The 131,208-nt window shown below is 45.1% G+C and overlaps 5 protein-coding genes, 1 long non-coding RNA gene and 2 other non-coding genes across 12 annotated transcripts; 5 read left to right on the forward strand and 3 right to left on the reverse strand.

Annotated features, from left to right (window-relative positions):
• Window positions 1-3,426: 3,426 nt before the first annotated feature.
• trnae-uuc (transfer RNA glutamic acid (anticodon UUC)) lies at window positions 3,427-3,498 on the forward strand. The gene has a single exon. It is a non-coding gene; the product is annotated as a tRNA-Glu (tRNA).
• Window positions 3,499-16,628: 13,130 nt separating this feature from the next.
• Window positions 16,629-22,828, reverse strand: LOC137348532 (zinc finger protein 774-like; the record flags this gene model as incomplete). The annotated part of the gene is made up of 1 exon (XM_068013836.1): window positions 16,629-22,828. A coding segment is annotated over one exon (1,047 nt), but the record flags the coding sequence as incomplete, so codon positions are not given.
• An 876-nt stretch (window positions 22,829-23,704) lies between these two features.
• LOC137348533 (zinc finger protein 239-like) lies at window positions 23,705-32,347 on the forward strand. Its single transcript, XM_068013837.1, has 4 exons — window positions 23,705-23,764; window positions 23,819-24,121; window positions 27,261-27,320; window positions 31,814-32,347. Exons 1-4 carry the CDS (start codon window positions 23,705-23,707, stop codon window positions 32,345-32,347), a joined length of 957 nt encoding a protein of 318 aa, XP_067869938.1.
• A 7,648-nt stretch (window positions 32,348-39,995) lies between these two features.
• On the forward strand, window positions 39,996-40,068 carry trnak-cuu (transfer RNA lysine (anticodon CUU)). Its single transcript has one exon. It is a non-coding gene; the product is annotated as a tRNA-Lys (tRNA).
• Window positions 40,069-63,928: 23,860 nt separating this feature from the next.
• Window positions 63,929-77,832, reverse strand: LOC137348949 (uncharacterized). The gene is made up of 4 exons (XR_010969147.1): window positions 77,735-77,832; window positions 76,190-76,335; window positions 73,252-73,587; window positions 63,929-67,396 (listed from the first exon to the last, which is right to left on the reverse strand). It is a non-coding gene; the product is annotated as an uncharacterized lncRNA (long non-coding RNA).
• A 112-nt stretch (window positions 77,833-77,944) lies between these two features.
• LOC137348945 (zinc finger protein ZFP2-like) lies at window positions 77,945-95,404 on the forward strand. 2 transcript variants are annotated; one of them, XR_010969145.1, is made up of 4 exons: window positions 77,945-78,110; window positions 78,881-78,997; window positions 90,167-92,507; window positions 93,123-95,402. XR_010969145.1 is itself a non-coding variant. In XM_068014181.1 (3 exons), exon 3 carries the CDS (start codon window positions 90,503-90,505, stop codon window positions 91,259-91,261), a length of 759 nt encoding a protein of 252 aa, XP_067870282.1. In that variant the 5' UTR covers window positions 77,945-78,110; window positions 78,881-78,997; window positions 90,167-90,502; the 3' UTR covers window positions 91,262-95,404. The 2 variants fall into 2 exon arrangements, 1 of the variants encoding a protein (XP_067870282.1); XM_068014181.1 differs by having other exon boundaries at window positions 90,167-95,404.
• A 5,575-nt stretch (window positions 95,405-100,979) lies between these two features.
• Window positions 100,980-106,857, reverse strand: LOC137348948 (zinc finger protein 22-like). Of its 2 annotated transcripts, none has more exons than XR_010969146.1 (2): window positions 106,057-106,610; window positions 100,980-103,859 (listed from the first exon to the last, which is right to left on the reverse strand). XR_010969146.1 is itself a non-coding variant. In XM_068014188.1 (2 exons), the coding sequence occupies exon 2, from the start codon at window positions 101,569-101,571 to the stop codon at window positions 101,269-101,271; it is 303 nt and encodes a 100-aa protein (XP_067870289.1). In that variant the 5' UTR covers window positions 101,572-103,859; window positions 106,751-106,857; the 3' UTR covers window positions 100,980-101,268. The 2 variants fall into 2 exon arrangements, 1 of the variants encoding a protein (XP_067870289.1); XM_068014188.1 differs by lacking the exon at window positions 106,057-106,610 and adding an exon at window positions 106,751-106,857.
• LOC137348946 (gastrula zinc finger protein XlCGF7.1-like) lies at window positions 106,495-118,743 on the forward strand. 3 transcript variants are annotated; one of them, XM_068014185.1, is made up of 3 exons: window positions 106,495-106,565; window positions 108,290-108,405; window positions 114,448-118,743. In XM_068014185.1, exon 3 carries the CDS (start codon window positions 114,920-114,922, stop codon window positions 115,394-115,396), a length of 477 nt encoding a protein of 158 aa, XP_067870286.1. In that variant the 5' UTR covers window positions 106,495-106,565; window positions 108,290-108,405; window positions 114,448-114,919; the 3' UTR covers window positions 115,397-118,743. The 3 variants fall into 3 exon arrangements, with proteins under 3 accessions (XP_067870286.1, XP_067870284.1, XP_067870285.1); XM_068014183.1 differs by lacking the exon at window positions 106,495-106,565 and adding an exon at window positions 106,957-107,167; XM_068014184.1 differs by lacking the exon at window positions 106,495-106,565 and adding an exon at window positions 106,983-107,045.
• Window positions 118,744-131,208: the final 12,465 nt, after the last annotated feature.

The following is a 131,208-nucleotide window of genomic DNA, read 5'->3' on the forward strand; positions in this document are numbered from 1 at the left end:
TATTCTCCATTAGCTGCTGGAGCTTGCATTCCTTGACACCTGAAAGGGGGGAAAAAAGTGTTTTGTTAATGCGTCGGATGAGACGAAGGATCAAATGAAACTGTGGAGTAGAACAGCTTTGAGATAAGGTGAGACGGTGCTGCTGGAGAGAGAGGTCCAGTGTGTGCATGTGGTGGCCCATTTCACTGAGTGTGGATCTCAGGATGCGGCGAGAGTAGCAGTCCGAGGAACGTTGTATTTCTCGGAGATACCTGTAATCTTGGGTGGATTCAAAACATGATGGGTGAAACTGCAGTTGGAATCCACGTGGAATAAGTCGGAGCCAGAGACAGTCACTGAGGAAGGAGATGTGGCTGTGAAAACGAGTTTTGGTAGACACTTCATCAAACACCAGGAGGGAAATAGAAAGCAATGAAGGTGAACAAGGTAAAAGAGACAAATGAAAATCCCATCGGAGAGAAGAGCAGAACTTCTTCAAGGTAAGCATTCCTGGAAGAGAAGTGGCAGTGAATTAAACACTAAAATAAAAGCAAAATACTGCGGATGCTGGAAATCTGAAATAAAAACAAGAAACGCTGGAAATAATCAGCAGGTCTGGCAGCATCTGTGGAGATAGAAGCAGAGTTAACGTTTCAGGTCAGTGACCCTTCTTCAGAACTGGCAGATATAAGAAGTGTAAAAGATTGTAAGTAAGTAAAGTGGGGGTGGGGCACGAGATAACAAAAGAGAAGGTGTTAATGGGACAAGGTCACTGAATAACTGACCAGAAGGTCATTGAACAATAGTACAGATAGGGTGTTAATTGACTGAATACTGAACAGCCACAAGCACAAACATGAAAAAAAAACAGAGTGGGTAGGCACAGTAGAAACAAACTGAACAAACTAAAATAAAATAAACACAAGAAAGAGAAAATAACTAAAAATAAAAGTAAAATGGAGGGCCCGCCATGCTCTGAAATTATTGAATTCAATGTTCAATCCGGCAGGCTGCAGTGTGCCTAATCGGTAAATGAGATGCTGTTTCTCAAGCTTGCGGTGATGTTCACTGGAACGCTAAAAAATCATTGACTCATTGATTTGATTCTCACTCTGCACACTGGGGCTGGAGAACTGAAGCCAGACAGAGTAGAGGGAGGGAGAAAACTGGCAGTGGGGGAAAGAAATGGTGCAGATGGTGCGATGGGTTTGGATTTCAGCACAGGGTGTGGGGGGGAGAGTGTGTGGGGCGGGGATTTACAGCTTTGGGGGAACAAGAGAGAAATAAAACGTTCAATAGAAACTAGAATTGTCTGTTCAGAATTTCTATCCTGTAATTACAGTGATAGCTTTTATAAACTGCTTTTATAGGGTATTAGAAGGGGAGGATTTGCAGATGGGAAACTCAAACCAAAGATCACATCAAGATCTGACAGTCACTTGATTCATCAGGATCTGATTATCAACGGCCTTTGAATGTGGAAGGAGAAATGTTGGTCTGTTCTTTCTGTGTGAAATGACTTCAAATATCAGTGTGACTGGAAAAGCACAGAGACACACACATCCGAGTGAGAGTGTACCAGTTACACAGCCTGAAAAAAAATCCCACCATTCACACCAGCGAGTTCACACAGATAAGAGATCTTTCAGATGTTCTAACTGTGAGAAGAGCTTTATGTCCACAAATAATCTTTTGAATGCGGTGGTTAGATTCTGTTGTTACTTCTGCTGTCAATTACATCCAATACTGAACGTGTGGGTTAATCCTGAGCCGTATTTTTAATGTGTCCCAGCTGCTCTCTTCCATGGTTCAGAACTCCGAGGCATGAAACAGAAGGCTCCGTTACAACTGTGTTTAGAGTCAGGAAGAACAACAGTGAATGTTGGAAACGTGCTGTCAAATCAGAGATTGATTTAAAACTGTGATCTGTTCCTGACTGAAAGTGAAAGGGCAGGTTTAAAATGACTGTGGTAATTATTCGACAGAGATTTAATATGTTTGTGCGACAATGCTGAGTCTACCAATGGAAGGTCATAACAACTTGTCTTTCTGTAATGCCTCTAAGGTAGTGAAACACCCCAAGGTGCTTCACAGATGATCAAAATCTTGTTCGAAGAGGAAGTGTAGGATTTTTGTGTGTTTAGGTGGGATGTTGACTATCTTTTAACCCACAAGGTACAAACTCTGGTTACTTAATCAAGATAGAGAGTTAATTAGATACTAGAAAGAATATACAAGCAATACTTAACCAACGGCAGTAGTTATACAACAGGATATAGGCTGTCCTTGGCCCTTGCTTTCTGAGCTGCTTTGCGCTATCTTCGTTCTTGACATGTTCTGTTGACTGTAGTTTGGTTTCTTCTTGAATCGAATAAATCAGAATTTCTCCCCAGCAATATTTCCTTCAATGGGAGAACAGAGTCAGAGTCTTTGAGTAAAACAGCACAGAAGCAAGTGTCTCCGAAATTCTTTTGTAAGACATTCAGAAGGGGGCAGCACCAAACCGGTTGTGGCAATTAAATACTTGTATTTAGTACAAAATAAAGCATATTTAACAATGTCAGATTGCTAAAACAAAAGAACTTATCAATAAGGCAATAGATACAATATAAGTGACAAGGCCTGTTCCCACTGGGAGTAGCCTTGATACAGAGAGAATCCAATAGGAGGGAGATTGTTAAAGGTTTGTGTGTGTGTGAGGACAGAGTGTGCGAAACGGACCCTCATTCAGCCTCCGTACGGAACAACTTCTGCTCGGTAATTTCAATCTCCCTTTGAACTCTTTCTGAAGAAAGGCCACCCAAGCTGAGGGAATGATTGGGACTGAGAGCAGAAGGCAGAAATACCGAGAAATTTACAGAGAAGGGGAAGGGCTGTAAGAGATCGAGGGGGTGGGGGAAGAGAGAGAGATTAAGAACTTGTAGAAATATAAAGGATGTCGAGAGATATAGATGCAAAGATATAAAGAAAGACATGGAGAGGCTGAGATATGACCAGCCAGGGAGGTGCAGAGATCAAGTTGCAGCAAGAGATGGAGAGGGTGAAATACACAGGTTACATTGGGTGCTGTGGAGCAGCGGTTCTCAACCTCCCCCTCCGACCTGTTGTAAAAATATATGAAACTCCTAACACACCAGACCTTTTCTGTAGGTAAGAATGAGTGACACAAAGAAACATATCTTTATTATCATTTCCCTCTGGAGGAAGCTCTTGTCCAAGGATTCCTGTTGCCAAAACACTCTCTCTCTGCATCGACATGTTGCGGTTTCTAATAATCTCCTGGAGCGAGAGAAATCAAAGGCTTTTACAATAAAAACAACAGCAAGATCCCAGGGTTCCTTTTTTCTCTGTGAAATGGACCTATATCCAAAACAAAAAAGCAAAAGTCAATTAACACCAATACCTTCACTAATATCTAGATTTGCCGCAGCAGTTTGTTCATAGATTTCCTTGGTGGTCTAGTGGTTAGGATTCGGCGCTTTCACCGCTGCGGCCCGGGTTCGATTCCCGGTCAAGGAAAGTCGTTTTGCAAAACAGTTAATCAGTCACGTGGAGAGAAACTGTGCTCCTCACCTTTCATGAAGAAACAACATCCTGTTACATACTGAACGATGTGTATCCCCAGTAACCAGGGAAGTTCTGTGAGCAAGGCGAAGCTGATGAACCCCTGCACGACATCAACATCTAACCGCAAAAAATGCTGGAAATAGTCAGCTGGTCTGGCAGCATCCGTGGAGAGAGAAAAGCGGACTGACGTGAAATGTTTAGCTCTGCACAGATGCTGCCAGACCTGCTGAATATTTCCAGAACTTTTTGTTTTTATTTCAGATTTCCAGCGTCTGCAGTGTTTTGCTTTTATTATAAACATCTAAACACTTGGTCCCAGCTCAGAGAAAGTGTTGAGGAAGAAGGTGAAATGCTGAATCCTCTGCACTCACTCGAACAAACATTTCGCCGTTCCAAACCACGGGACAAATATCCATTACAAAATCATTAAACTCCCAAAGGAACTTCTGAATTTCCTTAAATAAAAACAAGAAATGCTGCAGCTACTCAGCAGGTCTGGCAGCATCTGTGGAGAGAGAAGCAGAGTGAACGTTTCGGGTCAGTGACCCTTCATCGGAATTTCCTTCCCTGAATCTTCGGAATCAGATCCCTCTCGTTAGGATCCATTTGGTCTCCCTCAGCCTCCGGGAAACACCATTCTAATCCTGGGAAAGGGGCGAGTTTTGTTTGGAAAGTGTCTCAACCGCACTTTCTCAAAATCACATTTCCAGGATGTGAGATTCCTGGAAAAATTCCCCATGTTTCAGCTCTGACAACCGAAGTTGGACAGGTACACAAAGGAACAATCACTGCGGGGCAGGTATACACAGAAACTAGCGCTGCGGGACAGGGATACCCAGGAACTAGCACTGCAGGGCAGGTATACACAGTAACTAGCACTGCGGGGCAGGTATACACAGTAACTAGCACTGCGGGGCAGGTATACACAGTAACTAGCGCTGCGGGACAGGGATACCCAGTAACTAGCACTGCGGGGCAGGTATACACAGTAACTAGCACTGCAAGACAGGTATACACAGGGACGAGCACTGCAGGGGCAGGTATACGCAGGAACTAGCACTGCGGGACAGGGATACCCAGGATCCAACACTGTGGAACAAATATACACAGGAACTAGCACTGCAGAGCAGGTATACCCAGGAACTAGCACTGAGGGACAGGTATACACAAGAACTGACACTGCAGGGCCGGTATATACAGGAACTTGCACTGCAGGGCAGATATATCCAGGAACTAGCACTGCAGGCCAGGCATACACAGGAACAAGCAGTGCAGAGCAGGTATACCCAGGAACTAGCACTGCAGGGCAGGTATACCCAGGAACTAGCACTGCAGAGCTGGTATACACAGGAACTAGCACTGCAGGGCAGGTATAGCCAGGAACTAGCACTGCAGGGCAGGTATACACAGGAACAAGCAGTGCAGAGCAGGTATACCCAGGAACTAGCACTGCAGAGCTGGTATACACAGGAACTAGCACTGCGGGACATATATAGACAGGAACTAGCACTGTGGGACATGTATAGACAGCAACTAACACTGCAGGGGCAGGTATACCCAGGAACTAGCACTGCAGGGGCAGGTATACCCAGGAACTAGCACTGCAGAGCAGGTATACCCAGGAACTAGCACTGCAGAGCAGGTATACCCAGGAACTAGCACTGCAGGGGCAGGTATACCCAGGAACTAACACTGCAGGGGCAGGTATACCCAGGAACTAGCACTGCAGGGGCAGGTATACCCAGGAACTAGCACTGCAGGGGCAGGTATACCCAGGAACTAGCACTGCAGGGCAGGTATACCCAGGAACTAGCACTGCAGGGGCAGGTATACCCAGGAACCAGCACTGCAGGGGCAGGTATATCCAGGAACCAGCACTGCAGGGTAGGTCCACAGAGTGTTGCGATCACGTGGTGAGGGGTGTGACTGGTTCCCACTGTTCAACTCCCACCTGACCACAGCAAGTGTTTTTGTTAACAGGGTTTTAACCCCTTTGTGTTTTATTTGTCAAATACCTGCCAGCGACTTGTTTTCTTGTGGGTTTAAAAACTGAAGATTAATTATTTATTGAACAATTTGCCTTATCATAAAATTGCTGCAAATGCACACTCACACATTCACAAGAAGTGATAGCTAGAGAGGTGGTTCGAGGTGGGGTGGGGTTTCGGGGTTCGGGATAAACCTGTTGAACTTTCCCAGAGGTCAATTTCCCTTCACTTGCAGGCCTGGGGTGTTTGTAAATTTCTCTGTTGGTTGAAAGTTCAGTTTGAAGACAGGGGATCACTTCCAATTCTCTGCTGCACATGATGAAATGTAGAATTCACAACAGGGTGCCTTCCTTTTTGGCTTGCTGGATTTCCCCCCAGCTCTCAGCTGGACAAGCTTTGGTGATGCTTTTTCCTGGGTCTCTCTCTCTCTCTCTGTCTCCACAGAGCTACCGTTTAAGCTAGAGGTCTCTCACATCTTGCTTCTGTTGGGAGACACTCCCTGTGGTGACAAACAATGGCCCAGGATGTGGCTACTTTACACCTTCTTTGTTTCATAAGAACCCATTCAATTCAAAAACGTCTCTTGACGTGGTCAGGGTGGGAGCAATTGGCACCTCTTAGCTATGGAATGTATCCTTCTGGCCTTGCCAGATAGTAGACTGTTTGAATATACAAAGGATGATTCAAGTCAAAAGCGTTGTTAATGGAGCAAGTAAAGAAAGGGAAATGGGGGACCAGTTCTGGATCAGTCATCTCACCTGCTGTTGTTGGGAATGTTTTGCTTCTCCATTCAATTATCTCACTTCTGTCCCACACTGAATAGCTCAATCTTTCTCTTCCATTGTCTGTTGTGAACATTTCATTAATCAAACAACCACAAATCACACAGGAAAAATATCTTCACTTTGATGTGAATAACGTGCAGGAGCAGTTATCTAATTTCTCCTCCGAATCTAATTAATCAAATCATTCTCGTCGTGAACACTTTCGATGTGATCCCACTGCTATCGGTCCCCCGGGAAGTGGCTCTGAGCAGTTTTGTTGGGACAAGGGTTTGAGTGGAATTCTCACTTTTAAAGTGTCATCAGTAATTGCACATTCGGCTGCAGCTACAAACCTGTCTCTCTCACTTGCAGTGAGGTGGAGGGAAGGTTTCACTGATAAACCAGCAATTGTGAGATTAACAAATGCTTTCAGGAGTTAGATTCAGTTTCAGGGCAGGGAGAGTGTCGGAGGAATGGAGAGCTGGATTCATCCGTAAAATGGCAAATTTTAAACTCAAACTCACCCAACATGGGGCTCAAACCCAGGACCCTGAGAGAAACAGTCCAATGCACTGCCACCTGAGCTAGCTCAAGTTTGTTGTTTGTTGCTTGATACTTTACATCACAGCAGGATAACTGTTGGTTTCCCCCTGGTGTCTCAGTTTGCTCTGGAAATTGGACTGACAAAAGCCTGAGGGTGTGATACATTCCACTCAATCATCAATAACATCATTCACATTTTCACTTCTTAGCTGCACCTGCTTCCAAACATTGCCATCCATTTTACTCAGGATTTGTTCCGGGATTTAATATTTACCTACATTGTGCCCTCATCCTGAAATGAGATTCTCTTCAATATCCAACACAAATGGAATTGCAACCCTGATGGACAAACAATGAAAAACAAACCCCGAGATAACATAAATCCCATGGTGCTGACCGTTACCTGCACAGCAGGCAAGGTCACGTGGTTAAGGTGTTGGAACTCAATGCCCTACTACAACCTCCTTAATAATAGATTCCAGCATTTTCACTGTGACAGATGTTAGACTAACTGGTCTGTAGTTTCCTGTTTACTGTCACCCTCTTTTCCTGAAATGAGGAGACACATAATGTGCTGATACGCTGTTTCCCGGGGCTGGAGAGTCCAGAACTAGGGCAGAGTATCAGGACAAGAGGAGCATCATTTCAGTCTGAGATGAGGAGACATTTGTTCAGTCAGAGGGTTGTGAATCTTTGGAACTGTCTCCCACAGAGCTGTGGATGCTCAGTCGATGAGTATATTGAAGGCTGAGATGGAGAGATTTTTGGACTGTAAGGGAATCAGGCGCTTTAGGGATTGTATGTGAAATTGTAGTTGATGTGGAGGATCAGTCATGATCTTATTAAATGGCAGAGCAGACTCGAGGGAGTTTATGGCCTAATCCTGCTGTTATTATTTATGTTTATATTCAGTTCCCGGACCACCCACATCAATGTTAATTATAATTTTGTATTAACAACAGTCAGAACACCCAGCTGTGTGTAGTCGTGGCTGATTGGTTAAGGCATTGACTACAAATCCATTGGTTCTCCCTGCACATGTCTGAAATCTTGCTAACTCCGCTCTGGGTATTTCTATATTGAACTGGGTCTTTGCCGAACAAGTTGTCTGTTGTGTGGAAGAATATCTTGCAATTTCCAACCGCTACAGGGGTTTCCTCATTTCCATTTAGCTGCAAGCATTCATGAAATCTTTGGTCACAAATCGATCAAGAGTGAGGCAAGTGGGTAATTCTCTTTCTCTCTCTCTCTCTCAGTCTGTCTCTCTTTAGCTCTCCATCACTCTCGGTCTACGTGTCTTTGTGTTTTGCTCTATGTGTCTTTCAGTCCCCCGAGGGGGGTGAACACATTTTTACCATCTCAGCCTGCATTCCTATTATTTATGTTGTTTCATATTCAAATATTACAGATGGAAATATCAGGATAAATAGATACAAGAGGAGATGGCATCTTTCTGTATTGTCTTCAGTGGAGACTATTTAGTGACTCAGTGCCCGTATGCTGCAAAGCGGATGATGATTGAAATTGTCACTGAGCAACATTGAAACAGACTGAGACTGAGTAGTTGTGATCCAGTGGTTAGGATAATGGGGACATTGAGAGAATGAATTAATAAATAAAAATAGACCAAACTGAAATCCCTCTGACATTAGGAATTGTTTCTACTGCTGTCAGAGTTCTCGCAATGAAAAGGAAAATAAAAGTTCACTCACAACTTTGGCGGAACGCAGAGGTTATAATAACCAGGAAAGTCTGAGCAGGCTGAGGTTCTTTTCTCCAGAAAGAGAAGGCTGAGAGATGACCTGATAGAATTTGGGAAGCTTTGTTCCTGGTTCATCAGGGATTCGAGGTGAAATTTATTCACTCAGCTTCAGGTTTACATCTGCTGAATCAGCATCAAACACATAATGAGATATTTATAGATTGGAAAGAAAGATTTCACATTGAGATGTCATTCTAAAGATCAGATTTTGGCATCTGTTGAATCAGCATTTTGACGTCCACTTTTTTCTCTCTGTCATTAGATTACGGCAGTGACTACACTTCAAATGTACTTCATTTGCTGTAAAACACTTTGCAATGTCCTGAGATTGTGAAAGGTCTTGTTTAAATGTAAATCTTTCTTCCTTTCCGTCTGTCAATCTCAATGAACAAAAGTATGGAATTATCTATTCCTTTCCATGTCTACTCCACTCTCTGTCTCTCTATCTGTCATTCCCTATTTCTCTATATATGTCTCTCCCTTTCTCTCTCTCGGTCTCTATCAATCTCTCTCCCTCTGTCTGTCTTCCTCTGTCTCTTTTTCTCTCTTTTGCTCTTTGTTTCCATCTCCTCAATTACTGATTCCCCCCTCTGGCTAGTGAATTAGCCCAGGTCTGTTAATAGCACGATTCTTGCTCTGATGCTACTGTAGGAAATGCCCAGCATGTGTGTAGTATAGTGGTGAGTAGCCTCACCTACCATGTGGGAGACTGGGTTGGGTTCATTTTTTTTTTCACTAAGTGACTCACGCCAACACAGTCAAGCACCAACATCGTCAGTGCATTCTCAGCAGGGTGGATGTTTGAGTCAATCCATTCACACAAAATGTAAACGGCTGCTCTCCAGTGTGAATGCGCTGGTGTTGCTTCAGGTGGTATCAGCTTTTAAAGCTTTTCAAGCTCTTCCCACAGTCTGAACATTTTAATGGTCTTTTGTTAGGGTGAAATGGCTGGTGGGTCAGCAGGTTTTGTGACTGAGTTAATCTCTTCCCACAGACAGAACAGGTGAACAGCCTTACCCAGTCTGACTGCTCGATGAATTTCCAGATGGGACAGGGAATGGAGTCTCTTCCCACAATCCCTATATTTCCATGGGTTTCTCCATAATGCAGGTCTCCTTGTGTCTCTTCAGGTTGGATAATCAGTTGAAGTTTCGTGAATGGTACAATTTTTTTTCAGGCTGTGTAACTAATTACAGCTCTTTCCATTGATCGGTGCACTGGAACACTCTCACTCGGGTGCTTGTGTCTCGGTGCTTTTTCAGTCACACCACTGTTTGAAATCTTTTCTCACAGACAGAACAGACATACATCTCTCCTTCCAAATTCAAAGGACCATTATATACTGGTGCTGATGAATCGAGTAACTCTGTCAGATCTTGATATGGTTTCAGTTTCCCATCAAAGACTTCTCCCCCTGTAATATCATGTGAAAGGAGTTTACAAAAGCCCTCATTGTAAGTACAGGAAAGAAATCCAGAGCAGACAATTCTAGTTAAAGTGGAACATACTTTCCTCTTTTGTTTCCCCGAAGATGTAAATCTTCGTCCCACACAATCTGCCTCCTCCTTGTGCTGAAATCCAAACGCATCGCACCATCTCCCACCTTGTACCTTTCTGTCGACTTTTCTCCCTGCCTTGAAGATGCTGCCTCTGGCTGGGTTCAGTTAAACACTCACTGGCAAGTTATTAATGCAATTATTCTAACAAAGTGCTTTTCTCTGTGCGGCCCATACCGGAAGAATGGTGGTTACTGCTACCCAGAATGCTCCGCGCCGAGGAATATGCTGTATCTCCATCAGAAGAGCGGCAATGCGCAGGCGCAAAAAGGCTGGCTTTAACCCCGAGTACTTTTCAGCACAGTGGGGCGCACCAGTTTCCAATGTCAGCCGCTCAAGGGAGGTTGATTCTTCGAGAGATTGTGCTGAAAAGCGCTCTCTATATGTAATGTAAAATAATATTGTTTTAATAGTAAGTGTTTCGGCAGAGCTTTTTTAAAATTTATTTCGTATAGGGAGATGTTTAATTCTTGTGGTCGTCGTTTGTAAGGCCAGAAAATATTGTCAATCCCCAATTTCACTTGAGAAGGTGGGCTTTCTTCATCAACCACTGCAGTTCATGTGGTCTCAAAATGCTGTTAGATATGGAAGTCCAGTATTTTTGCCCTCAATGAAGGAGTTGTGATATATGCTGAAGTCAGGATGCTGTGTGACTTTGAGTGGCCGATTAGTCAAGTTTTTCCGGTGCTGTTGGTTGAAGCAGGAATGTTTGTCCCACTGCACCAGGAGAACTCCCCTGTGGACAGTATGTGGAGTTGCTGAGGTCTCCTGATTGAGCTGACGGGCCTGTCGTGTCGCTTGAAGAACCGGTGTCTGGGATCTTTCCAATTAATTCACTGACTCCCAGCTGAAGTTATTCTGCAGTCAAACAGTTAACTTTGAATATTAATCGCCAATTTAAATTTTGGGGGAAAATCTACATCTTTAAATAGGCTGTAAAAGAGGAAGAAAGTTCTTGTGTCGATTTAACACCTTTCCCACCCTCAGAACATCCCAAAGTGATTCACGGTCAATGACGCATTTCGGGAGCAGCATTGTAAAGTTCACAGATGATACAAAACTTGGCAAAGTATTAGATGATGATGAAGCATCAGGATGGCAGAGACAGGATGGTGAAATGGGCAGAATCATGGCAGATGGAGTGCAATGTGGAGAAATATGAAGTGATGTACTTTGGGAGGACTGATATAGAAAGACAGACTAATTATAAAAGGCATAACTTTGAAAAGTGTCCGTATACACAAATCATTAAAGGTGGCAGGGCAACTTGATAAGGTGGTTAAAAAGCATCTGGGTAAATAGAGGAATAGAATAATAGAATATTAATTGAATAGAGGAATAAAGAGATCATGCTGAGACTTTATAAATCACTGGTTAGGCCTCAGCTGGATATTATGGACAATTCTGGACACCACACTTCAGGAAAGATGTAAAAGCCTTCGAAAGGCGACAGAGGAGATTTACCAGGATATTACCAGTGGTGGGGAACTTCAGCTATCAGGAGAGGTTGGAAAATTTAGGAATGTTATCCTTGAAACAGAGAAGGTTAAGAGGTGAGCTAATAGAGGTTTTCACGATGGGGTGGCGCAGTGGTTAGCACCGCAGCCTCACAGCTCCAGTGACCTAGGTTCAATTCTGGGTACTGCCTGTGTGGAGTTTGCAAGTTCTCCCTGTGTCTGCGTGGGTTTCCTCCCACAAGCCAAAAGACTTGCAGGTTGATAGGTAAATTGGCCATTATAAATTGCCCCTAGTATAGGTAGGTAGTAGGGAAATATAGGGACAGGTGAGGATGTGGTAGGAATATGGGATTAGTATAAATGGGTGGTTGATGGTTGGCACAGACTCAGTGGCCCAAAGGGCCTGTTTCAGTGCTGTATCTCTAAACTAAACTAAACGATGATGAGAGAGATTTTGATAGAGAAGACAGAGAAAAACTATTTCCTCTGGTGAGTGGATAAATAACCAGAGTCATAGATTCAAAATCATTGGCAAAAGATGGAGATGAGGAGAAATGTTTCCACTCAGAGAGTTGTCAGGATCTGGAATGCTCTGCCTGAAAAGGTGGATTCCATAAATCATTTTAAAGGGGAGTTGGACAGGAACTTGATGAGAAACTTGCAATGTTACAGACAGAAATAAACTGGGATGTGGGTCTAAGCATGACTGCTTTATCACGGAGCCAGCACAGATATGCCGGGCCGAATAGCCTCCTTCTCGGCTGTAAGTTTCTATGAATCGATTTCATGTTTATCTTGACCATTACAGTATTGTAAATAATTAGTCATGATGCTTATTGTGGATTATTATACTATTATAGATCACTGTGATGTTTATCATGAATCATTATATGATGTTAACTGAACAGTGTTTAAAATCATGAGGGGTCTGGGCAGAGTAGGTAAGGAGAAACTGGAAGGATCGAGAACCAGAGGACACTAAGTTAAGGTGATTGGGGAAAAAAAAGCAACAGCGACATGAGGAAAATCTTTTTTATGCAGTGAGTGGTTTGGATCTGGAATACAATGCCTGAGAATGTGCTGGAGGCAGATTCAATTGAGGCCTGCAAAAGGGAAATGGAGAATTGTCTGAAGAGGAAAACTTTGCAGGGCTCTGGGGAAAAGGTGAGGGAGTGGGACTAGCTGTGTTGCTCTTGCAGAGAGCTGGCAGGGACATGACAGGCCAAATGGCCTCCTTCTGTGCTGTAACCATTTGATGATTTCTATGATTCTATGAAATGATGTTTCTGTGAAGACTGAACTATGTTAGGCAAAGTTAGATCCCCAGAACAATTGCAATCTGTGTTCCTGTAAACAAGGTCATTGCTGACAGGAAAAGAGAGAAAGGATTAAATTCTGATGTGTAGAAAATGAACTGCTCCCTCCATGAGTGTGTTAAAACTGTGAGCAAGGTGTTGCTGGTCTGACAATACACAAGTGAAGCTCAAAGACAAGATGAGAGAATAACAGGGCTCAGAGGACTGAGTTCACTGTCCAAATATGAGAAGTGAAACATGGTAACTGGTCGAAACAAACCCTGGAGGGAGAGTGAATTGTGCCGTCGGACAAGAGGAGCCAGCGGAAGGTCTGGATCATCAATCCAGATAAACAGCTGGTTCAGTGATATCCGGACTGAGGACAGGAAGGATCAAAGGCATCATTCAGCTGTCCGGACCCAGACCCAGAGTGTTGATGGAGATATTGGGAACTATTGTCTTCAGTTTCCCTCGCCCCAACAAACTCTGCCCCCTAGCCACCAACACCATCCCTCTCCCTGGCAACTTTCTGAGGCTGAACCAGATTGATTTTTTATTCTTTCCTGGGATGTGGACATCGCTGGCCAGGCCAGCATTTATTGTCCACCCCTAATTGCCCTTGAGAAGGTGGTGCTGAGCTGCCTTCTTGAACCACTGCAGTCCATGTGGAGTAGATACACCCACAGTGCTGTTAGGAAGGAAGTTCCAGGATTTTGACCCAATGTGAAGGAACAGCAATATAGTTCCAAGTCAGGATGGTGTGTGGCTTGGAGGGGAACCTGCAGGTGGTGATGTTCCCATGCATCTGCTGCCCTTGTCCTTCTAGGTGGTAGAGGTCACAGGTTTGGAAGGTGCTGTCTAAGGAGCCTTGGTGAGTTGCTGCAGTGCATCTTGTAGATGGTACACACTGGTCCCACTGTGCATTGGTGGTGAAGGGAGTGAATGTTGAAGGTAGTGGATGGGGTGCCAATCAAGTGGGCTGCTTTGACCTGGATGATGTCGAGTTTGTTGAGCATTTTTGGAGCTGCATGCATTCAGGCAAGCGGGGAGTATTCTATCACACTGCCACTCTGAAAAATACAATCAGAGACCGGTCATGCACTGCCTGAACCAGGGACTAGGAACACCACTGATCATGAGCAGGGGTAGTGCACCAGAAAGGGTTAAAAAGACTAGCTGCATTTGGAGACTGTATACCTGAAGTGACAGAGAGAGAGACCACGCGACGACTTGCAACCAGGAGGCAAGACCCACATTAAGTCAGTGAAGTCACTGTCTAACTTTTGATAAGTATTACTTTTGTTACTTAATAAATTTTTCTTGATGTTACAACACCAGATTGTCTCTTATTGCCCACATAGTCTCAAAGGCACAAATAAATATTAATTAGGTGAAGACTCAGAGTGAGAGTTAATAATACCCAGAACTCTTACAGAAGGGACCCACTCAGTCATCCCGCCTCAAAGAAACAACCAAAGAACAAAGAAAATTACAGCACAGGAACAGGCCCTTCGGCCCTCCAAGCCTGCGCCGATCCATATCCTCTATCTAAACATGTCGCCTATTTTCTAAGAGTCTGTATCTCTTTGCTTCCTGCCCATTCATGTATCTGTCTAGATACATCTTAAAAGACACTATCGTGCCCGCGTCTACCACCTCCGCTGGCAACGCGTTCCAGGCACCCACCACCCTCTGCATAAAGAACTTTCCACGCATTTCCCCCCTAAACTTTGCCCCTCTCACTTTGAACTCGTGACCCCTAGTAATTGAATCCCCCACTCTGGGGAAAAAGCTTCTTGCTATCCACCCTGTCTATACCTCTCATGATTTTGTACACCTCAATCAGGTCCCCCCTCAACCTCCGTCTTTCTAATGAAAATAATCCTAATCTGCTCAACCTCTCTTCATAGCTAGCGCCCTCCATACCCTCCATCGTGCCTCACTGAACATCAACTTGTTCACAGTGATCAGAGACCTTTTACATGTTCTGACTGTGAGAAGGGCTTTAAAAAAAGAGTTGCTGAAACACCCATGCACACAATAGGGAGAGGCTGATCATTTGCTCTGTGTCTGGGAAGGAATTCACTCAGTCATTGCACCTGCTGAAACACCAGTGAATTCACAAGTGACAGCAGGGATTGGATTCTGCTGTAACTGCTGCTGTTAAAGACATCCAGAACTGAACCATGTTCATTCTGACAGTTGGGGTTTATTTCTGCTGATGTAAATAACTGCTATAACTGGGCTGGAGTTTAACATTCTGATAATTCTCAAATGAATTAATGTTGTTTCAAACACACACTTTGTTGGGTCCTAAATTTTTCCAAGAGGAGACTAATTGATGTCCTATTACCGACTGTTCCATTTTGGTTCCTTTCTAATTCTAGATTATTTCAGTTCTCATACCTTTGGTTCCTCTCGGACAAGTCTCAGCTCCCCATACCTTCTGGAGTACCTCTGTGAGCCTTGGAATTCAGGAAAGGTATCAGCAACACACCCAGAATAACTAAACACAAATTCCAGTCTGTAATTCACTTTCAGCTACTGGACTTAGCCTGTGTCCCACATCCTCTCTCTCAACTTCGATGTGTGAATAGAGCATCACGCCTGCAAACCTGGGTTAAATTTAAATCCACTTAGGAAATATATCTAACAGGAGCCTTTTAGGTTGATTAGACTCTCTGAAGCTGCCAATATTATAAACCCACAGCTAAACCAGTAGGATTATTAGTTCAAATCACTTCATTCACATGTTTAAAATTAAAGTGGGATTGATATTGCGGCAATTTTTATATATCTGGACAAACCAACATTTTTGCTGCACAGAAGTTCACCTTTTCATAACACTCGTAGGTAGGAGATGGTGATATCACAAAAAGGGACGATCAGTGGGTCTTTAAGTCAGTACCTGACTCACACCAGGATGAGTCCAATTTCCTTCCACTCGAGTTGATGTCGTTCTTATCCACCATCGGCTTCATGGACCCTGATTGGAAATGACTGGGAACATTGGTCTAATTGTGTTCTGTCTGTGGTCACAGCCCTGGGCTCATCTTGGGTGTTGTGTTGACCTTGGAGTAGCAGCTACTCTGTGTCTGAAATGGAGAATCAATGTCAGTGTAATAGAAAATGAGACCAAGAGAGAGATAGACAGACAGAGTGAGAGATAATCAGAGAGTGAGACAGGTAGAAGGAGAGAGAAAGATAAAGAGAGTGAAAGACGAAAGAGAAAGAGTGACAGGCTCACAGTGAGAGACAGAGTGAATTTCAAAACTTGAGATGGATATATTTTTGTTGGGTAAGGTTATTGAAAGATATGGAACTAAACAGAGTAAATGTAATTGCGATACAGATCAGTCATAAGGTAACTGAATGGTGGAACAAGCTGGAGGGGCTGAATGGCCTCCTCCTGCTCATGTGTTCCTCTATTTTACAGGATCACCAAGACTGATGCCCTGTGGCTCCTCTCTCACTACCGGGGCCTTCAATTCCTGACAGTTATGGAGCAGGGTGTTATGATCCCCGTGGAGATCACCAAAGCAAAAGAATCAAAATTACTGACCAGCCCCAATAGAAAAACCAAACAGACAACATTTCAGTTCTATAAACTTTACTTTAACACTAAAACCAAAAGCAACATAAATGAAACATGAACAAGCAAATCACAGTATATCTACTTAAAGATTACACATTAATTATCAGATGTAAAGATAGATCTCTCAGATTTACTCGGCAGTCTGCTCAGCAGAGATGGCACCGAATGGTCATAAAGTTCCTCAAAACCATGAACTTCTTCAGGTGGATTTCCAACTCCTGTCCTCCAAGACACAAACACAGATGTGTTGTCTTCTTGTCTATAGCGAGTGTTGCATTCTGTCCTATAACGTTTCAGTCTTGTCACCTCTCAATGTCCTCGGACCTGCTCACAACAGTTTTAATGGCATGGTTCCACCCGTAACTCTTTAAAACAGTTGCCGCAACTCATATTTGCCAAGGGCCAGCTCCCAGAAAAAGGCCTTTTTGCAGCCTGTCTTTGGAAAAACCAACAGCTTGTCTGGAAGTAGTACAGCCTGCAGCTTGTTTCCACACTGCAGACCTGGGAACTGACCATTGACTAGCTCTGGTCACATGACTCTGTTTTATTTCATCTGGTTCTGACGTCCCAGAACTCTGAAGTTTTTAAGCTTCATTTTCCAGTAAATGACTGTCTCAAAAAACAAGCTTTGACACCAAAGCCCTTGCAACAAAGTACATTCAACAAGCCAACTGTTCAGATAAAAGTCTGCACACAAGGGTATTCAGGATGGTCTAGACAGGACAACAACCTCCCCTTCATAGATACATGATCCCGACTGCAAGACGATGGTGAGTCCAGGGAGAATGATGGGTGGATACAGTATGTGTTGTCATTGTAATGATAATCCAACCCTCAGTAAACAAACCGTTCCCAGGAGTGAAATATAAAACAAGAAATTTAATTCAGAGCAAATCATATCTGGGATTGTCTTCCTCACACATGGATGTCGAGATGATCCATGTTACCGGGGCTGGACAGGGCCTGACCCAGCACCGACAGGACAGGACATTCCCACTGGGAGGTGATATAAAGCTGAATTAACACTCGTGTATCATTTTCATTGTAAAATTAATTCTCAGTGGATATTTCCTGTCAGGTTACCTTTCAGCTGAAAGGAGGATAAAAGTTTTCACATCACCAATCACATCAATGTTCACTATAACAGACAGTCCTGAAAAACTTTCCTGCAAGTCCCTTGAACTTTACATTCAGAAATGTAAATGTACAAGGAGTTGACAGTATAATTTAGGTGTGGGGTCTCTGATTACTAATCCATTTGAAAAGGGTCCTTCAACCAAACATCTTTGAGAATCACTGCTGTTGATTCGATGTAACGCTACGTACTCATTGTAATTCTCTGTAACTCTATGTTACTATATCTGACTCCTGACGTAGCTGGAAAAGCTTTTCATATTAATACCACAATTATGCACCATCTCTGAGCTTCTCTAATGGCTGCTTTTTGTCTCCCTCAATTGTGGGTGATATTTGTCCCTATTAACCTGTAAACTGAATTCATCTTGATCCAAACTGGGTTTAATGTAAGACAGTTCAGGGAGTCAGGAATCATTCACCCCAAGACCTACACTAGCAGGTAAAACCCCAGATAGTTCCTTAGTAAGGATTCCTCTATTTCCTCAATGTATATTTCTCAGGATACTGAAACCCAGCTCCTGGAGGCTCCACTCCCTGAGCCTACAACCTTCAGCAGGGTCAGTGATGGAGTTCCACAGCAGGAGTAATTCCAGAATAACTGTCGGGATCACACCCTCATGGATGCTCCGGGTTATTTAGTTTTAATTATCCTCTTGTCTAACTTGCACACGTCAATAAAACAGGGAATTCCTGGTAACACTGCAGGTTCTTCATTATCTGGAGATCAAATGTGTGTTGTATTATTGTCCCAGCAGTTAACAGACTCCTGTGAACTCCTCGGTCTGCTATTTGAATGAACACCTTAACCTATTTATTTTAAATGGGTTTGTTTTAAATAAGTTAACGTCTACTTTGAAATGGTAGATTCAGGCCTGTCACACAAACATGTTAAATCTTTGTAGAATAATTACCACAGTCATTTTCAGACTGGAAACTTAAAACTGCAATTTCACTTTCAGTCGGGAACAGATCACAGTTTTACACCAATCTCTGATTTGACATCACATTTCTAGCATTTACCACTGTTCTTCCTGACCCTAAACGCAGTTGTAAAGCTTTCTGTTCCATGGCAGGAACTCTGAGCCAAGGAAGAGAGCAACTGGGACACATTTCTTACACACCTCAGGATTAACCCACACGGGGACTTTGCTGTCAGTGAAGAGAGACGAGAAAGACCAAAGTGTCCTCTGTCCCTCTCAGTGTTGCCCTGAAGGACTGTGTCCAGGCTGAAGTTCTGTTCCTGCCGTACGATCCTCCTCCCAGATTGTCCTTTCTGAGCTCCAGCCTGGTGATGTTAAACATTCACAGAATCACAGAATTGTTACAACGCAGAAGGAGGCCATTCGGCCCATCGTGTCCACACTGGCTCTCTGAAAGAGCAATTTCTTCAGTCCCATTACTCTGCCTTCTCTCCATAACGCTGCACATTCTTCCCCTTCATATAACTGTCTAATTCCCTTCTGATTGCTTCAATTGAACCTGCCTCCACCATGTTCTCAGGCAGTGCATTCCAGATCTTAACCACTCGCTGCCCGAAAATGTTGTTCCTCATGTCACTTTTGCTTCTCTTACCAAATACTTTCAATCTGTGCCCTCTTGTTCTCAATCGTTTCACAAGTGGGAACAGTTTCTCTCTACTCTGTCCAGACCCGTCATGATTTTGAATACCGCTGTCAAATCACCTCTCAGCCTTCTCTTCTCCAGAAAAAAACAGTCCTAACTTTTCCAATCTATCTTCATAACTGAAATTCCTCATCCCTGGAACCATTCTCATGAATTTCTTCTGGTCTCTCTCCAATGCCCTCACGTCTTTCCTCAAGTGCAGTGCCCAGAATTGGACGCAATACTCCTGCTGAGGCCGAAGTAGTGTTTTCTCCAAGTTCAACATAACCTCCTTGCTCTTGTACTCTATGCCCCTATTGATAAAGTCCAGGATACTTTATTAACTGCTCTCTCAACCTGTCCTGCCAACTTTAATGACTTACGCGCATATAAACCCAGGCTCCTCTGCTCCTGCACCCCCTTTAGAATTGTACCCTTTATTCTATATTGTCTCTCCATGTTCTTCCTACCAAAATGAATCACTTCACATTTCTCTGCATTGAACTTCATTTGCCACCTGTTTGCCCAATTCACCAACTTGTCTATGTCCTTTTGAAGGTCTACACTATCCTCCTCACAGTTCACAATGCTTCCAAGTTTCTCATCATCTGCAAACTTTGAAATTGTGCCCTGTACACCAAGGTCCAGGTCATGAATATATAGCAGGAAAAGGAAGGGTCCCAACACTGATATTGGGGAACTCCACTACAAACCTTCCTCCAGCCCGAAAAACATCCATTAACCACTACTTTTTGTTTCCTGTCACTCAGCCAATTTCATGTCCATGTTGCTACCGTCCCTTTTATTCCATGAGCTACAAGCATGCACACAAGCCTGTTGTATGGCACTGTATCAAATATCTTTTGAAAGTCCATGTACACTACATCAACAGCATTGCCCTCATCAACCCTCTCTGTTACCTCCTCAAAACACTCCAGCACGTTAGTTAAATATGATTTTCCCGTAAGAAATCCAAGGTGGCTTTCCTTAATTAACTCGCATTTGTCCATTTTTCCTTTCAGGTGGGAAAGACAAAAATCTACAACAGTGTGTTTAAAACAAAGCTGATTTATTTCTAATCTATCCCGAATATTAACATCCAGCCCAAATCGAGCTGTTATTATCAGCAGAAATAATCTTCAACTGTCAGAATAGAAACAGAGAAAACTTATGAAGCACAAGGAGGCTATTTGGCCCATCATATCTATGCCAGCCAAAAACAGAGCTAACCAGCCTAATCCCACTTTCCAGCTCTTGGTCCATTGCCCTGTAGGTTACAGAAACCCAAGCGCATATCCAAGTGTTTTTTTAATGTGATGAGGGTTTCTGTCTCTACCACCATTTCAGGCAGTGAGTTCCAGACCCCCAGCACCCTCCCAGTGAAATGATTTCTCCATTTCCCTCTAATGCTTCTGCAAATGACTATAAATCTATGCCCCTTGGTTATTAACCTTCCCGCTAAGAGAAATAGGTCCTTCCTATCCACTATATCTAGGCCCTGCATAATTTTATACTTCAATTAAATCTCCCCTCAGCCTCCTCTGTTCCAAAGAAAACAACCCCAGCCTATCCAATCTTTCCCAACAGCTAAAATTCTCCAGTCTTGACAACATCTTCATAAATCTCCTCAGTACCCTCTCTGTTGCAATCACTCCTACCCTACAATGCGGTGACCAGAATGTACATTTATTCTAGCGGTGGTTTCACTTTAGGGGAGGCAGTGGCAATACCACTGGACTAGTAATCTAGAGGCCTAGCTAGTACTCTGGGGACATGGGTTTGAATCCCACCCTGGCAGATGGTGAAATTTGAAATCAATTAATAGAAAATCTGGAATTAAAAAAGCTAGTCTAATGATGGTCACGAAACTGTTGTCGTTTGTTGTAAAATCCCATCTGGTTCACTTATGTCCTTTAGGGAAAGAAATCTGCTGTCCTTACCTGGTCTGGCCTACATATGCCTCCAGACCCACAGCAAGGTGGTTGACTCTTAAATGGCCTAGCAGGCCACTCAGTTCAAGGGCAATTTGGGATGGGCTATAAATGCTGACTCTTATACTAATAAAGGAAAGTATCTCATATGCCTTCTTGACCATCTTATCTACCTGGCCTACGACCTTCACATATCTCTGGATGTGTATTCCAAGGTCCTTCTGTTCTTCTACACTTTGCAGGATCCTATCATTCACTGTGTATTCCCTTGCCTTATTTGTTCTCCCCAAATGCATTCTCTCACTTTCCCAGTTAAATTCCCTTTGCCAGTTTTCTGCCCATCTGACCAGTCCATTGAGAGCTTCCTGCAGTCTGCAGCTTTCTTACAAAAACTGGACATCTGGTTGGCTTTGAGTATCATCTGCAAACTTCTTAATCATGCCCCCCCCCCCACTTAAGCCTAAATTATTGATACATACAATATAAACCAAGCGGCCTGGTACTGAGCCCTGTGGAAACCCAACTGAAAACAAGCTTCCAGTCAGGATTCAGCCCCGGATGTGATTAACAGCAGCAATAACAGCAACAGAATTCAATCCCTGCAGTCACTTGTGAACTTGCTGGTGTCTCAGCAGATTACTTGAATCAGCAAATCCCTTCCCACAATCACAGCAGGTGAACGGCCTCCCCCCAGTGTGAACTTGCTGATGTTTCAGCAGATTGCCTTTACTTTTAAATCTCTTCTCACAGTCGGAACATTTAAACGGCCTCTTATCTGTGTGAACAAGTTGGTGTGTTTGGAGGTGGGACGACTGAGTGAATCCCTTCTCACACACGGAGCAGGTGAATGGCTTCTCCCCAGTGTGAACTCGCTGGTGTTTTAGCAGGATGGATCGATTAGTGAATCCCTTCCCACAGTCAGTGCAGGTAAACGGTCTCTCCCCAGTGTGAGTACGTTGGTGTTGCAGAAGGTAGTTTTTACTTTTAAACCTCTTCTCACAGTCAGAACATTTAAAAGGTCTTTTATCTGTGTGAACAAGTTGGTGTGTCAGCAGGGAGGATGGATTAGGGAATCTCTTCCCACACTCAGAGCAGGTGAATGGCCTCGCCCCAGTGTGAGTGCGTTGGTGTTGCAACAGCTGGTTTTTACTTTTAAACCTCTTCTCACAGTCAGAACACTTAAAAGGTCTCTTGTCTGTGTGAACAAGTTGGTGTGTCAGGAGGTGGGACAACTGAATGAATCCCTTCCCACACAAGGAGCAGGTAAACGGCTTCTCCCCAGTGTGAACTCGCTCGTGTGTTAGAACGTGGGTCGGCCGAGAGAATCCCTTCCCACACACTGAGCAGGTGAACGGCCTCTCCCCAGTGTGACTGCGTTGGTGTTTCAGTAGATCATTTGTGCTTTTAAAACTCTTCTCACAGTCAGAACATTTAAAAGCTCTGTTATCTGTGTGAACAAGCTGGTGTGTCAGCAGATTAGATGGATTAGGGAATCTCTTCCCACACACAGAGCAGTTGAACGGCCTCTCCCCAGTGTGGCTGCGTCGATGAGTTTCCAGCTGACATGGGTAATTGAATCCCTTCCCACAATCCCCACATTTCCACGGTTTCTCCGTGGTGCGGGTATCCTTGTGTCTCTCCAGGCTTGACGATCAAATGAAACCTCAGCCACACACAGAACACGTACACAGTTTCTCCCCACTGTGAATGCTGTGATGTTTTTTTCAGGCTGTGCAATTAATTAAAGCTCTTTCCACAGTCAGTGTACTGGAACATTCTCACTCAGGTGTGTGCATCTCGATGCTGTTCCAATCACACTGATGTTTAAAATCTTTTCCCACACACAAAACAGACGAACATTTCTCCTTCCACATTCAAAGGATGATGATATTCAGGTCCTGATGATCGAGTGACTCTGTCAGATCTTGATGTGATGTTTGATTTGAGTTTCCCGTTTGCAAATCCTCCCCATCTAATCCCCTGTAAAAGGAGATTACAAAGAATGACATAGAATACACAGTACACAAACAGGCCATTCAGTCCAACTAGTCTGTGCTAGTACTTATACACCTCGTGTGTCTGTTCCTATTCCATCTACCTCATTTCAGCAGATCTTTTTATTCCCTTCGTTCTCATGTTTTCATCTAGTTTCCTCTTGAAAGTATTTCAACTATTTCCCTGACACACTTGCACATTCTACCCACTCCCTGAGTTAAAAAAACAATCCTTATTTCCCTGTTGGATTTATTAGTAACTAGATTTGGATTCACTCACAAGTGGAAACATTCCACGTCTACCCAGTCAAATCCATCGATAATTTTAAAGAGCTTTATCATGACACCGCTAAATCTTCTGTTTTCCAAATAAAAAAAAAGCCCCAACCTGTTCAATCTTTCCCGAAAGCTGTAATCTCTCAGTTTACAAAAGCCATCACTGTCAGTCCAGGATAGAAATTCACAACATTCTCTCCTGCTTCCTGGCCCAGGACGGCCGCACATGCGCCCTGATGCACATTGCCTCCTATAAAGATGGCGGCAATTAACCCGGGCCTGTCACTGGGAGAAGCCCAGCAGCTGCAGCGCGGCTCGGTACAAACGCGGGAGCAGTGGGCTTCGTGTTCGCGGTGTTGAGGCCTACACCAGGTGTTTATGAAGCCTCACCGCCCACTCGCCGGCTCCATTCCTCTCCTGCACCGGGTGCTTCCTTACCCGCTGCGGATGCGACACAATCAATCCAATCCAGTTCCAACATCCACACTGCGCATGCTCCCGTCACAGCCGACACCGCGCCTGTGCGCGGATTCCTGTAATGAGGATAGGGCACTTTCTGTACCACGGGGCATGCTGGGTACCAGCTCCGCCATTGAAACACTGTATTACTTAACCGAAAATAATGTTATGAACCGATTGCGATTGGAGCCGAAGGGCCAAGCTATAAAGTTAACGGTACGGTGGCGCAGTGGTGAGCACTGCAGCCTCACAGCTCCAGCGACCCGAGTTCAATTCTGGGTACTGCCTGTGTGGAGTTTGCAAGTTCTCCCTATGTCTGCGTGGTTTTTCTCCGGGTGCTCCGGTTTCCTCCCACAAGCCAAAAGACTTACAGGTTGGTAGGTAAATTGGCCATTATAAATTGCCACTAGTATAGGTAGGTGATAGGGAAATATAGGGACAGGTGGGGATGTGGTAGGAATATGGGATTAGTATAAATGGGTGGTTGATGGTCGGCACAGACTCGGTGGGCCGAAGGGCCTGTTTCAGTGCTGTATCTCTAAACTAAACTAAACTAAAAAATTGGTACAGAAACCCAAGTGGCCGTGCCCTCTGCAATAATTCTGTCCTGCATATAATTAACAGTAACAGTTACAGCAGAACCAACCCCTGGTCCCTGATCTGTCAGCAGGTGAGGTGAACAAGTGAATCTCTTTCCACACTCACTTCCAACAGAACTGTGGATATACCTACGCCCCAAAGACTGCAGCGGTTCAAGACAGCTCACCACCATCTTCACAAGGGCAATTAGGGGTGGGTAATAAATGCTGACCTACCCAGCGATGCCCACATCCAATGAACGAATCGTAAAAATAAAATTGCCCACAAGTCCGTTGCGCAGTACAGTATCAAATGCCATATCAACAACCGATCGTGCGGGAATTCCCAGGCAGCGGAGGACTGGTGGAGGGAGAGAGGCAGAGAGGAGGCAAAACAATGGAGAAAATGAGGGAATACTCCGGGTGATGCACTGTCCCTCCCTCACCTCCCTCCCCTCCAATCCCACAACCAATTCTGCTCACCCCCACCTCCCCTTTTCCATTATTCTGCCATTGACGGCCGTCAAGTCTCGAAGGACTGAAATTCTGTCATAGAGTCATAGAGTTATCCAGCACAGAAACAGGCCCTTCAGCCCATCGTGTCTGTGCCAGCCATCAAGCACCTAACTATTCTAATCCCATTTTCCAGCACTTGGCCTGTATCCTTGTATGCTATGGTGTTTCAAGTGCTCATCTAAATACTCCTTAAATGTTGTGAGGGTTCCTGCCTCTACCACCTCTTCAGGCAGTGTGTTCCAGATTCCAACCACCCACTGGGTGAAAAAATGTTTTCCTCAAATCCCCTCTAAACCTCCTGCCCCTTACCTTAAATCTGTGCCCCCTAGTTATTGACTCCTCTGCTAAGGGAAAACGTTTCTTTCTATCTCACCTATCAATGCCCCTCATAATTTTGTATACCTCAATCATGTCCCTCCTCAGCCTTCTCTGCTCTGAGGAAACCAACCCTAGCCTTCTCAGTCTCTCTTCACAGTTGAAATGCTCCAGCCCAGGCAACATCCTGCTGAATCTCCTCTACACCATCTCCAGTGCAATCACATCCTTCCTATAGTGTGGTGCCCAGAACTGTACACAGTACTCCAGATGTGGCTTAACTAGCATTTCATACAGTTCCATCATAACCTCCCTGCTCTTATATTCTATGCCTTGGCTAATAAAGGCAAGTACCCCGTATGCCTTCCTAACCACCTTATCTACCTGTGCTGCTGCCTTCAGTGATCTATGGACAAGTACACCAAGGTCCCTCTGTACTACCTAGGTGGTGTAATACCTGGCCTTTTACCTCCTCACTATTTGAGGCCCCAAATACTCCTTTCAGGTGAAGCAGCGATTTACTTGTACTTCTTTCAATTTAGTATACTGCGTTCACTGCTCACAATGTGGTCTCCTCTATATTGCAGAGACCAAACGCAGATTAGGTGACCACTTTGCAGAACACTTCTGCTCAGTGCGAAAGCATAACCCCAAGCTTCTGGTTGTCTGACATTTCAACACACACCCCTGCTCCCATATCTGTCCTGGGGGGTTCTGCAGTGTTCCAGTGAACATCAACACAAGCTCGAGGAGCAGCATCTCATTTACCAATTAGGCATGCTACAGCCTGCCAGACTGAACATTGAGTTGAATAATTTCAGAGCATGACGGGCCCCCTTTTTAAGTTTTTTTTTCTTTTTTCTTTGTTTATTTTATTTTAGTTTGTTTCATCATTAATTTTTTTAACTATGTGCCTACCCACCTTTTATTCATGCTTTGGGCCAGGGCTGTTCATTTTTCTGTCAATTAACACCCTCTCCGCACTAACGTTTGCCGTTCCTCCATGACCTTCTGATCAGTTAATCTCTGTGACCCTCTGTTCTTACCTTTTGCTATCTCTTGCCCCATCCCCGCTCAATTTGCTTAAAACCTATTATATTTCGAACTTTTGCCAGTTCTGATGAAGGGTCACTGACCTGAAACTTTAACTCTACTTCTCTCTCCACAGATGCTGCCAGACCTGCTGAGTATTTCCAGCATCTCATTTTTATTTCAGATTTCCAGTATCTGCAGTATTTTGTTTTTATTTAAAGGAACTTTATTGTTTGCAGTTATGGCTGTGTGGTTAAGGTTTGACATCCATTGGGCTCTCCCTGCACAGGTTTGGATCTTGCTGTCTGCACGCCTGGTTATTGCTAAAATTTTGCCAGGTCTTTGACGAGCCAGTCGTCAGTTGGGTGGAAAAAAATCTTGTACCTCCGGTTTCTTATTTCCATTGAGCTACAAGCATTCATGAAACTTGTGAACACAAATGAAACAAAGTTGAGCCAAGTGGGTGACTTTCTTTCACACATTTTTTCCATCTCAGCCTGTATTCATATCATTTGTGTAGTTTCATATTCAAATATTACGGTTGAAAATATCAGGATAAAAAGATACAAGAGGAGATGGCATCTTTCTGTATTGTCTTCAGTGGAGACTATTTAGTGACTCAGTGCCCGTATGCTGCAAAGTGGATAATGATTGAAATTGTCACTGAGCAACATTGAAACAGACTGAAACCGAGTAGTTGTGATCCAGTGTTAGGACAATGGGCACATCCAGAGAATGAACTAATAAATAAAAATAGACCAAACTGAAATCCCTCAGACATTAGGAATTGTTTCTACTGCTGTCAGAGTTCTTACAATAAACAGAAATATAAAAGTTCACTCACAACTTTTACGAAATGGAGAGGTTATAATAGCCACGAAGGCCTGACTAGGCTTTTTCTGTTTTCATTTCAGATTTCCATCATCCGCAGTGTATTATCTATTGCACCCAAATGGTTGAAGGATCATCTCCAGGTAGCTACCATTAGACCCAGTTTCCCAGAGAAAGAGACTTTATTCAGGAGACTGCCATATGTCAGAAGGTCCATCACCCCTCGCAATACAGACAGATTGAGGTTTGACTCTCCCAAACCTGGCGGACAGGTTCTGAGACACAGAAAGCTACTACCTGGTAGGTGACTCACTCTGGACTGGGTGGAGCGTGGTTTGAGTGACAAGCCTTATGGTATATCAGGACTGGTCAGAGCCATTGGTTCCTCTTTTGCTCCTGGAATGGACAGATGCAGACAGGTTGGTGAAAGTCTCTGATTTTGAACTCTACCTCTCTCAACTGGAATTTTAAATGTGCTGTAGGACTGTGTGAGTGTCTCTGAGCATTGTAGTGGGACTGTGTGAGTGTCTCTGAGCATTGTAATGGGAATGTGTGAATTTGTGTGAGTGTCTCTGAGCATTGTAGTGGGAATGTGTGAATTTGTGTGAGTGTCTCTGAGCATTGTAGTGGGAATGTGTGAATTTGTGTGAGTGTCTCTGAGCATTGTAGTGGGACTGTGTGAGTTTGTGTGTGTGTCTCTGAACCGAGTTGTGGGACTGTGTGAGTTTGTGTATATGTGTCTCTGAACTGCATTCTGCCCCCCTCCCCGCGGCTGGGCTGAAGGTAGAAGGCAAAGATACCGAGCAGAGAGAGGGAAGAGATGGAGAGAGAGAGATTTAGAACTTGTAGAAATGTAGAGAGGCAGAGATATAAAGGATGTCGAGAGATAGAAATACAGAGATATAAAGAAAGACGTGGAGAGGCTGAGATATGAACAGCCAGGGAGGTGCCGAGAAAAGTCGCAGGAAGAGATGCAGAGAGTGCAATATACAGGTTACATTGGGTGCTGTGGAGCAGCGGTTCTCAACCTTTGTATTTCTGAGGGCCGCCTCCCCCTCCATCTTGGTGTAATAATATCTCAACACCCGTTTAAAAAAGATTCTGCAGGTAAGACTGGGTGACACGGAGAAACATATATCTTTATTATTGTTCCGCTCTGGAGAAAGTTCTTAGCAAAGGATTCCTCTTGTCAAAGCACAGACCCTCACAGCATCGACATGTTGCAGCTTCTAAAAATCTCCTAGAGAGAAAGAGATGAATCACTGGCAAAAACAAAGACTTTTGAAATGAAAGGTGCTGAGATCTTGCCCATTGTCATGTTAATCCAGGTACCATGGCTGCTTTGACCAGAGACATTCCAGGGAGCTGCTTTTTGATGATCTGTGAACTTATCTCTACAAGGTCATTGTTGAGAACATTTGCTGCATCTTTCAGCTCATCAACAGGGGGACAGTGACATGACCAGGCCCCAGTCTGTCCAGAAGCTGCTAAACTCTCTTTAAAACTGTCATTAAGATGTTAGTTCCTTATCATTGTCCCAGGCTGGGAGCTGGACAGTCACTAAACACTGGAGACCCCCAGAGCCTGTCTCTCTCCCTCTCTGTGTTTAACCTGCCATTTCAATCTGTTTCTCTCCCTCTATATTTTTCTGTGTCTCATCATCTGTTTATGCCTCATTGTAAAAACAAAAACACTGGTGATTTCCCATCCGTGTCCTGTTTACTGCCCCTGCTCCGACTCAGCCCAGGGTTGGTGGTTTGTGCATTCATTGTTACAGTGCGAAGAAGCTGCTGATTCCTTTGGGAGTTTTTTTCAAATGTTCATTCAAGGGATGTGGGCGTCGCTGGCCAGGCAAGCCTTTATTGCCCATCACTAACTGCCGTTGAGAAGGTGGTGGTGAGCTGCCTTCTTCAACTGCTGCAGTCCATGTGGGGTAGTGAACTCTGATTGCCAGAGGCGTTGTCATGGCAAAAGCACCAGTTTATGATGACTGACAGTTAACTGCGAAGCTTTGTTTGAAATTTAAACTAGACATTCACTAGTTCATTCATCAGGAACTGCCTTGACTAGAGTCAAGCTGCCTGGTTTAAATTTCAAACAGAGCTTTGTAGTTAACTTTCCGTCACCGTAAACTGGTGCATTCTCCATGGCACACAACAGAAATTGCTGGAAATACTCAGCAGGTCTGGCAGCATCTGTGGAGAGAGAAGCAGAGTTAATGTTTCAGGGCAGTGACCCTTGCTCAGAACTGGCAAAGGATGGAAAAGAATTAGGTTTCAATCAAGTGTATCAAACAGCCTCCCCTTTGTTCTCTTCCCCCACTCCCCTCCCCTTCTGCGCCATAATTTTTCTATGGTTCACTTACCAACCAACCAGCACTGTCTTCTCTTGCAGTATATGTTGTTGTTTTCCCTTACATTGTTATTCTTGCGTGTTGTCCTGATGAGTGCAAGATGTAAAGCTTTGACAACATGTCTCTATTTTCAGCAATTATTATTTGGGAATGATAACAAACCTTCTGAAAGTGCTCCTGATGCTGTGAAATTAGGAAATGAATTAATTTTTGAAATGTGGTCATTGTTGCAAATTCCGAAATGCTGAAGGCAATTTGTGCACAGCAAGATCTGACAAACAATCATATGATCCTGGCCAAATAAATCTGTTTTAGGTCAGAATGAATTGAAAGACAAGGCAGGTATATTTTCAAACAAAATAGCACTACAAGAGCCCTCTTTCAGGTACACGGAACAATCTCTCAGCAACATCCAAATACAAGTCGCACTTATAAAGCATGGGCTTCAAAGATTAAAACCATCACCTGTACCGTATGTGTGTATCTCTGTGTCTCTTCTTCTCCACTTTGTTTCTCTCTTCCTAATTCTATTCTAAATTTCTATCTGGGGTGCATCTTTGGCCCTCTTTCTCAATCTCACTCTCCATCCACAATACTGTCTCTTTCTCTCTATCTCAGATGTCGTCTTAATTGAGATATGTTGTCAAATATTTCTGTCTAAGCATTTTTACAAATAACACCAGATTGCTATGTGTGGCATGTTTTTATGTATTCAAGGTTGTAAATAGACAGACAGTGAGAGGGAAAGCATCTGTTCCGTCCTTAAATAAAATTGGGGCTGATCTACCTGCCACCCACCCTTCCACACTTTTCCCAGATTCGTTATTCCCCTCGTATCCAGAAATTTTTCATACATAAGAACATACAAATTAGGAGCAGCAATAGGCCACTAGTCCTTCTAGCCTGATCTGTTTGTGTTTTGAATTCCACACTCCCATGTACCCCCGATAACACATGATTCACTTGCCTACCAAGAATCTATCTACCTCCACCATAACAATATTTAATGACCTCGCCTCCACCAGCATCTGAGGCAGAGAGTTCCAAAGTCACACAACCTTCAGAAAAAATATCTCCTCATCTCTGTCCTAAAAGGGTGACCCCTAATTTTAAAACTGTGCCCCCTGGTTCTGGACTCACCCACAAGAGGAAACATCCTTTCCACATCCAGGTAATCTCACTCTTCTAAACTCCAGTGAAAACAAGCCCAGTCTGTCCAACCTTTCCGTATAAGACAACACGCTCACTCCAGGTATCAATCTAGTAAACCACATCTGAGCCACATCCAGCGCATTTACATCCTTCCTTAGATAAGGAGACCTAAACTGCATGCAGTATTTGAGATGCGGTCTCACCAATGCCCCGCATAACTGAAGCAGAACTTTTATTTTCAATTCCTCTTATAATAAAGGATAACATTCCATTAGCCTTCTTTATTACCTGCTCCACCTGCAAACTAGCTTTTTGTGACTCATGCACTAGAAGACCTAGATCCCTCTGCACCTTGGAATTCTGCAGTCGTTCTCCGTTTAAGTAATACTCTGCTTTTTTTATTCTTGCCAAACTGAACAACATTTTCCCAAATTATACGCATCCGCATCTTTTTCCCGGAATAACACCAGTTTAACGACCGCCATCTTGGTTGAGCGGGGAGCCGAGCGCATGCGCGGCCATTTTGGAGCGACAGAGAGTGGGCGGGGCTTCAGGCTCCACGTGACCAGGAGAGAAAATCATTGACTCATTTATTTGATTCTCACTCTGCACACAGGGGCTGGAGAACTGAACCCAGACAGAGTAGAGGGAGGGAGAAAACTGGCAGTGGAGCAAAGAGATGGTGCAGCGGCTTTGGATTTCAGCACAGGGAGGAGGGAGAGTGTGTGGGACGGGGATTTACAGCTTTGGGGCAACAAGAGAGGAAACAATGTTCTGTATTTCTATCCTGTAATGAGAGTGATGAATTTTGTAAACTTCTTTTTATAGGGTATTGGAAACTCAAACCACACATTACGTCAAAATCTGACAAAATCACTCAATTCATCTGATTATCATCCCCATTTGAATGTGGAAGGAGAAATGTTTTTCTGTGGGAAAAGATTTCAAACATCAGAGTGATAGAAAAGAACTGAGGCATACACTGCCGAGTGAGTGTTCCAGTACACTGACTGTCGAAAGATTTTTAACCAGTTACACAGCCTGAGAAAACATCAGACCATTCACAACCAGGAGAAACTGTACACGTGTTCTGTGTGTGGACGAGGCTTCAACTGATCATCCAACCTGGAGGGACACAAGGACAACTGCACCACGGAGAAACCATGGAAATGCGGGGACTGTGGGAAGGGATTCAGATACCCATCCCTTCTGGAAGTTCATCAACGCAGTCACACTGGGGAGAGACCGTTCACCTGCTCTGTGTGTGGGAAGGGATTTAATCGATTTTTCAACCTTCTGATACACCAGCGAGTTCACACTGGGGAGAGGCCGTTCACCTGCTCCGTGTGTGGGAAGGGATGCAGTCAGTCATCCGATCTGCTGAAGCACCAGCGAGTTCACACTGGGGAAAGACCGTTCTCCTGCTCTGTGTGTGGGAAGAGATTCATTACTTCATCCCACCTGCGGGAACACCAGCGAATTCATACTGGGGAGAGACGGTTCTCCTGCTCGGTGTGTGGGAAGGAATTTAATCAATTGACCCACCTTCTGAAACACCAACAAGTTCACACTGGTGAGAGACCATTCATCTGCTCTGTGTGTGATAAGAGATTCACTCAGTCATCCCACCTGCTGAGACATCAGCAAGTTCACGAGCGACTGTAAGAATTGAATTCTACTGTTATTGTTGCTGTTAATCACATCCAGGACTGAACCATGTTCTTCTGCTGGTTGTGGTTTGTTTCTGTTGATAATTAATTGAAACGCCAGGATTTAATGAAATGGTGCAGCAGGTTCAATGGGCTGAACAATCTACTCCAGTTCCTCTCAAATTTCACCCCAGACTTCCCCACTCTCTAACTCTGCACAAGTGCTGATTTCCTGTTGCACGGCCTTCTCCCCAGTTCTCCCATGACTTTCCATTCATCAGCTGTGTTTGACTACATGTTTATTAGGGACATGGGAACAGGAGTCGGCCATTTAGCTCCTCGAGCCTGATCTGCCATTCAATGAGATCATGTCTGATTTGCAACCTAACTCCGTGTACCCAGATATTATTTTAATACCAGCTTCCCCAGACTGTTGTAATGTGATTTGAAAAACAACTGTCATCTACATTGCACCTTTAAGATAGGAAATTGTCCCAAGGTGCATCTCAGAAGATTAAACTGACAAGTCAGACAAAAACTGACCCTGAGCTAAAGAAGGGGATATTAGGAGGGCTGACTAAAAGCTTGGTCAAAGATGTAGGTTTTTAGGAGGGTCTTAAAGGAGGAGAGATGTGGACTGGCAGAGAGATATAGGGAGGGAATTCCAGAGCTTAGGGCCAATGACTGAAGGCAGAGACAATGGGACAGAGAGTGTGAGTGTAAGAGGCCAGAGTGGGAGGAATGCAGAGTTCTCTGAGGATTGTACGGCTGGAGGAGGTCACAGATATAGGGAGGAGATTTGAACCCGAGATGAGAATTTTAAAATGGAGGCATTGGTGAGCTCAAGTTTAAGCATGGTGGAGGTCAGTGAGAAGAGCATTAGAATAGACAAGCAGGCTGACAACACAGAAGCAATGGAGGGGTCAAGAGAGATGGTGGTGAGGTAGAGATGACTTTGGATGATGGCACCAAGGGGTAGCAGATAGATGAGGGATAGAAGGGGCCATCGATAGATCCTTGGGAGACTCCAAAGGTAACGAGGTGGGATGAGAAGGGATTGCTGGAGATTTTTGTCTACGATTGGATCAGTCTGAGTGGAGCCAAGTGAGGTCAGTCCTACTGAACTGGACAGTGGAGGAGAGGCATTGGAGGAAGGTGTGATAGACTGGGAGGTCAGAAGGTACGAGGAAGGTCCGTTCTTGCATGGATTCGATTTGGGAGGCAGAAGGAAATTCAGTGACTTTGGAGCAGAATGAGAGGTTGAAGATGAGGTGATGTTTACAAGGACAGAGGGGTTGAGGGTGAGGGGTTTGAGGAGGTGGGTGATAATAGCTTTAAAATGGGGCAAGAAATACCTGAGGAAAGGGAACTGTTTACAATGCCAGTTAACACGAGGGCCAGGAAGGGAAGTTGGTTGATCAGTTTAGTGGGAATGGGGGTGAGAGAGAGGGAGGTGGGTTTCCTGGATAAGATGAGCTTGGAGAGGACATGATGGGAGAGAAACTAGACAAAGCCACAGGTTCAGGGTGAGGGAAGAGGGAACCTCGGGGGATGTTTTCCTTGGTGGAGAAGAGGAGGATGCAGCTGAATGGATGGTCTCAGTGTTAGTGACAAAGAAATCCATGAGCTCCTGACACTTGTTTGAGGTCAGGTGAGAGAGGTTTAAGGTGACAGTAGTGGAGAAATGATCCTGAAATAGTGAGCAGTTTTGGAAGAGGAGAGCAGGGCCAGATGGAGCTTGATGTGTGGTGCAGCTGGCTCTGGTAATGAATGACTAAACCAGTTGAGAGTTTGAAAGAGCAGTTGTAGGTGTGGACACAAAAGGAAGGAGAATGTGAATGATGAGAGATAGAAAGAGGTGAACAGAGATGGCCTTGCCTGTGATTCAGAATGACAAGGTTGAGGTGATACTTGGAATTTCTGCTTTTCACCTATTTTCCTGTGTTTTTATTAAAGAAAATAAAAACTGATGTATTTGAATAAACCCAAAAATGACCAAAATAAACACAGAAAATCGTCAAAATTTAATACTGAAAATGTTCCTGATACTCAGCTGAGCCTGCAGTCATGTTATCTTTGTGTTTTTCTCAATGTTGGCTTCAGCATTCTGGATATCATTAGGTGTATAACAGTGTGACCTTTCATGAGGACTGGAGGATTGTAACTGGAACTTGACTGAAATAATTGGACACAGATCAATGGCCTCAGTTGTCAGCTGTCACGCAGAGTTGAAGTGTCTGTAAGGCTGTGGAAAACTGTGACATATCCTGAGATTTTCAGAAGGAGTCCGAGTCAACTTCAGGAGACATCAGTTCTGATCACGGTTCCAACTCACAAGTACATTGGTCACAGCTGTCTTGTGACCAATGTTGCCTTTTCTTCACACTCTGTCCCCAGTTCATGGCACCTACCCCCTTCCCTCCAATTACATACTGGCACTCGGTCCTCCTCCCTCCAATTACATACTGACACTCCATCCCTCTTCCTCCAATTACATACTGACACACCATCCCTCTTCCTCCAATTACATACTGACACTCCATCCCTCTTCCTCCAATTACATACTGACACACCTTCCCCTTCCCTCCAATTTCATACTGGCACTCGGTCCTCCTCCCTCCAATTACATACTGACACTCCATCCCTCTTCCTCCAATTACATACTGACACACCTTCCCCTTCCCTCCAATTTCATACTGGCACTCCGTCCCCCTCCCTCCAATTTCATACTGAAGACACCTTCCCCTTCCCTCCAATTACATACTGACACTCCTTCCCTCTTCCTCCAATTACATACTGACACTCCTTCCCTCTTCCTCCAATTACAAACTGACACACCTTCCCCTTCCCTCCAATTTCACACTGACACTCTTTCCACCCTCCCTACAATTTCATACTGACACCCCTTCCCTCCTATGATAACATAAACAGGACCAGCTGCATCCTTCTGTGCACTCGATGGGGATTGACTTCAAAAATCTTGAGATTTCAGTCTCGCAACAGGAATGTGCTTTAGCAGAGATTTAGACAAAGAAACTTCACGAATACTGGGAAACTGAAAAGAACACAACACTGGGGAAATACACAGCAGGACAATCATTTGAAAGAGATAAATTAATGGTTAATGTTTCAGGTGGGACTCCTTCAGAATGAATACCTCCTGCAACATAGGAGATCTCAGCTTCATTGTCTGATGTTAAACAGTTGGAAATATTGCATTGTGCTCGGTAATCTCCCCCGACCACCTGTTATATATCATGCTGCATGGAACATCTTAAATCCTTAGCAACTTTGGGAACAAAGTCTGAATACTCAGAATGAAGAGATGAAAGCAGATGGGAAACAAATTAAGAAAAAGCGTAGAGATGTTAATGGGACTAAGGGCAGTGGAGTGGGCAGACAGATGGCAGATGGAATTTAATACTGACAAGTGTGAAGAGATGCATTTTGATAGACTCATAGAATGGTTACAGAACAGAAGGAAGCCCTTCAGCCTATCGTGCCTGTGCTGGCCATCCTCCCGCCATCTCCCCTTAGCCTTGGACATTCATTCTTTTCAGATAATAATCCAATTAATTCTTGAATGTCTCGATTGAATCTGCTTCCACCATTTGGCAGAAGGAATAAGGAGAGGCAACATATACTGAATGGCACAGATCTAAAGAGTGTGCAGGAGCAGAGGGACCTGCATGTGCATCGATATTTGAGTACAAAAGCAGAGAAGTTATGCTGAACCTTTATAAAGCTCTGGTTAGGTCTCAACTGGAATATTGCATCCAGTTCTGGTCACTACACTTTCGGAAGGATGTGAGGGTCCTTGAGAGGGTGTAGAGGAGATTTACCAGAATGGTTAGAGGGATGGGAGATTTTAGTCACAAGGTTGGGTTGGAAAGGCTGGGTTTGTTCTTAGAATACAGGAGATTGAGGGGAGATCAAAATAGAAGTATATGAGATGATGACAAGCCTCGGTAAGTTAGACAAGGAAAACCGGTTCCCATTAACTAATGGTACAAGGACTTGGGGACACAGATTGAAAGTTTTGGGCAAGAGATGTCTCCGCCTCCATTGGCAATCTAATCACATTTTCTATTTACCAAGGTGGCCTTTCAATGATGTGATTTTACTGGAGAGGGTACTGAGGAGATTTACCAGGATGTTGCCTGGACTGGAGAATTGTAGTTATGAGGAAATATTGGATAGGCTGGGGTTGTTCCCTTGGGAATGGAGGAGGCTGAGGGAAGATCTAGATTGAAGTGTCCAAATTTATGAGGGCTCTAGATAGAGTCGATAGGAAGGCCCTATTCCCCTTGGGCGAGGGGTCTATAACCAGAGGGCATAGATTTGGGATAAGAAGTGGGAGGTTTATTGGGGATTTGAGGGAAATTTTGTCACCCAGAGGCTGATGGGGATCTGCAACTCACTGCCTGAAAAGGTAGTTGAGGCAGAAACCCTCATAAGATTTAAAAGTATTTGATATGCACTTCAAGAGCCTTCTCCTTCTTTGGTGGTCTCTTGCGATCGAGGATACTTTGCTTTCACTCCGGTTTGATGGGTTCTGAGATGGCTGAGAAGCCCAATGCCTGATTTGCAGAATCTGCCACATGAAGGGTAGGTGGTGTTTGAAGGGTCAGTTAGATGAGTGGTTTGGAGGTTTGTGCCCTCCCTCCATTGCCTCAACATTTCCTCCGTATGTTTGCAATGAAGTCCCTTGAGGTGTACGATGCCTTCCTGAATGAGCTTCCTCAAGGGTGATTAGGGATGGGCAATAAATGCTGGCCTCGCCAGCAACACTCACATCCCCTGAATGAACTTAAAAAAAAAACCTTCTCCATCTGGGACAGTCACGAGCCAGGGATTCCCACGAGTCAACGGGGATGTCTGATCACTTCAGGGATGCTTTAAGGACATCTCTAAAGGGTTTCCACTGTCATCTGCATACTGAAGCTCGATGGCTGAGGTTGGATTAATTTTGGTTTTGGATTGAAGGTGATGTAGGTTGAACAGTTTCTCATCTGTGCTATAGATTATGTCCACACCTGCAGATACTTTGCTGGAGGTGTGCACTTGGAGTGCCATAATCTCCAAGGCTACGTAGCTAGAGTTGGAAAGTGGGATTAGGCTGAATGACTACTTGCCGTCTGGCACGGACACTATGGGCCGAATAGGCTCCTTTCCTGTTTATCATACTTGCTTGAGTTTTTTGACAAGGTAACAGAGGGTTGATGAGAGTAATGTGTTTGATGTGGTTTACATGGATTTCCAAAGGGAATTTGATGAAGTGCCCAATAACAGGCTTGTCAGCAATGTTGGAGCCTGTGGAATAAACAGGACAGTAGCAGCAGGAATACGAAATTGACTGAGTGACATGAAACATAGTAGTTGTGAACAGTTGTTTTTGGGACTGGTAGAAGGTATATCGTGGGGTTCCCCAGGGGTTAGTGTTGGGACCCATGCTTTTCTTAATATATATCAATGACCTAGGCTTGGGTGTACAGGGCACAATTTCAAAATTTGCAGATGACACAAAACTTGGAAGTATTGTGAACAGTGAGGTGGATTGTGATAAACTTCAAGAGGACACAGACAGGCTGGAAAAGCACCGAGATACCCAAAGACCTGGTTGAAACACACTTGGAGTATTGTGTTCGGTTCTGGGCACCACAACCTAGGAAGGACATATTGGTCTTGGATGGATTGCAATGCAGATTTACCTGAACGATACCTGGACTCCACAGGTTAAAGTACAAGCTGAGATTACACAAATGAGTCATTATGGCGCAGAAAGAGACCATTCAGCCCATTGAGTTCTCTGTAGAGTAAGTGAATCAGTCCCATTCCTCTGCTATATCCCTGTAGACCTGTACATTTACTGCCCTCGACTGCCTATCCAATTTCCTTTAAAACTTGTTGATCATCTCCACTTCCACCATTCTTGTCGGCAGCAAGTTCCTGGTAATTACCACTAGCTGTATAAAAAAACTTCTTCCTCGCTTCCCCTGTATCTCTTACCCAAAATCTGAAATCTTTGTCCTCTCACCCTTGTACCATCAGTGAATAAATACAGCTTTTCTTTGTCTACCTTATCTTCTTTGGCCTCCTTATCTCGAGAGACAATGGGTAAGTGCCTGGAGGTGGTCAGTGGTGTGTGGAGCAGCGCCTGGAGTGGCTATAAAGGCCAATTCTAGAGTGACAGGCTCTTCCGCAGGTGCTGCAGAAAAATTTGTTTGTCGGGGCTGTTACACAGTTGGCTCTCCCCTTGCGCCTCTGTCTTTTTTCCTGCCAACTGCTAAGTCTCTTCGACTCACCACACTTTAGCCCCGCCTTTATGGCTGCCCGCCAGCTCTGGCGAACGCTGGCAACTGACTCCCACGACTTGTGATCAATGTCACAGGACTTCATGTCGCGTTTGCAGACGTCTTTAAAGCGGAGACATGGATGGCCGGCGGGTCTGATACCAGTGGCGAGCTCGCTGTACAATGTGTCTTTGGGGATCCTGCCATCTTCCATGCGGCTCACATGGCCAAGCCATCTCAAGCGCCGCTGACTCAGTAGTGTGTACAAGCTGGGGATGTTGGCCGCCTCGAGGACTTCTGTGTTGGAGATACGGTCCTGCCACCTGATGCCAAGTATTCTCCGGAGGCAGCAAAGATGGAATGAATTGAGACGTCACTCTTGGCTGACATACGTTGTCCAGGCCTCGCTGCCGTATAGCAAGGTACTGAGGACACAGGCTTGATACACTCGGACTTTTGTGTTGTGTATCTAAACCTGTCATAATCTTGTACATCTCAATCAGATATTCCCTCAACCTCCTTTTCTCCAAGAACAATCCCAGCTTCTCCAACCTATTCTTGTGGATAAATTCCTTCATCTCTAGAATCATTTTGGTACATCTCCTCTGCACCCTCTCAAGGACCTTTACAAAGGGACCTGGGTGTCCTCGTCAATAAGTCACTGAAAGTTAACATGCAGGTGCAGCAAGCAATTAGGAAGGCTAATGGTATGTTGGCCTTTATCACAAGGGGATATGAGTACAGGAAGATTGAAGTTTTGCTTCAATTGTATAGAACCTTGATGAGACCGTATCTGGAGTACTGTGTGCAGTTTTGGCCCCCTTACCTTTGGAAGGATATTATTGCCATAGAGGGAGTGAAGCAAATGTTCACCAGACTTGTTCCCAGGATGGCGGGACTGTCCTATGAAGAGAAATTGGGGAAGCTGGGCCTTTGAGTTCAAGGGAGAGAACAGCGATATCCTGGAGCATATCAACATTACAAAGGAGGAGGTGTTGGAGGTTTTGAAGTGCATTAAGGTGGATAAATCCCCAGGGCCTGACCAGGTGTATCTTAGGATGCTATGGGAAGCAAGGGAGGAGATTGCTGGTGCCATGGCAGAGTTTTTGTATCATTGTAAGCCACGGGTGAGGTACCGGAAGACTGGAGGATAGCTAATGTTGTGCCTTTATTTAAGAAGGGCAGCCAGGATAAGCCAGGGAACTACAAGCCCTTGAGCCTTACATCAGTGGTGGGAAAGTTATTGGAAGGAATTCTGAGAGACAGGATTATATCTTTTGACACCTTGGAACACAGAGCAAGCTGAGACACCAGGTGGAAACCAGTAGTTTTCTTGCTGTGAAATAAGATATGGGGCAGCTAGTTTAACAACCCTGGCTAGCTCAGTCGGCAGAGCATGAGACTCTTAATCTCAGGGTCATGGGTTCGAGTTCCATGCTGGGCGGGTTCAACTTTAAACTTTGCTGTTCTATGGGTGAAACCAGCTCTCCATTCCTCCAGCTATCTCACCACACAAATCTTTCTCCCGCAAGCTTTTGTTGATATCACAATTGCTGGTTTACCAGTGAAACCTGCCCGCCGCTGCACTGCAAGTGTGAGACAGGTTTGTAGGTGCAACCGAATGTACATTGAATGATGACACTTCAAAAGTGCAAATTTCCAGTTAAACCCCTGTCCCAAAAAAAGCTGCTCAGAGTCACAGAATTGGAACGACCACTTCCTGGGGTACAGGGAGTGGTGGGATCACATCGAAAGAGATTCCCATGAGAATGATCTGATTCATTCGATCAGGGGAAGAAGTTCAGGAACTGCTCCTGAACGTTATTCGCATCAAATTGAAGACTTTTTTCCTGTGCGATTTGTGGTGGTTTGATCAATGAAATGTTTACAACAGACAATGGAAGAGCAGGATTGAGATTTTCAGTGTGGGACGGAAGTGAGATAATTGAATGGTGAAGCAACACATTCCCAACAACAGCAGGTGAGATGACTGATCCAGAACCAGTCCTCCATTTTCCTTTCTTTACTTGCTCCATTAAAAATGCTTTTGACTTGAATCATCCTTTGTATATTCAAACTGTCTACTATTTGGCAAGGCCAGAAGGATACATTGCATAGCTCAGAGGTGCCAATAACACCCATCCTGAACCCAAGTGAGGTTTTTGAATTGAATGGGTTCTTCTGAAACAAAGAAGGTGTGAGGTAGCCACATCCTGGGCCATTGTCGGTCACCATAGGGAGGAAGATCTGTGTCTCCCAACAGAAGCAAGATGTGAGAGACTTTGAGATTAAATGGTAGCTCTCTGGAGACAGACAGAGAGAGACCCAGGAAAAAGCATCACCAAAGCTTGTCCAGCTGAGAGCTGCGAGAAAGTCCAGCAAGCCAAAAAGGAAGGCGCCCTGCTGTGAATTCTACATTACAGCCCAGGCCTGCAAGTGAAGGGAAATTGACCTCTGGGAATGTTCAGCAGGTTTGCCATGAAATCCCGATACTCTACCCCTTTTGAACCACTTACCCTTTTTCCTCTCTACCCATCACTTCTTGCGTGTGTCAGAGTGAATGTGTGAGTGAGTGCAGCTGCGACAATTTTGGGATAAGGAATTTTGCTCAATAAATAATTAACCTTCAGTTTTTAAACCTACAAGAAAACCTGTCGCTTTCTGTTTATTTGACAAATAAAACACAAAGGAGGTAAAACCCTAACAACAAAAACACTTGCTCCAGTCAGGTAGGGGTTGAACAGTGTGAACCTCCCATACCCTCATCACGTGGCCGTAACACTGCGTTGATCTGCCCAGTGGTGCTAGTTCCTGGGTATCACCGTCCAGCATTGCTAACCCCTGGGTATACCTGACCCACAGTTCTAGTCCCTGTTTCTGTCTGCCCCGCTGTACTAGTTCCTGTATATACCTGCCCCACAGTGCTAGTTCCTGGGTATCTCCTCCCTGCGGGGCTAATTCCTGTGTATCCCTACCCTGTAGTGCTAGTTCCTGGGATTACCTGCCCCGCAGTGCTAGTTCCTGTGTATCCCTGCCCCATAGTGCTAGTTCCTGTGTATCCCTGCCCCATAGTGCCAGTTCCTGTGTATATCTGTCCTGCAGTGCTTGTTCCTGTGTATCCCTGCCCCGTAGTGCTAGTTCCTGTGTATCCCTGCCCCATAGTGCCAGTTCCTGGGTATCCCTGTCCAACTTCACTTGTCAGAGCTGAAACATGTTGAATTTTTCCGTGAATTTCACATCCTGGAATTGTTATTTTGAGAATGTGCTGTTGAGACGATGCAAAATCCACTTCCCAAACAAAATCCGCCCCATTCCCAGGATTAGAACGGTGTTTCCCGGAGGCGGAGGGCGGCCAGTTTCCATCCAAATGGATCCAAACGAGAGTGATCGGGAGCTCAAAGACTTTGTAACGGATGTTTTGTTTTTCTCCGGTGCGGCCGGAATAGTGAAATGTTTGTTTGAGTGACTGAACACAGAGGATTCAGTATTTCACCTTCTTCCTCAACACTTGCTCTGAGCTGAGGCCAAGCGGTTCGATGTTTATGTAGAGCAGTGGATATCAATGTTTCATTCAATGTATAACAGGATGTTGTTGCTTTATTCATAGTGAAACCCTTCATTGGGTAAATTGCTTTGTGAAATATGCTTTCTTGACCGAGAATCGAACACGGGTCATGGCGGTGAGAGTGCCGAATCCGAACCACTAGACCACCAAGGAATGCTGTTTATAAAGCTTTCAGCCATTGTAGATATAATTGAAGGTATCAGTGTTCATTTGATTTTAAATTCCGGCATTGGAAAAAGTGCGTTTCATAATCTGCTGCTTACAAACCTATTTACATGTGTCTCTGTTCTTTCCTCATTTTTCGCCTCAATCTGTCTTCATTTGGAAAGTATTTTCTACCTATTTATTTCTCCCTTCACTTGTACCTAAATACATTTATACACAACACAGGTGCACACAGATACATTGAGAAATAATATACACTGATACAACATTTGCTGTTGTTGATTCTGGTCGCTAGGTTGATGCTGGGTCGTTCGTCTGGTTTCATTCATTTTTAGTGATTTTGTAGCAGTTAGATCTAACTGAGTGGCTTGCTCGGCCATTTCAGAGGGCATGTAAGAGTCAACCACATTGCTGTGGGTCTGGAGTCACGTGTCGGCCAGACCAGGTAAGGACAGCAGATTTCCTGCCCTAAAGGACATTAGTGAACCAGATGGATTTTTACAACAATCGACAATGGCCATCATTAGACTAGCTTTTTAATTCTAGATTTATAATTGAATTCAAATTCCACCTTCTGCTGTGGTAGGATTAGAACCCCTGTCCTCAGAGCAATACCCTGGGTCTCCTGGGTTACTCGTCCAGTGACAATACCACTACACCACTGCCTTCCCTATGTAAATTGTATATTGGTTGTCAGTGTAATTCTTAGCACACAGAGGATTATTTAGCATTAAAAGCAAATGTTGTCCAATCGCGGATTCACAGCTAATGTTGGACACCGTGTTTTGAGTTTTGCAAGCACGGGCTGGTTGGGTACGGCCTGTATTACGCCCGTTGCGAACAGCGAAAGAGACATGTTATTTGGTACGATCCGCTAGTCTTTGGGAAATACTGCCCGTACATATATATATATATATAGCATCACACCGGCATTGAAATTCCTATAACGTATTACTCATTTGTCTGAGAGGCAAAACATCTTTTTGGCTTGATGGCAGCATCCTGTTAGTGGCGAAAACCACACATAGTACTGCATAGTTCTTTTTTTTCTTTCTTTTGGGCCTCCTTATCTCGAGAGACAATGGATACGCGCCTGGAGGTGGTCAGTGGTTTGTGAAGCAGCGCCTGGAGTGGCTATAAAGGCCAATTCTGGAGTGACAGGCTCTTCCACAGGTGCTGCAGAGAAATTTGTTTGTTGGGGCTGTTGCACAGTTGGCTCTCCCCTTGCGCCTCTGTCTTTTTTCCTGCCAACTACTAAGTCTCTTCGACTCGCCACAATTTAGCCCTGTCTTTATGGCTGCCCGCCAGCTCTGGCGAATGCTGGCAACTGACTCCCACGACTTGTGATCAATGTCACACGATTTCATGTCGCGTTTGCAGACGTCTTTATAACGGAGACATGGACGGCCGGTGGGTCTGATACCAGTGGCGAGCTCGCTGTACAATGTGTCTTTGGGGATCCTGCCATCTTCCATGCGGCTCACATGGCCAAGCCATCTCAAGCGCCGCTGACTCAGTAGTGTGTATAAGCTGGGGGTGTTGGCCGCTTCAAGGACTTCTGTGTTGGAGATATAGTCCTGCCACTGCATAGTAGCAGCCTGAAACAGCTCGCTTCACCTGTTGCTCAATTTTTTGGGATACATTTACTTCCAAGGTAATTTGAGGTAGACTGGGAAGTAGACTTTTCAGCGCCAGAAGTGATGGCCTTAGGCCCATTCATAAGTTTGCACGACATATGGCGAGAAACAATCTGATCAGGGTAGTCAGTGTCACGCAGGATGCCTTTGATTCGCCCTATTGCAGCATCAAGCTTACATGGTGAGCAAATGGCTCTGGCCCTATTTACGAGGTTGCCGATAAGGCCAATCTTATAGCACGTTTCAAAAATGAATACATTCTCTAATTTCACAGCGTTAGGAGTGCTTTCACAAAGTTTGTTACAATTCCTGAATAATGCTTGTTTCAAGCAGTGAGATGAATTTTGAGGTATAACTGCAATGCGCAGTAGCCATTTTAACTTATGTTACTGAGTTTCTGATTGAGAACAGGAGAGGGACAGGGGAATCAGTGCTGTTTCTGCTCTTACATGAGGCATTAACAGATGGAGAGACGCAGAGAAATAAAGCGAGAGAAACAGATTGAAATGACAGGTTAAACACGGAGGGAGAGAGACAGGCTCTGGGGTCTCCAGTGCTTAGTGACTGCCCAGCTCTCGACCTGTGTGTAGGGAAACACCCACTTCTCACACCCTTTCCAAAGGTCTGATTTGTAACGATAATTCCTGGGACAATGATAAGGAATTAGCACCTTAATGGCAGTTTTAAAGAGAGTTTAGCAGCTTCTGGACAGACTGGGGCCTGGTCATGTCTCTGGGATGTCTCTGTCAAAGCAGCCATGGTACCTGGATTAACATGACAATGGGCAAGATCTCAGCAACTAATAGCCCCTTTCACATTTAAAATCTGTTCCCTCTTTATAGCAGGGAATGTGTAAATGGTGTTGCTGAGATTGTCCGTGTTAGTGAGTGACAAAGGGAAAACGATCCTGGGATCTTGCTGTGTCTTTTACTCTGAAGTCTTTGCCTGTTTTTCACCAAGGTATAATTTTTTTCTTCGTTCTGAAGAAGGGTCACTGACCTGAAACGTTAACTCTGCTTCTATCTCCACAGACGCTGCCAGACCTGTTGAGTATTTCCAGCATTTCTTGTTTTCATTTCAGATTTCCAGCATCTGCTTTTATCATTTTTTTTCGCTCCAGGTGATATTTTAGAAGCTGTAACAGATGCAAATTTGCAGATGACACAAAACTGGGTGGGAGGGTGAGTTGTGAGGAGGATGCAGAGAGGCTTCCAGGTGATTTGGACAAGTTGAGTGAGTGGGCAAATGCATGGCAGATGCAGTCTAATGTGGATAAATGTGAGTTTATCCACTTTGGTAGCTAAAACAGGAAGGCAGATTATTACCTGAATGGCTATAAACTGAGAGAGGGGAATATGCAACGAGACCTGGGTGTTCTCTTACACCAGTCGCTGAAGGTAAGCATGCAGGTGCAACAGGCAGTAAAAAAGGCAAATGGTATGTTGGCCTTCATAGCGAGAGGATTCGAGTACAGGAGCAGGGATGTCTTGCTGCAATTATACAGGGCCTTGGTGAGGCCACACCTGGAATCTTGTGTGCAGTTTTGGTCTCCTTATCTGAGGAAGGATGTTCTTGCTATAGAGGGAGTGCAGCAAAGGTTTACCAGACTGATTCTTGGGATGGCGGAACTGACGTATGAGGAGAGATTGAGTCGGTTAGGATTATATTCACTGGAGTTCAGAAGAGTGAGGGGGGATCTCATAGAAACCTATAAAATTCGAACAGGACTTGACAGGGTAGATGCAGGAAGGATGTTCCCGATGGTGGGGGAGTCCAGAACCAGGGGTCATAGTCTAAGGATACGGGGTAAACCATTCAGGACTGAGATGAGGAGAAATTTCTTCACCCAGAGAGTGGTGAGCCTGTGGAATTCACTACCACAGAAAGCAGTTGAGGCCAAAACATTGTATGTTTTCAAGGAGTTAGATGTAGCTCTTGGGGCGAACGGGATCAAAGGGTTTGGGGGGAAAGCAGGAACAGGTTACTGAGTTGGATGATTAGCCATGATCATAATGAATGGCGCAGCAGGCTTGAAGGGCTGAATGGCCTCCTCCTGCTCCTATTTTCTCTATTTCTATGTATGTTTCTAAAGAGATAGATAAAGAGAGAGAGAAAGAGTATATTTTGGCAAGAGGAATCCTTGGACAAGAGCTTCATCCAGAGGGAATAATAATAATAAAGATATATGTTTCTCTGTCACTCATTCTTACCTACAGGAAAGCTTTTTGGGGGTTTGAGATATTTTTACAAGGCAGAGGGGGAGGCGGCCCTCAGAAACACAAAGGTTGAGAACCGCTGCTCCACAGCACCCAATGTAACCTGTATATTTCACCCTCTCCATCTCTTCCTGTAACTTTATTTCTGCATCTCCCTGGCTGTTCATATCTCAGCCTCTCCACATCTTTCTTTATATCTCTGTATCTCTATCTCTCGACATCCTTTATATCTCTGCCTCTCTACATTTCTACAAGTTCTAAATCTCTCTCTCTCTCCATCTCTTCCATTCCTTCCCTCTCTCTGCTCAGTATCTTTGCCTTCTACCTTCAGCCCAGCCATGGGGAGGGGGGGTGGGGGGGGGGGGTGGCAGAATGCAGTTCAGAGACACATATACACAAACTCACATAGTCCCACAACACGGTTCAGAAACACACACACAAACTCACACAGTCCCACAACACATTTAAAATACTTGTAGAGTGAGATAGGATTTAAAACCAGAGAGCTCCACCAACCTGACTGCATCTGTCTCTTCCAGGAGCAAAAGAGGGAGTAGTGGCTCTGACCAGTCTTGATATCGCCTGAGGCTTGTCTCTGAAACCATAATCCACCCAGTGAGTCACCTACCAGGTAGCAGCTTTCTCTGTCTCAGAACCTGTCCCCGGGTATGGGAGAGTCCAAGCTCAATCTGGCTATATTGGGAGGGGTGAAGGACCTTCTGCCACGTGGCAGTCTCCTGAATAAAGTCTCTTTCGCTGGGGAGCCAGGTCTAATAGTAGCTACCTGGAGATGATTTCAACCATTTGGGTACAAAAGCCAATACACTGTGGAAATTCTGAAATGAAAACAGAAAATGCTGGAAATCCTCAGCAGGTCTGGCAGCAAATCTGGAAAGAGGAACAGAATGAATGTTTAAGGTTGGTGTCCTTTATTCAGAACTGGAAAAAGGTTAGAGATTTAACAGGTTTAAGTGAGTCCAGGGAGAAAGGGGAAGGGGGCTGGACTGGGATAGGGTGAAAATATGGCCAGGAGAGTTTAAATATCAAGGGAGAGATTTAGGGAGGAGAGGAGGACAGTGAGCTTTGAGGAGAAAGAGCAAGAAGAATTAAAACGGTTGAAATTGCCGAGCAGAAGTTGTTCAGTGTGGAGGCTGAATGAGGGTCCCTGTATCATACTCTGTTCTCACACATCAACATACACAAACCTTTAACAATCTCCCTCCTGTTCGATTCTCTCTGTATCAATGCTGCTCCCAGTGGGAACGGGTCATGTCACTTCTATATCTGTTGCCTTAGTTAGTAAGATTTTTTGAAGAAATCTGACATTGTTAAATGTGAAATAAGAACAAAAAGTGCTGACAATACTCAACAGGTCTGGCAGCATCTGTGGAGAGAGAAGCAGAGTTAACGTTTCAGGTCAGTGACCTATCATCAGAATTGGCAAAGGTTAGCAATGTAATCGGAAAATGTAATGGTATTTCAGCATTTCTTGTTTTTATTTCAGATTTCCAGCATCTGCAGTATATTGCTTTTATTATATTATTGTTATATGTGCATTGTTTTGTACTAAATACAACTATTTAATTGCCACCACCGTTTTGGTGTTGTCACCTTCTGAATGTCTTACAAAAGAAATTCATAAATAGTTCTCTGAATGAAGGAAAAATTGCTGAGGAGAAAAATTCTGATTTATTCCACCAAATGACAGCAAAAACCCAGGATTCATCCCGCAGAGTCTGTCTGGAAAAGCTGATATCCGCCAGGATTGTACAGGTCACACCACCTCAAACTTTAATTCACAGATATACTGCTTTGGAGTGTCTCGCAAATCAAATAAATGTACCTACATCTAACCCAGAGGAAATATATTAAGTTATTGGCTTCAAAGGAACGAATGGAAATTGATTCAATGAATGCACAATATGTGGTTACTGTACAGCTGATATTCGTCTTCTTTGGCTTCCTTGTCTCGAGAGACAATGGGTAAGCGCCTGGAGGTGATCAGTGATTTGTGAAGCAGCTGGAGTGGCTATAAAGGCCAATTCTAGAGTGACAGACTCTTCCACAGGTGCTACAGATAAAATTGGTTGACAGGGCTGTTACGCAATTGGCTCTCTCCTTGCGCTTCTGTCTTTTTTCCTGCCAACTGCTAAGTCTCTTCGATTGGTCACTCTTTCGCCCCCCTTTTATGGCTGTCCGCCAGCTCTGGCGATCACTGGCAACTGACTCCCCAACTTGTGGTCAATGCCACAGGACATCATGTCGCGTTTGCAGACGTCTTTCAAGCGGAGACATGGACGGCCGGTGGGTCTGATACCAGTGACGAGCTCGCTGTACAATGTGTCTTTGGGGATCCTGCCATCTTCCATGCGGCTCACATGGCCAAGCCGTCTCAAGTGCCGTTGGATCAGTAGGGTGTATATGCTGGGGATGTTGGCCGCCTCGAGGACTTCTGTGTTGGAGATATGGTCCTGCCACCTGATGCCAAGGATTCTCCAGAGGCAACGAAGATTGAGACGTCGCTCTTGGCTGACATACGTTGTCCAGGCCTCGCTGCCGTAGAGCAAGGTACTGAATTCACAGGCTTGATACACTCGGACTTTTGTGTTCCGTGTCAGTGCGTCATTTTCCCACACCCTCTTGGGCAGTCTGGACATAGCAGTGGACGCCTTTCCCATGCGCTTGTTGATTTCTGCATCGAGAGACAGGTTACTGGTGATAGTTGAGCCTAGGTAGGTGAACTCCTGAATCACTTCCAGAGCGTGGTCGCTGATATTGATGGATGGAGCATTTCTGACGTCCTGTCCCATGATGTTCATTTTCTTGAGGCTGATGGTTAGACCTAATTCGTTGCAGGCAGCCGCAATCCTGTCGATGAGTCTCTGCAGACGCTGTTATATGTGGGATGTTAATGCAGCATCGTCAGCAAAGAGGAGTTCCCTGATGAGGACTTTCCGTACTTTGGTCTTCGCTCTTAGACGGGCAAGGTTGAACAACCTGCCACCAGATCTTGTGTGGAGGAAAATTCCTTCTTCTGAAGACTTGAATGCGTGTGAGAGCAGCAGTGAGAAGAAGATCCCAAAAAAGTGTGGGTGCGAGAACACAGCCCTGTTTCACACCACTCAGGGATAGGAAAGGGGTCTGATGAGGTACCAAAAATGCTGAATTGTACCTTTCATATTGTCATGGAATGAGGTACTTAGTAGCTTTGGTGGACATCCGATCTTTGCTAGTAGTCTGAAGAGACCACATCTGCTGATCAGGTCAAAGGCTTTGGTGAGATCAATGAAAGCAACATAGAGGGGCATCTGTTGTTTGCAGCATTTCTCCTGTAGCTGACGAAGGGAGAACAGCATGTCAATGGTGGATCTCTCTGCTCGAAAGCCACACTGTGCCTCAGGCTCAACACACTCAGCCAGCTTCTGGAGTCTATTTAGAATGACTCGAGCGAAGACTTTCCCCACTATGCTGAGCAGGGAGATTCCACGGTAGTTGTTCCAGTCACCGCGGTCACCCTTGTTCTTATAGAGGGTGATGATATTGGCATCGCGCATGTCCTGTGGTACCGCTCCCTCATCCCAGCCCCCAGCGAGTCAACATCCGTAGCACTTAAAGTAGCCAGAAGCACTGCACAAAGAACAGCCAGGTGCTGCGCAAATGACTACTGGCAACACCTATGCAGTCGTATTCAGCTGGCCTCCAACACCGGAAACATCAGAGGAATATATGATGGCATCAAGAGAGCTTTTGGGCCAACTATCAAGAAGGTCGCCCCCCCCACCTCAAGTCTAAATCAGGGGACACAATCACTGACCAACGCTAGCACATGGACCGCTGGGTGGAGCACTATCTGGAACTGTACTCCAGGGAAAATGTTGAAACTGAGACCGCCCTCAATGCAGCCCAGTCTCTGCCAGTCATGGAAGAGCTGGACAAACAGCCAACAAAATCGGAACTCGGTGATGCCATTGATTCTCTAGCCAGTGGAAAAGCCCCTGGAAAAGAAGGCATTACCCCTGAAATAATCAAGAGTGCCAAGCCTGTTATACTCTCAGCACTCCATGAACTGCTTTGCCTGTGCTGGGAAGAGGGAGCAGCACCACAGGACAGCTGGTATTAGGGAAAACAATTCTGAACACGGTGGACCATTTTAATGATGTTTTACCTGCATCAAATAACTTCATCTCTGTTGATGTAAACTCAGAGTCCCTGACTGTATTTGTTCCAGTCCCACTGCTAACAGATGATGAAAGTGGCTGTGGAATTGTCACTGAGAGCTGAACACTGAGCAGTGAATTTCCTTTAACTTCCAAATCCAATTCCACACACCGAGTCCCAGAATCATCACTCAGAATCACGGCAATGAAAGTAGGAAACTGCTCCAAACACACAACAGGACGGGCAGCCCGTGAAAAACTATTCAACTTTTGGTGTGTCGACTTTTCCCAGAACTTCAAACAGGACCGTGTGACAATATAAACTGTGAGTGTGTGTGTGTGTGTGGCTGTCATGTTTCTGTATAAACTGTGAGTGTTTATGTTCTGAGTGCGATGCTTTCTATGTGTGTCAACTTTAAATTTTATGATGTACATCAGGTTGTAAATATTTATGATTGATACTGTGATAATTGTAAATTTATTGTATGTGTATCAGTGTATATTATTTCTCAATGTATCTGTGTGCACCTGTGTTGTGTATAAATGTATTTAGGTACAAGTGAAGAGAGAAATAAATAGGTAGAAAATACTTTCCAAATGAAGACAGATTGAGGCAAAAATGAGGAAAGAACAGAGACACATGTAAATAGGTTTGTAAGCAGCTGATTATGAAATGCACTTTTTCCAATGCAGGAATTTAAAATCAAATGAACACTGATACCTTCAATTATATCTACAATGGCTGAAAACTTTACAAACAGCATTCCTTGGTGGTCCAAGGATTCGGCACTCTCACCGCCGTGACCCGGGTTCGATTCTCGGTCAAGAAAGCATATTTCACAAAGCAGTTTAGCCGATGAAGGGTTTTACTATGAATAAAGCAACAACATCCTGTTATACATTGAATGAAACGTTGATATCCACTGTTCTACACAAACATCGAACCACTCACTGTCCCTCTGGATCTGTGACCCAGGAGAAACTTATGGGTTTCTCTTATCTTTGGGTTAAATGTTATTCTCATTGTGGTGATGGATGTCAGTGCTGGGGAATGGGACATTCTCAGCAAAGAGTGTCTGCTTGAAGCATTCTCCAATCAGTTACAGCATAGGTTAGATACAAAGCAAATCTCCCTCTACACCGTCCAATCAAACACTCCCAGAACAGGTGTAGTACGGGGTTAGATACAGAGTAAAGCTCCCTCTACACCGTCCAATCAAACACTCCCAGAACAGGTGTAGTACGGGGTTAGATACAGAGTAAAGCTCCCTCTACACCGTCCAATCAAACACTCCCAGAACAAGTACAACACGGGGTTAGATACAGAGTAAATCTCCCTCTACACTGTCCCCATCAAACACTCCCAGGACAGGTACAGCCCTGGATTAGATACAAAGCAAATCTCCCTCTACACCGTCCAATCAAACACTCCCAGAACAGGTGTAGTACGGGGTTAGATACAGAGTAAAGCTCCCTCTACACTGTCCCATCAAACACTCCCAGGACAGGTACAGCACTGGATTAGATACAGAGTAAAGCTCCCTCTACACTGTCCCATCAAACACTCCCAGGACAGGTACAGCACTGGATTAGATACAGAGTAAAGCTCCCTCTACACTGTCCCATCAAACACTCCCAGGACAGGTACAGCACGGGGTTAGATACAGAGTAAACCTCCCTCTATACTGTCCCCATCAAACACTCCCAGGACAGGTACAGCACGGGGTTAGATACAGAGTAAACCTCCCTCTACACTGTCCCTATCAAATGCTCCCAGGGCAGATACAAGGACACTTTAACGATACCTTCCCTGGATATCAAGGCAAGGAGAGTCACTCTGGAATGTCCATGAGAAGAATGGAAGTATTGAGAACTGAAATAATCCAGAGTAATGAGAGATTTTAGTCGCAGGGCAGTAGTAGCATTCTCATCCCTGAGTCAGTAGCTTGTGGGTTCAAATCCACATCCAGAGAGACTTGAGCACAAAATCTAGTCTGATATTCCAACACAGTACTGAGGGAGCACTGCACTGAGTCCTGTCTTTCAGATGAGACCTTCAATCAATGGGTATAAAAGATCCATGAAGTTATTTCGAAGAGCAGGGGCATTCTTCCCAGAGACTTGGACAATATTTATGCCTCAATCAACATCATTAAAAGAGATCTGGGCATGATCACGTTGCTGTCTGTGGGAGCTTGCTGTGTGCAAATTAACTGCAGCATTTCCTACTTTACAACATTGGCTGTACTTCAGTAGAACCTCATCGGCTGTAAAGTGTTTTGGGACGTCCTGATGTCACGAAAGGTGCTACAGAAACACACTTTTTTGTTTAACAGAGGAGAAAAGGTCCAAAAATGGAACAGTCAACAACAGCATTTCAACTGGTCTCTTTTCGTCCTGGAGAAAACAAAATACCCAACACATTGAGTGCTGGAAACAAAGCTATTTATTTGGCATTTATCCAGAATATTAAACTCTAATCCAGTTATAGGGATTATTAACAAAACAAGAAACAAACAGTAACTGTCAGAATAAAGATAGTTCAGTCCTGGATGTGATTAATAGCAGCAATAACAGCAGAATCCAACCCCCAAAGTCGCTTGTGAATTTGTTGGCGTTTCTGCAAGTTGTTTGACTGAGTGAATCTCTTCCCACACATGGAGCAGGTGAACGGCCTCTCCCCAGTGTGAATGCACTGGTGTCTCAGTAGATCTGATGAATTAGTGAATCCTTTCCCACATGGAGCAGGTGAATGGCCTCTCCCCAGTGTGAACTCACTGATGGGTCAGAAGGTTGGATGAACTCACAAATCCTTTCCCACACTCAAAGCAGATGAATGGGCTCTCACCAGTGTGAGTACGTTGGTGTATCAACAGATCCATTTTTCTTCAAAAACTCTTCTCACAGTCAGGACATTTAAAAGGTTTCTGATCAGTGTGAACAAGCTGGTGCAGTGAGGTGGGATGATCGAGTGAATCCCTTCCCACACAGGGAGCAGGGGAACGGTCTCTCCCCAGTGTGACTGTGCCGATGAGTCTCCAGCTGGGATGGGGAAATGAATCCCTTCCCACAGTCCCCACATTTCCACAGTTTCTCCATGTTGCAGGTGTCCTTGTGTCTCTCCAGGTTGGGTGATCAGTTGAAGCCTCGTCCACACACAGAACACATGTACAGTTTCTCCCTGCTGTGAATGGTCTGATGTTTTTTCAGGCTGTGTAACTGGTTAAAGCTTTTCCACAGTCAGTGCACTGGAACACTCTCACACTGGTGTCTGTGTCTCGGTGCTTTTCCAGTCACACTGATGTTTGAAATCTTTGCCCAGCAGACAGAAGAGACAACGTTTGACATACAGGGCCCTGAAGAATGCAGCAAAGCACCAAGGCTCTTTAGACAGCACCTTCCAAACCCGCGACCTCTACCAACAAGAAGGACAAGGGCAGCAAATACATGGGAACACCACCATCTGCAAGTTCTCCTCCAAGTCACACACCATCCTGACTTGGAACTATATCGCCGTTCCTTCACTGTCGCTGGGTCAAAATCCTGGAACTCCCTTCCTAACAGCACTGTGGGTCTACCTACCCCAAATGGACTGCAGCGGTTCAAGAAGGCAGCTCACCACCACCTTCTCAAGGGCAATTAGGGATGGGCAATAAATGCTGGCCTGGCCAGCGACACCCACATCCCATGAATGAATTTTTAAAAAGTCGAGTGACTCTGTTAGATCTTGATGTGATGTTTGGTTTGCGTTTTCTGTCTTCAAATCCACCTCTTCAAACACTCTGTACAAGTCATTTTGTACAAGTCATCATTATAAGTTCAGGACAGAATTAAGGACAATTCCAGTTTCTATGGAAATTCGTTCCTCTCTTGTTTCCCCAAGCTGTCATCCAATCAAAAAAATTGCAGCCAAAATAAGCAACAAAATCCCCAAAAAGCAAAGGGAACCTTCCCAACTAAACCAGAATGTTGTTAACCTATGTCTATGAGACACTGTACTAAAGGCCTGCTCGGCTATACAATTTAAACCCGACCCAGGCCCGATCCGACCACATCTAACCCGAACCAGGCCTGAGGCCTTTGATTTTTTCCTGCACCCGACCCGACTACTGGAAATCAATGATGCTTGCTCTTACTTCCCTTTCTCTCCCTGACCAAAAGGCAGCACTGCCAATGTGTCCGGCCCGGCCCGAACCTGAATGCCAGACCTGGAAGAGCAACCCGAAACGACCCAAATCCGACACATGCCATTGAGACCGCTGAGGGTTCGGGTCAGGTAGCTATGCTCTACTCTGTACCCTGAGGTGCCCATTGGTTGCACAATGTATCAAGCATACTGGTGAACACTGCATGCTCCTTCCACAGGACCACCCAGGCATGGATAAAACCACAAAGAGAGGCTAGCAACCAGAGTGATCCCCCCACCCCCCCGCCACAAGTGGGCCCCACCCATCTTGGATCTACAAACTGGTGTTTTATTGAGGCCTGTGAGCAGGTCCAGGAGATGATCCTCTGCCTTACCCACCCTCCTCCACAATGGGGTACCTAAGATTAGGAGCTTGGGGCTAAAGTGTAAAGGAAGGTTGAGGAGCAGCCCCTCCAGGTAACTATACGGGGACTGTAACCTCTCACGCTGAATATATGGCCCATCCTCTAAACTGCAAACAGCACATGTAACCTGGGAGTGGGTGAAGCTGCTTCAAAACCTGTTGTCCAGGAGGCTTCATTGCCCGCGCACTAGGACCCGGTTGGAAACAGACCCTGAAGCCCCGCCCACTGTCTTCCATCACCAAGATGGCCACGCATGCGCTGCGACCCCACCCTGTCCAAAATGACGCCCGCCCACTCCCCTGTGGCTGTCACCGTGGGGTAAACCCAGGGCCTGTGGCCTCTTATTCGGGGCATAAGGCCTACACTCACAGCTTCAGTTCCTCCCCTGCACCCACTATCTGCTCCTACCTCCCTAGCCGCCTCCTTCACCTCAGTCTTCACACCCTCTGACGCTGCGCATGCTCAGAGCACAGTCGGATTTTGCGCCGGCGCAATAGGCTTACGGTAGGGGAATTTCTGAACCGCGGGCAGTTCTGGGTAAACACCCTGCCATTGAACATTCCAATGAATGGATCATTATTTTTGTGTCATCCATCGAGATTGGGGCCAGTGAGGCAATGAACGAAATTATTAAATAGGTTATACAGAAACCCGACTCGCCAGGCCATTATCTGGGGACTACTATTCCTCACCCATACTTGGACTCAGGAATTAGAGGGAAATTATGTTGAGGTTTGAAGAGTGTAAACAAGAAAATGTTTCCAGTTATCAGAGAGTCAGGAATATAAGACAGACATCAATAGGTCAAATAAAGATAAATAAGGAATTTCTAGACTCAGAGAGTGGTAAGAATGTGGAGATAGCTGTCGCGTGTTAAGACTGAAGCAGACAGCAATGATGCATTTAAGGGGAGGCTTGATATATCCATGAGGGAGAAGGGAATAGAGGTACATTGGAGCACATTAGTGCAAAGTAATTAGATTGGGAGGAGGTACTTTTTTATTCTTTCATGGGATGTGAGCATCACTGGCCAGGCCAACATTTGTTGCCCATCACTAATTGCCTTTGAGAAGGTGTTGGTGATCCGCTTTCTTGAACCACTGGAGTCCAAGTGGTGTAGTTACATGCACAGTGCTAATAGGGAGGGACTGCAGCTTTTTAATCCAGTGACAGTGAAGGAACAGTGATATAGTTTCAAGTCAGGATGGTGTGTGGCTTGGAGGGGTACTTGGAGGTGATGGTGTTCCCATATGTCTACTGCCCTTAAATTTCTCGGTGGTAGAGGTCACGATTTTGGAAGGTGCTGTCGAAGGAGGCTTGGCAAAATTCTGCAGTGCATCTTGCAGATGGTACATAATGCTATCACTGTGCGCTGGTGGTGTGGAGGAAGTGAATGTTTAAGGTAGTGCATGGGGCACCAATCAAGCAGACTTCCTTGTCTTGGATGATGTTGAGGTTCTTGAGTGTTGTTGGAACTGCACTCATCCAGAGGGCGGCGCAGTGGTTAGCACCGCAGCCTCACAGCTCCAGTGACCCGGGTTCAATTCTGGGTACTCCCTGTGTCTGCGTGGGTTTCCTCCGGGTGCTCCGATTTCCTCCCACATGCCAAAGATTTGCTGGTTGATAGGTTAATTGGCCATTATATATTGCCCCTAGTATAGGTAGGTGGTAGGGAAATATAGGGACAGGTGGGGATGTGGTAGGAATATGGGATTAGTATAAATGGGTGGTTGATGGTCGGCACAGACTCGGTGGGCCGAAGGGCCTGTTTCAGTGCTGTATCACTAAACTAAACAGACAAGTGGAGAGTATTCCATCAGACTCCTGACTTGTGCCTTGCAGATGGTGGACATGCTGTGGGGAGTCAGGAGGTGAGTTACTTGCTGCCGAATTCCCAGCCTCAAACCTGCTCTTGTAGCCACAGTATTTATATAGCAGGTCCAGTTAAGTTTCTGGTCAATGGTAACCGCCTAGAATGTAGATGGTCTTTGCCCCATATCTCTTTAATACCTTTGGTTAACAAAGACCTACTAATTTTGTATTTAAAATTAACGTTGATCTAGCATAAACTACTGTTTGTGGAAGTGTTTCCTAACTTCACTCCTTAACGTTCTGGTTCTAATTTTTAGATTATAGCCTCCAGTCCTAGATTCCCCAAACCAGATAGCTTCACTCTATCTATCCTATCAGTTTCAATTGATATCATAGAAATCATAGAAAGATTAAGGCACAGAAAGAGGCCAATTGGCCCATCATGTCTGCACTGGCCGAAAAACAATCCACCTATTCTAATCCCACGTTCCAGCATTTGGTCTGTAGCCCTGCAGCTTACGGCATTTGAGGTGCAGACTCCTTTTGAATGAGTTGCAGGTCTCTGCCTCAACTAACCTTTCAGGCAGTGAGTTCCAAACCATCACCACCCTCTGGGTGAAAAGTTGTTCCTCATCTCCCCTCTAATTTTTCTACCAATCACTTTAAATCTATGCCCCCTCGTCACTGACCTCTCTGCTAAGACCTTTCACCTCCACTCTATCCAGGTCCCTCAAAATTTTGTACATTTCAATCAGATCTGCCCTCTTGAAAACTTTGATCAAATCAACGCTTAATCTTCTAAATTCCAGAGAATGCAACCTTCATAGTTAGGTCATGCATTTTGACAAAAGGGATAGGGCGAGACAATATATACTTCATGGCACAGGTCTAAAGAATGTGAAGGGACAGAGGAAGCTGAGAGATCATGTGCATAGATCTTTGAAGGTCACAGAACATATTGAGAGAGTAGTGAGCAAAGCATATGGATCTTGGGATTCATAAACAGAGGTATTGAGTACAAAAGCAGAGGAGTTATGTTGAATGTTTGTAAAGTTCTGGTAAGGTCACAATTACAGGATTGCATCAAGTTCTGGTCACCACATTTTAGGAAGGTTAAGAACATAGGAACATAGGAGCAGGAGCAGGCCATCCAGCCCCATTGAGTCTGCTCCATCATTCAATACGATCATGGCTGATCATCCACTTCAATGCCTTTTCCCCACACTATCTCCATCTCCCTTTATATCATTGGTATTTAGAAATCTGTCAATCTCGACTTTAAACATATTCAATGACTGAGTTTCCACAGCCCCCTGGGGTAGAGAATTCCAAAGATTCACAACTCTCATCTCTGTCCTCAGTGACTTCCTCCTTATTTTGAAATTGTGTCCCTTGGTTTTAGACTCCCCAACCAAGGGAAACATCTTCCCTGCATCGGACTTGTCTATCCCTTTCAGTTCCGCAGAAGGGTCACTGACCTGAAACGTTAACTCTGCTTCTCTTTTCACAGATGCTGCCAGACCTGCTGAGTGGTTCCAGCATTTCTTGTTTTTATCCCTTTCAGTATTTTGTAAGTTTCAATGAGATCACCTCTCATTCTTCGAAATTCTACAGAATACAGGCCCAGCTTCCCCAATCTCTCTTTATAGGACAGTCCAGCATTCCCGCAAACAAGACTGGTGAACATTTGCTGCACTCCCTCGATGGCAATAATATCCTTCCTAAGGTAAGGGGACCAAAATGGCACACAGTACTCCAGATACGGTCTCACCAAGGTTCTATACAATTGAAGCAAGACGTCCCGTACTCATGTCCTCTTGTGATAAAGGCCAACATACCATTAGCCTTCCTAATTTCTTGCTGCACCTGCATGTTAACTTTCAGTGACTTATTGATGAGGACACCCAGGTCCCTTTGTAAAAGTCCTTGAGAGGGTGCAGAGGAGATGTACCAAAATGATTCCAGGGATGAAGGAATGTATCCACAAGAATAGCTTGGAGAAACTGGGATTGTTCTTGGAGCAAAGGAGGTTGAGGGAATATCTGATTGAGGTGTACAAGATTATGACAGGTTTAGATAAGGTAGGCTGATGGTACAAGGGTGAGAGGACAAATATTTCAGATTTTGGGTAAGAGATACAGGGGAAGTGAGGTAGAAGTTTTTTACCGGGAACTTGCTGCCTACAAGAGTGGTGGAAGTGGAGATGATCAACAATTTTTACATTTTTAAATCCAAGACCAATATGTCCTTCCTAGGTTGTGGTGCTCAGAACCGAACACAATACTCCAAGTGTGTTTCAACCAGGTCTTTAGGTATCTCAGTGCTTTTCCAGCCTGTCTGTGTCCTCTTGAAGTTTATCACAATCCACCTCACTGTTTACAATACTTCCAAGTTTTGTATCATCTGCAAATTTTGAAATTGTGCCCTGTACACCCAAGCCAAGGTCATTGATATATATCAAGACAAGCATGGGTCCCAACACTAACCCCTGGGGAACCCCACGATATACCTTCCACCAGTCCCAAAAACAACTGTTCACAACTACTATGTTTCCTGTCACTCAGTCAATTTCGTATTCCTGCTGCTACTGTCCTGTTTATTCCACAGGCTCCAACATTGCTGACAAACCTGTTATTGGGCACTTCATCAAATTCCCTTTGGAAATCCATGTAAACCACATCAAACACATTACTCTCATCAACCCTCTGTTACCTTGTCAAAAAACTCAAGCAAGTATAATAAGCAGGAAAGGAGGCTATTCGGCCCATAGTGTCCGTGCCAGACGGCAAGTAGTCATTCAGCCTAATCCCACTTTCCAACACTAGCTACGTAGCCTTGGAGATTATGGCACTCCAAGTGCACACCTCCAGCAAAATATCTTCAGATGTGGACATAATCTATAGCACAGATGGAAAACTGTTCAACCTACATCACCTTCAATCCAAAACCAACATTAATCCAACCTCAGCCATCGAGCTTCAGTATGCAATGACAGTGGAAACCCTTTAGAGATGTCCTTAAAGCATCCCTGAAGCGATCAGACATCCCCGTTGGTGCGTGGGAATCCCAATTGCATGTGCACTCACTCTGAAACTGAGCTCAAGGTCATTGTTGAATCCTTCTCTGAAGCATATGAGAAAATGGGTCTTTCACTAAACACTCAGAAAACAAAGGTTCTCTTCCAACCATCTCCCACAGCACAACACCTCCTGGCGAGATCCCGGAAAATGTGGATCATTTTCCATATCTCAGGAGCCTCCTGTCAGCAAAGGTAGACATAGACGAAGAAGGTCATCATCGCTGGCTCGGCTGCGGTCAACTGAAGAAGAGAGAGTTGAGAAGCAGGATCTCAGATCCAAGACCAAGATCATGGTAAACCAGGCAGCAGTGATCCCTGCTATATGCATCAGAGAGTTGGACAACCTACAGCAGGCACCTCATAGCACTGGAGAAGTACCACCAGAGCTGCCTCCGCAAGATCCTCCAAATCAGGTAGCAAGGAAGGCAGTTCAACAGCAGCATCTTCTCCCAAGCCAACCTGCTGAGCATCGGGGCACTAATCGACTAAAACCAGTTCCACTGGGTAGGACATGTCGTTCACATGCCTGACACCAGATTTCCAAAGCAGCTGTTCTACTCAGAACTTGGTTGCAGCAGGAGACTCCCAGGAGGACAGTGGAAACCCTTTAGAGATGTCCTTAAAGCATCCCTGAAGCGACCAGACATCCCCGTTGACTCGTGGGAATACCTGGCTCGTGACTGTCCTCGATGGAGAAAGTTTTTTTTTTAATTAATTCAGGGGATGTGAGTGTTTATTGCCCATCCCTAATCGCCATTGAGGAAGCTCGTTCAGGAAGGCGTTGTGCACCTCAAGGGACTTCATTGTGAACATGCGGAGGAAAGGTTGAGGCATTGGAGGGAGGGCACAAACCTCCAAACCACTCATCTAACTGACCCTTCAAACACCACCTACCCTTCATGTGGCAGATTCTGCAAATCAGGCATTGGGCTTCTCAGCCATCTCAGAACCCATCAAACCGGAGTGAAAGCAAAGTATCCTCGATCGCAAGAGACCACCAAAGAAGGAGAAGGCTCTTGAAGTGCATATCAAATACTTTTAAATCTTATGAGGGTTTCTGCCTCAACTACCTTTTCAGGCTGTGAGTTCCAGATCCCCATCAGCCTCTGGGTGACAAAATTTCCCCTCAAATCCCCAATAAACCTCCCACTTCTTATCCCAAATCTATGCTCTCTGGTTATAGACCCCTCGCCCAATGGGAATAGGGCCTTCCTATCGACTCTAACTAGAGCCCTCATAAATTTGGACACTTCAATCTAGATCTTCCCTCAGCCTCCTCCATTCCAAAGGAAACAACCCCAGCCTATCCAATATTTCTTCATAACTACAATTCTCCAGTCCAGGCAACATCCTGGTAAATCTCCTCAGTACCCTCTCCAGTAAAATCACATCATTGAAAGGCCACCTTGGTAAATAGAAAATGTGATTAGATTGCCAATGGAGGCGGAGACATCTCTTGCCCAAAACTTTCAATCTGTGTCCCCAAGTCCTTGTACCGTTAGTTAATGGGAACCGGCTTTCCTTGTCTAACTTACCTAGGCTTGTTATAATCTCATATACTTCTATTTAAATCTCCCCTCAATCTCCTTTATTCCAAGGAGAACAAACCCAGCCTTTCCAACCCAACCTTGTAACTAAAATCTCCCATCCCTCTAACCATTCTGGTAAATCTCCTCTACACCCTCTCAAGGACCCTCACATCCTTCCGAAAGTGTAGTGACCAGAACTGGATGCAATATTCCAGTTGAGACCTAACCAGAGCTTTATAAGGGTTCAGCATAACTTCTCTGCTTTTGAGGGGAGGCGGTGGCGTAGGGGTGCCAGAGACCCAGGGTATTGCTCTGGGGATATGGGTTCAAATCCCACCACAGCAGAAGATGGAATTTGAATTCAATTAATAAATCTGGAATTTGAAAAAAAAGCTAGTCTAATGATGGCCATGAAACCATTGTCGATTGTTGTAAAAACCCATCTGGTTCACTAATGTCCTTTAAGGAAGGAAATCCGCTGTCCTTACCTGGTCTGGCCTATATGTGACTCCAGACCCACAGCAATGTGGTTGACTCTTACATGCCCTCTGAAATGGCCTAGCAAGCCACTCAGTTGTATCTAACCGTGAGCACTGTGGGCGTACCTACCCCCAATGGACTGCAGCGGTTCAAGAAGGCAGCTCACCGCCACCTTCTCAAGGGCAATTAGGAATGGGCAATAAATGCTGGCCTGGCCTGCGATGCCCACATCCCATGAATGAATAAAAAAAAAACTCAATGCCTCTATTTATGAAGCCCAAGATCTCATATGCTTTACTAACCACACCGTCAACATTTCTGCCACCTTCAAAGATCCCTCTGCTCCTGCACACTCTTTCGATCTGTGCCATTAAGTATATAGTTTAGTTTAGAGATACGGCACTGAAACAGGCCCTTCGGCCCACCGAGTCTGTGCTGACCATCAACCACCCATTTATACTAATCCTACACTAATTCCATATACTTACCACATCCCCACCTGTCCCTATATTTTCCCTACCACCTACCTATACCAGGGGCAATTTATAATGGCCAATTTACCTATCAACCTGCAAGTCTTTGGCATGTGGGAGGAAACCGGAGCACCCGGAAAACCCACGCAGACACAGGGAGAACTTGCAAACTCCACACAGGCAGTACCCCAGAAGTGAACCCAGGTCGCTGGAGCTGTGAGGCTGCGGTGCTAACCACTGTGCCGCCCCTTATTCCTTCTGCCAAATGGTGGAAGCAGATTCAATCGAGGCATTCAAGAAGGAATTGGATTATTATCTGAAAAGAATGAATGTCCAAGGCTAAGGGGAGACGGCGGGAGAATGGCCAGCACAGACACGATAGGCTGAAGGGCCTCCTTCTGTTCTGTAACCATTCTATGAGTCTATCAAAATGCATCTCTTCACACTTGTCAGTATTAAATTCCATCTGCCATCTGTCTGCCCACTCCACTGCCCTTAGTCCCATTAACATCTCTACGCTTTTTCTTAATTTGTTTCCCATCTGCTTTCATCTCTTCATTCTGAGTATTCAGACTTTGTTCCCAAAGTTGCGAAGGATTTAAGATGTTCCATGCAGCATGATATATAACAGGTGGTCGGGGGAGATTACCGAGCACAATGCAATATTTCCAACTGTTTAACATCAGACAATGAAGCTGAGATCTCCTATGTTGCAGGAGGTATTCATTCTGAAGCAGTCCCACCTGGAACATTAACCATTAATTTATCTCTTTCAAATGATTGACCTGCTGACTATTTCCCCAGTTTTGTGGGGGAGTGTTCGTGAAGTTTCTTTTTTTTTCTCTCAGCTAAAGCATATTCCTGTTGCGACACTGAAATCTCAAGATTTTTGAAGTCAATCCCCATCGAGTGCACAGAAGGATGCAGCTGGTCCTGTTTATGTTATCATAGGAGGGAAGGAGTGTCAGTATGAAATTGGAGGGAGGGTGGAAGGAGTGTCAGTATGAAATTGGAGGGAGGAGGACAGAGTGGCAGTATGTAATTGGAGGGAGGGTGGAAGGAGTGTCAGTATGAAGATGGAGGAGATTTCTCCTGAAGTTGACTTGGATTAATAGTCCTGTCTTTTTCCTTCTGAAAATCTCAGGATATGTCACAGTTTTCCACAGCCTTACAGACACTTCCTCAACTCCACGTCAGTTGAGTTGAATTATGAGGGCTGAAAGTACTCTCGAAACTCTCTCATTGTGTATTGTTGTAAAAGAATTGGATCAGACCGATTCTAACCCATCTTTTCTTCAATTCAATTCTTTCTTGTATATATATTTCACATTGACTGTTCAATGTGTGTTCATAGATGAATTTATCTATCAGGTTAAGTCACTCTGATCCCCCCTTATGCTGGTCCCCTAACTCCAGTTTGTTCCCAAAAGTATATTTCAGATAACTTGAAGTGCTCTGTTGTGGATTTCTCATTTTGAAATGAAGTGCACAAACACCAGGGTCCAGACGAGAAACCAGCAGAATTCTTCTCTTTTCTATTAACAAACCACTTCTAACTTCCAGTTGGTCACTTTGACATTAAAAGGAAAAAACAGTTTAATTTGATATTTAATTGTAACTAATTCACAACAATTCACCACTCCAATAATCAGAAAAAGAAAATCGTACATTGAAAACATTTGATTTGAGTTCAGTGGGTTCTGATTCTCACATTACAAACTGGAAGTGGCATCAGTTACAAAAATAACCAGCTGATTTCCAGAGTGCAGTCTGAGACTCGGGCCTGGAGTTTCCTCTCGTCAGCACAATCTTAATTCCACACAATGTTTGAAACTTCGTAAATTGTTTGTGCCCAGACTGCACGTCTCTGTGAATGAAGAATGTAGAATGAAGGGTATGCAGATAGTTTGATCTTAGAGTCGGTTAAAGGGTCGGCACAACATCGTGGGCCGAAGGGCCTGTACTGTGCTGTACTGTTCTATGTTCTAAAATGCCGAGGAAACTCCGAGCCTGGATGTGGTGTACAGGGCAGTTCAACTACTGCTGAATACAACTGCAATATTATTGCCTTTAAAGCAACCACATTCTGTGCAACTGAGGCCATTGATCTGTGTCCAATTATTTCAGTCAAGTCCCAGTTACTATCCTCCAGTCCTCATGGAAGGTCACACTGTTATACACCTAATGATATCCAGAATACTGAAACCAACATTGAGGAAAAACAAAGATAAAATGACTGCAGGCTCAGCTGAGTATCAGGAACATTTTCAGTATTACATTTTGACGATTTTCTGTGTTTATTTTGGCCATTTTTGGGTTTATTCAAATACATCAGTTTTTATTTTATTTAATAAAAAGACAGGAAATAGGTGAAAAGCAGAAATTCCAAGTATCACCTCAACCTTGTCATTCTGAATCACAGGCAAGGCCATCTCTATTCACTGCCTTTTATCCCTCACCACTCACATTCCCCATCCTCTGTGTCCACCCTCTCCTCCCCAACTCACTTAAACCTCTCTCACCTGACCTCAAACAAAGAATAAAGAACAGTACAGCGCAGGAACAGGCCATTCGGCCCTCCAAGCCTGCGCCAAGCGTAAGGAGCTCATGGATTTCTTTGTCACTAACACCGAGACCATCCATTCAGCTGCATCCTCCTCTTCTCCACCAAGTCAAACATCCCCCGAGGTTCCCTCTTCCCTCAGCCTGAACCTGTGTCCTTGTCTAGTTTCTCTCCCATCATGTCCTCTCCAAGCTCATCTTATCCAGGAAACCCACCTCCTTCTCACTCACCCTCATTCCCACTAAACTGATCAACTAACTTCTCCTCCTGGCCCTCGTGTTAACTGACATTGCAAACAGTTCCCTTTCCTCAGGTATTTCTTGCCCCCTTTTAAAACTATCACCCACCTCCTCAAAACCCTCACCCTCAACCCCTCTGTCCTTGTAAACTACCACCTCATCTTCAACCTCTCATTCATTTCCTTCTGCCTCCCAAATCGAATCCATGCCACAACGGACCTTCCTCATACCTCCTGACCTCCCAGTCTATCACACCTTCCTCCAATGCCTCTCCTCCACTGTCCAGCTCAGTAGGACTGACCTCACTTGGCTCCACTCAGACTGATCCAATCTTAGACAAAAATCTCTAGCAATCCCTTCTCATCCCACCTCGTTACCTTTGGAGTCTCCCAAGGATCTATTGATGGCCCCTTCTATCCCACATCTATCTGCTACCCCTTGGTGCCATCATCCAAAGTCATGATATCAGGTTCCACATGTACACTGCTGACACCCATCTCTACCTCACCACCATCTCGCTTGACCCCTCCAGTGCTTCTGTGTTGTCAGCCTGCTGGTCTATTCTAATGCTCTTCTGTCTGACCTCCACCCTGCTTAAACTTGAGCTCATCCAAACTCTGCTGCCTTTTACCCCAACCATCACAAAGTCCCACTCATCCATCACTGCTGTGCTCACTGACCTACATGGCTCCAGGTCCACCAAAACCTCCATTTTAAAATTCTCATCTACATTTGTAACCTCACCCCTCCCTATATCTGTAACCTCCTCCAGCCCTACAACCCTCATAGAACTCTGCATTCCTCCACCTCTTGCCTCTTACACATCCCTCACTCTCTGTCCCATTGGCTCTGCCTTCAGTCATTGGCCCTGAGCTCTGGAATTCCCTCCCTATATCTCTCTGCCAGTCCACATCTCTCCTCCTTTAAGACCCTCCTAAAAACCTACATCTTTGACCAAGCTTTTAATCAGCCCTCCTAATATCCCCTTCTTTAGCTCAGGGTCAGTTTTTGTCTGACTTGTCAGTTTAATCTTCTGAGATGCACCTTGGGACACTTTCCTATCTTAAAGGTGCAATGTAGATGACAGTTGTTTTTAAAATCACATTACAACAGTCTGGGGAAGCTGGTATTAAAATAATATCTGGGTACACGGAGTTAGGTTGCAAATCAGACATGATCTCATTGAATGGCAGATCAGGCTCGAGGGGTTAAATGGCCGACTCCTGTTCCCATGTCCCTAATAAACATGTAGTCAAACACAGCTGATGAATGGAAAGTCATGGGAGAACTGGGGAGAAGGCCGTGCAACAGGAAATCAGCACTTGTGCAGAGTTAGAGAGTGGGGAAGTCTGGGGTGAAATTTGAGAGGAACTGGAGTAGATTGTTCAGCCCATTGAACCTGCTGCACCATTTCATTAAATCCTGGCGTTTCAATTAATTATCAACAGAAACAAACCCCAACCAGCAGAAGAACATGGTTCAGTCCTGGATGTGATTAACAGCAACAATAACAGTAGAATTCAATTCTTACAGTCGCTCATGAACTTGCTGACGTCTCAGCAGGTGGGATGACCGAGTGAATCTCGTATCACACACGGAGCAGATGAATGGTCTCTCACCAGTGTGAACTCGATTGTGTACCAGAAGGTTGGCTGATTGACTAAATCCCTTCCCACACGTGGAACAGATGAATGGTCTCTCACCAGTGTGAACTTGTTGGTGTTTCAGAAGGTGGGACAATTGATTAAATCCCTTCCCACACACGGAGCAGGTGAACGGCCTCTCCCCAGTGTGAACTCGCTGGTGTATCAGAAGGTTGAAAAATCAATTAAATCCCTTCCCACACACAGAGCAGGTGAACGGTCTCTCCCCAGTGTGACTGCGTTGATGAACTTCCAGAAGGGATGGGTATCTGAATCCCTTCCCACAGACCCAGCATTTCCATGATTTCTCCGTGGTGCAGTTGTCCTTGTGTCCCTCCAGGTTGGATGATCAGTTGAAGGCTCGTGTACACACAGAACACGTGTACAGTTTCTCCCCGCTGTGAATGGTGCGATGTTTTTTCAGGCTGTGTAACTGGTTAAAAATCTTTCGACAGTCAGTGCACTGGAACACTCACTCGGCAGTGTATGCCTCAGTGCTTTTCTATAACTCTGATGTTTGAAATCTTTTCCCACAGAAAAACATTTCTCCTTCCACATTCAAAGGGGGATGATAATCAGATCCCGATGAATTGAGTGATTGTCAGATTTTGACGTAATGTGTGGTTTGAGTTTCCCGTCTGCAAATCCTCCCCTTCCAATACCCTATAAAAAGCAGTTTACAAAATTCATCACTCTCATTGCAGGATAGAAATACAGAACATTTTTCCCTCTCTTGCTCCCCCTGCACTCTCCCTCCTCCCTGTACTGAAATCCAAACCTATCGCACCATCTCTTTCCTCCACTGCCAGTTTTCTCCCTCCCTCTACTCTGACTGGGTTCAGTTCTCCAGCCCCTGTGTTGCAGAGTGAGAATCAAATAAATGAGTCAATGATTTTCTCTCCCGGTCACTCGGAGCCTGAAGCCCTGCCCATTCTCTGTCGTGCCAAAATGCCCGCGCATGCGCTCGGCTTCCCGCTCAACCAAGATGGAGGTCGTTAAACTGGTGTTATTCCCGGTACACACTGCTGCCACTGTGCGTCAGTAGTGGATGGAGTGAATGTTTGTGGATGGGGTGCCAATCAAGCGGGCTGCTTTGTCCTGGATGGTGTCGAGCTTCTTGAGTGTTGTTGGAGCTGCACCCATCCAGGCAAGTGGAGAGTATTCCATCACACTCCTGACTTGTGCCTTGTCGGGAGTCCTTTTAGAACTACTCCCTCATGAGTTATTTGTCAAATCAGACCTTCTGAAAGGGTGTGACTGAGGGGATTTACTCCAGAGGCTGGGGGCTGGGAAGTGATGACACACTTGGGACCCCGAGATCTTGTGTTTCTTCATCAACCTGTCCCTCTGTTTTGTTCTCCCACTGTTTCCCTTACTCTGCTTTCTCTCTCCAGTTTCTCTCATTCAGAGAGAGAAATACACAATCAGAGGTTAAGTAAACTGAGTTAAAATGGCTCCTGCACATTGCATTTAAATTCCGGGCAGAAAAATGGCAAATGGAATTCAATCCAGATAATTGTGAGGTGATACATTTGGGGAGGAAAAATAAAGCGAGGGAATACTCAATAAACAGGAGGATATTGAGAGGGGTAGAAGAAAAGTGAGAGACCTTGGAGTGCATGTCCACAGGTCCCTGAAGGTGGCAGGACAGGTCGACAGAGTGGTGAAGAAGGCATTTGGAATGCTTTCATAAATTGGCCGAGGTATAGAATTCAAAAGCAGCGATGTAATGCTGGAACTGTATAAAACACTTGTTAGGCCACAGTTGGAGTATTGCGTACAGTTCTGGTCACCACATTACTGGAAGGACATAACTGCTCAGGAGAGAGTACAGAGATTTACAAGAATGTCGTCAGGTCTTGAAAGTTGCACATATGAAGAAAGATTGGATAGGCTAGGGTTGTTTTGCTTAGAACAGAGGAGAACTGCTAAAAATAGATTGTTGACACTTTTCGTCCTGTATCTCTGTCTCTTTATCTCTGTGTCTCTTCTTTTTCGCTATGTTTCTGTCTCTTCCTAATTCTTTCCTCCTAAATTTCTCCCTGGGGTGCATCTTTGTCCCTCTTTCTCAATCTCGCTCTCTCCGTCCACAATACTGTCTCTTTCTCTCTATCTCAGATGTCGTCTTAATTGAGATATGTTGTCAAATATTTCTGTCTAAGCATTTTTACAAATAACACCAGATTGCTATGTGTGGCATGTTTTTATGTATTCAAGGTTGTAAATAGACAGACAGTGAGAGGGAAAGCATCTCTTCCATCCCCAAGTAAAATTGGGGCTGATCTACCTGCCACCCACCCTTCCACACTTTCCCTAGATTCCTTGATTCTCCTCATATCCAATAATCTATCATACATACGAACATACAAATTAGGAGCAGCTGTAGGCCACTCGTCCCTCTAGCCTACTACACCAGTCAATAAGATCATGGCTGATCTGTTTGTGTTTTGAATTCCACACTCCCATGTACCCCCGATAACACATGATTCACTTGCCTACCAAGAATCTATCTACCTCCACCATAACAATATTTAATGACCTCGCCTCCACCAGCAATTGAGGCAGAGAGTTCCAAAGTCACACAACCTTCAGAAAAAATATCTCCTCATCTCTGTCCTAAAAGGGTGACCCCTAATTTTAAATCTGTGCCCCCTGGTTCTGGACTCACCCACAAGAGGAAACATCCTTTCCACATCCAGGTAATCTCACTCTTCTAAACTCCAGTGAAAACAAGCCCAGTCTGTCCAACCTTTCCACATAAGACAACACGCTCATTGCAGGTATCAATCTAGCAAACCTCTGAGCTACATCCAGTGCATTTACATCCTTCCTTAGATAAGGAGACCTAAACTGCATGCAATATTTGAGATGCGGTCTCACCAATGCCCCGCATAACTGAAGCAGAACTTTTATTTTCAATTCCTCTTATAATAAAGGATAGCATTCCATTAGCCTTCTTTATTACCTGCTCCACCTGCAAACTAGTTTTTTGTGACTCATGCACTAGAAGACCTAGATCCCTCTGCACCTTGGAATTCTGCAGTCGTTCTCCACTTAAGTAATACTCTGCTTTTTTATTCTTCCGGCCAACGTGAACAACATTTTCCCAATTTTTTTTTCCAAAATATACTTTATTCATCAAAATCTGTAAAAATTACATTACCAGTTTCAAACAGCACCAAGTCAAAAAATACAAACAGTGCATAAGTGATCAGTTTCCTTCAATACAATCATGAGTTGCCTCACAACCCTTCCATTTCACAATTGTCGTGCCAGATACATCTTTACATTTTACACGAGACAAAATTTTCCCGATACAGTTTGAGGGGTTTCCCATGGATACAGCCCCTCAGTTCAGCTTGGTGGGGGGGCCTTACACAGTGGTCTTTCCCCATTGAGCCTTTGCTGCGGCTGCCCCAAGCTTTAGTGCGTCCCTCAGCACGTAGTGCTGGACCTTGGAATGTGCCAGTCTGAAACATTCGGTGGTGGACAACTCTTTGCGCTGGAATACTAGCAAGTTTCGGGCAGACCAAAGGGCGTCTTTCACCGAATTGATAGTCCTCCAGCAGCAGTTGACATTTTCCCACATTATACTCCAACTGCCAGATTCTTGCCCACTCACTCAACCTATCAATATCAGTTTGCAACCTCTTTATGTCCTCTTCACAACATACTTTCCTACATATCTTTGTGTCATATGCAAATCTACCCACCATGCCATCACTCCCCTCATCTAAGTCATTGATATAAATGGTAAAAGGTTGAGGCCCCAACGCAGATCCCTGTGGAACTCCACTGATCACATCCTGCCAACCAGAAAAGAACCAATTTATGAATGCTCTCTGTTTTCTGCCAGCCAGCCAATCTTCTACCCATTGTAAAAAAAATAAATCGCTATTCCCAAGAAGCAGTGTGAATGCCGGGGCTTTTCTCCAGCACCCCACACAGTGGCGCAGTGGTTAGCACCGCAGCCTCACAGCTCCAGCAACCCGGGTTCAATTCTGGGTACTGCCTGTGTGGAGTTTGCAGGTTCTCCCTGTGTCTGCATGGGTTTCCTCCGGTTTCCTCCCACATGCCAAAGACTTGCAGGTTGATAGGTTAATTGGCCATTATAAATTGCCCCTAGTATAGGTAGGTGGTAGGGAAATATAGGGACAGGTGGGGATGTGGTAGGAATATGGCATTAGTGTAGGATTAGTATAAATGGGTGGTTGATGGTCGGCACAGACTCGGTGGGCCGAAGGGCCTGTTTCAGTGCTGTATCTCTAAACTAAACTAAGTGAATGTCCCCTATTCACATTGCAGGAGGACAGTACTCAAGTGCATTGCTGGAAAGTAGCTGGGGCATGCGCCGTATGCGCTAATCCGCATCTTTTTCCTGGGAATAACCAAGATGTACTGCAACAACGCACGAAGATTCCTTAGACAGCGCCTTCCAAACATCTACCACCTAGAAGGACAAGAGCAGCAAATGCATGGGAACACCAGCAGCTGCAAGTTCCCCTCCAAGCCACACCCTATCCTGACTTGCAACTATATCGCTGTTCCTTCACTATCACTGGGTCAAGATGCTGGAACTCCCTTCCTAAAAGCACTGTGGTTGTACCTAACCCACATGGACTGCAACGGTTCAAGAAGGCAACTCACCACCACCTTCTCAAGGGCAGTTAGTGATGGGCAATAAAGGCTTGCCTGGCCAGCGACGCCCACATCCCATGAACGAATATTAAAAAAAAAACTCCCAAAGGAATCAGCAGCTTCTTCGCACTGTAACATTGAATGCACAAACCACCAACCCTGGGCTGAGTCGGAGCAGGGGCAGTAAACAGGACACGGATGGGGAATCACCAGTGTTTTTGTTTTTACAATGAGGCATAAACAGATGATGAGACACAGAAAAATATAGAGGGAGAGAAACAGATTGAAACGGCAGGTTAAACACAGAGGGAGAGAGACAGGCTCTGGGGGTCTCCAGTGTTTAGTAATTGCCCAGCTCCCAGTTTATGTCGGGAAGCATCCACTTCTCACACCCTTCCCAATGGTCTGATTTGTAATGACAAATCCTGGGACAATGATAAGGAATTAGCACCTTAATGACAGTTTTAAAGAGAGTTTATCAGCTTCTGGACAGACTGGGGCCTGGTCATGTCACTGTCCCCCTGTTGATCAGCTGAAAGATGCAGCAAATGTTCTCAACAATGACCTTGTAGAGATAAGTTCACAGATCATCAAAAAGCAGCTCCCTGGAATGTCTCTGGTTAAAATAGCCATGGTACCTGGATTAACATGACAATGGGCAAGATCTCAGCACCTTTCATTTCAAAAGTCTTTGTTTTTGCCAATGATTCCTCTTTCTCTCTAGGAGATTTTTAAAAGCTGCAACATGTCGATGCAGTGAGGGTCTGTGCTTTGGCAAGAGGAATCCTTTGATAAGAGCTTCCTCCAGAGCGGAATAATAATAAAGATATATGTTTCTCCGTGTCACTCATTCTTACCTACAGAAATTTTTTAAACGGGTGTTGAGATATGGTTACACCAAGGCGGAGGGGGAGGCAGCTCTCAGAAATACAAAGGTTGAGCATCCAATGTAACCTGTATATTTCACTCTCTACATCTCTTCCTGCGACTTTTCTCGGCACCTCCCTGGCTGTTCATATCTCAGCCTCTCCACATCTTTCTTTATATCTCTGTTTCTCTATCTCTCGACATCCTTTATATCTCTGCCTCTCTACATTTCTACAAGTTCTAAATCTCTTCTCGCTCTCTCCCCATCTCTTCCATTCCTTCCCTCCCTCTGCTCGGTATCTTTGCCTTCTCCCTTCAGCCCAGCCGCGGGGAGGGGGCAGAATGCAGTTCAGAGACACATATACAAAAATGCACACAGTCCCACAACTCGGTTCAGAGACACACACACAAACTCACACAGTCCCACAACACGGTTCAGAGACACACACAAACTCACACAGTCCCACAACACGGTTCAGAGACACACACACAAACTCACACAGTCCCACAACACGGTTCAGAGACACACACACAAACTCACACAGTCCCACAACACGGTTCAGAGACACACACACAAACTCACACAGTCCCACAACTCGGTTCAGAGACACACACACAAACTCACACAGTCCCACAACACGGTTCAGAGACACACACAAACTCACACAGTCCCACAACACGGTTCAGAGACACACACACAAACTCACACAGTCCCACAACTCGGTTCAGAGACACACACACAAACTCACACAGTCCCACAACTCGGTTCAGAGACACACACACAAACTCACACAGTCCCACAACTCGGTTCAGAGACACACACACAAACTCACACAGTCCCACAACAAGGTTCAGAAACACACATAGAAACTCACGCAGTCCGACAACACGGTTTACAGACACACATACAAACTCACACAGTCCCTCAATAATGTTCAGAAACACACACAAACTCACACATTTAAAATTCCAGTTGAGAGAGATAGAGTTCAAAATCAGAGACCTTCACCAACCTGACTGCATCTGTCCATTCCAGGAGCAAAAGAGGGACCAATGGCTCTGACCAGTCCTGATATAGCCTGAGGCTTGTCACTCAAACCACGCTCCACCCAGTCCAGAGTGAGTCACCTACCAGGTAGTAGCTTTCTGTGTCTCAGAACCTGTCCGCCAGGTAAGGGAGAGTCCAAGCTCAATCTGGCTGTATTGGGAGGGGTGATGGACCTTCTGACATATGGCAGTCTCCTGAATAAAGTCTCTTTCTCTGGGAAACGGGGTCTAATGGTAGCTACCTGGAGATGATTCTTCAACTATTTGAGTGCAAAAGCTAATACACTGCGGATGATGGAAATCTGAAATAAAAACAGAAAAAGCCTACTCAGGCCTTCGTGGCTATTATAACCTCTCCATTTCGTAAAAGTTGTGAGTGAACTTTTATATTTCTGTTTATTGTAAGAACTCTGACAGCAGTAGAAACAATTCCTAATGTCTGAGGGATTTCAGTTCGGTCTATTTTTATTTATTAGTTCATTCTCTGGATGTGCCCATTGTCCTAACACTGGATCACAACTACTCGGTCTCAGTCTGTTTCAATGTTGCTCAGTGACAATTTCAATCATTATCCACTTTGCAGCATACGGGCACTGAGTCACTAAATAGTCTCCACTGAAGACAATACAGAAAAAGTCCATCTCCTCTTGTAACATTTTATCCTGATATTTTCATCTGTAATATTTGAATATGAAACTATACAAATGATATGAATACAGGCCGAGATGAAAAAAATGTGTGAAAGAAAGTCACCCACTTGGCTCAACTTTGTTTCATTTGTGTTCACAAGTTTCATGAATGCTTGTAGCAAAATGGAAATAAGAAACCGGAGGTACAAGATTTTTTTCCACCCAGCTGACGACTGGCTTGTCAAAGACCTGGCAAAATTTTAGCAATAACCAGGAGTGCAGACAGCAAAATTCAAACCTGCGCAGGGAGAGCCCAATGGATGTCAAACCTTAACCACACAGCCATAACTGCAAACAGTAAAGTTCCTTTAAATAAAAACAAAATACTGCAGATGCTGGAAATCTGAAATAAAAATGAGATGCTGGAAATACTCAGCAGGTCTGGCAGGATCTATGGAGAGAGAAGTAGAGTTAACGTTTCAGGTCAGTGACCCTTCATCAGAACTGGCAAAGGCTCGAAATATAATCCGTTTTAAGCAAATAAAGCGGGGATGGGGCAGGAGAAAACAAAAGGTAAGGTGTTGATAGGACAGAGGGTCACAGAGAATAACTGAAGGTCATGGAGCAAAGTCCAACGGTATGTTCATGGTGTGCTGAAAGACAAAGCGTTAGTACAGGGAGGGTGTTAATTGACAGAAACACTGATGGACCTTTTAAATGTTTTGATTGTGACAAGAGATTTGAAAGTAAAAAGCATTTACTGACGCACACACACCTGGGAAAGGCCGTTCACTTGCTCCATATGTGGGCAGGAATTCATTGATTCATCCCACCTTCTGAGACACCAGCGGGTTCACACTGGGAGAGACCATTCACCTGCTCTGTGGGTGGGAAGGGATTCACTCAGTCATCATACCTCATTGAACACCAACTTGTTCACACTGATAAGATACCTTTTAAATGTTCTTACTGTGAAAAGAAATTTTCCTTGGAGAAGGGAAGGTTGAGAGGATTTGATAGAAGTATTTGAAATCATGAGGGGTCTGGACAGAATAGATAGGGAGAAACTGTTCCCATTGGTGGAAGGATTGAGAACCAGAGGGCACAGATTTAAGGTAATTAGCAAAAGACACAATGGTGACATGAGGAAAAACTTCTTTAGACAGCGGGTGGTTAGGATCTGGAATGCACTACTTGAGTGTGCTGGAGGCAGGTTCAATTGAGGCCTTCAAGAGGGAATCGGATTATTATCTGAAAAGGAAGAATGTGCCAGGCTACGGGGAGAAGGTGGCACTAGGTGAATTAGTCCTTCATGGAGCCAGCACAGATACGATGGGCTGAATGGCCTCCTTCTTTGCTGGAACCATTCTATGATTCTATGACAGTGATGCTTTTGGAAACTGAGAGATTACAGCTATTGGGAAAGAATTGAACAGTTTGGGGCTTTTTTCTTTAGAAAAAGGGAAGACTTAGAGGTGATGTGATAGAGGTCTGTGAAATTATGAATGGGTTGGACAGGGTAGATGTGAGAGAATATTTCCTCTTGTGGAAGAATCCAAACTTAGGGGCAATAAATACAAGATAGTTAGTTATAAATCCAACAGGAGCGATCTCTTTACTCAGAGAGTGGGTTGAATGTGGAACTCACTACCACAGGAAGTGGTTGAGGCAAATGGCTTAGATGCTTTCAGAAGGAAACTAGACAAGTCGATGAGAGCAAAGACAATAGAAAGATCTGCTGAAAGGCTGGGATGAGGTAGAGGAATGGGAGGAGATACATGAGCAGTATAAACACCAGCACAGACTAGTTGGGCTGAATGGCCTGTTTGTGTATTCTATATTCTAAGTAACCCTATGCAAACTCCTGTTACAGGGGATTAGAAAGGGGAGGATTTGCAGACGAGAAGTTCCAACTAAACATCACATCAAGATCTGTCAGTCACTCAATTCATCAGGACCAAAATATCATTGGCCTTTGAATGTGGAAGAAGAAATGTCTGTTCGCTCTCTCTTTGGGAAAAGGTTTCACACATCAGTGTGACTGGAAAAGCACCGAGACACACACACCCGAGTGAGAGTGTTCCAGTACACTGACTGTGGAAACAGCTTTAACCAGTTACACAGCCTGAATAAACATCACACCATTCACAGCGGGGAGAAACCGTACACGTGTTCTGTGTGTGGATAAGGCTTCAACTGATTGTCCAACCTGGAGAGACACAAGGACACCCGCATCACGGAGAAACTGTGGGAATGTGGGATGGGATTTAATTACCCGTCCAAGCTGGAAACTCATCAACGCAGTCACAGCAGGGAGAAGTCATTCACCTGTTCCTTGTGTGGGAAAGGATTCACTGAGTTATCCAAGCTCCATGTACACGTGCAAGTTCACACTGGGGAAAAGCCATTCACCTGCTCCATCTGTGGGAAGGGATTCACTCAGTTATCCACCCTGCTGACACACCAGCGAGTTCACACTGATAAGCGACCTTTTAAATATTTTTCATGAGAATAGCTTTAAAAACACAAATGAGGTGCTGACACACCAACGCATTCACACTACAGAGAGGCCATTCACCTGCTCTGTATGTGGGAAGGGATTCACTCACTCACCAACTCTGCAGAAACACCATCAAATTCACACTAGGGAGAGGCCGTTCACTTGCTCTGTGTGTACGAAGGGATTCAGTCGTTTGTCCAACCTTCAGGCACACCAACGAGTTCACACTGGGGAGAGGCCGTTCACCTGCTCCGTGTGTGGCAAGGGATTCACTCAGTCACAACACCTGCTGAGACACCAGCGAGCTCACATTTGACTGCAGGGTTGGGATTCTGCTGTTAATAACAGCAGAAACAAAAGATGTGATTAGTAATCCCTAGAACTGGGCTGGAGTTTAATATTCTGGATGTCTGTCAAATAAATCAGTTTTGGTGGAATCACGACGTGTTGTGTTCTATATTACTCCAGGATAAGAGGAGACTAATTGATGTCCTGTTAGTGACTGCTCCATTTTCGGGCCTTTTCTCCTTTCTACTTCTAGATTATTTCAGTTCTCATACCTCCGGTTACTCTCATGGACAAGTCCCAGCTCCCCATACCTTCCAGAGTGCCTCTCCCAGCCTTGGGATCCAGGGATGGTATCGGTAACACGCCCAGGAACATGAAACACAAAACCCAGTCTGTTAATCACTTTCAGCTACTGGACTTAGTCTGTGTCCCACAGCATCTCTCTCACCTTCGATGTGTGAATTAAGCATCACGCCTGCAAACCTGGTTTAAATTTAAATCCACTCAGGAACTATATTTAGGAGGCCGTGCAGGCCTACTCCTGCTCCTAGTTCTTATGATCCTCAGTATCTCTGTTTATGAAGCTTCCCAACCCACTCTAGGCTCCAGTTCCTCCCCTGCGCCCACAATCTCCTCCCCGCGTCCCGTTCCGCCTCAGTCCGACTCTCACCCGCTGCAAAAAGCGTCGCCATTGCGCATGCACCAGCTACAGTCCAGCACTGCGCATGCGCACGAAACACCTGTATTGTGAAAAGCAAAATACTGCAGATGCTGGAAATCTGAAATAAAAATAGAAAGTGCTGGAAAAACTCAGCAGGTCAGGCAGCATCTGTGGAGAGAGATGCAGAGTTAATATTTCAGGTCTGTGACCTTTTATCACGACAGATTAGGGCAGATTCACCTCCGCGCGGAATGGTGGGTAATAGCCTCGCCATTGTAAGTCCCAATGGCAGCCTCAGAGATATCGGTCATCTTTGTAATGGGAGACAAGTGGGTACAAGTGAACCAACATTATAATTACAATATACCTACGTAATATTTCTGCGGAGAAGAACGGCAAATAAGGTCCATCCCAGCTTGCAAAAGACATTTTTTTTCCACTAAACAAGCAAGTCCATCTTTCAATGGGGCACTGGCGCTTCATTTTGTCTGGCTTAATGGCGCTGGAGGAGTTTTGCCCCTAACAAGGATGGCGACGATGACGTGGGAGGATCCTGTCCAGAACGCAGCTGGTGCGCGTGTGCGAACTGTGTGAGCGGCGATTGTTGGAGGATTTTTTTTCGCATCAGGAAGTTTGAACGGGAGACGGTTTAACGGTCGCCGGCGTTGCCATGGCTGCGGGGGCGGGGCTTGGTAACGACGCGCGCCGGCATAGGTGGGCCATCGAGCTCGAGCTGAGCAGCAGCAGGTGAGTGGCCAGGAGCAAGGCCGCGGAGAGAGCCTGGGGCTCGAGTGGGAGGTCCCGGACTGGCCTCTCTCCTGGGGAGGACACCACTCTGACTGGGGCCACCCAAAACACTGAAACACGGGGATTTTAATGTCACAGCCTTTGAGGCGGAGGCAATGGGTGCGAGAAAACCTGGTTGATAATTACTGAGCTTGGATGGGTTTTGGTGTCTCCAGTGGGTGGGCTTCAGATTTTCCACCAGTCCCTTTGAGGAAAGGACTGGCTGCAAGTTTTTACTAATTCATTCTTGGGATGTAGCCATCGCTGGTAAAGCTGGTATTTATTACCCTGTCCCTAGTCTCCCCTTGAGAAGGTGCTGGTGGTGGGCGGCCGCCTCCTTGAACCGGTTTCATACGACTGAGTGGCTCGTTCGGCCACTTCAGGGGCAGTTAATAGTCAACCATGTTAGTGTAAGACTTCAGACACATATACAGGGCCAGACCAGGTAAGGACAGCAGGTTTCCATCTCTCGAGGAGCATTAATGAATCAATTTTAGAGCACTTGTGACAAACTGGACTTTTGTTGTTTGTGGGATCTTGCTGTGCACAGTTTGGGCTGCCCACGTTATCCTACATTACAAGAGTGAGTACACATTTTAAAGATGATTAATTGGCTGTAAAGTGCTTTGGAACATCCTGAGGTCTGGAAAGGTGCTGCATAAATGAACGTTCTTAGGCAATCCAGCAGCTTCATGGTCACTTCTACTGACGACCAGCTTTTTTATTTCCAGATTTTGACTTTCAATTCTCAAACTGTCACGGCAGGATTTGAACTCACTGCCTCTGGATTAATGTAAACAGAACCACGACTGAGTGCTGCCTGACAGAGTGTTTAATTCGGGAATTTGGTAAGTGTGTTGATCTCTTTCTAAAATCTAGTCAAGTTTCCATTTCGCAATTAACTTGACTTTCACATTAAATTGTAGTTTATTTCAGTCTTGGTCAATGATAAACAAACTGCCTGCTAGTGTCAGCTACACAGTTAGTTACTTAGGTAGCTAGTTAGAACTGGTTCCCGAGTCAGCAGGGCCTGACTCAGGTCAGTGAGAGCTGAAGCCTAGAGGCATTAATTAGGGTGCATGTAGGTGATTGGTTGGTGAATTTTAAGTTTGTTTTCCTTTCTAAACTGGGTCAGTAGTTTAAATTGGTACTGGGGAGATATAAATATTTTATTAAATTTGTATGTTAACTAGTTAAACTACTTAATGCAACTACAAATTATCAGTGCTATTTATAAACTTGAAAGCTAATTAGTTACAAAGTGACTCCTGACGATGCAGTGGACCGCTGACGTTATCAGAGTGCACCAAGCTGTGCACATGCTCAGCTACATCTTGCCAGGACTAAGTGGTGCATCCGCGGGATGACGTCATCGCGTATCCGCACATGTGCATTTTTGTGCATGCGCAATAAAGCGTCATCGGGTATCCAGCTGCCCGCTCGGCTGGAGGAAGCGGCTGAATGGGAGATTTTGAGGCTGCAGCTCTCCCCCCTCGGAAACCCCTTCCAGGCCTCGACGCTTTCTTCCCTCAGCCTTGGCCGATTGTTCCCCAATGGCGCCACCCTGCTCTCTGGTTGGCCGCTCGCTCCCCGTTTCTCTCCCCACCCCCCACCCCCCCCCCCCCCCCGCCCAGCTGCTAGCTCCAGGTCGAGTCACTTCCCTCCTTTCGGTCACTCACTCCTATGTCACCCCGTTACCCATTGCGGCCCGCCTTGCTTCTTCGTGTGGCGCATGAAGACTGATGAAATGTGGGAGTAAGTGGCCGAGAGGAGGGAAGTGGCTCTGCCTAGAGCTAGCGGCTGGTGGAGAGGTGGGGGGGAAGCCGGGAGCGAGCGACCGGAGAGCGGGGTGGTATGAGTGGGGAACAGTCGGCCAAGGGAGTGAGGGGGAGCTGCGAGGTCTGGAGCGAGCAGCTGAGAGGTGGGGGGAGGAGGGGGAGAAAGCGAGTAGCTGAGGGGGGGGAGCAGCCAGTGGGGCGGGAGCTAGTAGCTGCGTTCAGGTGAAATCAATCCTGGTCAGTCATATAAACAAATCACAATAATGAATTGGCAGCACATTTTATACTCTGCCCAATTTTCTTTTCCATCGATCGGGGTGACAATTCACTATCTTCGAATGAAAATTCAATCATAAAATTCGTTTTGTATTTAATGGGATTACTGGAATATTAAATGGATCTGAGGATTACAGTTAGTATCCAATAACTACATAGCATATTACTGGGCTTCCATCCAACTTAATGTAAGGTTAGTTTTCTAGAACGATCTTGCCATAAGTATTTCCTGTGCTAAATTGATCAGCGCCATCTTTAATCCTTGCAGCTGCCTGAATGTCGCAGACACTGGCGTTCCAGTTGAAGAGCCTGCATTTTGCGCATGTGCCACCTAGTGGTTGCGTTGTCAGAAAATGCAGCCAATTAGTTAAATAAAACACAATAGAAATGGCAGGGCAGGTGATGTGTTGCAGCTGTAGCATGTGGGAGCTGGTGAATACCAGTGTGATCCACTGCAACCACATCTGCAGTAAATGTCAGCTCAGAATTGATGAGCTAGAGTCTGAGATTCGGACACTGTGCAGCAGGGAGGGGGAAAGTCACCTGGACACATTGTTCCCGGAGGCACTCACACCCCTTCGGCTAGTTACTTCCAGTTTGGTTCGTGGTCTGGGACAGGAGGATGTGACTGCGAGTGAGGGCAGGTATGGGGATCCAGACGTTGGCAATGGAGGAGCCTCAGGCCTTGCACTTGTCCAACAGGTTCGAGGTTCTTGCAATTTGTGTGGACGAGAGTAGGGACTGCAGGGAGGATGAGCAAACTGACCACAGCACTGTGCTGCAGGGCGCCATTCAACTGGGGGGAGACTAAAAGAGCATGTAGTTGTATTAGGGGACAGTGTGGTTAGGGGGAGAAATACTGTTCTATGCTACCGAGTGTGAGAGTCCCGAAAGCTGGATTGCCTGTCCAGTGCCAGGGTTAAGGACATCTCGTCGGGGCTGGAGTGGAACTTGGAGTGGGAGGGGAAGGATCTAGTTGTCGTGGTGCATGTGGGTTCCAATGACATAGGTAGGACTGAGAAAATGGTCTGCTGAGGGAGTATGAGCATGGGCTAAATTTACAAAGCAGAACTGCAAAGGTAATATCTGGATTACTACCTGAGCCATGAGCAAATTGCCTTAGGGTAAATATGATCAGAGAGTTGAATATGTGACTGAAAGATTGATGTGGGAGAAATGGGTTTCGATTCATGGGTCACTGGTACCAGTACTGGGGAAAGAGGGAGCTGTACTGTTGGGATGGCCTTCACCTGAACCACGCTGGGACCATTGTCCTATTGAGTTGTATACTAGGGCTGCAGAGAGAGCTTTAAACGAAATAGGTGGGGGGTGCAGTGGTTTCACCTGAGGGGAGATTTGAAAAGTTAAAGAGAAAGGACAAGAGGACAAGGCAATGGTGCAGGGTAATGATACTGGTAATGGGAACCAGGGTGTGACAGGAAGTGACATAGCCTACAAACAAAAGAGTAAACCAGCAGATATGGTCAGAGTTGGCAAAAATGTCTTTAAACTAACGGAGGGGAAGGAGGGTTTGGGTGAAGGGAAATTTAGAAATCCAAAGATGAAAGTTGAGGCAATAGAAAAGTATATTGATGTGGGTAAAGACAAGCTGAGTGGGACAGGAAGGGACAGAGAGTTTAATGGTAATAGTGCATCAGAGAGTAAGGACCCTGCAGGGAATGGTAATAAAATATAAAATTGAAGTCACTTTGACTGTGCGGAGCATCCGCAATAAAATAGATGAATCAGTGGCATAAGTAGAGATAAATGGTTTAGATTTAATCAGCAATACAGCAAAATGGTTACAAGGTGACCCAGACTGGGAAATAAATATTCCGGGGTACACAATATTTCAAAAAGGCAGGCGGAATGGAAAAGGAGGAGGAGTCGCCCTGATAGTAAAGGATGACATAAGGACATTAGTGAGAAAGGATCTTGGCTTAGAAAATCAGGAAGTAGAATCAGTCTGGGTGAAGATTAGGAATAGCAAGAGTCAGAAAATGCTGGTGGGAGTAGTTTATAGGCTCCCTAACAGTAGTTATACTGTTGGACTGAGTATTAAACAAATTATTGGATCGTGTAACAAAGGGAATGTAATGATTTGTAGGGAACTTTAATCTTCATATAGACTGGACCAATCAAATTGGCAAAGGTGTAAAATGCTTTTATGACAGTTTCCTGGAGCAATATGTTGTGGAACCAACTGCGGATAAAGGTATTTTAGATCAAGTATTGTGCAGTGCGGCAGGATTAGTAAAAGATCCACTGGCAAATAGTGATCATAATACCATTGAATTCCACTTTCAGTTTGAAAACGACATACTCCAATCACAAACAAGAATCTTAAACAAAGCCAATTACATAGATATGAGGGGAGAGCTGGCTAAGGTTAATTGGCTAAATAGACTAAAAGGTATGGCCGTAAATAAACAGTGGGAAACCTTTAAAGAAATAATTCAAAATGTTCAACAAAAATACATTCCACTGAAAACCAAGAACTCAGCGAGAAAGATCCGTCCACGGCTTACTCAGGAAGTTAAGGATAGTATTAGATTAAAAGAAGAGACTTAATGTTGCAACGAATAGTAGCAAGTCTGGGGATTGGGAGTATTTTTAGAAACCAGCAAAGGGCAACTAAAAAGTTGATTGAAAAGAAAAAGTAGAATGAGAGTAAACGAGCCAGAAATATAGAAACAGATTGTAAGAGCTATTGCACGTTAATAAAAAAAGAGTAACTAAAATAAACGTTGGTCCCTTAGAAGCAGAGACAGGAGAAATTATCATGGGGAATGAGGAAATGGTAGAGACATTGAACAAATATTTTGTGTCTGTTTTCACATTCGAAGACACTAGTAACATACTAGAAATAGAGGGTAATCTAGGAGCGAATAAGAGTGAGGAAATTTAGGTAATTAATATCAGCTGAGAAAAAGTATTGGAGAAACTCAAGGGACTAAAATCTGACAAATCCCTAGGGCCTGATGGTCGACATCCTAGGTTTTTAAAAGAGAGCTGCAGAGATAGTGGATGCGCTGGCACTGATTTTCCAAAATTCCCCAGATTCTGGATCAGTCCCAGCAGATTGGAAGTTCACAAATGTAATACCGCTATTCAAGAAAGAAGGGAGAAAGAACATTGGGAACTACAGGCCAGTTAGCCTGACATCAGTCGTCAGGAAAGTGCTGGAAATGATTATTACGGAAGTCTTAACAATGGACTTAGAAAAGCATAGTATGATTCGAACAAATCAAGATGGTTTTATGAAAGGGAAATTTATTAGTTTTTTGAGGATGTAATGAGTAGGGAACAGTAGTGAACAGTAGATGTAGTGTTCTTAAATTTCCAAAAGGCATTTGATAAGGTGCCACACAAAAGATAAGAGTTCATAGAGTTGGGGGTGATATATTAGCATGGATAGAGGATTGGTGAATGGACGGGAAGCAGAAAGTAAGGATAAAGGGAGCAATTTCAATTTGGCAGGCTGTAACTAGTGGAGTGCCACAAGGATCAGTGCTGGGGCTTGAGCTACTTACGATCTATATTAATGACAGATGAAGGGACAGAGAGTAATGTATCTAAGTTTGCTGACGATACAAAGCTCAGTGGAAATGCAAACTGTGAGGAGGACACAGGCTGTAAAGAGATGAACATTTTAAGTGAATGGGCAACAAGGTGGTAGATGGAGTGTAATGTGAGGATGTGTGAGGTTATTCACTTTGGTCGTAAGAATAGAAAAGCAGATTTTCTTTTTAAAGTGTGAAACTTGTAAATGTTGATGTTCAGAGAGACTTGGGTGAGCTTGTACAAGGAACACAAGTAGTTAACACGCAGGTACACCAAGCAAATGAAATGTTGGCCTTTATTACAAGGGGATTGGAGTACAAGAATAAGCAAGTCTTGCTACAATTATATGGGGCTTTGGTGAGACCACACCTGGAATACTGTGCAGTTTTGGTCTTCATATTTAAGGAAGGAGTGGAGGCAGTGCAGCCAAGGTTCACTAAATTGGTCCCTGGGATGAGAGGGTTGACCCATGATGAGAGGTTGAGTAAATTGGGTCTGTGCTCTGGAGTTTACAAGAATGATTGGTGATCTTATTGAAACATTGAAGATTCTGAAGAGGCTTGACAGGGTAGATACTGAGATGTTGTTTCCCCTGGCTGGGAAATCTCTAACACGGGGGCACTGTTTCAGGATAAGGGGCTGATCATTTAGGACTGAGATGAGGAGAAATTTCTTCACTTTGATAAGACATTAGTTCATCCTCAGCTGGAGTATTGTGTTCAATTCTGGGCGCCACACTTGAGGAAAGATGTGAGGGCATTGGAGAGAGTACTCTCTCAGGTGGAGTGGTAGCTGCAGGCAGGTAGTGCAGGAGTCCCCTGTGGCCATCCCCCTCTCAAACAGATATACTGCTTTCGATACTGTTTGGGGGGGGATGGCCTCCCAGGGGAAAGCAGCAACAGCCAAGTTTGTGGCACCACAGATGTTTCTGCTGCACAGCAGGGAAGGAAAAGGAGTGGAAGAGCTATGGTGATAGGGGATTCTATCGTAAGGGGTACCGATAGGAGTTTCTGTGGCCGCAAATGGTTATGTTGCCTCCCTGGTGCTAGGATCAAGGATGTGACGGAGCAGCTGCAGGACATTCTGAAGGGGGAGGGTGAACAGTCAGAGGTCGGGGTACACATTGGTACCAATGAATTCGGTGAAAAGAGGGATGAGGTCCTGCAACAAGAATTCAGAGAGCTCGGTAGCAGATTAAAATGCAGGACCTCAAAGATTGTAATCTCTGGATTACTCCCTGTGCCACATGCTAGTGAGTATAGGAATAGGAGGATAGAGCAGATGAATGCATGGCTGAAGAGATGGTGCAGGAGGGAGGGCTTTAGTTTCCTGGATCATTGGGTCTGTTTCTGGCAAAGGTGGGACCTGTACAAGTTGGATGGGTTGCACTTGAACCGGAACAGGACCTGCATCCCTGCTGGGAGGTTTGTTAGTGCTGTTGTGAAAGGGTTTAAACTAATTTGGCAGGGGAATGGGATACAGAGTGGAGGTACAGTAGGGGGTGATGCTCAGACAAAGAGAGAAGAGAAACTGAGTCAGTCTGGAAGGCAGAGCAAATATAGACCTGTTAAGGCACAAGGGAAAAATGCAAGGCTGGATTGCATCTATTTTAATGCAAGGAGTGTTACTAGTAAAACAGATGAATTGAGGGTGTTGATTAGCACATGGGATTATGATATTGTTGCTATCACAGAGACATGGTTGAGGAAGGGGCAGGATGGCAGTTCAATATTCCAGGGTATAGAATCTTCAGGTGTGACAGGGCAGGGAATAAAAGCGGAGATGGCATTGCACTGTTGATCAAGGAGTCAATTACTGCAGTAAGGAGGGTGATATCTTAGAAGGTTCTTCAAATGAGGCCACATGGGTAGAACTTAAAAACAAAAAGGGGGCAATCACTTGGCTGGGAATGTACTACAGGCCTCCAAACAGTCAGGGAGAGATAGAGGATCAGATATGTAGGCAAATCTCAGAGGTGTAAAAATAATAGGGTAATAATAGGGGATTTCAACTTGCCTAATATCAAATGGGATAGTCTTAGTGTAAAAGGCTTAAAGGGGGCAGAATTCTTAAAATGCATACAGGAGAGCTTTTTGAGCCAGTATGTAGAAAGTCCTACAAGAGAAGGGGCAGTACTGGACCTAATCCTAGAGAATGAAGCTGGACAATTGGTAGAAGTGTCAGTGGGGGAACATTTCAGGGATTTAAGGTAGTGATGGAAAAGGACGAAGACGGGCCAGAAATAAAGGTACTGAATTGTGCGAAGGCCGATTTCAATATGATAAAACAGGATCTGTTTTAAAACATGTACCCATTAAGGTGAAGGGTAGGACCAACAAGTCCAGGGAACCCCGGATGTCAAGGGATATAGAGTATTGGTTCAGGAACAAAAAAGGAGGCTTATGCAGATTCGGAGCACTGAAAACAGCGGAGGCATTAGAGGAGTATAGAAAGTGTAGGGGGGTACTAAAAAACGTAATTAGGAGAGCGAAGAGCAGACATGAAAAAACACTGGCGGGCAAGATAAAGGAAAATCCTAAGGCCTTTTATCAGTATATTAAAGGCAAGAGGATAACCAGGGAAAGAGTAGGGCCCGTAAAGGACCAAAGTGGCAATCTGTGTGTGGAGCCGGAGGACATAGGTGAGGTTTTAAATGATTATTTTGCATCTGTGTTCACTATGGAGAAGGACGATGTAGGTGTAGAGATCAGGGAGGGGGATTGTGATATACTTGAATATGTTAGCACTGAAAGGGAGGAAGTATTAGCTGTTTTAGCGGGACTGAAAGGGGATAAATCCCCAGGCCCAGATGAGATGTATCCCAGGCTGTTACGTGAGACAAGGGAGGAGACAGTAGGGGCTCTGACAGAAATTTTCAAATCCTGTCTGGCCACAGGAGAGGTACCAGAGGATTGGAGGACAGCAAATGTGGTTACCATTATTCAAGAAGAGCAGCAGGGATAAACCAGGTAATTACAGGCCGGTGAGTCTAACATCAGTGGTTGGGAAACTATTGGAAAAAATTCTGAGGGACAGGATTAATCTCCACTTGGAGAGGCAGGGATTAATCGGGGATAGTCAGCATGACTTTGTCAGGGGGAGATCGTGCCTAACTAACTTGATTGAATTTTTCGAGGCGGTGACTAGATGTGTAGATGAGGATAAAGCAGTTGATGTAGCCTACATGGACTTCAGTAAGGCTTTTGATAAGGCCCCGTATGGGAGATTGGTTAAGAAGGTAAGAGCCCATGGGATCCAGGGCAATTTGGAAAATTGGATCCTAAATTGGCTTAGTGACAGGAGGCAGAGGGTGATGGTCGAGGGTTGTTTTTGCAAGTGGAAGCCTGTGACCAGTGGTGTACCGCAGGGATCGGTGCTGGTATCCTTGCTGTTTGTAGTGTACATTAATGATTTAGACATGAATATAGGAGGTATGATAAGTAAGTTCGCAGATGACACGAAGATTGGTGGTGTTGTAAATAGTGAGGAGGAAAGCCTTAGATTACAGGACGATATAGATGGGCTGGTAAGATGAGCGGAGCAGTGACAAATGGAATTTTATCCTGAGAAGTGTGAGGTGATGCATTTTGGGAGGAGTAACAAGGCAAGGGAATAAACAATGGTTGGTAGGATCCTAGGAAGTACAGAGTGTCAGAGGGACCTTGGTGTACTTGTCGTTAGATCACTGAAGGCAGCAGCACAGGTAGATAAGGTGGTTAGGAAGGCATACGGGATACTTGCCTTTGTCAGCCGAGGCATAGAATATAAGAGGATGGAGGATAAGAGATGGAGCTGTATAAAACGCTAGTTAGGCCGCACTGTACAGTTCTGGGCACCACACTAGAGGAAGGATGTGATTGTATTGGAGAGGATGCAGAGGAGATTCACCAGGATGTTGCCTGGGCTGGAACATTTCAGCTATGAAGAGAGACTGAAAGGGCTAGGGTTGTTTTCCTTCGAGCAGAGAAGGCTGAGGGGGGACATGATTGAGGTCTCCAAAGTTATGAGGGCATTGACAGGTTAGATAGGAAGAGACTTTTTTTCCCTTAGCGGAGGGGTCACTAACCAGTGGGCATAGATTTAAGGTAAGGGGCAGGAGGTTTAGAGGGGATTTGAGGAAAAACCTTTTCACCCAGAGGGTGGTTGGAATCTGGAACGCACTGCCTGAAGATGTGGTTGAGGCAGGAAGCCTCACAACATTTATCTTCAGAAAAGGGAAGACTTAACAGTAACCTCATAGAGGACTTGAAAGTTATGAGTTGGTTGGGCAGGGTACATAGAAACATAGAAAATCTACAGCACAGAAGGAGGCCATTCAGCCCATTATGTACATGCTGGTCAAAAAGAACTGTACATCCCTATCCCACTTTCCAGCTCTTGTTCTGTACACTGTAGGTTACAGCACTTCGAGTGCATCGCCAGATGTTTTTTAAATGGGATGATGGTTTCTACCTCTACCACCCTTTCAAGTAGTGAGTTTCAGGCCCCCATCACCCTCTGGATGAAAACAATTCTGCTAGTTTTCCTCTAATCCTTCTGTTAATTACTTTAAATCGATGCCCTTTGACGATTGACCTCTCTGCTGAAGGAAAAATACATCCTTCCTCTCCACTCGATCTAGGCCCCTCAAAATTCTATACACCTCAATTAAATCGCCCCCTCAGCCTCCCCTGTTGCAAAGAAAACAACCCCAGCCTATCCAATCTTTCCTTGTCGCTGAAATTCTCTATTTTTGGTCCATCTTTGTAACTCTCTGCCCTCTCTAGTGCGATCACATCCTTCCTGTACGCAGTTTTCCATCTGCGGTCTAACTAGTGTTTTATACAGTTCTGGCATGACCTCCCTGCTCTTATATTCTGTGCCTTGGATAGGATTATAGGAAATAGGAGCTGGTGTAGACCCTTTGGCCCATCGAGCCTGCTTCTCTATTCAAATAGATCATGGTTGATAATCTACCTCAACGCCATTTTTCCCCCACAATCCCCATATCCCTCGATATTATTAGTATTCAGAAATCTTTTGATTTCTGTCTTGAACATGCTCAATGATTGAGCTTCCACAGCCCTCTGGGGTAGAGAATTCCACAGCTTCACTACCCTCAGTGAAGAAAATCCTCCTCACCTCAGTCTTACATGGACTGCCCCTTATTCTGAGACTGTGACCCCTTGCTCTAGACTCACCGGCCAGAGGAAGCATCCTATCCACATCCACCCTGTCATGCCCTGTAAGAATTTTGTAAGTTTCAATGAGATCACCACTCATTTTTTGAAACTCTGGACAATACAGGCCCAGTTTCTGCAATCTCTGCTCATAAAACAATCCCGCCATCCTGGGAATAAGTCTGGTGAACCTCCACTGCACTCCCTCTATGGCAAATATATCCTTCCTTAGATAAGGAGACCAAAACTGTACACAATACTCCAGGTGTGGTCTCACTAATGCTTTATACAATTTAAACAATATATCTTTACTGCTGGACTCAAATCCCCTTGCATTGAAGGCCAACATACCATTTGCCTTTCTTAATTGCTTGCTGCACCTGCATGCTCATTTTTAGTGACTCATGAACAAGGACACCAGGTCTCTTTGAACATCAACACTTCCCAGCTTCTCGCCATTTAAGATAATAGAGAAAAGTATTCCATGTGCCTTCTTAACTACCTTATCGACATGTCCTACCTTCAGGGGTCTGTGGACCCGTATTCCAAAGTGTTCCTCTAGACTTTACAGAATTCTACCATTTATTGTGTATTCCCTTGCCTGTTAGTCCTCTACAGATGCATTACCGCACACTTCTTGGGGTGAATTCTATTTGAACCTTTCTGTCCACCTGGCCAGTCCATTGATATCTTCCTGCAGTCTACCACTTTCTTCCACACTGCCAACCACACGGCCAATTTTTGTATCATCAAATTTCTTAATCATGCAAGCTAAATTTAAGTCACCAATCACAAGACACCCAACGACCATTATGTTTTGCTTCCTGACATTGAGTCAGTTTTGGATCCAACTGGCCACTTGCTATTGGATCTCTTAGGCTCTTACTTTCCTGACCAGTCTGCCATGTGGGACCTTGTGCATGTGGAGAGAATGTTTCCATTTGTGGGACAATCCAAAACCAGGGGCCATGAATACAAGAGTTACAAATAAATCCGAAAGGGGAATAAGGAGCAGTGTGTTTACTCAGAGTGGTTAGAATGTGAAACTTGCTGCAGCAGCAAGTGCTTGTGGCAGAAAGTTAGATGCTTTCAAAAGGAAACGAGAGAGAAAAGGGAATAGAAAGATCTGCTGAAAGGCTACGATGAAGTAGATGGAATGGGAGTAGAAATACTAGCACAGGCTGGTTAGGCTGAATGGCCTGTCCGTACACTATATGTTCTGTGTAAACTCCTTTTTCAGGGTATTAAAAGGGGATGATTTGCCGACGGGAAGCTCAAACCAACGATCACATGAAGATCTGACCGAGTCACTCAGTTCATCAGGACTGGAATATCATCGGCCTTTGTGGAAGGAGAAATGTTTGTTCTGTCTGTGGGAAAGGATTTCAAACATCAGTGTGACTAGAAAAGCACCGAGACACACACCAGTGCACTGACTGCGGAAAGAGCTTTAACTAGTTGCACAGCCTGAGAAAACATCACACCATTCACAGCGGGGAGAAATTGTGCACGTGTTGTGTGTGGATGAGGCTTCAATTGATCATCCAACCTGCTGAGACACAAGGACACCCGCACCATGGAGAAACCGTGGAAATGTGGGGATTGTGGAAAGGGATTCAGTTACCCGTCTGAGCTGGAAATTCATCAACGCAGTCACACTGGAGAAAAACTCTGTAAATGTGGGGACTGTGGGAAGGGATTTAATTACCCATCCGAGCTGGAAATTCATCGGCGCAGTCACACTGGGGAGAGGCCATTCACCTGCTCCATATGTGAGAAGGAATTTGCACAGTTATCCACCCTGCTGACACACCAGCGTGTTCACACTGATAGGAGACCCTTTAAATGTTCTGCATGTGAGAAGAGCTTCAAAAGCAGAAGTGAGGTCCTGAAACACCAACGCAGTCACACTGGGGAGAGGCCGTTCACCTGCTCTGTGTGTGGGAAAGGATTCACTCAGTCATCCAACCTACAGAAACACCAGATTGTTCACACTGGGGAGCGGCCATTCACCTGCTCCATCTGTGGGAAGGGATTCACTCAGTCATCCAGTTTGGTGGAACATCAGCGAGTTCACACTGGGGAGAGACCATTTATCTGCTTTGTGTGTGGGAAGGGATTCACCCATTCATCACACCTGCTGACACACCAGCGTATTCACACTGGGGAGAGGCCGTTTTCGTGCTCTATGTGTGAGAAGGGATTCACTCAAAAATCCAGCCTAGTGGCACACCAGCGACTTCACACTGGGGAGAGGCCGTTCATCTGCTCAGTGTGTGGGAAGGGATTTACTCGTTCATCCAACCTGGTGACTCACCAGCGAGTTCACAAGTGACTGCAGAGGCTGGATTCTCCTGTTATTACTACTGTTAATCACATCCAGGACTGAACTATGTTCATTCTGACAGGTGGAGTTCCTTTTTGCTGATAAACCATATGGGCTGGATTTTATATTCGGGATAAATGTGAAATAAATCAGCTTTGGTTCAAAAACATTGTAGATTTTTGTCTTTCCCACCTGAGTGGCATCACCCGGCTGGAGCTCAGAAAAGACAATCTGGGGGAGGATCGTACGGCAGGAACAGAACTTCAGCCTGGACACAGTCCTTCAGGGCAACACTGAGAGGGACAAACGGCACTTTGGTCTTTCTTGTCTCTCCACTGACAGCAAATCCCTGTGTGGGTTATTCCTGAGGTGTGTAAGAAATGTGTCCCAGCTGCGCGCTCCCATGGTTCAGAGCTCCTGGGCACGGAACAGAAGGCTCCTTTACAACTGTGTTTAGAGTCAGGAAGAACAACGGTGAATGTGGAAACGTGCTGTCAAATCAGAGATTGGTGTAAAACTGTGATCTGTTCCTGACAAAGTGAAACGGCAGGTTTAAGTTTGCAATCTGAAAATGACTGTGGAAGTGATTCAATAAAGATTGAACATGTTTATGTGACCGTTCACCATTTTACGGCAGGCATTAACCCATTTAAAATAAATGAAAGCAAAATACTGCAGATGCTGGAAATGTGAAATAAGAATGGAAAGGGTTGGAATCTGCAGCAGGTCTGGCAGCATCTTTAGACAGAGAGAGACGGAGATAACATTTCAGGTCAGAGACATTTCATCAGAACTGGGAAAAGTTAGAGATGTAACAGGTTTTGAACAAATCCAGAGGCAGGAAAAGTGAGAGAGAACAAAAGGGAAGTGTCAGTGATCGGGTGGAAGGCAGGAAATATTAAATAACAAAAGGGAGGATGGTGCAAGGCAGAAGTAGATGGTAATAGCACAAGTAAAGCAACAAAAGAGGGGGTAGAGGAGGTGTAAATGGCAGCGGCAGCAGAATCATTACCAACAGCTGCTGTAGTCTGAAAAAATAGCAGTGGTTCTGATCTGAAATTGTTGATCTCAATGAGTCTGGAAGAGAAGGAGGAGGAGACTCATTTCTTTTGTCACTCTGCACTCTGTGGGTTTCTCACCATTTTCTCTCCTCCTCTCCTGAAGATGCTGACTCGCGCTAGGGCTGCAGTTCCACGGGCTCCGCTCGAGCTCCAGGACCAGTGAAGTGGCCACTCTTCCCCTGTGAGCTGGGACAGTGAGTATCGGCAGGATGTTTAGGAACAGGAGGAGACTATTCAGGCTCCCGGGTCTGCATCTCCATTCAATTAGATCAGGGCTGATCTATACCTCAGTTCCATTTACCCACCTTAGCTTCAAATCCCTTAATACCCTCGCCTAACAAGAATCTGTCCATTTTAGTCCGGAAAGCTCCAATTGATCCTGAGTATCTACAGCTTTTTCAGGGAGAGAGTTCCAGGTTTCTGCTCTCCTTTCTGTGAAAAACTGCTTCCTGAATGACCGAGTCCCCTTCTTTCTCCCACTCATCAGAACAGGAGGAGGCCGTTTAGCCCCTCAAGCCTGTTCTGCCATTCAGTGAGATCAAGGCTAATCTGTGCTCTAACTCTATATACCCGCCTTTGTCCCAAATACATTTGGTTCACATAAATCAATCAATCTCATTGATTTGTTTCTCACTCTGCACACAGGGACTGGAGAACTGAACCCAGCCAGAGTAGAGGGAGGGAGAAAATTGGCAGTGGAGGAAAGAAATGGTGCAGATGGTTCGATGGGCTTAGATTTCCAGCAAATTCAAACCAAGGGAAATGTTTGTCTATCCTGAATTTCTATCCTGACTGATGGCTTTTGTAAGCTCCTTTTACAGGGGATTAGAAGGTGAGGATTTACAAACAGGAAACTCAAACCAAGGGAAATATTTGTCTGCTCTACCTGGGAAAAGATTTCAAACAGCAGTGTGACTGGAAAAGCACAGAGACACACACTTCTGAGTGAGAGTGTTGCAGTGAACTGACCGTGGAAAGAGATTTAACCAGTTACACAAGCTGAAAAAACACCATTCACAGCGAGGAGAAATCGTACACGTTTTCTGTATGTGGTTGAGGCTTCAACTGACCATCCAACTTGGAGAGACACAAGGACACCCACGCCACGGAGAAACTGTGGGAATGTGGGGAGAGTCAATTACGCATCCAAGCTGGAAACACATCGGCAGTCAAACTGGGGAGAGGCCATTGATCCATTCCTGTGTGAGAAGGGATTTACTCAGTTATCCACCCTGCTGACACCACCAAGTTCACACTGATAAGCGACCTTTTAAATGTTCTGACTGTGAGAAGAGCTTTAAAAGCACAAGTGAGGTGCTGACACACCAGCGCATTCACACTGCAGAGACCATTCACCTGCTTTGTGTGTGGGAAGGGATTCACTCAGTCACAGTAGCTGTTGAGACACCAGCAAGTTCACACTAGGGAGAGGCCATTCACCTGCTCTGTGTGGGGGAAAGGATTCACTTAGTCACAACACATGTTGAAACTCCAGAGAGTTCACACGTGATGACAGAGGTTGGATTTTGCTGTTAATCACATCCTTTGTTTCAGATGTTAACCCCTGTAACTGGGCTGGCGTTTAATATTCTGGATCTCTGTCAAATAAATCCGTTTTGGTGGAAACACACAGCACGTTGTGTTCTTACCTTGGATAAATTAAGAGGAGACTAATTGACGTCCTGTTAGTGACTGCTCCATTCATCTGCCTTTTCTCCTTTCTAACTCTGGATTATTTCAGTTCTCATACCTCCGGTTATTCGCATGGACAAGTCCCATCTCCCCATATCTTCCAGAGTGCCTCTCCTAGCCTCGGGATCCAGGGAAGGTATCGGTAACATGCCTGGGATCATTAAACACAAAACCCAGCCTGTTAATCACTTTCAGCTACTGGACTTAGTGTGTGTCCCACAGCATCTCTCTCACCTTCGATGTGTAAGTACAGCATCACACCTGCAAACCTGGTTTAAATTGAAATCCACTCAGGAAATATATATTTAACAGGAGCCTGCAGGCTGATGAGACTCTGTTAAGCTGCCAGTGTGCTGCTGGACTACTCTGTATTTTACCTGTAATTGTTCCAATGTAACCTTTGCTGTTCTGAAATGTGGGTATAGATTAATGAGCCTCACATCCTTGCTCATGTCTGCTGCAGTTGTGTAGAAAGTGGATGTGTAAAGGAGATCTGTATGGAGATGTGAAACAATTAAACAGTATGTGTGTGTGATAATGACACAGCCTTGTGCTCACAGTCAGAGCAATGCACAGATATCATTGTGGTTATGGTTTGATCAGGGTCAAATCACAAATGTAGTGAAGAAGTTAAATATAAATATTACTAGTGTAGCAGTAGCTTGTTCGATCAGACCTGGGGAGAAGAGCTCTGAATCCACTGTAATATCTCTGTTCTCCGGATCGGGTAACTATACTCTGTCTGTATTATTGCAGTGCTCTTAATTAGAATTAGAACATTACAGCGCAGTACAGGCCCTTCGGCCCTCGATGTTGCGCCGACCTGTGAAACCATCTGACCTACACTATTCCATAATAAAGTCAGTAAAAGACAATCTGTTGTTGTGAGCTTGATTATCTGGTGTCCGAAACCACAAGATTCAATATTTAGAGACAACAAGTAAACACAGCATGGCCCGATACTCCAGCTCGATATTCACAGGGTTATCTAACACCTCGAGTGGACAGAATAGAGAAAGATACCAATTGTAAGAAACCTCAAATTATTTGTAAATATCTTTCAAATGCTGACAGTTTCCAACTGCCAGTTTTCATTACATTGAAATCAATGGAAGATGAGAGAGCCGTTACACTAAAACAACCAGGGGGCAGAGAATTGGTGGAAGGATTAGAGGGGAGTTGAGGAATTTTTTCACCCAGAAAGTGCTGGGGATCTGGAACTGACTTCCTGGAAAGGTGGTCGAGGCAGAAACCCTCATCACATTAAAAGAAACACTTGGATACGCACTTGAGGTGCTGTAATCTACAGAGCTATAGACCAAGAGCTGGAAAGTGGGATTCGGCTGAATAACTTTTTAGGCTGACACAGGCACGAGAGGCTGATGGTTTCCTTCTGTGCTGTAAATTTCTATGATTCTGTAATTCTTGTTGTTTTTATCCAAGACAGGCCTCAGCCCAGTCATTTGCTTCAAGTGTTGATGTGATGGTTCAAGCTAAGAGGTGCCAAGTATCGGAAGCAGCAGAAGCAGTGAATAAAATCTAACTGTCAGTAAATACCGATATAGTTTATCTGCATCTAGCTCTATTTTAATAACTTCTGCTGAATGTGGCTCTCACCCAGTGCCAGGATATCAGATCAGACCCACATGGAAAATGAGTTTGACACCCCTGAGATAGACAATGTCAACCAGATCCTCAGTATCTCTGTCACCTCCTCCAGCCCCACAACCCTCTATGGAAATACAAGTTGTTGTTGGATTACACCCCGAGGTGGACAATGTCAACCGGATTCCCCTCATCCACCAACACAGCAACTTCTTCACAAAACACAAACAAGTTTATAAGATGTGACCTTCTTTTCTGGAAGCCATGTTCAGTATCTCTAATGGCTCCTTCTTTTCCCCAGTGATCAGAAACAGCATCCCTCAGGATGCCTTCAAGCATCTTCCCTGTGATCGAGCTCACACTGATGGGCCTGTAGTTCCCTGGCTCTGATTTGTCTTCGATTTGGAAAATGGGAACTACGTGAGTTACCTTCCAATCTCGGGGAACAATCACTGACTATTGAGCTGTTGAAGATACAGGCAAGGGGCTCAGAGAGCACCCGTCCCATCTCTTTAAACACCCTTGGGTGGATATCATCTGGACCTGGAGCACCATCTAGATTGAGATTTCCTATTATAGCCAGGATGACAATCCCTTTCTAATTTAATATTTATGTTATTGTTGACAGCACATCCACAGCTGGAATCTGAGCATCCACAGGAGTACAGACTGATGTGAAATAGTCATTTAACAGCTCTGTCATAGCCTGGCAATCTGTTTCAATCTGTCCTGAACTGTTTCTCAGTGGCTCGAAACCATCTTTAACCGTCTTCTCACTCCTGATGTAGCTGGAAAAGCTTTTGCTATTATTACCACAATTGTGCACCATTTTCTTTTCCAAAGATCTCTGAGCTTCTCTAATTTGTCTCCCTCAATTATGGGTGATATTTGTCCCTATTCTCCTGGAAACTGAGTCCATCTTGATCCAAACTGGGTTCAATGTAAGACAGATCAGGGAGTCAGGAATCATTCACGTACACTGGTAGTAAGGATTCCTCTGGATCCTCACCATATATTTGTCAGGATACTGAAACTCAGCTTTCTTACAGTCCACTCCTGGAGGCCCCACTCCCTGAGCCTACAACCTTCAGCAGGGTCAGTGATGGGATTTCACAGCGGGAGTGATCCCAGAGAAACTGTCACAATCACATCCCTGTGGATGTTCCAGGTTGTGTATTTTTAGTTATCCTGGTGTCTAACACAGACAGACACAACACAATAAAACAGGGAATTGCAGGAAACACACTGCAGGTCCTCCTTTATCTGAAGATCAAATGTCTGTTGTATAATTGTACCAGCAGTTCACAGGCTCCTGTGAACTCTTCCATCTGCTATTTTAATGCAGACTTTAACCAACTTACTTTAAACGGGTTATTTTAAAAATGAATTAACAGCTGTCACACAAACACATTAAATCTTCATAGAATAGTTACCACAGTCATTTTCAGACTGGAAACTTAAACCTGCCATTTCACTTTGTCAGGAACAGATCAGTTTTACACCAATCTCTGCTTTGACAGCACATTTCCACATTCACTGTTGTTCTTCTTGACTCTAAACATAGTTGTAAAGGAGCCTTCTGTTCTGTGCTCAGGGTCTCTGAACCATGGAAGAGAGCAGCTGGGACATTCAGGTGGAAAAGACAAAAATCTGCAACAAGGTGTTTAAAACAAAGCTGATTTATTTCAAATCTATCCAGAATATTGAACTCAACCCAGGAAGAGGGGTTATTAACTTCAAAAACAAACCCCAACTGCCAGAAATTTTATAGCAGAGGAGGCCATTCTGCCCATTGTATCTGTGCCAGCCGAGAAAGAGCTATCCAGTGCAGTACACTTTCCAGCTCTTGGTCTGTCGACCTCTAGGCTTTAGCACTTCAAGTATATATCCAGGTGTTTTTTTTTTAATGTAATGAGGGTTTCTGCCTCCACCACCCTTTCAGGCAGTGAGTTCCAGACCCCCAGCACAGTCTAGGTGAAATTATTTTTCCATTTCTCTCTCATGCTACTGCAAATTACTATAAATGTCCCCTGGTTATTGACTTCTCTGCTAAGGGAAACAGGTTCGTCCTATCCACTCTGTCAAGGCCTCTCTCAATTTTATACACCTCAATTAAATCTCCCATTCGCATGTTCTGTTCCAAAGAAAACAACCCCAGCCTATCCAATCTTTCCTTGTAGCTAAAATTCTCCATTCCTGGCAACATCCTCTGTGCAATCATATCTTTTCTGTGATGTGGTGACCAGAACTGTACACCGATCTCTCGCTGTGGTCGAACTAGTGTTTTATTCAGCTCTAGCATAACCTCCCTGCTCTTGTAAAAAAACAGAAAATGCTGAGACTATTCAGCAGGTCTGGCAGCATCTGTGGAGACGGAAACAGAGTTAACATTTCAGGTCTGTGATGTGGCGCAGTGGTTAGCACCGCAGCCTCACAGCTCCAGCGACCCAGGTTCAATTCTAGGTACTGCCTGTGTGGAGTTTGCAAGTTCTCCCTGTGTCTGCGTGGATTTCCTCCGGGTGCTCCGGTTTCCTCCCACAGCCAAAAGACTTGCAGGTTGATAGGTAAATTGGCCATTATAAATTGCCCCTAGTTTAGGTAGGTGGTAGGGGAATATAGGGACAGGTGAGGATGTGGTAGGAATATGGGATTAGTGTAGGATTAGTATAAATGGGTGGTTAATGGTCGGCACAGACTCGGTGGGCCGAAGGGCCTGTTTCAGTGCTGTATCTCTAAATCATAAAAATCTAAAAAATACTGGAAATACTCCCTATTCTTATATTCTATATCTTGGCAATAATGGAAAGTATCCCGTATGCATTTTTAACCACCTTATCTACCTGTCCTACCTTCAGGGATCTGTGGACTTGCATTCTAAGGTTTCTCTGTTCCTCTACACTTCAGTATTCTATCAGTAACATTGTATTCCCTTGCCTTGTTTGCCTTCCCCAAATGCATTACCTCACACCTCTCTGGATTCAACTCCAATTGCCTCTTTTCTGTTCACTTGACCAGTCCATTGATATCTTCCTGCAGCCTACAGCTTTCTTCCTATCAACCACAAGGCCGAAAACTTCTTATTCACGCTCCCTACTTTAAAGTCCAAATCATTGATATATACTCACATTGATATTGCACTGAGCCATGTGGGACCGGATTGGAAACAGCCTTCCAGCCACGAAAACACCTCTTGACCGTTACCCTTTGCTTCCTGCTGCTGACGACACATTTTGCACATGTGATTGTCCAGGACACGAGAGGTGTCCTGGAGTTCGCACATGGAACAGGATGTACACTCCACTGGACTGAGATGCCCTGCCATGCCTTTATTTATTAGTCTGTTAATTGACTTAACTAGAATAAACTTAAGATTTTAAATAAATATTCATTCAGCTGCTCACTTGTCAGCTGATACCTTTGTGCTGTTGTCACTTTATTTGACGGAATTAACTTAAATGTTTTACTTAACTCTCATTATCTATATATCTCAGATTTTAATTTACTGAAAAATTCAGAACCCTTTAGTGTCACTATTTCACTATCCCCTGGAACCTGATTGAATTAGTCAAACACTGACTGTAATTATATGATAAATTATCAAATTGGCTTTAGTTTTATGCTAATTAATTCATCTAGTCTTACTTTACACTTCATTAATGTGGAGAGCAGATCTGTACACAGTTCTCTAGCTGTGGGTGGTTCTAACTAGTGTTTTATACAGTTCCAGCATAATCTCACTGCTCTTATACTCTAGGCCTTGGCTAATAAAGGAAAATATCCCATACGCCCTCTTGACCCTCTTATCTACCTATCCTGCTGCCTTCAGGTATCTGTGAACATGCACTCCAAGGTACTGCTGTACCTCTACACTTTGCAGGATCTTGCTATTCACTGTGTATTGTCTTGCCTTGTTTGTTCTCCCCAAATGCATTACCGCACAGTTATCCAGGTTGAATACCATTTGCCACTATTCTGCCCACCTGACCAGTCCATTGATATCGCCCTTTATTCTTCCTGTCATCCACATGACCAATTTTTGTATCATTTGCAAACTTCTTAATCATGGCCCCCTACACTTAAGTCTAAATCACTGATATATACCACAAAAAGCAAGCGGCCTAGTGCTGAGCCCTGTGGAAATCCAATGGGAAAAAGGCTTCCAGTCAGGATTCAGTTCTGGATGTGATTAACAGTAGCAATAACAGCAGAATCCAACTCCTGCAGTCACTTGTGAACTCACTGGTGTCTCAGCAGATCGTTTAAATGAGCAAATCTCTTCCCACATGCAGAGCAGGTGAATGGCCTCACCCCGGTGTGAACTCGCTGGTATCTCAGCAGATTGTTTAAATTAGCAAATCCCTTCCCACACACACAGCAGGTGAATGGCCTCACCCCGGTGTGAACTCACTGGTATCTCAGCAGATTGTTTGAATTAGCAAATCGCTTCCCACACACACAGCAGGTGAATGGCCTCACCCCGGTGTGAACTCACTGGTATCTCAGCAGATTGTTTGAATTAGCAAATCTCTTCCCACACACACAGCAGGTGAATGGCCTCACCCCAGTGTGAACTCGCTGGTATCTCAGCAGATTGTTTGAATTAGCAAATCGCTTCCCACACACACAGCAGGTGAATGGCCTCACCCCGGTGTGAACTCACTGGTATCTCAGCAGATTGTTTGAATTAGCAAATCGCTTCCCACACACACAGCAGGTGAATGGCCTCACCCCGGTGTGAACTCACTGGTATCTCAGCAGATTGTTTGAATTAGCAAATCTCTTCCCACACACACAGCAGGTGAATGGCCTCACCCCGGTGTGAACTCACTGGTATCTCAGCAGATTGTTTGAATTAGCAAATCTCTTCCCACACACACAGCAGGTGAATGGCCTCACCCCGGTGTGAACTCGCTGGTATCTCAGCAGATTGTTTAAATTAGCAAATCTCTTCCCACACACACAGCAGATGAATGGCCTCACCCCAGTGTGAACTCACTGGTATCTCAGCAGATTGTTTAAATTAGCAAATCTCTTCCCACACACACCAGGTGAATGGCCTCACCCCGGTGTGAACTCACTGGGATCTCAGCAGATTGTTTGAATTAGCAAATCTCTTCCCACACACACCAGGTGAATGGCCTCACCCCGGTGTGAACTCACTGGGATCTCAGCAGATTGTTTGAATTAGCAAATCCCTTCCCACACACACAGCAGGTGAATGGCCTCACCCCAGTGTGAACTCACTGGTGTCTCAGCAGATTGTTTAAATTAGCAAATCCCTTCCCACACACACAGCAGGTGAATGGCCTCACCCCGGTGTGAACTCGCTGGTGTCTCAGCAGATTGTTTAAATTAGCAAATCCCTTCCCACACACACAGCAGGTGAATGGCCTCACCCCGGTGTGAACTCACTGGGATCTCAGCAGATTGTTTGAATTAGCAAATCTCTTCCCACACACACCAGGTGAATGGCCTCACCCCGGTGTGAACTCACTGGGATCTCAGCAGATTGTTTGAATTAGCAAATCCCTTCCCACACACACAGCAGGTGAATGGCCTCACCCCAGTGTGAACTCACTGGTGTCTCAGCAGATTGTTTAAATTAGCAAATCCCTTCCCACACACACAGCAGGTGAATGGCCTCACCCCAGTGTGAACTCACTGGTGTCTCAGCAGATGTCTTTTACTTTTAAATCCCTTCTCACAGTTAGAACATTTAAAAGGTCTCTGAGCAGTGTGAACAAGTTGGTGTTCAGTGAGGTGGGACGACTGAGTGAATCCCTTCCCACAGTCAGAGCAGGTGAACGGCCTCTCCCCAGTGTGAGTACGTTGGTGTTGCAGCAGTTCATTTTTACTTTTAAATCCCTTCTCACAGTCAGAACATTTAAAAGGTCTCTTATCTGTGTGAACAAGTTGATGTTGAGTGAGGTGGGACGACTGCGTGAATCCCTTCCCACACATAGAGCAGGTGAACGGCCTCTCTCCAGTGTGAGTATGTTGCCATTGTAACAGCTCATTTTTACTTTTAAAACTCTTCTCATAGTCAGAACATTTAAAGGGTCTCTTATCAGAGTGAATTCGCTGGTGTCTCTGGAGGGCTGATAAAGTATTAAACCCCTTCCCTCATTTAAGGCAGTATTTACAGAAGAGAAAGAAAATGTTGTCGAGGAGAATACTGAGATACAGACTACTGGGCTAGATGGGATTGAGGTTCACAAGGAGGAGGTGTTAGCAATTTTGGAAAGTGTGAAAATAGATAAGTCCCCTGGGCCAGATGGGATTTATCCGAGGATTGTCTGGGAAGCCAGGGAGGAGATTGCAGAGCCTTTGTCCTTGATCTTTATGTCGTCATTGTCGACAGGATTAGTGCCGGAAGACTGGAGGATAGCAAATGTTGTCCCCTTGTTCAAGAAGGGGAGTAGAGACAGCCCTGGTAATTATAGACCTGTGAGCCTTACTTCAGTTGTGGGTAAAATGTTGGAAAAGGTTATAAGAGATAGGATTTATAATCATCTTGAAAAGAATAAGTTCATTAGCGATAGTCAGCACGGTTTTGTGAAGGGTAGGTCGTGCCTCACAAACCTTATTGAGTTTTTTGAGAAGGTGACCAAACAGGTGGATGAGGGTAAAGCCGTGGATGTGGTGTATATGGATTTCAGTAAGGCATTTGATAAGGTTCCCCACGGTAGGCTATTGCAGAAAATATGGAAGTATGGGATTGAAGGTGATTTAGTGCTTTGGATCAGAAATTGGCTAGCTGAAAGAAGACAGAGGGTGGTGGTTGATGGCAAATGTTAATCCTGGAGTTTAGTTTCTAGCGGTGTACCGCAAGGATCTGTTTTGGGGCCACTGCTGTTTGTCATTTTTATAAATGACCTGGATGAGGGTGTAGAAGGGTGGGTTAGTAAATTTGCGGATGACACGAAGGTCGGTGGAGTTGTGGATAGTGCCGAAGGATGTTGTAGGTTACGGAGGGACATAGATAGGCTGCAGAGCTCGGCTGAGAGATGGCAAATGGAGTTTAATGCAGAAAAGTGTGAGGTGATTCACTTTGGAAGGAGTAACAGGAATGCAGAGTACTGGGCTAATGGGAAGATTCTTGGTAGTGTAGATGAGCAGAGAGATCTTGGTGTCCAGGTGCATAAATCCCTGAAAGTTGCTACCCAGGTTAATAGGCATATGGTGTGTTAGCTTTTATTAGTAGGGGGATCGAGTTTCGGAGCCACAAGGTCATGCTGCAGCTGTACAAAACTCTGGTGAGGCCGCACCTGGAGTATTGCGTGCAGTTCTGGTCACCGCATTATAGGAAGGATGTGGAAGCTTTGGAAAGGGTGCAGAGGAGATTTACTAGGATGTTGCCTGGTATGGAGGGAAGGTCTTACGAGGAAAGGCGGAGGGACTTGAGGTTGTTTTTGTTAGAGAGGAGGAGGAGAGGTGACTTAATAGAGACATATAAGATAATCAGAGGGTTAGATAGGGTGGATCGTGAGAGTCTTTTTCCTCGGATGGTGATGGCAAACACGAGGGGACATAGCTTTAAGTTGAGGGGTGATAGATATAGGACAGATGTCAGAGGTAGTTTCTTTACTCAGAGAGTAGTAGGGGCGTGGAACGCCCTGCCTGCAACAGTAGTAGACTCGCCAACTTTAAGGGCATTTAAGTGGTCATTGGATAGACATATGGATGAAAATGGAATAGTGTAGGTCAGATGGTTTCACAGGTCGGCGCAACATCGAGGGCCGAAGGGCCTGTACTGCGCTGTAATATTCTATGTTCTATGTGAATGGTCTCTCACCAGTATGAACCCGCTGGTGTACCAGCAGGTTGGATGAATTAATGAATCCCTTCCCACACACGGAACAGGTGAACGGTCTCTCTCCAGTTGGTGTCTCAGCAACTCATTTGTACTTTTAAAACTCTTCACGCATTCAGAACATTTAAAGGGTCTCTTATCAGAGTGAACTCGCTGGTGTGTCTGGAGGTTTGATAAAGTATTAAATCCCTTCCCACATTCAAGGCAGATGAATGGTCTCTCCTCAGGACTCGCTGATGTATATAGAGGATGTCTCGGTGCTTTTCCAGTCACACTGATGTTTGAAATCATTTCCCACAGACAGAACGGACAAATATTTCTCCTTCCACATTCAAAGGACAATGATATTCAGCTCCTGATTGATCGAGTGACTGTCAGATCTTGACGGGATGTTTGGTTTGAGTTTGTCATCTGCAAATCCTCCCCTTCTCATCACCTGTCAAAGGAGATTATATAAAATGACAGAGAATGCTCAGTACATAGACAGGCCATTGAGTCCAACTAGTCTGTACAGGTGCTTATACACCTCGTGTGTCTGCTCCCATTCCATCTACCTCATTTCAGCCTTTCAGCAGACCTTTTTATTCCCTTTGCTCTCATGTTTTCATCCAGTTTCCTTTTGAAAGCATCTCAACTATTTGCCTCAACCACTTCCATATTCTACCCACTCTGAGTAAAGAAATCTCTCCTTATTTCCCAATTGGATTTATCAGTAACTTCATTCATGGCCCCTGGATTTGGATTCACTCACAAGTGGAAACATTCTCTCCACATCATAGAATTATAGAAAGTTTACGACACAGAAAGAGGCCACTCGGCCCATCATGTCTGCGCTGGCCGCAGAACGAGCCACCCAGCCTAATTCCACCTTCCAGCATTTGGTCTGTAGCTCTGCTGCACTTGAAGTGCACATCCAGACTCCTTTTGAATGAGTTGAGGGTCTCTGCCTCTACTACCCTTTCAGGCAGTGAGTTCCAGACCGCCCCCACCGCCCACTGGGTGAAAAGAAATTTCCTTTTCTCCCCTCTAAGCTTTCTACCACATTATATAGAAACATAGAAAAATAGGAGCAGGAGTAGGCCATTCGGCCCTTCGAGCCTGCTCCGCCATTCAATACGATCATGGCTGATCATCCAAACTCAGTACCCTGTTCCCGCTTTCTCCCCGTATCCCTTGATCCCTTTAGCCCTAAGAACTATATCTAACTCTTTCTTGAATATATTTAATGATTTGGCCTCAACTGCTTTCTGTGGTAGAGAATTCCACAGGCTCACCACTCTCCAGGTGAAGAAATCCCTCCTCATCTCAGTCCTGAAAGGTTTACCCCGTATCCTTAGATTGTGGCCCCTGGTCCTGGACTCCCCCGCCCTCAGGAACATCCTTCCTACATCTAGTCTGTCCAGTCCTGTTAGAGTTTTGTAGGTTTCTATGAGATCCCTTCTCATTCTTCTAAACTCTAGCAAATACAAGCCTAATCGACCCAATCTCTCTTCATACGTCAGTCCTGCCATCCCAGGAATCAGTCTGTTGAACCTTCGGTGCACTCCCTCCATAACAAGAACATCCTTCCTCAGATAAGGAGACCAAAACTGCACACAATACTCCAGATGTGGTCTCACCAAGGCCTTGTATAATTGCAGCAAGACATCCCTGCTCCTGTACTCAAATCCTCTCGCTATGAAGGCCAACATACCATTTGTCTTCTTAACTTAACTGCCTGCTGCACCTGCATGCTTACTTTCAGCGACTGGTGCACAAGGACACCCAGGTCTTGCTGCACCTCTCCCTTTCCCAATCTGTCACCATTCAGATAATAATCTGCCTTTCTGTTTTTGCCATCAAAGTGGATAACCTCACATTTATGCACATTATATTGCATCTGCCATGTATTTGCCCACTCACTCAACCTGTCCAAATCATACTGGAGCTTCTTTGCATCCTCCTCACAGCTCACATTCCCACCCAGCTTTGTGTCATCTGTAAACTTGGATATATTACATTTAATTCCCTCATCTATATCATTAATATATATTGTGAATAGCTGGGGTCCTAGCACTGATCCCTGCGGTACCCCACTAGTCACTGCCTGCCACTCGGAAAAAGATCTGTTTATTATTACTCTTTGTTTCCTGTCTGCCAACCAGTTCTCTATCCATGTCAGTACCTTACCATGTACTTTAATTTTGCACACTAATCTCTCATGTGGGACCTTATCGAAAGCCTTCTGAAAGTCTAAATACACCACATCCACTGGTTCTCCCTTATCTATTCTACTAGTTACATCCTCGTCACTGGCCTCTCTGCTAAGGTAATCAGGCCCCTCACAATTTTGTACATTTCAATCAAACCTCCCCTCAGCCACCTCTGTTCCAAAGAGAACAACCCCAGCCTATCCAATCTTTTCTTATACCTGCATTTTTTTCAGTCCCGGCAACATCCTCGTAAATCTCCTCTGTACCTTCTCGAGTGCAATTACATCTTTTCTGTAATGAGGTGATCAGAACTGCACATAGTACTCAAGTTGTGGCCTAATGAATGAGTTATACAGTTCCAGCATAACCTCCCTGTCCGTATATTCCAAACCTCGACTAATAAAGGAAGGGATTCTATGCCTTCTTATTCACCTTATTGACCTGTCCTGCTACCGTCAGGGATCTGTGGACATTCACTCCAAGGTTCCTCACTTCCTCTACACCTCTTAGTATTTTCCCAATAATCATGTATTCCATTTGTACTCTGGGCTCCGGTAGTGTGAATAAGGCACATTCACATCCACGGGGAATGATCAGACACGTCAGCGAGATGGAAGATGGTTGCATGACCAAGGACCTTCTGTATGGTGAGGTGGCCGGGACCAGATGACCAGTGGGCGTCTAAAGCTCCGTTTTAAGGTTGCTTGCAAGTGTGACATGAAGGACAAATGTCAAATATCGCACCTAGGAGTCACTAGCTGACGAAAGAGGGAAATGGCGACACATCCTGCGGACTGGTGTGCACGACCACGATGACCAGTTACTGCAGCAGCTTCACAACAGGCGCCAATGTCAAAAACAACAACTCACACAGTCACTCGGCAGCTTCACCTGCAGCACTTGTGGCAGAATCTGCCTCTTAAAGACTGGCCTTCACAGCATCAGCAAAGGTGAACCAAGAGAAGACACCTCACTTAAATGTATTGTTTGCTGCGAATCCATCATCTTTCTGTAGATGGAAGGATGTCAACCAACCCGCCATTGAAAACCCCAATGGCAGGTTCAGAGATTTCAGCCATCTTTGTAAAGAGAGACGAATGGGTACAAGTAAATCAACAATAAAATTAAAATATACCTGCATAATATTTAGTCCAAAAAGAACTGAAAATAAGGTCTACCCAGCTCGCAAGAGATAAATACGTTTTTTTCCCAAAACAAGCACTATTGTGAAATGTCCTTTTCGGCAGTGGCGTCCATCTTTCTACGGGGCTGCGCTGCTTCATTTCGCCTGGTTTAATCGCGTTCGTGCAGATTTGCCCCGAACAAAGATGGCGACGATGGGGGCGGGGTTTGACATTTCTGCTCGAGCTCAGCAGCTGCGCGAGTGACAAATGTCGGCGGCGCGCGGAGAATTTTTTCCGCTTCGAGAGGTTTGAGCGGGAAACGTTTTAACGGTCGCCGGCGTTGCCATGGCTGCGGGGGCGGGGCTTGGTAACGGCGCGCGCCGGCACAGGTGGGCCATCGAGCTCGAACTCGAGCTGAGCAGCAGCAGGTGAGCGGCCAGGAGCAAGGCCGCGGAGAGAGCCTTGGGGCTCGAGTGGGAGGCGGTAGCCGACAGGCTCCGGGCTGGCCTCTCTCCGGGGGAGGACAGCACTCTGACTAGTCACCCAAAGCACTGAAACACGGGGATTTTAATGTCACAGCCTTTGAGGGGGAGGCAATGGGTGCGAGAAAACCTGGTTGATAATTACTGAGCTTGGATGGGTTTTGGTGTCTCCAGTGGGTGGGCTTCAGATTTTCCACCAGTCCCTTTGAGGAAAGGACTGGCTGCAAGTTTTTACTAATTCATTCTTGGGATGTGGGCATCGCTGGTAAAGCTGGTATTTATTACCCTGTCCCTAGTCTCCCCTTGAGAAGGTGCTGGTGGTGGGCGGCCGCCTCCTTGAACCGGTTTCATACGACTGAGTGGCTCGTTCGGCCACTTCAGGGACAGTTAATAGTCACCCATGTTAGTATAAGATTTCAGTCACATATACAGGCCCAGACCGGGTAAGGACAGCAGGTTTCCATCCCTCGAGGGGCATGAATGAACTAATTTTATGCCAATTGCATAAAATCAGGCTGTTTGTTCCTATATCCCTTTGCTGTTTGTGGGCTCTTGCTGTGCACAGCTTGGGCTGCCCACCCTCATTACTCTATATTACAAGAGTGAGTACACATTTTAAAGGTGCTTAATTGGCTGAAAAGTAAAGCGTGTCTACCCGACCAGACCTGACGACAAGGTTCAGGTCAGATCGGGTCTCTCTTCCAAGGTCCAGCATTCGGGGTCGGGTCGGGTCAGGCTGGACGTGGACAGTGCTGCCTTGCTCTGAGAAGTAATCTTCAAATGAACATTCAGGACATCCAGGCGGGAAACGTGCAGTCCGGACTCCGCACTCTGCAGTAAAGCCTGGCTGCCCGACCAATGTGTCGGGTTTGGGCCTGGGTCGTGTTTGGGTTGGCTGTTGTTGGGTCGGGCCTGGGTCAGGTTTTAATTTTATACCTGAGCCAAGCTTTACTGAAAAGTGCTTTGGATTGCCCTGAGGTCGGGAAAGGTGCTGTATAAATGAACGTTCTTCGGCAATCCAGCAGCTTCATGGTCACTTCTACTGACAACCAGCTTTTTTATTTCCAGATTTTGACTTTCAATTCTCAAACTGCCATGGCAGGATTCGAACTTATGGCTTCTGGATTAATGTAACAGAACCACAACTGAGTGCTGTGTGACAGTGTGTTTAATTTGGGAATTTGGTAAGTGTGGGAATTTCAAGGGTTGATCTCTTTCTAAAATCTAGTCAAGTTTCCAGTTAGCATTTAACTTGACTTTAACATTAAATTGCAGTTCCTTTCAGTCTTAGTCAGTGGTAAACAAGCTGCCTGCTAGTGTCAGCTGTACAGGTAGTTACTTAGGTAGCTAGTTAGAAATGGTTCCCTAGTCAGCAGGGCCTGACTCAGGTCTCTGGAATTCTAGTTAGTAGGGTTTTGGTAATGCACAAAGATCTGGAGATGGAGAGCTGAACTTGGGAATTTGGTGCAGTGAAGGAGAAGGTACTGTTCTGGTCTTTTACAGAACGAGCAGTGATCCAAGAGAGGGAGCCGGGACATTGTCAAAGGCCTTGCTAAAGTCCTTGGAAGACAACATCCATCGCCCTGCTCTCGTCAATCCTCTTGGTCACTTTTTCGAAAAACTCAATCAAATTTGTGAGACATGATTTCCCACTCACAAAGCCATGCTGACTATCCCTAATCAGACCTTGCCTTTCCAAATGCATATAAATCCTGTCTCTCAGAATCCCTTCCAATAACCTTCCCACCACTGGTGTAAGGCTCACCGGCCTGTAGTTCCCTGGCTTATCCCTGCTGCCCTTCTTAAATAAAGACACAACATTAGCTATCCTTCAGTCTTCAGGTATCTCACCTGTGGCTAATGATGATACAAAAATTTCTGCCAGGCCCCCAGCAATCTCCTCCCTTGCTTCCCATAGCATCCTAGGATGCACCTGGTCAGGCCCTGGGGATTTATCCACCTTAATGCGTTTCAAAACCTCCAACAACACCTCCTTTGTAATGTTGATATGCTCCAGGGTATCGCTGTTCCCTCCCTTGAACTCACTAGCTTCCATGACCGTCACGGTAAATACAGACGAGAAGTGTTAATTTAAGACCTCGCCCACTTCCCGTGGCTCCACACACACATTACCACACTGATCCTTTAGGGGACCTACTCTCTCCCTAGCTACCCTTTTACTCTTAATATACTTATAGAATGTTTCAGGATTCTCCTTTATCTTATCTGCCAGGGAAATCTCATGGCCCCTTTTTGCCCTCCTAATTTCCTTCTTAAGTGTAGTCCTACATCCCCTGTACTCCTTGAGCGACTTGCTTGATCCCAGCTGCCTATACCTGACATATGCCTCCTTCTTTGTCCTGACCAGACCCTCAATATCCCTCATCAACCAAGGTTCCCTAAATTTGCCAGTCTTGCCCTTCCATCTAACAGGAACATGCCGGCCCTGAACTCTTCCTATCTCACGTTTAAAAGCTTTCCACTTGCCAGATGTCCCTTTACCTGCAAATAGCCTCTCCCATTCAACTTTTGAGAGTTCCTGTCTGATGCCATTGAAATTAGCCTTCCCCCAATTTAGGACTTCAACCTGAGGACCAGTCCTATCCTTTTCCATAACTATCTTGAAGCTAATAGAGTTATGGTCACTGGTCCCAAAGTGCTCCCCCACTGACACATCAACCACCTGCCCAGCCTCATTTCCCAAGAGGAGGTCGAGTGTAGCCCCTTCTCTAGTAGGGCCATCCACATACTGCTTCAGAAAACTATCCTGGACACACTGAACAAATTCTTCCCCATCTGATCCCTTAGCACCAAGGCAATCCCAGTCAATATTAGGGAAGTTGAAATCACCTACTATTACAACCCTATAATTCCTGCACCTTTCTGTAATTTCCCTACATATATGCTCCCCCAATTCCCTCTGACAATTGGGGAGCCTATAGTATCCCATCAAAGTGATTACCCCTTTCTTATTTCTAAGTTCTACCCATACAGCCTCGCTGGACATTCCCCCCATGATATCCTCTCTAAGTACTGCTGTGATGTCCTCCCTAATCAATAGTGCAACTCCCCCTCCTCTCTTACCTCCACCTCTGTCATGCCGGAAGCATCGGTACCCCGGAACATTGAGCTGCCAGTCCTGCCCATCCCTCAACCACTTCTCCGTAATAGCTATAATATCACAATCCCATGTACCGATCCATGCTCTGAGTTCATCTTCCTTACCTGTAAGGCTTCTTGCATTAAAGTAAATGCAGTTTAGCCGACCAGAACTTCCACGCTCCCTGTCCTGCCCCTGCCCGGCCTGCCTACTGGACTTGCGCTCGTTACCTCTACATTTGCCTCAACTATCTCATCGGAGAGACTACTACTTTGGGTCGCACCCCCCTGTAAGACTAGTTTAAACCCTCCTGAGTATTACTAGCAAACCTCCCTGCAAGGATATTGGTGCCCTTCGAGTTCAGATGCAACCCGTCCCTCTTGTACAGATCACCTCTGCACCAGAAGAGATCCCAATGATCCAAGTAGCTGAAGCCCTCCTGCCTACACCAGCTCTTCAGCCACGCATTCATTTGCCTTATCCTCCTATTCCTACCCTCACTAGCACGTGGCACAGGGAGTAATCCTGAGATTACAACCCTAGAAGCCCTGCTTTTTAACCTTCTGCCTAACTCTATATTCACTTTGCAGGACCTCATCTCTCTTCCTGCCTATGTCGTTAGTACCAATATGGACCACGACCTCTGGCTGCTCACCCTCCCCTTTCAGAATGTCCTGCAGCCGCTTCGAGACATCCTTGACCCTAGCACCAGGGAGGCAACATACCATCCTGGAATCTCGTTTATGGCCACAGAAACGCCTATCTGCACCCCTTACGATAGAATCCCCCATCACTATAGTTCTTCCACTCCTTTTCCTCCCCTGTTGTGCAGCAGAGCCCTCCGTGATGCCACGTACCTGGCTGTTGCTGCTTTCCCCTGGGAGGTCATTCCCCACCCCCCAACAGGAGGGGGATGGCCACAGGGGACTCCTGCACTACCTGCTTGCGTCTACTACTCCGTCTGGTGGTCACCCATCCTTTTTCTGCCTGTGCAGCCCTTACCTGCGGTGTGACCACCTCACTAAATGTGCTATCCAGGATGTCCTCAGCATCGCGGATGCTCCGCAGTGAATCCACCCTCAGCTCCAGCTCCGTAATGCGGGTAGTCAGTAGATGCAAATGGATACGCTTCCTGCACACATGGTCGTCAGGGACACTGGAAGCATCCTGAATTCGCACATAGTGCAGGAGCAGCATATCACGAGGCTGAGCTCTCCTGCCATGACTTACCTTTAATTTAGTTACCCCCTTTAAAAAATACTAATTACACTAGGGGTCTTGTTCTACTCCAAACACTACCCACTACAATCTAAAGTCCTTAATAAATTACTCTAATTTAAGTAGTACTACTCACCTTATCACTTGAGGTTTTTTCAAAAAAAAACTTTCCTTTTTTTAAGCAATTTAAATGCACTAACTGCTGTTACTTACCCACCAATCACCTTGCAGAATTCCCGTGATGTCACTAAGTTTTTTTTCCTCTTTTCGAGTCTCAGCACGCGAGATAGTTAGGGAGATAGATATTGTTCTTGGCAGCTGAGAGCGTGAATCCCAAAAGCTGTGTTGCCGGCCTGGTTCCAGTGTTACAGACTGCCCTCGGAGTTGGAGGGGAAGGATCCAGTTGTCATGGTTCATGTAGGCACCAATGACATAGGTCTAAGAGAAAGGTTCTGCTGAGGGAGTATGAGTATCTAGGGGCTAAATTAAAAAGCAGAACCACGAAGGTAATAATCTCTGGATTACTACCTGAGCCACGAGCAAATTGCCTGAGGATAAATATGATCAGGAGAGTTGACTGCAAAGATTGGTGTGGGAGAAATTGGTTTCGATTCATGGGGCACTGGCACCAGTACCGAGGAAAGAGGGAGCTGTATCATTGGAATCTCGTTTGTGGCTACAGAAACGCCTATCTGCACCCCTTACGATAGAATACCCGAACACTATAGCTCTTCCACCCCTTTTCCTCCCCTGCTGTGCAGCAGAGCCCTCCGTGGGATGGCCTGAGCCGTGCTGGGACCAGTGTCTTGGCGAATTGTAATACTAGGGCAGTAGAGAGGGCTTTAAGCTAAATAGCGGGAGGAGGGTTCATGTGAGGGGAAATTTAGGAAGTTAACGAAAAAGAACAAGACAATATTGCCGGGTTTTTTATTTGTTTATGGGATGTGGGCGTCACTGGCTAGGATAGCATTTATTACCCATCCCTAATTGTACTTGAGAAGGAGGTGGTGAGCTGCCTTCTTGAACTGCTGCAGTCTGTGTGGGGTAGGTACACGCACAGTGCTGTTAGGAAGGGAGTTCCAGGATTTTGACTCAGCGACAGTGAAGGAATGGTGTTATATTTCCAAGTCAGGATGGTGTGTGGCTTGGAGGGGAATTTGCAGGTGGTGGCATTCCCATGCTTCTGCTGTCCTTATCCTTCTAGGTGGTAGAGGTCGTGGGTTTGGAAGGTGCTGTCGAAGGAGACTTGGTGATTTGCTGCAGTGCATCTTGTAGATGGTACACACAGCTGCCACTGTGCGTTGGTGGTGGAGGGAGTTAATGTCGAAGGTGATGGAGGGGGTGCCAATGAAGTGGGCTGCTTTGTCCTGGATGGTGTCGAGCTTCTTGAGTGTTGCAGTTCCATGGGGATAGAGCAGGAGAGTGGGACTGACTGGATGGCTTACAGCATGGACTCAATGGGCTAAATGGCTTCCTTCTATACTGCAGTAACTTTGAGTTCAAGTGTGCGAATGGATTTCCTCAATTTTCCTGTTAACACACCAGCTTTAAAAGTTGAAAAGATTTGATGCATGGTCAGTGCATTCTTGCTGCAGAGAGGCTGTTGAAATGTTGTGTATTTTTTTTATTTGTGGGATGTGGCCGTCACTGGTTAGGCTAGCATTTATTACCCATCCCTCATTTCCATTGAGCAGGTGGTGGTGAGCTGCCTTCTTCAACCACTGCAGTCTTTGGGATGGAGGTACGCCAACAGTTCTGCTACGAAGAGAGTGTGGGAAGAGATTTACTTGTTCACCTCACCTGCTGACAGACTAGGGAGTTCACATCTGACTGTAGGGGTCGGTTCTGCTGTTGCTATTGTTAATTAGATTCAGGGCAGAATTATGGCGGAGGGCACGTGCACTTGGGTTTCTGTATCAATTGATTATTAATTTTATATCTTGGTCCCTTGGCTCCAAACACAATCAGATCACAACATTATTTTCTCGTCAGTAATACCATCTTTCAGTGGCGGAGCTGTTACCCAGCATTCCCCACAGGAGCGAATGTGCTCTATCCTCATTACAGAAGTCCCCGCTCAGGCATGGTGCAGGTTGTGACTGGACCATGTGCAGTGTGGGTGCTGGAAATGGACAGAGGCAGTTGTGTCGGCTCTGCAGCGAGTGACAAACCGCCGAGTGCAGGAGAGGAACGGAGCCGGTGGGTGAGTGGGGAGGCTTCACAAACGCCCAGTGTTGGCCTGAAACCTGAATAAGAAGCTACCGGTCCTGCATTTGCACCGAGCAGGGCGGCAGCTGTGGGGCTTCTCCGAGTGACAGGCCTGGGTTAATGGCCGCCATCTTTATAGGAGGAAATGTGCATCAGGGCGCATGTGCGGCCATCCTGGGCCAAGAAGCAGGAGGAGAGAATGTTGTGAATTTCTATCCTGGACTGACAGTGAAGGCTTTTGTAAACTGAGACGTTACAGCTATCAGGAAACATTGAACAGATTGGGGCTTTTTTATTAGAAAAGAGAAGACTCAGCAGTGATGTGATAGAGCTATTTAATGTTGTCAATAGGTTGGAGAGGGTAGATGTGGAGAGAATGTTTCCACTTGTGAACGACTCCAAATCTTGGGGCCATGAATACAGTTACTAATAAATCCAAAAGGGAAATAATGATAGATTTCTAGAGAGTGGGTAGAATGTGGAAGTGGTTGAGGTAAATAGCTGAGATGCTTTCTAAAGGAAATTAGATGGAAACGTGAGAGCAAAGGGAATAAAAAGGTCTGCTGAAAGGCTGAAATGAGGTAGATGGAATGGGAGCAGACACACGAGGTGTATAAGCAACTGCACAGACTAGTTGGACTGAATGGCCTGTTTGTGTACTGAGTATTCTATGTCATTTCTATGTAATCTCCTTTTACAGGGGTTTAGAAGGGGAGGATTTGTCGATAAACTCAAACCAACCATCTTGTCCAGGTCTGACAGAGTCACTCGATTCTTCAGGACTTGAACATCATCATCGTTTAAATGTGGAAGGAGAAATGTTTGTCTGTTCTCTCGGCAGGGAAAGATCTCAAACATGAATGTGACTGGAAAAGCACCAAGACACACACACACATACCCGAGTGAGAGTGTTCCAGTGCACTGACTGTGGAAAGAGCTTTAACCAGTTACACAGCCTGAAAAAACATCACACCATTTACAGTGGGGAGAAACTGTACACGTGTTTGTGTGACTGAGGCTTCAACTGATCGTCCAACCTGGAGAGACACAAGGACACCTGGACCACGGAGAAACCATGGAAATGTGGGGACTGTGGGAAGGGATTCAATTACCCATCCCAGCTGGAGACTCATCGACGCAGTCACACAGGGGAGAGACCGTTCACCTGCTTCATGTGTGGAAAGGGATTCGCTCGGTTGTCCCACCTCAATGAACACCAACGTACTCACACAGATAAGAGGCCTTTTAAATGTTCTGACTGTGAGAAGAGATTTAAAAGTCACAATGAGCTGCTGCAACACCAACGTACTCACACTGGGGAGAGGCCGTTCACCTGCTCTGACTGTGGGAAGGAATTCACTCGATTATCCAACCTTCTGAGACATCAGCGAGGTCACACAGGGGAGAGACCATTCACCTGTTCCATGTGCGGGAAGGGATTCACAGCGACGTCCCAATTCACTGATCAACTTGTTCATACTGATGAACCTTTTAAATGTTCTGAATGTGAGAAGAGATTTAATAGTAAAGGCAATCTGCTGAGACACCAGCAAGTTCATTCTGGGGGGAGGCCATTCACCTGCTCTGTGTGTGGGAAGAGATTTGCTAATTCAGACAATCTGCTGAGACACCAGCGAATTCACAAGTGACTGCAGGGATTGGATTCTGCTGTTATTGCTGCTGTTAATCACATCCAGAACTGAATCCTGACTGGAACCTGTTGCAAGTTGGGTTTCCACAGGACTCAGCACTAGGCCGCTTGCTTTTTGTGGTATATATCAGTGATTTAGACTTAAGTGTAGGGGGCCATGATTAAGAAGTTTGTGGATGATAAAATTGGTCATGTGGATGACCGTGAAGAAGAAAGCTCTCGACTGCAGGAAGATATCTGTGGGCTGGTCAGATGGGCAGAAAAGAGGCAAATGGAATTCAATCTGGAGAAGTGAGTTAATGCTTTTGAGGAGGGCAATCAAGGCAAGGGAATAGACAGTGAATGATAGGATCCTGCAAAGTGTGGAGGAACGGAAAGACCTTGGAGTGCATGTTCATAGATACCTGACGCTAGCAGGACAGGTAGTTAAGGTGGTCAAGAAGGCATATGGGATAAATTTCTTTATTGGCCAAGGTCTAGAGTGTAAGAGCAGGGTGATTATGCTAGGACTGTTTTTTTAAAAAAAACACGTTAGACCTCCCCCTCCCCCCCCCACTCCGCCCCACAGCTGGAGAACTGTACAGATCTGGTCTTCACATTAATGAAGTATAAAAGGAGACTAGATCAATTAATTAGCATAAAACTCAAGCCAATTTGATAATTTATCATAATTACATTGTGTTCAATTAATCAATCAGATCTAGGGGATAAAGTGAAATAACAAGGGATAGTGACAGCAAAGGGGGTTCTCAATTTTTCAGTAAATTAAATTCTGAAATATATAGCTTATAAGAGTTAAGTAAAACATTTAAATTAACTCCCTATCAAATAAAATGACATCAGCACGAAGGAAGCAGCTTACAAGTGAGCAGCTGAATGAGTACTTATTTATTTAAAATCATAAGTTTATTCTGGTTAAGTCTAATAAATTAATAGTCTAATAAATAAAGGCACGGCAGGGCATCTCAGTCCAGTGGAGTGTACATCCTGTTCCATGTGAAATAACAAGGGATAGTGACAGCAAAGGGGGAATTTAAGGACACTTCTCGTGTCCTGGACAACCACATGTGCAGGAATTGTAGTCAGCTGGAGCAGCAGGAAGCAAAAGGTAATGGTCAAGAGGTGTTTTTGTGACTGGAAGGCTGTTTCCAGTGGGGTTCCACATGGCTCAGTACTATATCAATATTGATGTCAGTGTATGTCAATGATTTAGACTTGAAAGTAGGGGGCGTGATGAAAACATTTGCAGCCTCGTGGTTGATAGTGAGGAAGAAAGCTGTAGACTGCAGGAAGATATCAATGGACTGGTTAAGTGAGCAGGAAGGAGACAAATGGAGTTGAATCTGGAGAAGTGTGAGTTAATGCATTTGGGAAAGGCTAACAATGCAAGAGAATATAAAATTACTGGTGGAATACTGAGAGGTGTAGAGGAACAGAGAAACCTTGGAGTGTGTGTACACAGATCCCTGAAGGTAGCGGTTGGTTAAGAATGCATACAGATACTTTCCATTATTGCCGAGGCATAGAATATAAGAGCAAGTATTTCCATCATTTTTGTGTTGATGAAACATCACCGACCTGAAACGTTAACTCTGTTTCTATCTTGACAGATCCTGTCAGACCTGCTGAGTATTCCCAGCATTTTCTGTTTTTATTACAAGAGCAGGGAGGTTGTGCTAGACTTGAATAAAACACTAGTTAGGCCACAGCTAGAGTACTGCGTACAGTTCTGTTAACCGCATTACAGGAAAGATATGATCTCACTGGAGAGGGTGCAGAAGAGATTTACAGAGGATGTTGCCAGGAATGGAGAATTTTAACTGAAGTAAGATTGGATAGGCTGGGGTTGTTTTCTTTGGAGCAGAGGAGGCTGAGGGGAGATTTAATTGAGGTGTATAAAATTGAGAGGCCTAGACAGTGTGGGTAGGAAGAACCTGTTTCCCTTAGCAGAGAGGTTAATAACCAGGGCACATAGATTTATAGTAATTTTCAGAAGCATTAGAGGGAAGTGGAGAATTCACTCAAAGGGTGGTGGGGGTCTGGAACTCTAATTGCCTGAAAGGGTGGTAGAGACAGAAACCCTCATCACATTTTTAAAAAAAGAGCTATTGCTATTGTTACGACCTAGGCCAGAATAATGCAGTCAGTTCAGTCCCATTATGCCACAGGTCACAGCATATTATTATTAAAGTTTCCCCCTTACCAGAAATTAGTCAAATTAAACACTTTATTAACCCCCCAGAATAAAACGCACCAAACCAGGTATCTTTGAACGACAACAAATTAACTATTTATTAATAAACTAAATCTTAAACAATACTAAGATAAATCTATGTCTAAAAAGAATTTATAACTTATTCCTCTTAACCCTCATGCACACACAGATACATTCAAAAACCAGCAGTTAACTGTTTTTTAAATGATGTTTTAAATTAGAGCTGTTTCTTAGGAATAATAAAATAACTGGGTTGTCAGTCTTGGTTGGTTACTTTCCCGGATCAGTGAGATGTCTCAGAGTCGAATAGTCAGATGCCACGCGACGTCTCCAGGCATATTTGAACAGTCTGTAATGGATAGGCATTCACGGTACTTCGGCTGCAGCAGGCATCACACAGATCTTTCAACAAGGAGTATAGCAACAGGCCTATTTAGATTTTGAATTAGAAGTCTAACAGTAGAAACTTTACTGAGTCTCCAGCACTCCCAGAAACACAAAAGACAACAGAAAGTCACTCCTGAGGCAGAGACTTCTTGGAGATGGGAGTAAAAAGGAATTTACTACTTCCAATAATGCAAAGATTCCTTTCCGGGGTCATTTTCTCTTTGGCCTACAGGTTGTGCTTCGCCTAATGTAGATTTTTCTGCTGGGAGGGAGACAAATCCTTCCATCAAGGAGAGCATACTTCGCTGGTCTGCCAGATCAAACCAGTTCTAAGCAGTCTTACACACAGTCAAACTGATACAATACGTCAGGTAACCTCCTCTCTCGCTGTTGCTTAAGAACAGGCTGCTCGCACACACTGTTCTCAGCGAAAACAAAGACTCAGTCTTAAAGGCACACAGACCCCCTTAGTTTTTAAACAGAGGGAAAAAACCACTTCCATGACAATATGCACTTGTGCTGAAACCTAAAGGGCAATGGACCAAGATCTGGAAAGTGGGATTAGGCTGGGCAGCTCTTATTTGGCTGGCACAGATACAATGGGCTGAATGGCCTCCTGTGCTATAAATGTTCTATGTTTCTATTCTGATGGTTGGGGTTTGTTTCTGCTGAAGTTAATAACCCCTCTTCCTGGGCTGGAGTTTAATATTCTGGATAGGTTTGAAATAAATCATCTTTGTTTACCTTGTTTCAGATTTTTTCTTTTCCACCTTAGTGTTCCAGCCGCTCTCTTCCATGGTTCAGAGCTCCTGGGCACGGAACAGAAGGCTGCTTTTACAACTGTGTTTAGCGTCAGGAAGAACAACAGTGAATGCTGGAAATGTGCTGTCAAGTCAGAGATTGGTGTAAAACTGTGATCTGTTCCTGACAGTGAAATGGCAGGTTTAAGTTTCCAGTCTGAAAATGACTGGTGATTATTCTATGAAGATTTCACGTGTTTGTGTGACAGGTATTAACTCATTTAAAATAAACCTGTTTAAAGTAAGTTGGTTAAAGTCTGCATTAAAATAGCAGATGGAGGATTTCACAGGAGCCTGTTAACTGCTGGTACAATTATACAACAGACATTTGATCTTCGGATAATGAAGGACCTGCAGCATGTTTCCTGCAATTTCCTGTTTCATTGATGTGTGTGCGAGCGTGTGACACCAGGATAACGAAAATACACAGCCCGGAACATCCGCGGAACTGTGACAGTTTCTCCGGGAGCACTCCTGCTGTGGAACCCCATCACTGACCCTGCTGAAGGTTGTGGGCTCAGCGAGTGGGGTCTCCAGGAGTGGACTGTGAGAAAGCTGGGTTTCAGTATCCTGACAAATATACAGTGAGGAACCAGAGGAATCCTTACGAAGGAACTGTCTGGGGTTTTACCAGCCAGTGTAGGTCTAGGAGTGAATGATGCCTGACTCCCTGAACTGTCTTACATTGAACCCAGTTTGGATCAAGATGGATTCAGTTTCCAGGAGAATAGGGATAAATATCACCCACAATTGAGGGAGACAAAAGCAGCCATTGGAGAAGCTCCGAGATCAATGGAAAAGAAGATGGTGCACAATTGTGGTAATAACGGTCAAAGCTTTTCCAGCTACATCAGGAGTGAGAAGATGGTTAAAGATGATTTCGAGCCACAGAGAGACAGTTCAGGACAGATTGAAACAGATTGCCAGGCTATGACAGAGCTGTTAAATGACTATTTCACATCAGTCTGTACTCCTGTGGATGATACTCAGATTCCAGCTGTGGATGTGCTGTTGACAATAACATAAATATTAAATTAGAAAGGGATTGTCATCCTGGATAAAATAGAAAATCTCAAACTAGATGATGCTCCAGGTCCAGATGATATCCACCCAAGGGTGTTTAAAGAGATGGGACGGGTTCCCTGAGATTTGAAGGAAGCTCATATAGTTCCCATTTTGCAAATCAGGGACAAATTGGAGCCAGGGAACTACAGGCCCATCAGTGTGAGGTCGATCACAGGGAAGATGCTTGAAGGCATCCTGAGAGATGCTGTTTCTGATCACTGGGGAAAAGAAGGAGCCATTGGAGATACTCAACACAGCGTCCGGAAAAGGTCACATCTTACAAACTTGTTTGTGTTTTGTGAAGAAGTTGCTGTGTTGGTGGATGAGGGGAATCCGGTTGACATTGTCTATCTCAGGGTGTAATCCAACAACAACAACTTGTATTTACATAGAGGGTTGTGGGGCTGGGGGAGGTGACAGAGATACTGAGGATCTGGTTGACATTGTCAATCGTGTCAAACTCATTTTCCATGGTGGGTCTGATCTGATACCCTGGCACTGGGTGAGGGCCACATTCAGCAGAAGTTATTCAAATAGAACTAGATGCAGATAAACTATGTCGGTATTTACTGACATTTACATTTTATTCACTGCTCCTGCTGCTCCCTATACCTGGCACCTCTTAGCTTGAACCATCACATCAACACTTGGAGCAAATGACTGGGCTGAGGCCTGTCTTGGATAAAACAACAAGGACCACTTGTCATCACAGAATCATGGAAATTTACAGACCATTCAGCCCATTGTATCTGTGCCAATGAAAAAAATTATTCAGTGTAATGCCACTTTCCAGCTCTTTCTCCATAACCCTGTAGGTTACAGCACCTCAAGTGCATATCCAAGTGTTTTTTAAATGTGATGAGTGTTTCTGCCTCTACCATGCAGTGAGTTCCAGACCCCCACCACCCTCTGGGTGAAAAATTTCCTTAACCCCTCCTTAATCCTTCGTCGGTTATTTTAAAGCTATGCTCCCTTCTTATTGTACTCCCTGCTAAAGGAAATAAGTGCTTCCTAACCAATCTACCTAGGCCCCTCATAATTTTATACATCTCTATTAAAACTCCCCTCAGCTTCCTTCGTTCCAAAGAAAACAGACCCAGCCTATCCAATCTTTTCCCATAGTTAAAATTATCCAGTCCTGGCAACCTCCTCATTAATCTGTCTGTACCCTCTCTGCTGTCATCATATCCTCCCTGTAATGCGGTGATGAGGACTTTACACAGTACTTTAGCTGTGGTCTAACTAGTGTTTTGTGCAGTTCCAGCACAACTGCTCTGTCATCTGCCAATGACTTCAATGTAATGGAAACTGACAGTTGGAACCTGTCAGCATTTGAAAGATATTTACAAATCATTCGAAGGTTTCTTACAGTTGGGATCTTTTTCTCTCCTGTCCTTTGAGATGTTAGACATTCTCCTATGCAAAGTGAGCTAGATTGCTGGCGGCATAGTGGTAATGTCACTGCAATAGTAATCTAGATGTCCAAGCTACTACCCTAGGGACACGGGATCAAATCCCATCACGGCAGCTGGTGGAATTTAAGTTCAATTGATTAGAACTTCAATTGATTTACTAAAGAAATCTGGAATTGAAAGCTAGTCTCAGTAATGGTGTTATGAAACTATCATTGATTGTTGTAAAAATCCATCTGGTTCACTAATGTCTTTCAGGGAAGGAAATCTGGTCTGGCCTACGTGTGACTCCAGACCCACATTAACGTGCTTGACTCTTGACTGCTCTCTGAAAAGGTCGAGCAAGCAACTCAGTTCAACGGCAATTAGGGATGGGCAACAAATGCTGGCCTTGTCAATGATGCCTACATCCCACGAAAGAAAAAAAAAAATTGGGCTGTGAAGTGTTTCCTCATAAATATTGAGTCTTGTGGTTTCAGACACCAGATAATCAAGCTCATGACAGCAGATTGTCTTTCAGTGACTTTATGACCAGCACTACAATAATACAGACAGAGTATAGTTACCCGATCTGGACAGCAGAGATAATACAGTGGATTCAGAGATCTCTTCTCCCCAGATCTGATCTAACAAGCTGCAGCTACACTGGTGATATTTATATTTAACTTGTTCACTACATTCATGATCTGACCCTGATCAAACCATAACCACAAGAATATCTGTGTATTGTTCTGACTGTGAGCACAAGTCTGTGTCACTATCACTCACAGATACCGTTTCCTTGTTTCACATCTCCATACGAAGATCATTTCTTTACACTTCCACTTTTTACACAATTACAGTAGACATAAGCAAGGATGTGAGGCTCATTATTCTACACCCACATTTCAGAATAGCAAAGGGTACACTGGGACAAATTATGGGAGCTGAAAGTGATTAACAGACTGGGTTTTGTGTTTAATGATTCCAGGTATGTTACTGATACCTTCCCTGGATCCCAAGGCTAGGAGAGGCACTCTGGAAGGTTTGGGGAGCTGAGACTTGTCCATGAGAGTAACCAAAGGTCTGAGAACTGAAATAATCTAGAGTTAGAAAGGAGAAAAGGCCCAAAAATTGAGCAGTCGCTAACTGAACGTCAATTAATCTCTTCTTATTTTGGAGAAATATAGAACACAACGCACGTGTGTTTCCACTAAAACTGATTTATTTGACAGAAATCCAAAAATCAGTGCACTGGAACACTCTCACTCGGGTGTCTGTGTCTCGGAGCTTTTCCAGTCACACTGATGTTTGAAATCTTTTCCCACAGAGAGAACAAACATTTCTACTTCCGTAATCAGAGGCCAATCATACATGAATTAAGTGATTCCTTTAGATCTTGCAGTATTTTTGGTTTGACTTTCCTGTCTGCAAATCCTCTCCAATACCCTGTCAAAGCAGTTTACAAAAGACATCACTGTCAGTACAGGATAGAAATTCAGAACAGACAATTCTAGTTTCTATGGAACATTCTTTCTCCTTTCATTCTCCCAAATCTATAAATCCCTGTCCCACACACTCCTCCACCTCTCTGCTAATTGTTCCAGATTCAACACCCGGTCTCCTACTAATTCTTTTCTCCTCTCCAAAGTGTCTGTCTTCCTGTCCTTAAAGCAGTGACTCAGGCTGTGGCTCAGTCCCTCGCATTAACTCTAATTCCAGCAAAAATTCAGCTCACAACAACAACAAATGATTTTATTAATAGTTCTGAATGTACAGAAAGAGTCACCTTTTCCCAATAGTGGAAACAGAAAGTCCAGTGGTTAGTTCAGAGCTTCCTTCTCCCCAGGTCTCTTCTAATAAGTTGTCCCTATCTGAGTTATATTTATACATACTCATTCACTCGGTGAGGGATCGGGTCCCGCTGGACCATAACACAAGCAATGTCTACCTGAGTTATATTTTATAAATGCACTCACTCAGTAAATGATCGTATTTCGCTGAACTGTGTCGCAAGTTGTGTCTATCTGAGTTATATTTCTACATACTCACTCACTTGTTAAGTGATCAGTTCTCACAACTGTGGCACAAGTTATGTTTATTTGAGATATAGTTTACAAACTCACTCACTCAGTAAGTGATCGTATCTCACTGCACTGTGACACAAGCTGTTTCTAAGTGAGTTATATTTTACAGACTCTCGTTCAGGAAGTGATCAGGTCTCACTGAACTATGACACAAGAATGTTCCATTATCACTCTCACACAGGCCGAGCCTCGCAGACTAAGTCCTTCTATTTACATCTACCCCTTCTGCACAAGATCAGCAGACTAGAGTGAAGATGTTACTGCACACAACCCAAACACACACTGGTACAAACATCTGATAATTCTCATTAAACTGCAAAGCATAGCACAACAGTGTATTGTCCTGTGACTTAATGATAGAGGCCATTCCCCTGCTCCGTGTGTGGGGAGAGATTTAATCACATATCCAACCCACGGAGACACCAGCAAGTTCACACTGGGGAGAGGCCGTTCACCTGCTCTGTGTGTGTGTGTGGAAAGGAATTCACTCAGTCATCCCGCCTCACTGAACATCAACTTGCACACAGTGATCAGAGACCTTTTACATGTTATGACTGTGAGAAGAGCTTTAAAAGCAAAAAGGATCTGCTAACACACCAGCGAGTTCACACTGGGGAGAGGCCACTCACTTGCTGTGTGTGTGGGAAGAGATTCACTCAGTCATCCCACCTGATGGAACATCAGCGAGTTCACAAGTGACAGCAGGGATTGGATTCTGCTGTTCTTGCTGCCATTAATCACATCCAGGACTGAACCATGTTCATTCTGACAGTTGGGGTTTATTTCTGATGATGTTAATAGCCCCTATAACTGGGCTGAAGGTTAATAGTCTGATATCCGCCAAACAAATTACTGTTTTTTCAAATGCACACTGTGCTGTGTCCTTAACTTCTCCAAGCTAAGAGGAGACTAATTGATGTCCTGTTACCAACTGCTCCTATTTTGGGCCTTTCTCCTTTCTAACTCTAGATTATTTCAGTTCTCATAGACAGTCACTCTCATGGACAAGCCCCAGCTCCCCATACCTTCCAGAGTGCCTCTTCTAGCCTTGGGATCCAGGGAAGGTATCAGTAACACACCCAGGATCATTAAACACAAAACCCAGTCTGTAAATCACTTTCAGCTATTGGACTTAGCCTGTATCCCACAGCATCTCTCTCACCTTCGATGTGTGAATAGAGCATCAAACCTTGGTTTTAAATTTAAATCCAATCAGGAAACATATTTAACAGGAGCCTTTTAGGTTGATTAGACTCTCTGAAGGTCCCAATATTATAAACCCACAGTTAAACCAGTAGGATTATTAGTTCAAATCATCTCATTCACATGTTTAAAATTAAAGTGGGATTTATATTGTGGCAATTTTTACATATCTGGATAAACCAACATTTTTGCTCCACAGAAGTCAGCTTTTTCATAACACTCGTAGGAAGGAGATGGTGATATCACAAAAAGGGACGATCAGTGGGGCTTTAAGTCAGTACTTGACTCACACCAGAATGAGTCCAATTTCCTTCCACTCGAGTTGATGTCGTTCTTATCCACCATGATCTTCATGGACCCTGATTGGAAATGACTGGGAACATTTGTCTAATTGTGTTCTGTCTGTGGTCACAGCCCTGTGCTCATCTTGGGTGTTGTGCTGACCTTGGAGTAGCAGCTACTCTGTGTCTGAAATGGAGAATCAATGTCAGTGTAATAGAAAATGAGACCAAGAGAGAGATAGACAGACAGAGTGAGCGATAATAAGAGAGTGAGACAGGCAGATAAAGAGAATGAAAGACGAGAGAGAAAGAGTGACAGTGAGAGAGAGTGAATTTCAAAACTTGAGATGGATATATTTTTATTGGGTAAGGTTATTAAAGGATATGGAACCAAACCGAGTAAATGTAATTGAGATACAGATCAATCATGAGGTAACTGAATGGTGGAACAGGTTCGAGGGACTGAATGGCCTCCTCCTAGTCATGTGTTCCTCTATTTTACAGGATCACCGAGGCTGATGCCCTGTGGCTCCTCTCTCAATACCGGGGCCTTCAATTCCTGACAGTTATGGAGCAAGGTGTTATGATCTCCATGGAGATCACCAAAGCAAAAGAATCGAATTTACCGACCGGCCCCAATACAAAAACCAAACAGACAAGATTTCACTTTATAAACTTGGTTTTAACACTCAAGTCAAAAACAGGTAAATCACTATATTAAAAATACGCTTAAAGATTACACATTAATTATCAGATGGAACAAAGATAGATCTCACAGATTTACTGGGCAATCCACCCAGCAAAGGTGGCACCGAATAGTCATAAAGTTCTGCAAAACCATGAACTTCTTCAGGTGGATTTCCAACTCCTGTCCTCCAAGACACAAAAACAGATGTACTGCTTTCTCATCGATAGTGCGCATTGCAGTCTTCCCTATTATAGTTCAGCCTTGTCACCTCTCAATGTTCTCGATCCTGCTTACAACAGTTTTAATGGCGTATTTCCACCTGTAACTCTTTAAGTCACTGAAAACAGCTGTAGCAACTCATGTTTGCCAAGGGACAGCTCCCAAAAACAAGTCTTCCCATTTTACAGCCTGTCTTTTGAAAAACCAACAGCTTGTCCAGAAGAAGCACAGCCTGCAGCTTGCTTCCACACTGCAGACCTCGGACCTGACCATTGAATAGCTCTGGTCACACAACTGTTTCATTAAACCTGGTTCCGACTTCCCAGAACGCTGAAGTTTTTAGTTTCATTTTCCAGTAAATGACTGTCTCAAAAAACAAGCTTTGACACCAAAGTCCTTGCGCCAAAGTACATTCAACAAGTCAACTGTTCAGATAAAAGTCTGCACACGAGGGTATACAGGGTGGTCTAGACAGGACAACAACCTCCCCTTCATAGTTTAGTTTAGTTTAGAGATACAGCACTGAAACAGGCCCTTCGGCCCACCGAGTCTGTGCCGACCATCAACCACCCATTTGATACTAATCCTACACTAATTCCATATTCCTACCACATCCCCACCTGTCCCTATATTCCCCTACCTATACTAGGGGCAATTTATAATGGCCAATTAACCTATCAACCAGCAAGTCTTTGGCATGTGGGAGGAAACCGGAGCACCCGGAGGAAACCCACGCAAACACAGGGAGAACTTACAAACTCCACACAGGCAGTACCCAGAATTGAACCTGGGTCGCTGGAGCTGTGAGGCTGCGGTACTAACCACTGTGCCGCCCATGATCCCGACTGCAAGACGATGGTGAGTCCGGGGAGAATGATGGGTGGATACAGTATGTGTTGTCATTGTAATGATAATCGGACCCTCAATAAACAAACTGGCCCCAGGAGTGAAATATGAAACATGAAATTTAATTTGGAGCAAATCAGATCCACGATTGTCTTTCTCAGACATCACTGTCAAGATGGCCCATGTTACCGGAGCTGGACAGGGCCTGACCCAGCACCAACAGGACAAGACATTCCCACTGGGAGGTTATATAAAGCTGAATTAACACTCGTGTATCATTTTCATTGTTTAATTAATTTTACAATGAGACTCAGTGGATATTTCCTGTCGGATTACCCTCCAGCTGAAAGGAGGATAAAAGTTTTCAAATCACCAATCACATCTCTTTCTTCTCTTCTCTTTCTCTTTTGGGCCTCCTTATCTCGAGAGACAATGGATACGCGCCTGGAGGTGGTCAGTGGTTTGTGAAGCAGCGCCTGGAGTGGCTATAAAGGCCAATTCTGGAGTAACAGGCTCTTCCACAGGTGCTGCAGAGAAATTTGTTTGTTGGGGCTGTTGCACAGTTGGCTCTCCCCTTGCGCCTCTGTCTTTTTTCCTGCCAACTACTAAGTCTCTTCGACTCGCCACAATTTAGCCCTGTCTTTATGGCTGCCCGCCAGCTCTGGCGAATGCTGGCAACTGACTCCCACGACTTGTGATCAATGTCACACGATTTCATGTCGCGTTTGCAGACGTCTTTATAACGGAGACATGGACGGCCGGTGGGTCTGATACCAGTGGCGAGCTCGCTGTACAATGTGTCTTTGGGGATCCTGCCATCTTCCATGCGGCTCACATGGCCAAGCCATCTCAAGCGCCGCTGACTCAGTAGTGTGTATAAGCTGGGGATGTTGGCCGCTTCAAGGACTTCTGTGTTGGAGATATAGTCCTGCCACCTGATGCCAAGTATTCTCCGAAGGCAGCGAAGATGGAATGAATTGAGACGTCGCTCTTGGCTGGCATACGTTGTCCAGGCCTCGCTGCCGTAGAGCAAGGTACTGAGGACACAGGCCTGATACACTCGGACTTTTGTGTTCCGTGTCAGTGCGCCATTTTCCCACACTCTCTTGGCCAGTCTGAACATAGCAGTGGAAGCCTTACCCATGCGCTTGTTGATTTCTGCATCTAGAGACAGGTTACTGGTGATAGTTGAGCCTAGGTAGGTGAACTCTTGAACCACTTCCAGAGCGTGGTCGCCAATATTGATGGATGGAGCATTTCTGACATCCTGCCCCATGATGTTCGTTTTCTTGAGGCTGATGGTTAGGCCAAATTCATTGCAGGCAGACGCAAACCTGTCGATGAGACTCTGCAGGCATTCTTCAGTGTGAGATGTTAAAGCAGCATCGTCAGCAAAGAGGAGTTCTCTGATGAGGACTTTCCGTACTTTGGACTTCGCTCTTAGACGGGCAAGGTTGAACAACCTGCCCCCTGATCTTGTGTGGAGGAAAATTCCTTCTTCAGAGGATTTGAACGCATGTGAAAGCAGCAGGGAGAAGAAAATCCCAAAAAGTGTGGGTGCGAGAACACAGCCCTGTTTCACACCACTCAGGATAGGAAAGGGCTCTGATGAGGAGCCACCATGTTGAATTGTGCCTTTCATATTGTCATGGAATGAGGTGATGATACTTAGTAGCTTTGGTGGACATCCGATCTTTTCTAGTAGTCTGAAGAGACCACGTCTGCTGACGAGGTCAAAGGCTTTGGTGAGATCAATGAAAGCAATGTAGAGGGGCATCTGCTGTTCACGGCATTTCTCCTGTATCTGACGAAGGGAGAACAGCATGTCAATAGTCGATCTCTCTGCACGAAAGCCACACTGTGCCTCAGGGTAGACGCGCTCGGCCAGCTTCTGGAGCCTGTTCAGAGCGACTCGAGCAAAGACTTTCCCCACTATGCTGAGCAGGGAGATTCCACGGTAGTTGTTGCAGTCACCGCGGTCACCTTTGTTTTTATAGAGGGTGATGATGTTGGCATCGCGCATGTCCTGTGGTACTGCTCCCTCGTCCCAGCACAGGCATAGCAGTTCATGTAGTGCTGAGAGTATAGCAGGCTTGGCACTCTTGATTATTTCAGGGGTAATGCTGTCCTTCCCAGGGGCTTTTCCGCTGGCTAGGGAATCAATGGCATCACTGAGTTCCGATTTGTTTGGCTGTATGTCCAGCTCATCCATGACTGGTAGAGGCTGGGCTGCATTGAGGGCAGTCTCAGTGACAGCATTCTCCCTGGAGTACAGTTCTAGGTAGTGCTCAACCCAGCGGTCCATCTGTTTGCGTTGGTCAGTGATTATGTCCCCCGATTTAGATTTGAGGGGGGTGATCTTCTTGATGGTTGGCCCAAGAGCTCTCTTCATGCCATCATACATTCCTCTGATGTTTCCGGTGTCTGAGGCCAGCTGAATATGACTGTATAGGTGTTGCCAGTAGTCGTTTGCGCAACGCCTAGCTGTTCTTTGTGCAGTACTTCTGGCTGCTTTAAGTGCTGCGGATGTTAAATCGCTGGGGGCTTTCTTGTAGTTCAAAAGTGCAATGCGCTTAGCGGCTATGACAGGTTCCAGCTCTTCATTATGAGATTGAAACCAGTCTGCATTTCTCTTCGCACTTTTGCCGTAGGTGGTCAAAGCTGACTCATAGATGGCGTCTCTGATGTGGGCCCACTTGGTCTCAGCATCCCCTGTGGGAGTGTTTTGAAGGGCTGTTACAAGTGAATTTAGAAATTTTTGTAACAGCTGTGGGTGAGAAATTCTGCTCGTGTTGATGCGCGGGTGGCCCTTCTGCTTGGAATGATGCAACTTCTTTGGTCTGAGTCTAACCTTGCTGCACACCAGGGAGTGGTCGGTGTCGCAGTCCGCACTGTGGAAGCTGCGTGTGATTTGAACACTGTTTAAGGCGGCTCGCCTTGTGACAATGAGGTCTAGCTGGTGCCAACGACGTGATCTTGGGTGCCTCCATGAAACCTGGTGACAGGGTTTAGTGTGAAAGAACGAGTTGGTGATGCAGAGGTTATGATAGGTACACAACTCAAGCAGTCTCTGCCCGTTCTCATTCATCCTTCCAACGCCATAGCGCCCAAGGCAGGAGGGCCATGAGTCATGGTCGGCCCCAACCCTGGCATTAAAGTCCCCCAGCAGGAATAGGTGTTCGGTGTTGGGGATGCTGCTAATGATGTTATGGAGTTGTTCATAGAACTGGTCTTTAGCTTCAGGTGCGGAACAGAGTGTTGGAGCATAGATGCTGAGTAGGTGTACTGGACCAGAGGTGGTGAGCAGTCGGATGGACAGTATGCGTTCCGAGCCATTTGAGGGAGGCTCTATCATGCTGAGCAAGGAGTTTCTGATGGCAAAGCCCACTCCATGCTGTCTTGGTTCTTCAGGATCCCTGCCCTGCCAGAAGAAGGTGTAGTCTTGCTCTGCTAGAGAGCCACTCTCGGGGAGGCGAGTCTCCTGAAGTGCTGCAATGTCCACATTGAGTCTACTGAGCTCGTTGTTAATGATGGCGGTCTTCCGAGAATCGTTGATTTGTGTAAGGTCTTCCGACAGGCCAGGACACATAGTTCTGACGTTCCAGCTTGCAAAGCGAAGGGCTGGTACCTTCTTTCCTTTTTTCATGTTGTTTGGTGCGGTGTATCAGTCCACCTTTCGGGCAATGACCCTGAGCTCCAAGCACCCATTGAAGCAGGCAGACTGTGGCGGGACAGAACCTTATTGACCGGGGGCTGCCCGGTTTGAGGCGGGCGGTAGCTGTCCAGTGAGGTGCAATGACCTCTCCCACCGACAAAGGCAACCCGTGGCGCCCAGTTTCTACGCCAATTTATCTGGACTTATAACCCGTAACTGCTGCCTTCCGTGTTGTTTCAGTCGCTGTGAGGCAACTATGGAGTGACCTCTCCATGGCGCATGCCTGGGCAAATTTATGGAGGTTGAGAGTTGCCCAGTCGTCAAAACCCCCCTCTCGGCCTTTCTGGTGGGGTCCAAAGGAGTGCAGGACACGACGTTTGGCACCAGTATGGCTGCAGGAACTGCCGGAAACATGCCAAAGGTGACACATGACCGCCTACGGGGTTCCGCTCCGGATTTTCTGTTAGGGTTTACTCCCTTAGCCTTGGTCTCTCCCGAGACGCCCACAAGGCAGTGGGGTTGTTGGGGCCCCTACACAGGTGTAGGATGGTGCCGGTGGGAGGAGGGGATGCAAGGGGGAGGGGTAGAGGGAGGAGGGGGGGGTGCAGGGGAAGGGGGTGCGGGGTGAAGATGGTGCGAGGGGGGGGCGGGCTGGGACGGGGTTGTGAGGGGGTGAGCTGAGAGGGTGGAGCAGGGAAGGGGAGGGGGGTGGAAGGGGGGTAAAGGGGGGGGGAGGGGGGGCGGAATCTGGCGCAGGTAATAAGCCATTTCCTCAGTGCCCACCATCGACGTCCGGAAAGCCCATTCACGTCCCTCGGGAGGTGAAGCATCACTTGGCAGACCCAGAGGTGATTACATTTGCTAAGGGTTTTTTTTTTTGCAGTGGTTTAAATAAAGGCATGCAGCATTGCCGACAGTGCGCTGCAGATGCTCTCCGAGCCATCTCCCGCGGGCGCTTTGAAGTTGCGGCCGG

The sequence above is a fragment of the Heterodontus francisci genome, chromosome 34 (genome assembly GCF_036365525.1).
Source record: "Heterodontus francisci isolate sHetFra1 chromosome 34, sHetFra1.hap1, whole genome shotgun sequence".
Lineage (NCBI taxonomy): Eukaryota > Metazoa > Chordata > Chondrichthyes > Heterodontiformes > Heterodontidae > Heterodontus > Heterodontus francisci.

Bases quoted from the DNA above. Each gene is read 5' to 3' on its own strand.
- LOC137348533 (XM_068013837.1), top strand. From the start codon at position 23,705: ATGGCGGCAATTAACCCGGGCCTGTCACTGGGAGAAGCCCAGCAGCTG. The intron at 24,122-27,260 runs GTACGGTGGCGC...TTTTCATTTCAG, and splicing joins GCCAAGCTATAAAGTTAACG to ATTTCCATCATCCGCAGTGT. The intron at 27,321-31,813 runs GTAGCTACCATT...TCCAACCTGGAG, and splicing joins GGTTGAAGGATCATCTCCAG to GGACACAAGGACAACTGCAC.
- LOC137348945 (XM_068014181.1), top strand. From the start codon at position 90,503: ATGGAGAAACCGTGGAAATGTGGGGATTGTGGAAAGGGATTCAGTTAC.
- LOC137348948 (XM_068014188.1), bottom strand. From the start codon at position 101,571: ATGTGTGGGAAGGGATTCACGCAGTCGTCCCACCTCACTCAACATCAA.
- LOC137348946 (XM_068014185.1), top strand. From the start codon at position 114,920: ATGTGTGGAAAGGGATTCGCTCGGTTGTCCCACCTCAATGAACACCAA.